The sequence below is a fragment of the Spermophilus citellus genome (assembly GCF_964194105.1).
Source record: "Spermophilus citellus genome assembly, chromosome: 14".
Lineage (NCBI taxonomy): Eukaryota > Metazoa > Chordata > Mammalia > Rodentia > Sciuridae > Spermophilus > Spermophilus citellus.
The window spans coordinates 1,983,901-2,128,079 of NC_138194.1; the positions used below are offsets into that span (position 1 = coordinate 1,983,901).

The window sequence follows — 144,179 nt, forward strand, 5'->3', positions numbered from 1 at the left end:
ACCAAGCTTGGGGACCTGGCTTGGAAAGGGGACTCCAATACTATTTGATGATTAGAGGCAATTAATTCTTAATTGTTTTGTGCCCACCTTGGCATTTTCCTGTTTGGGACTTTTGAAAGTTCCTCTTGAGATGTCCTGACACATTCTAACATGGGCATTGCCATTTCCCACAGGCCAACTATGCTTTCTGAATCATTCCATTATGCCTTCATGATAACAGAGTATGCATTCACATGAGGATCCAGATTCAGAGATGTCCAGTAACTTACCTAAGGTCACACAGCCCCAATGTTACAGAACCAAGATTTGAGCCCAGGTTCAAGGTTTCCTCTTTACTCTGCTGCCTTCTGTAAAAGATGTTCCAAGTTCTCATTTGATTTCCCAGGACACTTGGGTCCCAGACTCCATTGTATCTGTACATTCTTGCTATATCACTGCATCCTCAACCCCAACCTGGTTGATGAGCATGGCAGACAACATGAGCCTGATTTCACAGACCAGAGAGGAGCCTGTAGCCACCCAACCTCTAAATGGCAGCATGGGAACTAAGCTCAGGTGAGCCTCATGTTGGAGCATTGCCCTTGACCTTCTACCAGGCTGGGACTAAGCTTTCAGGTCTCATTGGCTGGCCCAGGGCTCCTGACTTCCAGCCTGCATTAACACACCATGATAGAAGCTTCCCAGGGCCCTCACCCTGGACAGAGCCTGCTCCTTTTACCCCATCCATAGGGTCATTTCAGAGACCCCTGCTGGCCCTCCAGTGAAGAGGCAAAGTGTGTCCAGGCTGCCAGGGCACAGGCAGACAAGGTAAACGTTAGGGTACTATGGAGCACCCACAAAATACTCAGACTCAAGGCAGCTGCATCTTAACTTTTGTTGAAAGCCAAGCATGCATCCAAAGAATATTTACTGCATCTCTGCAATATGCTGACATTTCATGAAATCATTATTTTTATTTTGTGGAATTGGGGATCAAACCCACAGGTGCCTTTATCACTGAGCCTTATAACCCTGGCCCTTTTTACTTTTTTATTTATTTATTTTTTTTTTTTTATTTTGAGGATCTCACTAAGTTGCCCAAGCTGACCTGAAGCTTTTGATCCTCCTATCTCAGCCTCCTGATTCACTGGGGTTACCAGGAATATGCTTTTTTGAATCTGAAATACTTTTTTGAAAAGGCATGAATTAGTCCAGTGCTTGCTATGTGGGATATAGTCACCGCACACAATCCATGTGGATCTTTACAGAGTCTTGAAAGAGGGACTACAGATATCACCCCCATTTTGCAGATAGGTAGAGGGAGGGTCAGAAGAGCCAAGCCACATGTCCAGGATCTCCAAGGTAGCAAGTGGCAGGGAAGGGGATAGAACCCAGGGTTTCCGAACTAAAAAGTCTATGTCCCTCATGCCTAAGTCTATGTCCCTCAGCTTTGGAGGCTGAGGCAGGAGGATTGCAAGTTCAAAGCCAGCCTCAGCAACTTAGCAAGACGCTAGGCAACTCAGCAAGACCCTATCTCTAAATAAAATATAAGAAGAGCTGAGGATGTGGCTCAGTGGTTGAGTGCCCCTGAGTCCAATCCCCAGTACAAAAAAAAAGTCTATGTTCTTAAGCCATGTGCTGCTTGTCCCTTTCTATGAGTGGAGGGCTCTGAACTTCAGCCTCTCCTCCTCAGACATGCTTTGAGGAGCACATCCTACTGTCCCATGTCTCCACATCCTCACTGGACAAGTGGGAGGAGCCCTGGGGAGGCTCCTAAGCAGGCCCCTGGCTGTGTGGGTGGACCCAGGATGCTCCCCCTTGTCACACCAAGTTCAACCAACAGGTCCCATTCTGGGGGTGCCAGGATGATGGGAGCCCAGCTGTCCACCTTCCCCAGGACTCCACTCTTCCCCATCCCATGGTCATGTTCAGGGAGCAAGAAATGGACATCTTGGAGTGAGAGGGGACCAGGGAAGAGGTGCAGGCAGCCTCGAGGCCACGAGGGCAGGGAACCCAGAGGGCTTCCTGGAGGGGGCGACTAGGGGTCCTTGCTAAGGGGCGAGTTGGGGGCAGGGAACAGCCTGGACAAAGGCCGAGAGGTGGGGCCACGAGCGGATGTGAGAGGCTGGACTGGTGGAGAGGAAGGGGAGGGACGGGCGGATGCTTCTAGAACAGGCCTCCCGAGTGGCAGCCCCTGTCCTCTCCATGCGCGCCCACTGATAAGGCCTGGGCAAGGGCGACTGGGCGAGGAGGGATGCCCGAGGCTCACTCATTGCCCAGGGCCCTGGCGGGGAAGCCACTACGAGGGCAGGACAGCAGGGTCCCCTGAGTGTTGTCCTGGGTGACAAAGGCAGGCTGGGGGCAGGAGGGACTGGAGAGGGTGACATTCTCCATCGAGGTCGCCCGTGGCCTGCTCCCCCAGCACCCAGGGGGACACAGGACAGCTGTGCAAACACTGTTTAGGGAGTGGGGCACCACCAGGTGGGGTCCCGGGAGGTGGGGAGGTCACAGTGACTGGGTTCACGATGCCCCGTGGGTTTGGCACGTGCTACACGGGCACTTGCTGGGAGTGTGGGACGCAGGTCGGAACGAGGGTCTGTCCCCTGCACATAAATGTGCACGTGCCTAAGACAGAACGTGTGTGTGTGTGTGTGTGTGTGTGTGTGTGTGTGTGGTGGGGGGTGCGCATGCATCCCGGGGTGGGTGCCCACGGTCTGCGCATGTGCAGGTGGACCACCCCTGACAGCCCCTCCTGCACATGTGCTGATGCTGCTGCAGGGGTGTGACATCCACCTCGTGAGTGTGCCCTGGCCCACGTGTGTGTGTGTGTGTGTGTGTGTGTGTGTGTGTGTGTGCGTGCCTACTGCACTAGGAGGGCAGGGTAAGAGGCCGTCACGGTGGAGGCCCAAGAATCCCCAGGGCGCTGTACCTGTCGGTGCCCCGGGGAGTCCCCGGGACGAGCCCCTTCGCCCCTTGCCTTGGAGAGGGTGCATGGGTGGCCCCAGGTACTCCCTAGAATGGTCTCCGTGGACATCTGTCCCACACCGCTGCACCCCACCCCTAGCTGCGCCCAGCTCCAGGGGGGCAAGTGATGGTGGGGGCAGGTGGCAGTGGGGCGGGCACGAGGCGGGGTCCGTGTGCGTTCCTGAGCCCGCAGCCTGCTGGAAAGCTGAGGGGACATGGACCCCTGGTCGCCACTGGCCAGAGCCCCTGCCTGCCCTCCCAGGACAGTCCCACAGAGCCACCAGAGCCCAGCCAGAGGAGACCCTGACCTAGAAGTTGGGGCACCCCGGGCCCGTGGCCTGCCCCCTGCCCGCCCCTTCTCACCTCGAACTCCTTCTTGGTGGAGGGGACACCGAGCCACAGCTGTTGGGCAACGGAGGAGCTGAGCCCCCCAGGTTTAGAGGAGATGGAGGGGACAGATGTGGCTCCTCTCTCCTCCTGTCTCTGGGTCTCTCCAGCCAGTCACGCCCCCTCCTGCTCACACACTTTTTAAAATGTCAACAGACTGTCACTCACTTTTCTTGTTATACTTTTTAAAATGAGCGTTTCCTCTAGTCCATGGCGGGAGGTGACACTGGAGTGACGGGCTTGGCTTTATTCCTGTGGAGAGGAGATGGAGTGTGGAGAGCTCATCAGCTTTCATAGGAACTATCTTATTTATAAGGATTTTCCTAATGTCATGAAGGTGCCACGCCTGGCTTCTTTATGCCCACTCTGGAGAGAAAGGGGACTGAGAATGGCCGAGTTGGGGTTGCATTTCTTTTCCCCGAAGCCCAGAATCCTAGAGGAAGTGACCTTCAGCAGTGTAATTCAACAGTTTCTAACTGCACACTGCTGGAGGTGGGGAGCTCACTCCCGACCAAGATGGCCCATCTCAGGTCCAGTCTCTTTTCCTCCCCTCATGGGTCCTGGCTCTGTTCTCTGGAGGGAGGGAGGAAATCTCTCCAGAATCCCACTTAGGGTCCTCCTAGGGATCCCTTCCTGCTCTGAAATAGCCCCCTTAGTCTTTTGAATCTCTGTCCATCCCTTCACCTACTTACTGAGTCTCCAAAATATATCCAGAATTCTCTTCCCCAAGATCAGGAAGACCACTTGAAACTTCTGTGTTACCAAGACCAGTGTCTCCCAAGGTCACTTCTGAAATGTCTTCATTCTGGTCACACTTATAAGGATCTCATGTTCAAATTAATGTTGGAAGTGCTGGGTTAAAGAAATATTAGAAACTTCCTTTGCAGAAGGACTTATCAGGGCCTTATATGACTCATGTACCTGGGACTCTCCAAAACAGATACAGGAGGTTGAGTTTGGGTGGGTCTGGACTTGTCAGAAAGTCATGCTAGAAGGGACAGGTAAACTGCTCTAGAGGCAGACCTGGGTTAGAATTCGAGCTCTGCCATGTATTACCTTCGGGACCTGGAAATGCCTTTACCACTCTGACCTTCAGACTCTTCATCTGTAATGTGAAAGAGCTTCATCTCTGTGCCTTGCTTCTTCGACAGGTGGAACACAAGGGAAAGAAGTTAATCAGCTCCCAAACTGCCTCATCTGGTGCAGCTATCCCCAGGCACAGCCTGTCTCAAGTCCTTACCACGTGGCCTAGACTCTGGAGTCTCCCTGGAGTCTCTTCCTCATCTGTAGGTGCACAGGATCCCATGCCTCCGCCTCAGGGGATCACCAGGATGAGGCTGGATCCCAGCTGACAGGGTCTGAAGATCTCGGCACTGCCTGAGTCGGACTCCATGGTCCCCGTGTGCATCCACCCACCCATCTGTCTATCCATCTGTCCACCTATCCACCCATCTACCATCTGTCCATCTGTCCATCCATCCACCCATCCATCCATTCTAACTGCCTGGGACCCCTGGGTACCGGGAAGGACCCAGGAGGGTAGTGAGGAGAGGAGTGAAGTCTGACGGTCTGGTGGGGGAGAAGTGGACATGAGCTCCTCCACGTCATCGTGATAATTTCTCCCTTACCAGGGAGCTGAGGCCTAATGGAGCACGAGGGCAGACAAGACAGGGAGGGCTTCCCAAGGAAGTGGCACTCTCCCCGGAATCCAAAGGATGAACCATCTGTAAGGGAGTGAACAGGAGGAGGGAAGCGCGCAAGGCGGCCACTGGGAGTAGCATGTGCAAGGGTCCTGTGGTGACCAGAAGCCTGCTGAGTGGGTCCTCGGAGGAAGAAGTTCCACCATGGGTGGTGGATGGTGATGGAGAGAGAGTGGGTACCAGGGAATGGTAGGGGTTGGTCTTGTGATTACAGGAGAATTTTGGCCTTTATTCTGAGATTCTAGAAGCTGCGGAAGGATAAGAAAGGTCAGACCCCGGTTTTTGAGTTCTCCCCCCACTAGCCCAGACCTGGGGTGAACAGTGGCCTCAGGGTGGGGGACACACACAGTCTATCTTTCCAGGTCAAACTGCCTGCCAGGGCACCCCCAGGACACAGCTGCAGCCCTAAGAGCCCACTGGGAGACAGGGAGCCCAGACGCCCCCAGGCCCGTGGGCCTAATTCCCCAGGGGTATGTAAATGTATGCAAATCACCTCCAGGAGCAGGGATATCAGAGCATTAGCATCCCCCCAGGGGGAGGCCTCATGAAAATGCCTGGGACCTGCTAAACTGGGAACCAGAGGCCTCCAGGCTTCCATGGAGGCCAGCCTCCGCCTTTGTTCTGGGCCCCTGAGTCCTGTGGCAGGCCCCTGTGGGAAGTGGACTCTGTGTATCAACTAGGGTGGATGGAGGGTCCTGGCTGCAGGTGTCCAGGCTACATAGGGTCCCAGGATAGGAGGACCCTGTCCCCAAGATGACGGGGACCCTGCCCAGCCCTGGCCTCCACCTCTGGCTCTGGCACCCCTTCCTTCCCCCGCCTGCAGCCCCCCCCAGTCCCTTCCCCTCCCTCCAGGCTCCCCTGGTGGCCACTGGCCTTTCCCTCCTGACATTATTCCAGAGGCCATCTCCTGCCCTCCCTGCCTGTCCTGTGTCCTCTGGGTCCTTGGTCCTAGCTCTGTGCTCTCGGGCCTCTGTGTCTGGGCTCCGCCGTCCCCTCTCCTGAGCCCTGGGCCCCGACTTTCTTCTCTGTCCCTTGTTCTCTGCTGCCAGGGCCCTCGTGCTGCCTGTCCCTTCCCATTTCACCCTCCCTGGTGACAGTCCTGGGTCACCATGTCCCCTGCTCCCGTGAGCATAGGGGCTGCTGGGCTCAGAGAGCGGTGGACCCCCCTCTGCCCCCCGCCTCCCCATGGGCCCTGGGCACCCAGCCTGCCCAGCCATCCCTGCTGGCCTGGGGATCTGTCCAGGGGTGGGGCAGGAGGACCCGCCTGTCCCCTCTGGGCAGGAATGTGCCTTGCAGCAGGATGTCCTGGCCGGGTGGTGTCCTCACCCCTGTGAGGTGGGTCCTCACTGGTGTTCGAGTCTGGGGCTTGTGGGCGGCATGGGGCTAAGATGGGCCGCTGTGTTGTCCCGGTGACTGTCTTTGCCCTCAGGATCCTTCCTGTCACCTCTCCTGTGTCTCCAGGGAGACAGACGGGAAACCACACTGCTCCTACCCCAGGTAGGAGTGAGGATGGGTGACCCACACGGAGCAGGAGGTCCCCAGGAGCTCAGGTGGAAGGCTTGGTCCCTGGGGCACAGTGTTCAGAGGTGGATTTGGGGAAGGGACAGAACATGAGGGTGCTGACCTTGATGGAGCCTGGTGAGTTAATGGCTGCTGGGCACATGCCCTGAAGGGGTCTGTCCCCCTGGCCTCCCCGCCACCCACCAGGGGCCCTGGGCTGGCCGCTGCCCCTCGCCACAGCCCTCTGCATGGCCTCCCTGGCCTTTGGCTGAAGCAGAGTAGCCAGCCTTCAACTGGGAGAATGAATAGATCTCCCCCTGCGTGGAGTCGTCCTCCACTCCCTGGTTCCCATGGTGGGGGCGGTTCCCAGCAGCACGCAGTAGGTGCTCAGTAAACCGCTTCCTTCCTCCCAGACCAGCCGCATGGCTCAGACAGGGCTGGCCGGCCCTTCTCCATGCCTCACCCTCCTCATCTGGAATAAGGTCAGCACAGAGCACCCCCTGAGGCCTCTCGGTCAAGCTGGAATGGACTGGGGTCCCCGGGGTAGCTGCCAGTCAGTGGTGACTCCACAGTGCCACCAAGCAGCCACCGCAGATCACCATGAGGCAGGCTCGAGGTCTGGGGTTAGGGATAGGGGTGTGCCTGACCTCTCCAACCCTGTTGGAGCCCCCAGACCCTTTATGGCCATGTAGCAATGGCCACAAGGGAAGGAATCTTCAAGAGGACACATGGCCACCACGGGAGGACGAAGACCAGAGCTCCGAGTCCTGTGCAAGCCTGCCTCAGAGTGCTGTGTGGCCTTGGGGCAGCGTATCACTCTCTCTGAGCCTTGCTTTCCTCACCTCAGACCACCCTGGAGGCCTGGGCCGTCGTTGTCCCCTGTGTCCCTGTGGGTGTGTCAGGGCTGTGTGCACTTGGCAGTTCTCAGTTGTACGGAGCCTACTCTGCGCTCTACACAGGACAACTCAATAAGAAACTGTGAAAGTTCCTTCCGGGTCAGGCCTTGGGCTGGGCATGTGGTCAGAGCCAGCTCGTGTGACGAACACGAGACTGACCTTTCTACATACCTTATGGCCACTCACTCCTTTACCCACAGCACAGAGGCCCAAGCGCCGACTCCGCCCATCAGTGAGTTCAGCCAGCAGTCATTTTATTGAGCACCTACATGCTAGGTTTGTGGTCAGCACTGGAGCCCTGGCGAATATAGTGGGGGTACCATCTTGGACCCTGCTGGCTCCCTGTTGAGTGGGAGGACCTACAGTGAGCAAAGGAAACACCATGGAGGTCAAACTGGGAGATTCAGTAGGTGACCCTGAGGAAGTGAAGAGGAGCCGAAGGGTAGGGGAGGAGGGCAGCCCGGTCGGAAAGGCGGCTGGAGGGTGAAGACTGCAGACAGCATTAGAAGTCTCTGCGTGAAGGCCAGGGGAGCAGCCTGTGCTGAGGCCCTGTGGCAGGAATGAGCTGACATCACTGAGGGTCTGAGAGGAGGCCCACAGCACCCCCTCTGCACCTCCAGATTCCAGGGGGTGCTGATGACACTGGGGCTTGGGAAGGTCCCCCAGGAGACTAACAGAAGAGCTGCGCCTGGGCCTTCTCTAGGGCCACCTAACAGGCCCTGTGGACACAGAGCTGGCGTGGCTGTTTGATGTCAACTCCTGGGTGACAACAGTGGGTAGATTGGGATCCCTCAGACCCCAGATCTGGGCTTTGCTAAACTCTCTTGACCCGATGACTGAGTGTCATGTGGGTGGGGCAGTTTTATTCATCTATTTATTTGGGGATAATTATCAGTATTTTCTCCCTGTTGGCCCCACCATGGCCTTGGGTCCAGTCACACTAGGACACTTCTGTACATAACACATTGCAAGTGACAGTGTGGCTGGCGAGTTAGTCTTGGGGACCTCCTGGGCCAGTGTCTGCACAGGTAACCCCCGGGGAGGCTAAAGACCCCCCAAGCATGACTCAAACAGCCTTAGCCAGGCCCTTCTGAGCTGAGCCCAGGGAAACCTGTACCCTGTTGGTCAACCCAGAAGGTGCCCAGCTAGAGAACAAGGTGGGGCTGGTGGAGTGCTCTGGGGTGGACTGGCAATGTCTGCCCTGGAGGCAGCCTGGGGCTTTGGTTCTGGGGAACCACCTGAGGGTGACTCCCACTGCACTCAGGCCTCACAGTGGGGTCACCCCCAGGAGGTCGGAAGGACCCACCCCTGGCTGGGTGACAGACTGAGGGCCCACTGAGGCACCAACCTTTACACTGTGTCTTCCACCAGGAAACTGACTCCTGGGGCCGTATGAGTCTTCGAGCGCTGCTGTAACAGAGAATCCTGGGCCGGGTGGCTGGAGCAATGAGGATCTATGTCCTCCTGGTTCTGGGGGCTGCAAACCCAGGGCCAAGAGCTGGCAGGGTGGGCGTCTTGGGAGGCCTCTCTCCTTGGCTTGCAGAAAGCCACCTTCTCCCTCACTGTGTCTCCTTTTTAGATTTGCTCTATGTAGAAGAACCTGCTATGCTGTCTTCGATGACCTCACATTACCTCAGTCACCTCTTTGAAATATCCAAACACAGTCGCATTCAGAGGTACTGGGGTCAGGACTTCAACACAGGGTTTGGTGGCAGGTGGGGGGACCTGATTTAGCCCATAAAGGATGGAGCATTCACCTTGGGGGAGGGGGGAGGCCCTTTGAGAACTGCCCATCCACCCAGTTGTGTGTCATGAGGTTATGGACACATGTCCCCAAAGCTAGCTGCCTGCAGAACTTATTTAAGCTAGCTGCCTGCAGAATTTACCTGGACTGTGATTTACCTGGACTGTGAGTTAATCTATTGAGACACTGCTTTACCTGAACTGAGAGAACAAACTGTAATCTACAACAAATTGTAACTCGATATCTTTGCTAATGGTGTCATTGCTGGTATAATTTTTCCAAGGGCTTCTTGCATGGAGCCATCAATTGGCTTGGTATTGTGGCATTTTTGTATCCTCCCCTTCTGCTTGTAGCAGATTATTTATGGTGTTTGTGTAAAAACCACTATGGTCGTTATTTAAATTAAACAAAAGGGGGAATTGTTAGAGTTTGTACACAAGTCAGGATGGCGCCTGGCAAATGTTAGGGTCTGTACACAAGTCTGGATGGCGCCTGGCATTTTGCCAGAGGGAGTGGTTTGTGAAGTAACTCCAGTGAGCCATTAAGTGTGGAGATTCCTTATTGGTTGACTGCTGTATCTATTTTATGTTAATTAAGATAAGCTGTGTGGAATGTATAAATACCTCTGTTGTCCTATAATAAATGGCTCCCACTCCTGCTGTATCAATGTACACAAGTTTCTTGTCACCCCCTGATTATTTTGCTGCAGCTGGACTGCGGCACCCAACTCTGGTCACACCCACCCCTGGGGAATCCAAGGTCCCGTCCGTGGTACTGTGGCAGGGATGAAATGGGCCCAGAAAAGCCAACCCAGCTGAGGCTGGGGTACACACGTGGCCTCCCCGCATGTCTTGGAGGTCCTGCCTGGGCCAGTGGAGACCACCCGTCCCTGCCAGGAGCTCCCCATCCCCTGCCAGGCTCATTCTGTGAGGCAACCTGGGGCCTGGTAGAGCCCTGGGCACCAGATTCCCGCACAGAACCCAGAGCGGAGGTGGGAGGCAGGGAGGCTGGGAGGCCCTCGCTCACCCTTTTAAATAAACAGACCTGTGGCTGGCCGGCCAGTTCTCTCCCCGTTTTTCAGAGCAACATTTATGTACTGATGGCTGCGCATCGTCATGTGAATGGGAGCTGGAATCCTCCTGGGCACAGTGATGGGTGAGGAAGGTCAGAAGATGAAGGATCACACTTAAAAACTGAGAATCACCTTTGTTTTGTATTCACCCATGATGAAAACCAATCACCACCACAGAGAAGGGCAGAAAACTAAAGGTCAGGTCCCTCCCTGGAAACATGAATCCACACAACTGACAGTCGTTTACTGAGTGACTACTATATGCCAGGCAATACTAAGCACCTACTATGTGCTGGGCTCTCAAGTTACAGAGGCGAGCAGAACCACATCCCTGACCCAGCCCTGTCCCCAGAAGAGACCCCTGGTTGCTTTCCCTTGCTTTACCGTCCCAGAAATGAGCTGGGTGATCTCTGCCTCAGCCTCCCGAGGAGCTGGGATTACAGGTGGAGGCCACCACGCCTAGCCTGATTGTCACTTGTGTGTCTGTTTCCCCCACCCCAAGGTCATAAGCCCCTTCAGGTGTCACCTATACCTTATGCACCTCTTCCCATGTCCAGCACAGGGACTGGTGTGAGGTAGGTATGTGATAGACATTCTACCAATGAATCAGTGGACGGTGAATCAGTGGATGGTGAATCAGTGGACGGTGAATCAGTGGATGGTGAATCAGTGGATGGTGAATCAGTGGACGGTGAATCAGTGGATGGATGGGTGGCTGAGTCTTGACTTTCCACCCCTGTCCTATGCTGCACCAAACTCTCCTTAACGGTCCATCCAGGGTTTCACTGCTGAACAGTTAGGGCACATTTCAAGGCTCTAAATGCTTTCACTCAGATAATACCTGGCAGGACTGTAGGCAGAAGACTTCAGGATGCAAGTTGAGTCCTTTAAAGACATGGTCAATTTCTGCACAGCAATATGATAAGGAAGTCTAGAAGGCCCCCCAAAAAGCTAACCACAAAATTATCATATGAAAAAAATAATAAAAAATAGGAACTTTCTCCATCAAAAAATTATTTTTCACAGATTTTCACTGAAAATGTGGAAATAATACAAAAGTTCAAAAACAATCAAATGGATAAACAATTGTGGTATATCCATACAATGGAATATTACTCAACCATGAATATGAATGAAGTACTAACGCATCCTATGATTAGAATTTGGGCATGTAAGGATGCCAAAGGCCTCTTATGTGAGAACACTGCAGACCCCATTCAGAAATTGGAGCTGATGTGGCTTAGGGGGGAGCCCAGGTGAACAAGCCCAGCCCTGGCATAGGAACACACATTGCACAATGGTCTGGCTTTCCAGCTAGAAGATATCTATCTGGGCTGACAGTGGATACTCAAAAGAATCTATTTGGGGTGATTCTCTCCTTTAGAAACTCCTTAAGTGTCCCAGAGTACCTTCATCTCCAGAAGCATTATCTGAGAGTACTCTCATTATTTGAAGAGTTTTTCTCTATATTGAGCAGTTATTGAGTGGCTGGCAAGTACTTTCAGTTTTATAGGAGGGAATGTGCTCTCTCCTTTGCACTTTTATATTTTCTTACATTTTCAATAAGGTATGTGCCTGAAATCTGCATCTTCACCCCTCTACCTCTGTGTGCAGGGCCCACAAGATAATATCCTTAAACTGGTTGTGTCAGTGTTCAGATTATGTATGTAATGTTCTGTGTGTGTGTGTGTGTGTGTGTGTGTGTGTGTGTGAGAGAGAGAGAGAGAGAGAGAGAGAGAGAGAGAGAGAGAGAGAAGAAGAACTTGTCCCTCTAGCATCAGGACTTTGTGCTCTCATGTGTTTCATGTGTATAGGTATGGAAAGAATATGAAACAAGACACCATAAATTATCTTGTGTGGGACTGTTTGATTGCCGTGTGTAAATATTTTCTGAGTGATTTCTTTGGTCAGTGTTGGCCGAGTACCTTTCTGGCAGGACATGTGTTTAGGGTTTTAGTGGCGCATCTGTAGGTGTTGTTGGCATTGTGGACTATTGTGAATGTGACTATTGTGAATGCATTTGAGAGGATTTAGGATGTTGTCTTACCATTATGTGTTAGATCTGTGCATTATGTGTTAGAGCTGCAGCTCCTTCCTGTCAGCCCGCCTCCTGCGGCGCCCCTTGTCCCTGCCCCTGGCGCTGACAAGGGCGGCTGCCTGCGGGGGCGGTGCTCCCCTCCTCCTCCTCCTCCCAGAGGCTCAGCAGGTGGCCGCCTTTGACACTCAGCTTCACCTTCACACACCCCCAGCACTTCCTGAGTCCTGCTCCCCTTGCTGCCCTCAGGAGAGCTGGAGCCCAGGCTGTCACCAGTCTGGGCGGCAGGCACTCACTTCTCCAGTGGGGGCCGCGCCTGCACCCCGGGCCTCCCCGCCTGCCGAGGGCTCACCTCTGGCCTGCACCGCGGGCTGCAGCCTCCTTCCCCCTTCGCCTCGGCACTCCGGGACTCGTCTCCGGAAGTTCTCCCGAGGCGCTGGAGCGCCTCCTTTCTCTCCCGGGACTCCGCATCTCCCCCGCCGCTTCCCGCCCTCCCCACCCCCAAACCCCAACTCCCCAGCTCCATGGCGCCTCCGGGATGCAACTCCCCTTTTCCGCACACTCAGGCAGCACCCAGAAACAGCCCTCTTGGGGGCGCTTGGATCCTCGGGGCTCCGCGAGGGCACTCACAGCCGGGGGTGGGGACGCGGAGCCCCCGCCTGCCTCCCACCTGTCCTAGCAGCCCCTGGGGAAGGGGGTGACTGGCTCCTGTCTGTCCGTCAGGTGCCGGTTGCCCTGCTGACCTTCGCTTCCTAAGGTGTAGCTGAGGCTGCAGCCGCCAAGGTCCCCTGTTGTAACTGCTGCCTGGTTGTTTATTTCAGTGGAGCTCCTCCCTCCTCCTCCTCCTCCTGCTCCACTCCTCCCCCTCCTCTTCCTCCCCTCCTCCTCTTCCTGCTCCACTCCTCCCCCTCCTCCTCCTCCTCTGCATCTCAGCATTTGACAAGAGAGATGGACCCCACGAACTCTGGAGCAGAGGAGGGGGATCGGGAGCCAGGCCGTCCCTCCCTCCTCCTCCCCGGCAGTGACCTCTGCCAAGTTCTGTCACTGGGGAAAGGACACAGCGGAGGAGGCGACAAAGGAGGACTGAGAAAAAAAAGAAATAGGGTGGAGGGCATAGGAGGTGGAGAGGTGGGGCAATTCTCCCTGGGCCATCGAAGTTTTTCAGTATCTCTCCACCAAATTAAAAGCGATATAATTTTTTTTTAAAAAAACTCATAAGGAGAAAAAGAACTTCTGAAGCCATCAACATTTTTCTTTAGTTTCCACCTTAGAACCTAAAAGATTTTATGCTGCTATTTTCTACCAAATCCAATGATGGTTCTGCAGGCTTATGGGGGAAAGGCTTTTTCAAATTTTTAAAAATCTATCTGAATGATTTGCACTCATCCTTTTATTAATTATGATTTCTTTCTAGTCTATCCTAAACATGATTTTAATATTGTCAATTTTCCTTATGTGCCTCTCCATTAAAAGCATTAGTTTTCATTCAAAGAATTCTTTTTTGTTATTTTTTTTAAAAAATTATATTTCCCATGAACTGAAAGCATCTCCTGTCAAAACTCTAACCTGAGAACATAGTGAACTAAGAAAAGAAAAAAAAAGACTTTTGTAAAGAAACTCAAATAAAAACTATTTAATTCAATAATAGTTTGCATCTACCTATAGTTGGAAACTAATCTTTAACCCAGAAGTCAAAATGAGAAACTGTGTATTAAGGACTATCTAGGGGCTGGGGATGTGGCTCAAGCGGTAGCGCGCTCGCCTGGTATGCGTGCGACCCGGGTTGGATCCTCAGCACCACATACCAACAAAGATGTTGTGTCCGCCGAGAACTAAAAAAATAAATATTAAAAATTCTCTCTCTCTCTCTCTCTCTCTCTCTCTCTCTCTAAAAAAAAGGACTATCTAAGTTAAGATCTTGGATCTGCTGACAATGGTGTCAAAATGTGAAAAGAAGCACACCTAAAACTGCTGACTCCAGCAATTAAAAACATGAGAGGATAGCAGGCCCTCAATGTCAAAGAAAAAAGGGGTCAGAATCTTCTGGTAGAGTGCTTTTCTAGTATGTGTGAGGTACTGGGTTGAACACCCAGCACCACATTAAAAAAAAACAACAAAGAAACAAACTAATAATGATATTATATCCATCTACAGCAACAAATAAAGATTCAAGAAAAAAGGACTGTGTATTAGACTTGTGTACCCTCACTACTAGTGTACCCATAAACATACATATATATATATATATATATATATATATATATATATATATATATAACTTGTGCACCCTCACTACTTGTGTGTGTGTGTGTGTGTGTGTGTGTGTGTGTGTATATATATATATATATATATATATATATATAGAGAGAGAGAGAGAGAGAGAGAGAGAGTATAATTTTTTCCTGTGATGCTTTTTCAAGTAACTTATATTACAGGTGTGCATCACAATTCTAGAATCCCCATACCATTCTTCAAATTATTATTTTGAGTGGCTGTGAATTGCATTAAATGCATTGGGTTGAGTGACTTTGAGGGAGAATTTCCTTCCAATAGTAGGACCTAACTCAGACAGAAGTGCATTGACACTTATCACTGTATATAAGGTTAAAGCAATTTGTGAATAAATATGTATATATTTTTATTTATGGAAATGATATCACAGTTATTTTAAATCTTTATTTAACTTTTCTGTTCTCTGATCTTATGAAAAACAGCTTGAGGTTTTAAACTCATTAGCAATTTCCTTAGGCATCAATGCCCCCATATCTCTCACCCCTAAAAAGAGACTTACAAGTATAATTTTAAAGTTTTTTCTATTCAAATTAAAAATGAAAAACAAAAGTCAGGCACAGTGACATACACCTGTAATCCAATTGGCTCAGGAGGTGGTTGCAGGAGAACTGTGAGTTCAATGTTACCTTCAGCAAAAAGTAAGGCACTAAGAAACTCAGTAAGACCCTGTCCTTAAATGAAAAAGAAGGAGGAGAAGGAGGAAGAGGAAAAGGAGGAGAAGGAGAGGAAGAAAATAAGAGCTTAAACAAATTGTAACTAAAACACTATATTCAATATATTATCATGGCTTGACACTATGAAGTTATTAATACATACATGCACTTTTGGAAAATCATCTTAATATTCACTATTTACGTGAAGTCTCAGGTATATCTCAATTTACTGTATCCAAATTTCACATTGAGAGCTATGGATTCATTGACATCAGCAAGATGAAAGGCCTGAACCACTCATTTTTATTTCCTAGGTGATGGAATACACTTCCTGGACATATTCTCAACAGGGTCAAAGAACAGGAGAGACAGTGAACATTGAGACAGCTGACAGCTCCAACCCAGAACTGTAAAAATGTGGGCATTGTTTCTCACTAGATTCTAAGAACAGATTCATTCCCATTTCATATCCCACATAGTAAACATAAAGAATTGGTGTCACAGGAGGTGCATGGTGCCAGGTCTTCAGATTTTTTGGTAGCCCAGACTGTACAATATAAATACATTAAAGGGAAACTTATTTGCAATTTTACCTTGACACTAGAGGCAGGATAGAGGTGTTTGGCTTTTATAATTGTGTTAATATTCATACCAAATTTATAAGGTAGTGGGAGAATATTTTCAGAATTAAAGGCATCTATGTCTATAAATATTTTTCTATAGTTCAATGCAATTTATTAAGAGAGTCAACAAAATTTTAATGAAGAAAAATAAATCACTGTCCATAAGATGACTGCTGTTTTTCATACAACCTCTGCACATCATGTGATTGAATCCTGGCATCCAGCCTATAGTGAATAAATTAACTAATTATCTGTCACTATTTAACTCATTCTAAAACTTATTAGCTCATATTTGGGATGGTCGTCAATTTAGGCTCAGTTCACTTGGAATCTTTGCTGCATATGATTAGCTGATGGTTGGTAAATACACTGAACTTTAGAGTGTCATCTGGCTGCCAATAAAACACCCTGATGTTTTTTCCCAAAATAACTCATGATTAAAAAAGTATTGTGGGCTTGTTCTCATGGAGGTAACAGTGTTCTGAAAGCAAAAACAAAAACATTCAAATGTTTCTTTACCAGATACCTGACTGATAATCTTTCATAGCTACAGCACTACATAATCCATTAAAAAAATAAGAGACCATATTCAAAGTTTTGGAAACACACTCCACATTTTTCTAGAGTAGGAGTAATGCCGCAGTCTGGCTGGGCACAAAATAACCGAGCCTCCAAACAGCCTTGAAGGTTCAAACAGCAATCTTTATTCCTGAACTCTCACCAGCACTCTACACACACTTGCCGGAACACACTGCCTCCACTGGGCTCCGCATGTCAATTCTCTCAGAACCCCGCGAGAACTCAATGGGAATTCCAAAGTAGCGGGCGCCCAAGGCAGCAGGATCTGCCCTAATCCCAGAGCTGTCCTAATTCCGGAGCAGGGTCACCTTTCAATCATTCCCTCTGCCAAAAATGTCAGGCGTCATTCTGACTAAAATGTGGCTCTTAACAGAGTAAAAACATATCATCTACTTTCTGTATATAGATGAAGCTGAAGAATTGTTACATGTTGGCATTTATGATTATTGTACCTTTTAAAATAGATGAGGTTCACATAGGTGTTCAGTGTGAAAGAATATTTGGTAAGTCTCACAAGAATATTTGCTATGTAACTTTACTGGAATTCAAGTTCAACTCTACCTTATCTCAAAGCCAAAACTCAACCTCCTCTAGGCTACAAGAGTTATCAATATTTTCATATTCTCTTGGATGTTAGATAGTGACACTTATTCAAAAGAGCAGAATTTTTGTTTCTTTTGTACCAGAGATTTTACTCAGGGGCATTTAAGCACAAAGTCACACCTCCAGCCCCATTTTATTTTATTTTATTTTTTGTACCAGGGATTGAAGCCAGGGGCACTTAACCCTGGGCCACATCCCCAGCCCTATTTTGTATTATACTTAGAGACAGAGTCTCACTGAGTTGTCTAGGGTCTCACTTTGGCTGAGGGTGACTTTGAATTTACAATCATCTTGCCTCATTTTCCCATCCTTCTGGGATTATAGTTGTGTGCACCTTGCCCAACACAGTTGTGGTTTTGTTTGTTTGTTTGTCTGTTTGCTTTAGTATTTACTCAGTTGCTGAAGCTGTCCTTGAATGTGAAATCTCCCTGCCTAAATCTTCTGAGTAACTGATATTACAGAAACACATCACCATACTGGTTCTTTTTAGTTCATACAAAGGCAGAATTGGGATGTCAAACAGAAATAGACCTGTTAAAATCACTCCATCTTAAATGGTGTCTTATTTCCTAATATTTAAACATTGGACTTGTTTTGACACATAATGAGGAAATATTATTTTAATCAGGAGTCTGTTGACTCTCATTTTATTTATACAATTTGTTACAGTTCAAAACTTGATTTAATTTGAAAATATAATTTATCCTGTAATATTTCTGTGGTTTCTCTGCTTTCTGTTACAACACTGGTTTCAATGCCTGTGCAAAATTATGATGAATTTACAGCTAGAGAGAAGTCTATATAATAAAAATATTAATAGTATTAATTTTAATCATATTTTTGTTTCATATTTCTAACTTAATTAGCAACATGAAGAATTGAACTCATAACTCCTCTATCACTGAGTTATACTCCCAGTTCTTTTTCTTCCTTGTTTTATGACAGGGTTTTTCCCAGTTGTCAAGGCTAATCTCAAACTTTTGATCCTCAAGCATCAGAAACCTGTATCACTGGTATTGAAGTGCATGACTGTGTACATGGCTATTTTGTAATGTTCTTAAAGTTGAGTATACAAACTCACCTAATGGTGCATTCCTGTAAGTCTAGTTACTCCCAAGGAGGAGGTACTTTCTTTCTTTTCTTTTTTTTAAAATTCATCCATGGTGACTAAGAAGCAAATAATTGCTTTGAGAGAGCATACAACACAAGCCTTACGTCATAGACTGAAGGATCTATTTCTAGTGAATGAAAAAAAATATATCAGATATATAATATTGTGTTGCATAATCACATGACATTTTGTTTGTTAACAGCAGCACAATGAAGAGTATGTAACATATTTAGTTGCATATATTCTAGATGATTAAAATAATATTAGTATGGCTTCAGTACATATGCTTTCTGAAGTTGCAGACACAAAGCAACTGACCAATGATAATTTGCATGAATGATAAGCTTGTCTGGGTAACATCTGGAAGTGGCTTTTAGTAATCCTAGGCAGGGGTCTTGTGTTCTGGTCAAATGAATTTGCAGCATACATTATTTTGGTCTGGGGATGCAGAACTCTGGCTTCTTACTAAGGGATTATTACAGAAAACTTCAGATGTTTGGTTTTCATGATGAGGGATCCTAAAAATGTGGATTGTTGGACAGGCCCAAGATGGCTATAGATATGCTGTCTTGCTGATGCTGCCAGCAGGTTGGTTTTAATTATGTATTCAAGATAATAAACACCCTGATTCAGTATATGTATTCAAGGTCATAAATATTTGTTTTCCAGCATGTATTCACTATGTAAAGGTTTTGAATGTGGCCTTCTTTTTTGAGATATATATGTGTCCTCTATAAGGATGCAGGAGGCTATGGCCACCTCTTCATAAGCATGACTACTATGCCTACTGTGCCTGATATATTTAAACTGCTAGAGACCCAACCCTTGCTTCCTGGATCTGATCTGCCACAAAGCAACTGGCATAGTCTTTAGGATCTTTTGCAGGTGAGAGATACCTGAGCCCTGATATATTAGTGGTGATGATTTGGGGAGCGGGGAGCACCTATGGAAATCAAGAAACATAGCACTCAGTGTCCACAATCCTATTAGAATTTACCCCTATGAAGAGTTAAGATATGAAGGGATGCATTTCTTTGTAAGCTTAAGGAAGGCCTCTGATTGCACTGTGTGTTTAAAAGAACCTAGCAAGTTTAACTGTCAAGAACTAGATTAAGAAAAGGCCAATCACTGGCTATGAAAAAACTGGTAGGAATAGCATTGATGACTTGTAGAAATAGCATAAGGACCATGTGCAGGTGCTAGGGCCACAGTATGAGTGAGTTCTACTTATGTGACAGAAAAAACTGACACAAAGCTAGATGTGGTGGTTCACACCTGTAATCCCACATGCTCAGAAGGCTGAGGCAGGAGGAACCCGAGTTCAAAGCCACCCTCAGTAAAAGTGAAGTGCTAAGAAACTCAATGAGACCACACTTCTATATAAAATAAAAACCAGGGCTGGGGATATGCCATAGGGGTTAACTGCCCGAGTCCAATCCCCATTACCAACAATACAAAACAAAAGAAAACAAATGAACAACAACAAAAAAAAAACTGACAAAAATGTATGAAAGATTGACACAATTAGAAAATCATAAGACAAACAAGAAGCTTATAAAGCCAGAGCACAATCAGTAGAGGACGATCTCTGTACTTTGAAAATACCCAAAAATACCCCAAAGTGTTGATTGAGTCAGGGAAGGAGATGGAAAATAAAGGCCAGGAAATCCAGTCAATGGTGATGCATAAAATGAAACAAGAGCAGCCAATTGCTCCAGTGAACTACTGGCAGGGCCGTCCCAACTATCCAATTTCAACACATTTTACCAATCAAGTGGAATTTTTGGACATATGAAAATAAATTAAGCATTGGGCAAGAGATCCCCTGACTCTTTTGTTTTTATGTCTGTATGGTTTAGAGATTAATAGCATTCTGTGTAGTGCCTTGAAAATGGAGAAGTTAGCACTGCTCTTTACAGCAGAAGTTGTAAAATATTCAATGCCATGAGGTTTTTATAGGGCCAAATGTGACTGAGTGTTTTACAAGGTGGCAGGGCTTTCAGAGCACTATGATTTTAGTAGATAGCATAGGTCATAAACACATTTATTCAGTGTATAAACTCAAGGTCATAAACATTTGCTTGAGTTTATGTACTTACTTCGGTAAAGTATTGGCAATGTGTCTTCTTTGACCTGCAGTTAAAAAAAAAATTTCTGGTTGCAGTATCCATAGCATGATGCATTATTAATATGTGTGTAATAAAACATATCCATTTTAAAATTTCTTCTCTGATGAAAAATTAAAAAATATATTTTGTTTCTTAATTTCTTTTTTTTTTTTAAAGAGAGAGTGAGAAAGAGGGGGACAGAGAGAGAATTTTAACATTTATTTATTCTTAGTTCTCGGCGGACACAACATCTTCGTTTGTATGTGGTGCTGAGGATTGAACCCGGGCCGCACGCATGCCAGGCGAGCGCGCTACCGCTTGAGCCACATCGCCAGCCCCTCTTAATTTCTTTAATTCAGTTCTTAGCCTTTTTTCTAGTTTACTTCAAGTTCATGCTAGAAGTTTTGTAAGTCTTTGCTCAAACATATTATTCCAATTGGGGAGGGGGGTAAAACAGTAAGAAATGAATGGAAATTCTGCTTTTAACATTTTTTTAAAATAATACTGAGTATTTAATTCAGGGGTGCTTAACTACTGAGCTATATTTCCAGCTTGTGTGTGTGTGTGTGTGTGTGTGTGTGTGTGTGTGTGTGTGTGTTTGACTGAGTGCTTCTTCTGGGTATTGAGCCCAGTGCCCTGTGAACATGAGGCAAGCACTATACTAATGTAGCTTTATTCTCACCTCTTTATCTCTTTTCATAAATTTTAAAATTTCTTTCTTTTTTAGATTTGCAATTTCTTTATTCCGTGTTGAATAATATATGCATGACTCCTGTGCCTCTTTTTTAAATTAATTTTAAGACAAGATTTTGCTGAGGTTCTTAGAGTCTTTGTAAGCTGATAATACCAGAGAAAATGCCACTAAACTGTAGCTTTGTGTTTTCTTTTTCTTTTTGAACCCTGCCCTAATATTAGTAGGGGCTACTCTTTGTTCTTAAATGAGCCCTAGCCAGTAATAAAGGCTTCCTACTGGAATATTGTTGACCATGTGTAGACTATTTTATTATTGAGGGATTTACTCAACTGGCGGGATATAACAGAACAAAATTGATGTCATCATAGTCTGATGGTAAAATATCTTTAAGTACATTCAAATATATCTTATTTCTATGCAAGTTGAGGCCCCCAAAGGTGTCAGAGACTGAGAATAAGGTAGAGGTTCAGGGTGCTGCAAAGAAGAAAAGTAGGGACTCCACACCTCATCTCCATTCATCCAAGGAAAAGGGATCGCAGGAAGCAAGAAGTCTGAAGGCCTGCCATGTTTAATTAGGGCAAAGAGGAGCAGGGTGAATTTTAGTGAATTAGTAAGAGTCCTGATAGATTTATTTATTGTCAAGTCTATAGAGTTTTTTACAAAATGAGAGAATCTGGGATCAGCTTTCTTGGACTCACAATGAATGCCATTTTTTTTCTTGAAGAGAGAGACCTTTGAGTCCCTCTCTCTCTCTCTCTCTCTCTCTCTCTCTCTCTCTCTCTCTCTCTCTCAATTCACAAATCTTTCTCTATATAATTTCTTTTGGTCTTATGTAATAATAGCCAACATTTATTGACTTTTTACTATATGGAAATGACCTGGCCAGTTGTTTTATGTGCACCATTTTATTTAATAATCGAAACAACTCTGTGGGAATTTACTATTATTACCCATGGTTTACAGATGAAGAAAGAGTTTCAGAGAGTTGAAGTAACTTTCCCAAAGTTACATAATAACGGAGAATAACAGAACTGGATTTGGATCCCATAAAACTAATCTCAAAGGTCTCTTTTTTAACATTTTACTTTCTTGCCTCTCTTCTGTGTTTAAAATGTAATATAGGGGCTGGGGATGTGGCTCAAGCGGTAGCACGCTCGTCTGGCATGCGTGCAGCCCGGGTTCGATCCTCAGCACCACATACAAACAACAATGTTGTGTCCGCCGATAACTAAAAAATAAATATTGAAAAATTCTCTCTCTCTCTCTCTCTCCCTCTATCACTCTCTCTTTAAAAAAAAAATAAAAAAATAAAATGTAATATACCGTTATAACTCACTGAGCAACTTATTAAAGTGGATCTCTAATGAGAATGTTTAAAACAAACAAAAAAAACAATCTATCATTACATATGCTAAATTCTGCTATTGTAAGCAGTATCTCATCCAAGCAGGATATATTTGCTACAAACTTATAAAACATCTATAATTTTATACTATTTTCACCTTTTAATGAGCCTAAACTAAAAGGCTGACCTTTTTCTTGACATGAAATGTTCTTTATTCTTGAGGTAAACATGAAATAAAATATCTGTACAAATACTCTTCCTTTGCAAGCACTTTGTATTCTTTTATTAGATCTCTCAGTGAAATCATAATCCTATGTTTTATACAAAAAGCTTTCTGGGGACCACCACACACTTTAACATCAGAATTTCACTGCTATTTTTGGTAAAGACTGAATATTTTCATGGGTATTTAATAAAAGATAACTTAATTTGGAGGGAGTGGTGTAGAGTAAGCACAGAAATTTGAAGAGGGGAGAAGCATAAACACAGGAAGAATGCAAAAAATGAATCTTCTTTGCAGCTTTTTTTTTCTTTTTCTTTAAAAGAATGGACTATTCTGAAAAAATTGGAAGTTAGTTTGTTAATCATAATCTTAAGACTTCCAACCTAAAATGTTAACTTTATGAGCTATCAAGATGTTACCTGGGCTGGGGATGTGGCTCAAGCGGTAGCGCGCTCGCCTGGCATGCGTGCGGCCCGGGTTCGATCCTCAGCACCACATACAAACGAAGATGTTGTGTCTGCCAATAACTAAAAAATAAATATTTAAAAAAAAAGATGTTACCCAACAATATTATCCCCAAACTCCACAAATGTTCATCAGCTGAATGGATAAATAAATTAGGTATATTCAACCACACAAATAAAAAAAGAACTGTTGCTATTTTTATTAATTCGGACATATTACATGGTAGTATATTGAGGTAAAGAAGACACCATAATGACATCTTATGTTTGATTGAATTTACATTCAGTCCAACAACAGATTAACCTATGACATTAGCAGTCAGAATGGTAATTAACCTTGGGACAAGGACCATGACAATACAGTGAGGTCTTTTGTTCCTTGAGTTGGATGCTAATTACGCAAATATAATCACTTTGTGCTGAATGCTTCTGATTTGTGGATTTTCCTGGCTATATGTAATAATTCAAGAACAAATTTGAAGAAATAACATAAGGAGTCCCCACCCTCACAAAGAAGGAGGAGGAGGATGAAGAGGAGGAGGAGGAGAAGGAGGAGGAGGAGGAGGAGAAGGAGGAGGAAGAGGATGACGACAACATCTACTGAAATGATATACCACAAGTGCTACTACTACCTGTGGGGAGAAAATTCATTATGTATCATTTAATGTGACCAGAAAGAAAACCACGTAGAAAGCTAACCATGCAACTTCAATTCATTTCTTAAAATCTTCCAGAATTCATTCTTACAATGAATTCTTCTCTCACATAAAACTATGGCTATCAATTAATATAAGGTGTTGTTTTATATAAAATTAAAAAAAAGCAGGAAGACATCTTAAAATATCTGGAATATTAAGGGTCTAAAAATCATCCCAACTATCACCACATTAATGCAAGGACCTCAGTAATGACCCAATCTCTACCAAGTTTCCTGCTGTAGTGATTGAACTCTACTGGTAAGGCCACAGGTGGGGAAAGACATTCAAGAAAATGCTATAAAACTCAAAGAAATGTCCAGAAAAGCACTGCCTTCTCCTTAGGTCTATAGTGGGTTCATCTAGGAATTTGTTTAGAAGATTTATATCTTGGTAAGGTAATATGACCAATTGTCAGATCAATTAATTCATTGTCATTCTCAGTATTCTGTAGTCCCTTTTTGATCAATATGGTGTACTGCATGATTGCTCAATATGATTCATATAAAAATTGATAGTTGGGGCTGGGGATGTGGCTCAAGCTGTAGCTCGCTCGCCTGGCATGCGTGCGGCCCAGGTTCGATCCTCAGCACCACATACCAACAAAGATGTTGTGTCCGCCGAAAACTAAAAAATAAATATTAAAGAAAAAAAAGTTTAAAAAAAATTGATAGTATACAAAATTTCATCAGAAATAATTATACCCTAAATTACATAAGATAATGAAAAATACAGATTGCTCATTTTTACTCAAAACTTTATAATAACTTAATCTGTTACAGGTGTAGAGTCCTTTTAGTCTCACAGTCTAGGAGGGAGGCATTGGCAGCTTCGCCAAATGCTGGGGGACTAATTAAATATTTGTATTTATTTCATCATTAGCTCTTAGACAAAATATGTTCCCAATCTTTTAAACATAAACTGACTTTTGATAGAGGTAGGGGACAGAAATAAACACCCAGTCTCTGTACATTATATAACATCAAAGTAGTGATTCAACACAACACTGAGGCAGAAAATGTTTCCAAGGCAATTATCAACCGGAACACATATTCCATGCTTACAGGCAGCTCAATTCCAATCATTTAGTCCTTTTTCCTCAACTAAAGTAGATCTCAATCTTTAATTCCCACATCTAAATTAAAAGTTCTCCCTACCTCAGCCTTGTTTTAAATACTTATCCTTCTAAGTTTAAATTTTCCTTGCAACCCAATGCCCAGTATTCTACTTCCTCCTTCATCTCAAATTATCTCTTTAAATTGTTTTTACTTATTATTATAGCCCCCTCCCAAGTCTCTACCCCAGGATAAGGTAAAATTTAAAGAGACTACCCCCTACATTGAAGTTTAACCACAGAGGCCCACAATACCATTTTCCTTGCTTAGTTTAGGAAGGATATATTTTAACTAAAATTTCATTATCATAAATTTCTTCCCTATGTTTCTCCTATTCCTCCTTCTGTTTTACACACAATCACAATGTAGCAAACTCTCAAAATGTGTGTGTGTGTGTGTGTGTGTGGTGTGTGTGTTTGTGTGTGTGTGTATGTGTATATATATAATTTTTTTTCATACAAAGACTTCCTAAAAATATATAACTGTAAGTATGCCACAAATACCATTTGGAATTCCAATGTTAGGGACACAGATTTAAAAATATAGTGAAGTTTTCTTATAAGTTATGTTTTTTTTTTTAGGGGTAAGAAGGCCATAGAGGATTGAGGGCCTTCATACAAGAACTAATTGCTTCACCTGAAACTACAAACTGTATTGCAGCACAACTCCTTTGAAGACTAAAACTTTTTTTTTTCCTGTAAAAGAAAAAAGTTGAAATTGTATGAATAAAAAAGAAAGTCTCTATACCTTGGCCATAAGGATACAAAATGTTAAATAACTCATTTTTCCACTTGAGAAACAGGCTTCCTGTACCGAACTAGAGCAATATGAAGTATGTATTAATAAATATTAGAAAAACACATCTCCACTCTCTACATTTTAAAGACTTAAAATCATGGTAAAATGGTTTTAGAGAATGCCCATAAATTTGGTTATCAATTCAGAATACAACCTAAGTGATAATTTGTGAGTGTCATCTGGGATCCAGGCAGCCTCATTAACAAAAACAAAAATTGTTGAGATTATACAAATTTAAAATTCACATATATTTTTACATATGGATTGAATTAATCTTTTCTTGGTACTGGTTCCCATGTAATAAAGAGTTGTTTGCAGGTTTTATTAAAAAAAAACCCATATCTTGGGCTGGGGATGTGGCTCAAGCGGTAGCGCGCTCGCCTCGCATGCATGCGGCCGGGTTCGATCCTCAGCACCACATACCAACAAAGATGTTGTGTCCGCCGAGAACTAAAAAAAATATTAAAAATTCTCTCTCTCTCTCTCTCTCTCTCTCTCTCTCTCTCTCTCTCTCTCTCCTCTCTCACTCTCTATTTAAAAAAAATAAAAAACCCCATATCTTTAGAAATTAAAATGTGCAATATTCCTGTTGAAAACCACAAAAAGAATTCCTTTATCAAAAAAGTTAGTTGTGAGACAGGATTCATTTGCATTAAACTTAAAAACTGACAGCTCAGTCAAAAACAATTCTGTTTGAAACTCTCATTCCAAGTATCTGCCACAAAAGTGTACACAGTCTATTATGTCATAAGTTCTGAAACCCAAAATCTTTATAAACATAGTTAAAAGTGGAATCAGGATCCAGAATCTAGAAAAAGCTCTAATTCACCTCTAATTCAGCTAGCCCAGTCTAATGATAGTTTTTAAGAAACTTGTAGCTAAAAACTGTTACCTGGCACACTGGATTTTTTTTTCAAAAGCAGTGTCTGTATCATAGCCCATGTTGTTTTCAGGCATTTTCCTGTAGAACCAGTGGCATCTTAAATTTGCAAGTTCAAATTGTGTACTTATCTCTGATACCTACCAAAAGGAGGGACTGGATATAGAGAAACATTTCCTGTCCCCTAAAATGTTTTGAGCACTGTAAGAACTGCTGCTTACTGTGTCCTATCAATATCAAATCTCAGGGATTCTTACAAAGAATTCAAAGGGGGATATGGCAGGGTGGGTTAGTTCATATTATAGCCAGTCTGCTTTCTGAAGAAGATATCCTGCAGATAACCTGATATGAGATATCCCCTCAGAGACCCTTTACATCTAATAATCCTACCAAAAGTCCATTTTAACATGTAATATGAATCCAATATGTTTACAAACATACTCAAAAGGCATTCAAATGTCAATTGTCTCATATTGTGAAGTATTCTCTTTTAAACATAAACCTTTTATTTCCCAAAGCTAAACCCAAAGAAAATGACAAGTGCTACAAGTTTTATAGTACAAAGGACAAGAGCAAAAGCATCTGATTTCCTGCCCTGTTCTGGTCTTCTCTCCCCCCCGCACTCTACATCCTGCAGACCATTTGTAGGTCTTGGTTGTTACAATTTATTTCTACAGTAGTCTTATAATACTCTAGATGCTGAAAAACTTCTTATCCTTTAACATTGCTTGGCTTAAATTTATGCACTGCTCTTAGGAAGGAAACCCAAAAGCCTTTTTAATGACCTACTATGGAAAATTGTCCCCACAAAGTTCAGATGCTGTGTAATATCAACTCCCTGGAATCCAACAAAGGAAATGACTTACATTCTTGGAAAATGAAGCCACTAGCAGTTTTCTCTGACAAACTACATCCTGTGGCAACTGAGAGTATTTCATACAAAAACTGCATTTAAATAGATGCTTATGAAACCAATAAACAAATAGCACTGGGTCCTTGAGGATAAGAGAAGGAATCACACATGGAAAATACAGCAAGAAATTATTTTCCTCTACATTTAGAAGTGCTAGAGCCCATACTTGAAGTCAAAAGAAACCTGAGAATTGTAAGTTTGTCTTCCCTTCTGTGGGTAATGCTCAGCTCCTGAGGAAAATGCTGGCAAAACCGAATCTTTGCTAAAATAAAATAAAAACAGAAACTAAAAATGTAGAAGGGACTCAATGACCTAATATTTCTTTAGGCACAAGTTACACAAAATTTTGTAAGCTTTCATTTCAACTTTAAAATATACTAGTTTTGACCATTTTTCATCTCTTCATCTTTTAGAAAATGCCCCTCTGTTAGGCTCTGCCATCCCGGGAATAGAGGTGTTGTTTTCATCCTTTTGATCTCCCACGGGTGGCCCCAGGTGGCCCTACCTGACAGTGCCTGGCCAGCCAGCCCAGAGAGTAAACTGTGGGGCTTCTTTTTTGTCGCCTGACCTAAGGTCTGCCAACTCCTCACAAGACCCACATTCTGCAGGCCACGCCCCAACTCACATGTCCCCTGAGATCCCTTCAGGACCAGGAGCTCCATACTGGAGTCAGTTTCCCCAATGAGGCACTTTCAGGGTCGTGGAGCAGAGGCTGCACTCTGGTCCTTTCCAGAAGCCAGGCAGCCTGGGCTCCAGGGCACACAGCAGGCAGCACCCACAGCCTCAGGAAAGCGGGCTCCAACGCTGGTCCCTTCACAGTGATGGAGAGCGACAAGTAAGAGCCCTAGAACAGAGTGCCGGAGACACCATCAAGCCCTGGAACCTGCGGAGCCCAGCGATCTGGGGACGAGTCCCGGTGCATGGAGCCCGGAGCACAGCCCGCACTCAATACAGGCCTCCTGCCCTCTCCACAGAGGGGACTGGGAGCTCCAGCCTCCCCTGCTGCCAGGCTCTGCTGCCCTCGGGCCTGTCCTCCCGCCCTGGCATGGGCGAACTCTGACTCCTGAGGCAACTTTCTCACCTGGTGCCCACCCTAGACCCGAGCGAACTAAAAGAAGAAGAAAGACCGAGAGAGGGACACTGCCTTCCCAGGACTGGGGACCTCAAGAAACCCTCTGGAAAACTGTCCAGTTTGGCTGACAGGGAACCCAGACGCCGCCGCTGGGGCGCGGTTCCCAGGGAGGCGCTGGGTTCCTTTTCTTCCCTCTAGAAAGACCTGAGCGCCAGGACTCAGACCCTCCTCAGCTGTGGACTTCTTCCTGCCAGTGCCCCCTGCCCGGACCTTTCTTGAGTCTCTCTTAATGATTATGTGACTTTTTGCACCACTTGGGGAGCAAAACAGAACACTTAGCCTTTTTTTAAAAAATAATTTTTAGTTGTGGATGAACACAATACATTTTCTTATTTATCTAATGTGATGCTGAGGATCGAAACCAGGACCTCACACATGCTAGGAAAGTGCTCTACCACTGAGCCTCAATCCCAGCCCCACTTAGCTCCGTTTTAAAACAGATCAACTCTGTTTGCATAAAAACAAGCAGGCTGGGGTGAGCAGTCATGATGCTGTTGTTTATTTATTTATTCGCCTTGAAAAGCACAGAGTGTTCAGCAACTATTAAGAATGAACACCTGGGTAGTGGCTTTGCAGGTTTTTTAGGAAGGCAGGTGAGTGCCCAATGCCTGGTATCCATGTGACTTACCTGGAAACCGGGCAAGCACCAAGGTTGATCTTTCTTTGTAAAAGGCTGCCATCATGAGGCTACAGCAAATATTTCTGACCAGTCAACTATTGAGCCCCAGTGCCCAGCTGGGTTTTACACATTACTGGGGTGAATCAACTCTTCTGAAATGCTTGCTGTTTTCTGCCTCCAGCCAGAAAGTCATCTCAAAATATTGATTAATTTCAGAAGGAGGAAAATAAGGTTCTAATGCTGCCATCCAGGTCCAAGTCTTCTCCAGGGCACCTGCTAGGCCTGCTGTGAGCCTCCATCAAAATGGTCAGGAATTCACTGACAAATTTCAAAGGGGCTGAAATGTCATTATTGTTTGTATAATTTTGGATTGATTAACAATAGCATAAATGACACAAACATGAGAAAGGTGGAAGGTATGAAGAAAACCTCTCATTGGCAATCATTTCTTTATTCAGTATTCAACAGTATAGTCAAGCAGTGGTTTACCTAGCATGGTTTATTTGGGGGGGGCATAAAATGGCTTAAGTAAGGATCTGGGTTACATAAGCTTCTTTCACTATATCAATGTTCTTTCAGAAGCTTACAATGTTCTTATTATGGACACTCATGCCATCCACAACTCCAAATACAATATGTCAAATCTTTCTTTTCTGAAATCTAGATTCTATTTTTTGATGTTTCATAGTCCTGCCAGTAATTATATTTTCCACCTTGGTTTCCTTTTTCCTCTATTTGCTTTCTATTTAAAAAATGAAATAAAATAAACAAAGAAAAAAGAAAATATTCTTCTGCATGCCTATATATCTCACATTTCTTCTTGTTTTGAAAACAGGACTTGGTGGTACTTTACATTCTCTCTAGATCAGCCTGTTCTCTATTTAATAAACCTTGCTTAAACTTCCAACATATTCAATGTCAACCTATATTTTGTATGTAAAGGTGTGTTGAGATAAATTCTAGCTGTTGTTTCTTTGTTGAGAGCCATGGCCAGTCAGAATGACACCTGGCATTTGCAAGAGGGAATGCTTGAAATGTGACACCAGCGAACCATTGAGATGATGATTTGAGTTAAGCTATATATAATTGCTGTGATGCTGGATTGATTGTATTGTATATTTGACCTTTACTGTCCGGCAATGGGGCGGCTCTTGCTGCCCGCTACTTTGGAGTTCTTGTGGGGATTCCCAGAAAGTTCCCATTGGTTGGGGAAGTGCCAGAGGAGGGATTTCTGGTGTGCCGGGTTGCTGGAAGGGCCACGTGGGTGGCGTTGGCTGAAAAAGTGCACGTGCAGTGCCAGTGAAAGTTGAAATAAAGTAGTTGCTGTTTGAACCTACAAGGCTTTGTGGTGGCTCGGTTATTTGCACCCATCCAGACTGCAGAATTTCTTCTTGATGTAAACTGTGAAGTGTATGAAAAATAAGTCCAAGCAAATTACTCTAAATCTTTTGTAATTTAAAATGATAGACCTCAGCCAGAGCAAACGAACATATACAAAAATACTTGCACCAGCCTGGTTTCAGACCCCCCCCCCATCCTAATGGAGCAGCTGACCCCAAAACAATAAGCCCAGAAAATACCCTGTTCACATTTTGGTTCCATGTTAATTACACAGCTGGTATCAGTGCAGAAAAGTAGGCAAATATCAAAGGTGCCAGTTTAGCTCAAGACATTATCAGCATATTTTCTCAACTACTATTGCTGGCAGTATTGTATTGTGGGTGTAATGGTGTAGAATAAAGTAAATCACCAATACCCTGAGTGAGATTGTAGACCTTCCAGAGCCCTGGCCCAACTCTGATGACCACAGTAATAACTCCACAACTACCAATTGCTACTAAAAGAAATTTGTTTGTGCACTGTTTCAACTTTAACAAATTTATTTGAGTTATTATGTTATGAAGTTTAAAGTTTTAGATGCAAAGGTGACTGGGCATGTGCAAATATCTGTAAACTGCAAACAAATAAATTTGCATTCTTTTTTCTAGGACTTTTATTACTATGGTTTCCAACAGTAATTCACAAAAGAGGTTAGAAAAAAATCCCTGTTTATTCCCAAGGAATCTTTACACAACACTCTTACACAGTCTACTTCACATAAAATTGCCTCAGGGATTTAATTCATAAATCAAATGAATTTCCTGCAGCCTGTACAGTGCTGTTGGAATGGGTATTATAATAATCTAAAATTGTCATGTGTGGTGACACATGCCTGAAATTCTAGAAGTTCAGGAAAATGAGGCAGGGGAATTGGTAGTTTGAACACAGCCTCATTCACTTAACAAGTCTCAAAATATAACATAAAAAGGACAGTGAATGTGGCTCAGTGGAAAGCACCCCTGGGTTCAATACTCAGCACCAAACCAAAATTAAAAAAAAATAATCATAAGGATTCAGGGTACAAAAACATGTAAAAAATGTTGGCAACAGCATAAATTTAATAAATATATTTTTGATAAAAGTGTTCAGGTTCTTTAAAAGCCCCAAATAAAAAATGGTACATAATCCACTAGTAATAATTTGGGATACTACCACAAGGTTGTACATGCCTGTGCTCTTGTGGCTTAGAAGGATGAGACAGGAGGATCTCAAGTTAGAGACCAGACTCAAAAACTTGGCAAGGTCCTAAGCATATCAGTAAGCCCTGTCTCAATAATAAATAAATAAACAAAAGTGGTGGAGACTGGGTATGTAGCACATTGGTAAAATGTCCATGGGTTAATCCCTGGGTTGAATCCTCAGTACCACAAATAAGTAAATAATTAAAATAAAAGAGAGAAAGAGATAGATTGAACTTGCATATAATTTAAATTCAAAATAAATTTTAAAAATTATGGGTATGTATGTAAAGCAATTGAAATCCTTTTGTTGAAGATATTGCTGCACTTCTATTTTTATTGTATCTTTATTCACAGTATCTAATAAAAGGAAACAAAATAAGTGCCTTTTAGATAAAAGGTATTATCAGAAAATGCTTTCCAGCTGCAGATTATTCAACTAGTGCCTTTAGAAACTACACACTTAAAATTAAAACTGGTCCCAGAAGGCAAGACTCAGATACTGGTGTTTTTTAAGTACTCCAAGATATTTGGTATCTGTGGGCACCTTTTTTCAGACTGTTCTAAAACTCAGAATGAGGTACATATGGGAGGTCAGGATGAATCCACAATATACAGTAAATTCTTCAATGGGTAATCTTAACTCAGACACTCTAATAGATGAAACAGTGTTGGAGATAAAACTAGATTCTCTGTTTCACTGATTTCTGGGTTATGGATTCAATCCAAATATGTATTAGAAAAGACTTAAGGCTACTGGTTAAAATCTATTAAAAATAGGTATTGAAAATATACCAAAGGCTGGCTGTGTTGGTGCAGGCCTGTAATCCCAGTTGCTGGAGAGGCTGAGGCAGAAGGAACAAAAGTTCAAAGCCAGCCTTAGCAAAAGTGAGGTGCTAAATGACTCAGTGAAACCCCATTTCTAAGTGAAGTAAAAAATAACCCTGAGACTGAGTCTCAGTAGTCAAGTGTTCCTAAATTCAATCTCTAGGATCCACCATAAAAAATATGTACCAGAGGGCTGGGGCTGGGGCTCAGTGGTAGCTGACTTGTATGGCACTTGGATTAATTCTCAGCACTACATATAAGTAAATAAAATAAAGGTCTATCAACAACTAAAAAATAGGGGTTTTTTTGTTTGTTTTTTTACATAGTGTACCTATTTGTTGACAGCCTGTCACCTAATTTGCTGTGTACTTTAGTTTCTGAGATTGAAGTTGGCCATGCATGGTGGTTCATGCCTGTTATCTCAGCTGCTTCAGAGGCTGAGATAGGAGGATCCTGAATTTGAAGTCAGTCTCAGCAATGGTGAGAAGCTAAGCAACTCAGTGAAAACCTTTCTCTAAGTAAAAATTAAAAAAAAATATGGGTAGGGATGTGGCTCAGTGGTAGAGTGTCCATGACTTCAATCCATGGTTTTGCCTCCCAAAATATGGGACTGGGGATATAGCTCAGGTGATAGAGTGCTTGCCTTCTAAGCACGAGGCCCTGGGTTTAATTTCCAGTACCAAAAAAAAAAAAAAAAAAACAAAAAAAGGAAAGAAAGAGAGAGATTGATCTTTCATGTAGTTTAAATTTAAGTTAGTCCCACTTTTATTTTCCTGCCCCACCAGAGAAAGGTGTTTACTGAAATGTTTGGAATGTTTCTATGGATCAGGGCCATTTTAATAAAATGGTCTTACATATGAAAACAAAATGAATTGAGGACCTTTACTGGGACACATAAATTACACTACCTCATTTAGAAGAAATTAATTCTTTTTAATGTCACCTAATTTTATTCTGCTTTATTCATATGTGAAAAGCTTGGATTTTTGGTAAAGATGGTGCCTGGAGGGGCTGGGTATGTGGATCAAGTGGTAGAGCACTCACCTGGCATTCGTGCGGCCCAGGTTTCATCCTCAGCACCACCTACAAACAAAGATGTTGTGTCCACTGAAAACTAAAAGAAAAAAATTTTAAAATTCTCTCTCTCTCTCTCTCTCTCTCTCTCTCTCTCTCTCTCTGTCTCTCTCTTTAAAAAAAAAAAAGATGGTACCTGGAGCATTTCTATTCCAGGAGCTCAGGTCCATTACTCACTGAATGGCGCTCAAACTTTTAATGGCACAATGGCACACCTCTAAATCCCCAAAGTGGTGTGAACTCTCAGACAATAAAGAAGTAAGAGCCCACTCCCCCCTGCTCCTCCTCATCCCCCATTGAGCTCATAACTATCAACACCGTATCCCTCTCCCTCTCCCCAATCCCCCTGCCCCTCTCTTCCCCCCTCCCCCTATCTTCCCCCCTCCCTCTCTCCTCTTTCCCCTTCCCCCTTCTCTTCTGTGACAGGCCTCCACAGTCCTGCTTGTTCAGTTTATGGAGCTTTTCCACCATTCCTACACAGATGATAAATCAAATCTTTTAAAAATGCTCTCTAGTTCTTGAAGAAAAATGAAATGAAATATGGGAAAATAGTCATTAATAATGTTGAAAGTGGAGTTTTGAGATGAAACAAAATTTCTCACTTTGCCAATTGCATCTGGGTGCTTGTCTCACAAATTTTGAAGAAAAAATCTATTTATTTATTTTTTTAAAGAAAGAGTGAGAGAGAGTGAGAAAGAGAACTTTAATATTTATTTTTCAGTATTTGGCGGACACAGCATCTTTGTCTGTATGTGGTGCTGAGGATCGAACCCAGGCCGCATGCATGCCAGGCGAGCACACTACCACTTGAGCCATATCCCCAGCCCAAAATCTACTTAATTAAGCAAGTCAAAATAGAACTCCCACCATGTGGGATGGGGAATGATACCAGATAAAGTCATTTTTTGTGCCATTTTAAAAGTTTACAGATATTTTTTCAGCAGACATGGAAAAAATTTATTTAAAATAGGTTTTAGAAAAGGCATCCTGACTACCATATGGGTTCATTTTCATCTTTTCCGTGACCCATCTTTTCTCTTGCAACTTCACCACAGGACAAAGGACTTTGTTGAAGGTGTTCCCAAAAGTGGGCGTTAAGGTTTTTTACATTTGAAATAGGCCTTAATGGTGCTCATTAACATAGCTTCCAGTTAGCCTCCAGCTGTGGTAGAATGTGGTTCATTATCCTGATTACACTGTCATTTTACTATCCCTTCTATCTTATACTTATTCACTATGAAAAAATAACCCTAGATTTGAATAAGTGAACAGAGAGCTAGAAAACTAGAAGATTATTCTCAGACCAAGGAAGAGCTAAGCTGAAGTTCTGGAATTTATATTGTTGTTCTGAATTTGTGATACTGCTTCCCCTACATTTAAAAAGCTCAGGAGTAATGAGGAGCATTGAGTTTAAATCCAGCATCAGCAACTTAATAAGGCCCTAAGAAAATCAAAGGGACCCTGTCTCCATATAAAAATATTTAAAAGGGGCTGGGGATGTGATTCAGTGGCTGAACACCCCTGGGTTGAATTCCTGGTACCAAAAAGAAAACAAAACAAAAACCCAAAACCCTCCATAACAAGCTCTAAATGTACAATCTCTCTTGTGCATGGAATCAACAAATGAAGTTGGGATTCTCTTCAGATAATTATTCCAGTCTTCACCACACAATGTGGGAACATGCTGGACTCATGGCACATGGATGCCCACAAAGGGATTTAGAGACAAGCTGAAAACACCATACAATTATGGAACAAAATGCCCAGGTTTTTAACTGCTGATCTAAACTTCACTAGACTAGTAAGGTGGAGGATCGAGGTTGATCTGCCACAGAGACACTTTGAGGAGTCCTGTGAAGATGGCTTAGGCCTGAGCCTACACAATTCTATTTTAAAAATTCTAGTTTCAAACCTGCAGTCTCACGAGGCACACACACAGAGCACTCCAGTATGGCCTCAAACAAGTTATTTCCCCTCCACCTGATAAATAGAATGAAGCCCCTGGTAGGCTGTCCTAGCCTGATAAGAGAGAAAGGCAAAAATATCAGGGTGGAGACCACCAGACAACATGTTTCTGACCACAGGGTAAATGAAGAGCAGAAACCTGGTGGTAGCTGAAGAAGATTGCAAGGGGGGTCAAAAAGCCCAAAATTTTATGTAAATAATAGAGCTAATGAACAGGGATTCAGCCAGCCAAAACAAGGATGCACTTGAGTTGGAGAGCCTGATGAGGACCTGACATCCCATCACTTATCTTTATTTCCTGATCCTCTGCATAGTACTCACCACTCTCCAACTCTATGCCCTTGTCTGGACCCTGGTGAGAGCTGCAACTTCTCCCTATCATCCTCTCCTCCACCAGTCATCTGCTCCACACCAGGAAAGCCCTCCCTTGGTTTTTGTCCTGATCACCCTGGTCTGAGTAAGTGTGCATATGCTGGACATAAAGCCTAAGGCTTGAGACTTTTGAAATTAGCATGCAGAGGGAGTGTCTGTAATTAGCCTGTCATTATTACATGTGCTTTGCACTGCTTAGAGTTAATTTATAATTGTTAGCTGTGAATGGATTATGTCTATCGCAGTACCTAGCAATAAGAATTGTTGTTGGGCTTGGGATGTGGCTCAAGCAGTAGCGCGCTCACCTGGCATGCCTGCGCACAGGTTCGATCCTCAGCACCACATACAAACAAAGATGTTGTGCCCGCTGATAACTAAAAAAAAATAAATATTAAAATTCTCTCTACCTCTATCTACCTCTCTTTCTCTCTAAAAAAAAGATTTTTTTTTCTTGATTAAGAACCTATAGAGTGAAATTATGTTGAGTAATTGAATGAATAAAGCATTGAAAGGGGCAGAAGTGCATGGAAATTCTTTATTTCTCTCCTGTACTGCATACATCACAATTGTTGTCCCCTCACAACAAGGCCCTAGCCACAATTTTCATTCTCCGCCATTTCCACTCTTGCCAGCTTCAAACAACCTACTTATCCAGTCTCAAGATAACAAGGCACACTTATCATTTTCTTGCTTTCAGGGTTTTCATATTTCTCCCTGTGATTTGTTTTCAGCTTCTTTTTAGCACAGAAACTTGGGCTCCTGATCCATGACAGAAAGTCTACAAAATGATTAAAAGAATGGCACCTAAGAGACAGATTGGACAAGTCTTCAGGCACTGACTCCAACCTAAGGTGAGTGGGCCCAGAATCAAGTCCAAAAGGCAGACTGTTCCTTTTTCATTGTTAAAATACTTCTTATAAGATATCTGCTGTTTTCCAGATATTCACTGTACCACATATAATTAAAACCTGACATTTTCCCATCCAGTGTGTATAGTGTTGTCTATAACTGTATAAGAAGTCACTCTAAAACTTACTAGTTCACAATTGTATTGAACTGCACTCATCTGCAATATTTTTGCTGCATATGTTTAGCTGTTAAGATTACTGAACTTCAGAGGTTGATCTGGCTGCCAAAAAAAAGGACCCTGAATCTTCTTCACATGATACCTCAGAATCTAATAAATTAAGGTGAGCTTGTTCTCATGGAGGAGACAGTTTTCTAAAAGCAAAAGAAAAAAACATTAAAAAATATTTCCTGACTAGGTACCTGACTAGTACTCTTTCATAGCCACAACTTTATATAAGCCATAAAAAAAGAAGAGGAGCCCTGACCCAAAGTTTGTAGAATGCATTCTGCATTTGGCTAGAGTAGGAGTAAAATCACATTACCAAATTTCTGTACACATATTGAAAGTGTAAAGCTGCTTCTAAGCTGCAAAGCCTGAGTTAAAATGTAAGGGACTAGGTATTGTAAAGTTTCTGAACTGCACACAGAACCTGAAATTCCTGAGGCAGTTAAGACAATGCCCTACTGACATTTAGTTGATTAATAGCCTAGGACCCTGTGCAGCTTGGCACGTAAGCATTCAGTGCCCGAACAAATTAGTTTAAATATAACCCGCTCCTTAGGAATGACCTATCACTACAGCCCGTGAATATAGTAATCAAGTCTAAGGATTGTTATTTGATTTTCCCGTGGTGTAAGGTGATTTGTTAAAGAAGACTGTAATGTGTTTAAAGTCCCAGCCCTCCCCAAAAAGTGCACTTAAGCACTGCTCAACCCCTGCCCGGGGCTCTGGGCTGCTCTCCCTTCTTGAGTGAGCACGGAGCCCCACCGCGCTGGATCAATAAACCCCCTTCTGCGGATTGCATGAGTCAGTCTCTTCGTGGTCTCTTCCTCCGATGTTCGCCAGACCATTACAATATAAGGCTAAAGGACTACTAATATTATGTCACTAATTCTGCCTTTTTTTTTTTTAAGAGAGAGTGAGAGAGGAGAGAGAGAGAGAGAGAGAGAGAGAGAGAGAGAATTTTTAATATTTATTTTTTAGTTCTCGGCGGACACAACATCTTTGTTGGTATGTGGTGCTGAGGATCGAACCCGGGCCGCACGCATGCCAGGCGAGCGCGCTACCGCTTGAGCCACATCCCCAGCCCTAATTCTGCCTTTTGTAATACATGAGGTTTATACAGCTGTTCAGTGTCAAAAAATATTTTCAAAATCCCGCAAGTACTGTGTGTGTGTGTGTGTGTGTCTGTGTGAGTGTGTGTTTATATGAGTGTAGTGCTGGTGGTTAAACTGAGAGAATTATTATTCCTGAGCTATATCCTCAATTTTTTCTTTTTTTTTTTTATTTTGAGACAGGATCTTACAAAGATGCTTTGTTGTGTGCCCACAATTTTTTAGTACATATCAAGATCAAATATGCCTGACCCAAAGGCAAAACTTACTTCCTTTAGAAGCCATGATTCATAATTATTTTTAAGTAGTGACATTTTTAAGTAGTGAAATTTATTCAAAAAGGGGAGAGGGTTACACACATATGTGGCTCATGTCAGCAATCTTAATAATTTGGGAGACTTAAGCAGAAGAATCACAATTTAAAATTCAGCCTAAATAATATGAGAGGGCCCTAAGAAACTAAGCAAGGCTTTGTGTGAAAACTAAAAATAAAATAAAATACAATTTAAAAAGCCCAGTGATATAGGGATTTAGGAGAACTACCCTGGGTTAAGTATTATTTCCTCTCCCCTTTAAAAAAAAGAAACAATTAAAAAAAAACAAAATTTTTACATCTGATGAATTTTTTATTCAATGGGGATAATATGTTTGAGAAAAAATTCTAAAGCTTATAGTAAGGATTTAAAATAAACTTGGGAAATTGCTGAAAATTGAATTGAAAAATCCAGAACAAGCAATATTTTTTAAATTTCTTATCAGGATAAATTTGAAAACAGGCATATTTTATTTCAGTTATGATGATAATTCAGGATGCTATGGAAACTGCAACAATAGGACTGTATCTATATCACAAAAGTTTTGTAAATGGAGAATATGAAACACTACATAAAAAAAGTGAAGGCGAGACAACATTAAGGCCATATGTGTAATCTAAAATAAATAATATACTAAATCTCCACTATATGAATTTTATCTTGAAGTATGTCTACAAAACCATACTCCTTGCATAAAGCAGAGGATTTGTGATAGTCTCAAATTAAAAATGATTTCACATCTGTGGCTGTTGTGCAGGGGCTCATATCAAAAAAGCAAGGTTTGGGGCTCAAGCAGTTGAAAGAAGATGTGAGGAACTTTTGGGATGGTAGGCATGCTACTTTTTAAGGCAGCAATAGCCCATAACCAACCTCTAGCTTCTATCCCTCAGCCCCCCAATTTATTAAATAGAACTTTTTTTAATGCAGGTCAGACAAAGAAGGCACATCAACATTTTACTGATGTAGGAGCATGCTCACAAACAAATGTTTTTGACCTTGAGTACATAGATTGAATATGAGTGTTTATGACCTTGGCTACTCTCTAAAAATACAGCCCTCTGGAAGCATGGCCAGGTACTAACATACTTGGTCTTTTTTTTGTCCTTAAATGCCTCATGGCATTCAGTATTTTACAACTTCTACTGTAAGGATCAATGCTAACCTCTCCATTATTAAGGTGCAACACAGAATGCTGTTTATCTCTAATTCTTACAGACAAAAATAATAATCTCTGCCACCTGGGTAAATTATTTTTTAAGTCCACCAGTTCTGCTTAACAGGTAAAATGGGGTAAACTTGGATATCTGGGCTGGCCATGCCAGTTGTTCACTGGAGCCATTGGCTGCTGTTGTTTCATTTTATGCATCATCCATTGACTGGACTTGAAGGCCTTTATCCTTCTTCTTCTCCTCCCCAGACTCAATCATCACAATGGGGAAGGTTGATGGGTATTTTCAAAATACAGAGATCTTACTCTACTGGATATACTTTGGATTCCTATACTTCTTGATTATCTTGCAATTTCTCATTCTGGTAGTCTTTTGTACACTTGCATCAGTTTTTGCTGTCATATCTATAGAAACTCTTTATCCAATGGCCAGAGCAGCTGCACATGACTCATTTGAATACTTCTCCAAATCGTCTATGCCACTGCTGCCACTTTTTTCTTTGGCCAGGGGCTGGGGCCTGGGCTTCAGCAATTCATTGATAGTTCAATTTCCAAGGTTCATGTTTGCACACAGTGCAGTCAGAATCCTTATTTCTGTTTACAAGATGCCCTAAATATAAACATGCAAAGAAGCTAAACATAAACATTATTAAAAATTGTATAATGGGTAAATTAACCAACATAGACCTGCAGTGGCTATTTTGGTATTATCCCAATTAAAAATAAAGAAATTTTATTTCAGAATGTAAAATTATCTATTTACTTATCAATTAAATGAGTAAGTAGAAAAAATATACGTATAAGATGTTTAGGGAAAACATGAATAAACAAATAAATTTGAATGACACCAGGAGCACAAATCTGAAAAGTAGTTGCTTAATGAACCAGTTTAACTTGTGTGATTGAATAAACACAGGAACAAATAGGGAATACCTTTATGTAGTTCAACTTGACTTTTATGATTTTCCTCTGTTCTGTCAGCAGGAGTGGCCCCTGTCATCTGTTCTTTTTCTGGTCTTATTCCCTCCACACTGCCCAGAACTGATGCTCTGAAGCTCAACATGGAAGATAGCTCCTACACTGCAATATAAATGGATGACTATGTGTTATAAAGAATACTTAAATCCCTTTTCTTCTAAACAAGGCTGAATCACTCTTTTATATATACCATAAGCATTTGTCACTTTTAAAGAAAAACACATGTGTTGAGAAATAATAGTGAAGGAAAAAGTTCAAACATTCAAGGAAATGCTCTAGGTAAGCTATTTTAATCTTCAGTCAAAAATAACAAAATCAATCTGAGTAAGATAATCTTAAGAGTGTAGGACAATCTTAAGACTGGTTCTCAAACTCATGTTTTCTTTCTGGCAGAAGAGGAACTTCTATAAAATCCTATAATATAATTCTCTGAACTAACCCTCCTGATTACTGGCATTAAAGTTTTTATCTTATGTCTTCCAGAATAAAGATCTTAAAAGCCACAAACACTATCTTTCTCTATTCCTTTTGCTAGATTAAGTGTGAAAAGTCTATTTGTATATGGATTAATTTTATACCTACTTATTCTAAAAGGGTGACATATTATGTAAAACTAACTCCCAAACTTATTTTCCTAACCTCAATAGGACATTTTTACTAGGACATTTTCAGAAAGTATATGACATGTATACAGTAACTTCCATCTGTTAAATTGTTATCACCCTACTTCGAGTACTCAAGCATGGTGTCCTCACTGGGCTCCTGCCTACTCTATTCTCCAGCCTCCTCAACTCCACACATTTTCTCTAGCTCTTGGTTGCAGGTATGCTGACTTTAATCCCTGACACCTATCTTTATTCATCCTCTCCAGAGGCCTTTAAGGATGTTTCTCTCTCTCAATGAAATGTCTTTCCTGCCCTTTTTTTCCAAAAGTTCTTCCTCATCTATGAAGTCTTAATTTCTTTGTATTTTTTTTCCAGTAAGGTTTTTGATCTTTCCGACTTCATTGTCACTGACACTGAGCATTCTTCATTAATACTCTTATTATAATTTGACAGTTGTTTGTATCATTAGCAATTAACATTAACTTCCCACATTAGAATAAAATTTCACTAAGAGACTGTTTGTTTAGCCTTTAACTGTGGGTGTTAGACATTTACATCAACTTTAGTATGTGGCATTATATCCAAAGCATCTAGCAGTGTTGGCCATTCTCAACAGTCATCTTATCAGATAAATGAATTATTGTATGATTTAGGATAATGAAATATGATATAGTAATTTGGGATTATTAAAATACTGTATTTATAAAGGAAGTTATAACATTTAATATCATAACTATAATACTATATGTTGTTTGAAGTACATTCAGTCCTAACAATGTTGTGTTATATAGGTGTAGGTTCAATCAATGATGAATTTGAAGATACCTGGAAATAAATGTAATCCATTGCTATACATGTACACACTTTTATTCTTGACACTAGTTCCTAAAATATTGAACAATATATTTTATTGGAATGTTATAAGTAATGTAAAAATTACTGAAAGTATACAGGAGGATATGCAGTAAGTCATATGAACATATAATACTACTGTGTATAAGGGACATGAAATTCATCAGATTTTGGGTGTATGGTGGGGGGGTATTGGAACCAACCTCCCATGTATACAGAGGGACAATTGTGCACTACAACACAAGGAAAGGTGGCTATTTTCCCATAAAGAAAACCATTGTTTGCTTTAATTGATAACAGAATAAATAAAATTGTACATAATTTACTTCTTTAGGATGTGTAAGCTAAAAGAAGGCATTTTCAACCATGATTTTCAAATACTAATTGAGGTCATGATAAGACTTGACAAAAACTTAATTGAAAAAAATGTATCATAAAAGTATTTGTATCTGTAATTTGTTAAACTCCCTAACTGATTTTCATTAATTGCATGTATTTCTATTCCTCTTTACATTTTCACTTAAAAGCTAATATTCATATAGTCCCTGTTAGCTGTTAACTCTATTTTCATTGGTATCCAAAATTTCAACAATAATTTCTTCTTTTTCAATGTTCTCTTTCAATCTAGTTCCAAAATTTTAGAAATCCACACTCCTGCTGTGCTCTCTTGGTGAAGATAAATACTTAGTAAAAGATGAGGCTTAAAAACGTGAATAGATATTTTGAAAATTGTTTCAAAAACACTGAATAGCGGTATTATCTCTGAATAGTTATTTTATGCATTTACAAATATTTTGGTCTTTCACAAATATTCATGAGTTAGGATCACAACCAGAAATCAGGTATTGAAGATTACTGTCTTTGAAAGAAATTGAGCACAAATATGAATGAAGAAGAAATTTGCTTTTGCTGGATAACAAATTGGCTGTAACAATACTCTACCTTTTTCCCATCTCTTGTTACTTAATATAAAATGATTGTTTTAAAGCTTTTATGTAATATGCTTAAATAATTAGATTTATATTTAATTGTAGTTCATTAGATTTAATTATTTATTAAAAATAAAGAACTGTCATAATTCTAGTGATTGATTTAAGTGAAAGGAGAATCAGGAATTAATTTGAATTTTTTTTTTTTTGAAAAAAAACTTGGTCATTCAATAAGGGGATTCAAAAGGGTAGATTTCAAACACTATTACAGCTCTGCAACAATAGTCAATGCATTCCCTATCCAATTGTCAACTTAAAGTTCAACAACAACAACAAAGCCATCATAAACCACAAGGAATGTTTAAATATATTATGGTTTGGACATGAAGTGTCCCCCAACGTCTTCCGTGTAAATGCATGAATATTCAGAGGTGAACAGATTATGAGAGCCATAATAGATTATGGCTAATCAGTCCATTCTAGTTTGAAAGAATTGAGTGGGTGGTAACTGTGGGCAGGTGGGGCGTGGCTGGAGGAGGTGGGTCACTGGAGGTGTACCCAGGAAGGGTTTATCTTCCCCATGACTCCTTCCTTCCTTTTCTCTCCCTCTGCCCTTCTCTCTGCTTCCTGGCAGCAGTGTTCTGGGCAGCTCCCCTCGGCCCTGTCCTTCTGCCATTGTTCTGCCTCACCTTGGGCCCAGAGCAATAGATTGGCCCACGATGGACTAAATTTCTGAAACCAAGAGCCAAAAAAACCCTTCCCTTCTCTAAGCTGTTCTTGTTGGGTATTTTAGTCACAGAAATGTAAAACAATCTCCCAATCTCTGTCAATGTGACAGTGATAAAAATGGCTGCTCCTAACCACTTGAAGCATGACTTAAATCCGACCCAAGTGCTGGCCATCTTGTTCTAATCAAAAGCTACCCAGTGGCTGCAAGGCTATCGCCAAGCTCACATAGTGATGTGCCAGGGTCCACAGCTGTATGGTTAAAGATGTCATGCCAGGGGCTGGTCACCTTCCTAGCTCTGCACACTGCACCCAGCAGGCTGGGTAGAGGTTGGCAGGGCTGACCCAACAGCTGTGTCTAATGTCCTTGTTGTCAACAGGCCTCACTCTCCTTTTTCCTTGACCTATTGAGTTTAGACTTCAAAAGACATTAAAGCTTCAAATTGAAACGATGCAGAAACCAGGGAATGTAGCTTTTTTTTTTGCCTAAGCCAGACAGCATTCTTTCCTTTAGGAGAGTCCTGAAAGTCTGGATTTGAAAAATCCTGTAGGAGCACCAGCAAAATTTCACATTCATTTCTATGAAAACATGTAACTGAAATTTACTTTCTTGAACTGCAGCAGCTTTACTCAGCTAAACTTGAAGTTATCTGGGTTGAAATGAGAAAGTTATTGTTATGACTAACTACTTACAACTGTGTATACAGAGGCAATCTATGCTACTTTTCACAGTCTAATTAATTGCTACCCTTCTCTCCCCAGTCCATCAGAGTCTCCTGGTCCCTCTTCTTCTCTAATGAGGCTCATCTCCAAGGCCAGTCCTCTAAGCTGGATTCTCTTATATCTATTCCCTCTTTCTCACTTTCTTACCAGACCTCATCCTTTCATGGGTACCATGTTCTGCCTATGCTGATTTGAACACAGAAGTGGCTCACAATAATGAAAAGCGCAGAGCACATCTACAAAGTCAGAAGCTGCACAGAAAAGCATCATCACCTTGCCCATCAGTCTGTTTTTAATATTTTTATTTAGTTGTAGATGAACACAATATCTTTATTTATTTATTTATTTTTATGTGGTGCTGAGGATTGAACCCAGGGCCTCACGCATGACAGGCAAGCGCTTTACCATGGAGCTACAAGCCAAGCCTGCCCATCAGTCTTTCACTGGTTGCTGACCAGCCTCTCCCTCAATGATAAGTCAGAACTATAGGTCTTCCACTTACCAAGTAGCCACTCTCAGCTTCCTCCTGATGCTCTGCATTTCCATCACACAGCCTCTCCTGGTTCTGCCTCCTGACCCTCCTCACTCTTGTTCATAGATTCTTCTATCTACAGCACCTCCAGACATTGGTGTTTTTTCCTCAGCCTGTTACCTTACCTCTGTTTTTGAATAAGCTCATGACTCTCCTTCTCTCACAATATCTTGTAACTAAATCCAGGTCTTTGTCTTCTCTTAACTGAGTCCTGCCCTCTTCTGCCCCCTCACTCACATTCTTTCAATGTCACCAAGAGTGTGACCTCTCAAAAGCAAGTCTGACTTCCTTCAAATGCTTAGCATGCTATGACCTCTGAGGTTTCCAGGACAAGAGCCATGCTCTGTGCTTATCATGGCCTGCAGACCTCCCCATAATCCTCTCTGCCTACCTCTGTGGACCCACCAGGCACTGAGTCCTCTCTCTCCTGCTCTAAGAACCCTGTGATGCCCCTGGGTCCCATTTGTTGATATGCCCCTGTGCCTTTGGTCCTCTGGTTCATCCTCCCTGCCTGTTACGCCATTTCCCCTTCCTACCCTCTCTTCCATGACACCCTTTCTTCCACAACTTGATTTCTTCTGTCAAACTTGTCTTGGTGTCACCTCTTCCACCCCCAGGATGCCTGACCTGACACGGCTCACACCCCTTTCTTACCCTGCATCCCACCCCTGGTTCCTGCCCCTTCTCTGTAATGCACTGAGAACAGCTCAAGCTTTGAACTTATCATATTGTATTATAAATTTTTATTTACTTATAATTCTCCCCAGACTATTGTCTCCAAATATGTAGGGACAGTGTCTTTGACATCTTTGTGTCTCTGGCATGTAGCACACAGTAGTGTCAGGGCTGGAGTAGGTTCCTGATCAGCGTTTGCTTAATGGATGAGGGTCCACCTTATTTACCAATCACAACCATATTTCCTTTGTGATGAGACAATGATGTAAATCTTTGCAGTAACATTTCTTTCTTTCTACCATTTCTGCTTTCTAAGTGCCAAAGACTATGGTAAGTAAGCACAAAGTTCAACCAACACCAAGTCTCTGGGTTTAATTCCTTCCAGTTTTGTTCCTTTTCTAACATCTGGCTCTCACTCAAAAATTCTCAGCTACATTGTGTGAAATGGTGGACACAAACAGGGTGTGCCCATATCCCAGAACTATGAATGAGAATATGATTTTATTTGGACAAAGAGTCCTTGCAGACATAATAAAGTTAAGGATCTCACAGAGAGATCAAAGGTGAGGTGAGATGGGATGGGATGAGATGAAATCTGGATTAACCAGTGGGCATGAAATCCAATGACAAATGTCCTTATAAAAGACAGAAAAAACAGATACAGAGAGGGAGAAGGCCATGTGAAGACAGAGGCAGGGAATGGATGATAAGGGAACAAGTCAAGGATCACTGGAAGCCATAACACACTGGAAAAGGCAAGGAAGTATTCTCCTCTAGAATCTTCAGAGGGAGCATGGTCCAGTTGACATCTTGTCTTTGGACTTCTGGCCTCCAAAATAGTTTTAAAACATAGATTGTTTAAACACACCAGCTTGGGGTATTGTGTTATGACACCCCTAAGAGATCTAAATGCACCAGCCATGTTAGACCCACATGCTACTGACACTGCATGACACCAGGAGAACCAGATGATTCCTGGGTATCCCCACTCCTCCAAAAACAATTCTGAGTAAACATACAAGCAATGATAAAAGAAAACAACATATTTTTATAAAAGCAAAAAATAATAAAAGCAAACTCCTTGGGCTGAGGTTGTGGCTCAGCAGTAGAGTGCTTGCCTAGCACATGCGAGGCCCTGGGTTCGATCCTCAACACCACATAAGAAATAAAATTAAATAAATTTTAGTTGTCCATCTACAACTAAAAAATAAACATTTTTTTAAAAGCAAACTTCTTGTTCTTTCTTCAACAAGAAGAGCATAGATTGAGCTCTCAGCAAATGCCAGGCACAGTTTTACAATTTCACTTCCAGTAACTCACTTAATTCTCCTGATGATCTTATGAGGTAGTTACAATTATTATCTCCATTTCATGGACAAGCAAACAGAGCTGCTCAGAGTATTTCACTCATTTGTCCAGGTTCTCACATAAATGAACAACAGAGTGCCACTCAACCACATCTTTGCATAAAGTATGATGAAATATGAAAGAGAGAGAATTCAGACTGAGTCCAGGGGCCCAGCGCTTGCCCCAGATGTCCTTGGGCAGCCTGCCTGAATTCTCTGAGTTGAACCAAAAGCTCTGGCCCATCTCCCCGACTCTGATATTCTGGGGTTGCCCAAATCTGTTCTGAAATATTATGATTTGCCAACCAGGTTTTTCCTATTAACAGTGATTTCTTTTGTATTTGCACAGTACCCTCCTGCCAAAATCTGGACACCTGGTCTGCTTTGCCACTCAGTAGGGAAAATAACCAGAAATACAGCAGGATGACATTCCCTTGGCCATACTGAGGGGTGGTTAGAAATGCACCTCATATTTTAAAATGTCTTCTTCCTCCTGCAGCTATGCCTCACTGACAAAGCAGGACCAAGGGCTTCCAAGAAACCAAGCTGCCTCTCATTCTTATATTTAAATTTAATTTAACCATAGCATTACCCTGCATGTCAACAGTTCAGGACAAATTGATGGTTTCTAGTTTAACTATTTAGCTGTGCCAGTGGAAATGTGTTCAATCATGGATTAAATTAAAAATGACACTTGGAAATATGTATATCCTGGACCTCAGTTCTGAGCACCAAATAAGAAAAAGATTTAAAATGCTGTGTAGTGGAGGATTACCACTGAAGAAGAATGAATTTCATTACTGCAGGCTGCACAGAACACATTTGCGAAGCTCCATTTAAAAGCTCTCTGACAGTCGCAGCCTGGTTATCTGGCTGGATAAACATGCCATTTCCTTTACTTAAGAGAAAACCCAGCTGCTGCCAAAGCAAAAATGTTGTAGTTCTTCCTGACCTCCTCACACCCACCTTGATTTTTGGGCACCCACCTTGTGGCTCACATAACCTGTTCCAGCTCTCCTTTCTTCCAAGACCACAGTTGCCCTTCACAGGCATTAACAAACTCATCTGCAAATACAGATGACTAGAAAGTAATAAGGGTTACCTTTTATTAATTACCTACTATGTCCTCGTCCCTCTGCTAGGCATGTCTTATAATATCTCATTTCACAGACCCACAGAAATTATTGTCTCATACTAGCACACCAAAAGTGATGCCAGATAGAGTTGGTGAATCTTCAAGGGTTCAAGTCATGACAAATTCTGAAGCTCAGCTCTTAAACTTGGGTAGCATGGCTATTTAAACCATAACTCTTGAAAATGCCCATTTAGCTGAGTTTCTGTTCATCTTTCATATCCATTCATGCACCCAAATGAACCCAGTGTAAGTCCTAGATTAGAATTGTACAGCCAAGAGATTTGGTTTGGATTCTTCTGCTACCTTTTCTGTGCCCCTTCTTTCTGGGGACAGGCAAGTTCCTGATAATAGACCATAAGTGCCTTATGGATGAGGGTCAGACTTATTTATCTCATATAACACACATTTAACCATGCCCAGATGAGAGCAGGCACACAGCCATTTGTTGAGCCACACTGAAGTGGATGCTGGGGAGGAGACGGGACAGAAGAAGGAAGGGTACCACCAGGACTTGGGAGAGGGTGGGCTGAGGACCCAGCAACAGGAGGAGCTCAATCATCAGAAATCTAATGTGGGAGAAGAAAACACACACTGCACATTCTCATGCTAATAGAAAGCTGTCTTCCCCAAGGATCCCTGTCCCAACTGCCACAAAGATCTCAGCCTTCCAGGTCTTTCCTCTTCCCAAAATGTGAGTTCAGGTCATCTGGACTCTGAGTCACAAAAGAAAGACTAAGTGTTAATTTTCTCAAGGATAAGTAGAAACTTGAGTAAATAAATTAGCCAAGCAGAATCCAGAGAAAAGAGATAAAGACAAATGATCTACGACTCAGTGGCAGTTGTCTGGCAGGCTGCTGCACCACTCACATGCACAGGCTCTACTGTCACAATGGCAAAAGGCAAATGAACCTCACTGTGTCATTAAAAAGTCCAGCCACATAACCCAAGTAAGTCCACCTGTAATACCAGCAGCTTGGGAGGCTGAGGCAGGAGGATTACAAATTCAAAGCCCGCCTCAACAATTGAGCAAGACTCTGTCTCTAAATAAAAAAAAAGGACTTGAGATGTGGCTCAGTGGTTAAGCACCCCTGGGTCAAGTTAACAGCTGCACCTTCTAGAAAACAAACATAGATCAAGTCTAAAATATTTTCCTAGCCACCCAGCTTTGCTTCTGTGCATTTGTCCCCTGTTTCCCAGGCTCTCTCCTGCCTCCATCTCCTAATGACAGACTGGCAGTTTCTTCTCTAAACAGAACTCTCCAGTCACCCGTTTTCCATTTGTTCAGCACATGCCCACTGAGACAAGTCCATTAGTTGGTGTCTTACCAGGACCCGACCTTGCAGGTTTCTGGGCTGAGCTGGCATGGGCTGTGTGAGGCCATCAGCAGGACCAGGCTGAAATTAACCTGAATTCAGCCATTGGCCTGAGTGTGTCTGCGTCTGTCATCTTAATGGACCGTTAGAGCTGCCAGGTTGTCTGCCAGAACCTGCTGTCAAGGTAGAGGGACACAGGCAGGCAGCCCGAGGGAGCCTGCAGCCTAGAGGCTCAGTGGCCACGCTGGGCTGGTTACCCCACACTGTCAGGCCAGTCTATCTGTAGCCAATGATTTCTCCAGTTTCTTTTTTTTTTCTTTCAAAAATAAGAGTATTCATCAGGAGCTGGGTTTGTTCAATGAAACAACTAAACATTTTCATCAGCCTCATTTCCTGGGATTTCTGTTAGCATCTAATCCACCGTGAGAAACTGAACTCTTCCAACTCCCGATTCTCCACACAATTTGCAGCTTGCTCATACTTTTGTAAATAATACTTTTATTAGGTGTTAACTGTATTTGAAGCTTTATGGTAAACACTGTAAGTAGCCCCATCACTGTCTCCATATTACAGATGAGAAACCTGAGGTTAATAGGAGCCGTGGAATTTGGCCAGGTTCTATGGCTGCAATTGACATCCAGCATGAGTCCACAGTCCATCCTTGTAGGTTCCTAGAGGCAGAATGGGTTCTATTTCTGGAACCAAATGAATTGATGGGGGGGTGGTCTGAGGAGTTGAGCAGTAGTTAACTTCTACTCTTTTCTAGTATCATGATTCCTTTATATTTTTTCAAAAATCAAAATTCAAAAGCATAATAATAACTATATTTGATTACACATTGTATGTGTGTGTGTGTGTGAAGTATCTTTCCCTATTAAATTTCACTTCTTCATTCCAGGAACTTAAAGTTCCAGTCTTAAAACTCCCAATGACTCACTGCATAGCCAAAGACAACTCATGTAAATATTCCCCAGGCTAATTTTTGGCAAAATGAGTATACTAAATGGAGACTATTAGAAAGAGTGCTCTTGAAATTTTTCTTACAAATAGCTGCAAATACAACGTAATCATGACATGTATAAATATTCATTATTATTTCAAGATGGACTTTAAAATTCACATCAGGAAATCTGATGATGCAGAAAACTTCTATGCAGACAGAGTGTTTTTAAACATTAAGTCAGTACAGGCCCGCATATAGTGGTGTCATCTCAAGGAGGGAAAAACATAAACAAAAAACAACAACTATCATTTAGGAGGGAGTTGGCATTTGAGAAAGTCAATATTATGGAGGTGATATGGTTATATATATATTTTTCATCAATCTTCCAGCTTTTTCCTAAGTCTGTCCTTAAAGTTAGACCCTCAGAACACAGATTACAGTGTATCTTTTGCCCTCAACATTTACTGAGGGTTAATATGACAGTGAACTGAATAATGAGAAATACTTATTTTTTTTGGTACTGTAGATTGAACCTAGGGGTGCTTTGTCACTGAGCCACATCCCTTTTTATGTTTGATTTCAACACAGGGTCTTGCTGAGTTGCTCAGGGTTTCACTAAATTGTTGAGGATGGATTTGAACTTATGATCTTCCTGTCTCAGCCTCCTGAGCTTCTGGGAATATAGGCATACACCACGTTACCTGGCAAGGAATGGCTTTCTGTAAAACAGTGGGTGAGTATCTTATTTTGCTTAATGCACTGTCATCAAAGGCAGTGCCAGTCAGTAATTGTGGTCATTAAAAGAAGGGAATTCATGGACTTTCTCATTTTCATTTGCTTCCAACATTTACTAAACTATTACTTTTTGCCAAACCTTGTCCCATGATAACAAAAACTACATTTTATTCATTTTTCACTTTCCCTGAGCCCACTGCAGTATATACCATCCCCATGAAAGACATTTTCTTTTCTGTTTTGGAAATTTACATTATATTATATTTTTTTCCCTTTTCTTTTCCTCCCTTCCTCTTGGCTTCTGTGATTCCCTGACTCTTTTATCAGATTCGTTTCTGTTTTAGATGGATTTATATAATGCTTCCCATTAAAAAGTAAAGAGGGGTCTAGGAGATATATAGAATTACTCAAGGTATTTGTTTACATATTTATTTTTAAATTAGCAACTAGAAAAATACAGAGCACATTTTATTTTTTTACCCAAAGCGGTATCTGCTTTAAGTCTGACTATGAATGTGCTCATTCCTTCTGCTCTTTTCTGATTAAACTTATCATGTATTTATGTCATATTTTACCAGTGCATTCATCATGCCCCTTTGGAGCCAGATGGAGCATAAATCTTAAACAAATAAATAAGTATAAAATATGATAAAGGATCAGTAACCGGGTTTGCTTATATCATAATAAAAAATCCTATAAGTATATAAATATATATGAATTTTTGAAATCAAATACCATCTGCTTTTATAGCAAGAAGATCATATTAATTTTATATCACAACATGCTATCCTGTTGAAATTCAATTCAGCAAGATAAACAATGAAAGTGTCTAAATATGTGTAACTCAAAATTATCTTCTTGCTTCTGTCAAATTAAAAAAAAGAGCTTGTTTTTTTTCAAATACTGTGCACTTAACTGAGTTCCATTTTTAAAGTCTGGAACTGGCAGATTTCCCCAGAGTTGCATCAGATATCAGAATCAAGGGTTATTAACATTACAAAGAGCACCACTGTCCTACAGTGTCCCCTTTATCATTTTGAGCAGCTGCCTCAAGGCAACGAATTTAACCTTGGGAAATGTGATAGAAATTCTAGGTAGTCAAAACCTGCCAATGGATTCCCTCAACTGGGATCTACTGTAAAGCTTTATTTAGCTGCAACATGAGAGAAAGATGAAATCCTTATCATTTGATGTTTATCGTTTCTATTCTAAATCCCCTGAATACTGGTTACTTTTACTTATAAACAGCAATATTCCATTTGCTGTTAGGACATTGTTTTCTCCGCTGAGAATATCATTACAAAGAAAAACCTCTGAGAAAGGTGTGCTAAATATTTAAACATAGATGTACAGATTATTTCCTTCCAGGTGTCTTATAGCAAGATGCTAAATTTAACTTTTTTTTTTAAGAACTTTAGTTTATTTGCTGTTTTGGTTGGAAGGGCTGTAGTTTGCATGATTACTTGGTGAAGATTAGAAATCAATTAGAAACAGAGCTGCTGACAGCATAGAGAATGGGCATGCTTAAAAAAATGACTGGTGGTATTTACTGTTGACAGAAACCTTTGATAAATCAAACTGGGCAGACTTTCTCAGGAGACCTAAGAATTTGTATAGCTTTGATCTAGTAATTTCAGTTCTGGGAATCTATCTTAGGAAGTCCTATGATGATGTTGAGACAAGACTGCTATTTGTGCCAGCTGCAATCTTCTAAATTCTTTTTCTTTTTTTTTTGAGGGGAAGTACCTGGGATTGACCTCAGGGGCACTCAAGCACTGAGTCACATCCCTAACCCTTTTTTTGTATTTTATTTAGAGACAGGGTCTCACTGAGTTGCTTAGCGCCTCACTGTTGCTGAAGCTGGCTTTGAACTCATGATCCTTCTGCCTCAGCCTCCTGGAGCTGCTAGGATTACAGGCTTGTGCCACCGCATCTAATGATCTTTTTAAATTCTTAACCCTGTGTATTCAGTATTGGCAATGTGGAAACTGAGATGCTGAGTGTTAGCAGTTTTTTAAGAGCTCACAGACAGAAAATGGATCTGCAAGCCAAGGAATCTAATGTCAGTATTTGAGCACATTTCAACACTTTGTATAAAATTTATCCTTGAAATTATTCATTGCTATTATATCATGAAGATCCAAAAGATTAAAAAATAAAGGGAATGATTAAAATTGCTACATAAAATAATATCAACAAAAATTTTATATTGAAAACTTTGAAAATATAATCCTAAATTGTAAATGTAGGATAAAAATGCATTTATTTAAATTGGATGCAGTGGCACATGCCTGTAATCCCAGTGGCTGAGGAGGCTGAGGCAGGAGGATCACAAGTTCAAAGACAACCTAGCAAAAAGTGAGGTGCTAAGCAACTCAGCAAGACCCTACCTCTAAATAAAATACAAAATAGGGATAGGGACGTGGCTCAGTGGTCTGGTGTCCCTGAGTTCAATCCCTGTTACTCCCCTCCCCCCAAAAATCACATTTACAAAAGCTATATAACCAAAAATTTAAAAAGAAACACTTCAAAATGCCAATAAGCATTGTATTTAAATTGTGCAAGTATGTTAGAATATCTATGTCTTCTTCTACTGTTTTCCTGTATTTTCTCATTGTCTCCAATGAGCACACATTATTGTAGAAATAATGAATACATTTGTTTTAAAGTCTGACATTTAGAAATTATCTGTCAAGGACATTGAAAACATGTTTTTAACTTTTAAAGTTAAAAAAAAAATCCTCTACTTTCTTTTATAGGTCACCTTATAGTGACAAAAATAGAGAAAATATTGACTTTCATCCTGAGTTTTAGTTTGTATATCAAGAATCATAGGACTTTCTGATACCAGGGTCAATGTACTTATCTATCTGGAAGGTTAGAGAAAGAAGAAATTTTGCCTCAGATCACAAAGAAGTTCAGATTTACAACAATTCCAAATTATGTACATGTAGTGACATCTGCTGTCACACTTGATGCTAAATCTAGGGTTCAACATATTTTAAGATTTCCATTTGAAAGTCATGGCTATTTGTATCTGTGAACACTCTGCCTACTCAAATAGTTCCATTTGGGTATGATTGCTCATCTAAGAAAATTAAGAGAAAATGCGTTACTTGGCATTTAATTCATAGTAAAATTTGCATGCTTTGTCGTTTGGCCTAGGAAATGAGGCAACCTGATCAGTAAACCACATTAGAGTAAATTTTATTCAATTGAAAGGAACAACTGCTAAGAAACAACAGCAAACTACTCACAACAATGACTACATTTTCCAGGCAGGTAGAAATCCCTCACCTTGAGCAATATATCTCTGAGTCTCCAGCTTGAGATTGAATTCGGACTCTGTCACCGGGCTCTACAATAGTGATCCCATTTTCTTGCTTTCCAGCTGTAATCTTATTACTTACTTCTTTCTAGGGTAGAGAGATTATCCATTAAAGGCTCATCTATTTCCTCCCTGTTAACTTTCTAATTTTTTAAATTCTTTTTGGTTCATAAGAAGACACTCTTGATATAACACCTCCCCAATCAGAAAGTTCATCTTCTCCTTTTGTTTTTCAATTCAAAATTCTGTTTCTTCCAGGATAGATAATAATACAGAACATTTCCACCAATGCAGTGAGTTCTAATGGACGACAACTCGAGCTTTCTAAAGCTCTTATTTGGTGGAAATGTTTCGTATTCATGCTGCCCAATTCTGGGCGCTAGCTACACAGGACTATTGAGTACCAGAAATGTGGCTAGAACAGCTGAAGAATTCAATTTTTAACTTTATTAAACTTTACTTAATTTAAGCCGAGGAACCACATGTGTCTGGCGACTACTACAATAGTACAGAATTAGTGTGTCCATATAGATTAATAAAATCCTAACCTGTGGTTATGATGAAAATAAATTAAAGCACATTAAAGCATCCATTTCTGTTTAGATTCCATTGATTGGCTCCTTTTTGGTCTATAAACTATCATTTCTCCCTCTTTGTTTTTCCCCTTATCTCACAACAGAAATCTTTGATATGTGGTCAGTGGCATGGAGACAAAAGACCTTGAAGATGCAGGGGCAAGTGGTGACTGTTTGTTCACAAAAGTCAACTGGAGAGAATTGACCTCAGAGAATGCTGAAGGTTTTCTTCCTCTTTTAATAATTTCTACCATCTAAGAGGAGAAATTCTGTCCAAGGAAAAAATAAAGTGTGTTTGAGTTTGACATTCATCAGACTAGCCAACATATTCTCTTTGTGAAAGCAAGTTTTGCATTGGTTTCTACCAACTCAAGCATTCTCCTTCATTGAGAAGGTTAATGTGAAGATCATTTGAATAACACATGTGAAATAGCATGGCATTGTGACTACATAGAGTTATTTTCTTTTTCTCCCGAATTTCATCTGATACTGAGAAGAATGACGTCTTACAACGGATGTGTTCACTTAGCACATTCATGAAAAATCTGTGATTCTCATGCTTTGGAGCAAAGCATTGCACTGTGGGGTTCGTGGTTCTTCCAAGGGTTCCACCCTCCGATTCCCTTAAATACTCCAATAGGTGCAAGTTGTTTTTGGATCTTATTAAGTGCATCACTGATATCTCCCTTTGGCTCGATGCCACAGGAAGGGCTACAAGGTCTGTTGCAGTTTGGCGGTTTCCATGCTGGGCACAGCTGTCAGCATCTCTTTGCTTTCATTTCAGAGAATCTGATGCTATTGGCAAGAGATCAGAAGGCAAGCCAGACAATAATTGGGGTTTCTCTTTAGCAAAGGAAAAAGGAAAAGATATCTTCCAGACCTTTCCTCTACCCCAGCTGTTTTTGGGCAGCTTCTCCATTTCACTGATGAAAAAATCAGATATTTTTTCTTTATTTTTTATTTTTTTCCTATTCACATGTCCCAGCTCACAGTGGGGAAACAGAATTGTCCCATTTTTATTACGTTACTTGCTGTTTTAGCACAATGCTGTGCCTGAAGCTATCACACAAAGAGACAGCTGTTACACAGAAGGCATATGCCCTGCCTGCTGGGAACAGACTCTCCAGATTCATCCCCCAGCCATGGATTGTGAATCAACTTATTAGTCTTTTCTAAAAGGCAAATGGAAGTGGAAGGACGATCCTCTTCAGTTTTTCAGTTGACTTATGTTTGGCTCATTAATGTGATTTGGAGTTGCTGTGAGGCAATCAGGAGAAGATCAAAGCAGTTTACATAAAGGCCAAGTAGGATATTGAAAGGTTGTGAAAGGGGTCAAGAAAGGATACTATATGAAGTGTAGAGGGAATCAATGTAAAAGCCCTTCAAGTGAGTAAAGCAAAAAAATTAAAATAAGGGCAATAAGATTTATGGATCGGCAAAATGTTTATTAGGATGCTTATTGAATGCTCAGTTGGATAAATATAGAATATAAAAACCAAACGATCTAATATATCTTCAGGATATTTTCATAGACAAATAAAGTCCAGAATAATGATAATAGGAAGGCTATGTTCACCCAGTCATGCTGAAGTTTGATATGAACTTGACAACATGCTAAGTAATTTGCAAACAAAACCTCATTTATTCATCACAATATTTTCATGAAATACTGTTTTAGTCAACTTTTTCATTGCTTCCACCAAAAGACCTGACAAGAACAATGTAGAGGAGGAAAAATTTATTTGGCTCATTGCTTCAGAGGTCTCAGTGCATAGATGACTGACTCCATTGCCTTGGGCCCAAGCTGAGGCAGACCATCATGGCGGAAGGGTGTGGCAGAGGAAAGAAGCTCATTAGGGCAACAGGAAGCAAAAAGAACTCCGCTCACAGGGTCCCCCAGTGAACTGCCTACTCCAGCCACGATATGCCTGCCTACAGTTCCCATCCAGTTAATCTGTATCTGTAGATTAATGCACTGATTAGTTTAAGGCTTTCATAACCCAATCATTTCTCCTTTGAAAATTCTTGCATTGTCCTCCCACATAAGATTTTTGGAGAGACCTCATATCCAGACCATAACAGCTATTAATCTCATTTTACATAAGAATAAATAGATGAAAGTAGATAGAAACTTGGCCTTATTGGTAGGATATTGGATTCAAATCCACAGATATAACCTCAAATTTATCATTTCAGCCCCCGATCCACTGTGCATGGCAGCCGAGGCTCCTGAGCTAGGAACAGTTGTTGACTAGCAATCCTTTAACATGGGCCCCTCTTCGGCCAACAAGCTCTCATTGCCTATCCTTCATCTCCTCTCTTGTCTGTGAACTTCACCTTGTCTTTTGTTTTTTGTTGGTTGATGCCAATATTTCTATTGTCTTACATGGAGATGTGGAATCAGGAGTATCTTGCCAAGTACTTTAAGGAACTGAAACATGCGACTCAGAGCAACGTAGGTGGGGTTAGAAAAACCCACATGAAGGCTGGCGTGCATCTCAGTGGTAAAGTGCTTGCCTCGTAAAGCCCGGGGTTCCATCCCCAGTTCCAAAAAGGAAAGGACAAAAGAAAATCTGGCATACACTTGATTTATTTGGTAGCAGTGAAAAACCAAAAAATTTTAAGTAAGCAACATTTTTTAAAAAATGCTAATTAAAAAAAATATTTTAAGGAACAAATTTCTTCCTTTGGTTTGTTCACTGTGAATGCATATTGGTTATTTTTTTGGCTTTCTTAATTTCTCAGAAATTTAAGGTAACCTTATTGTGCCATCTAAAATTGTTTTTCCTAAAATGTTTTAATTTCTCTATTATGAAAAATCAAGACATACATGTTGTTCTTAAGTCTCAGTGTGGTGCTACTAGAGGTCATTTGGAAAAAATGGTCTAGGATGATTTCTTTTCCTGATTGCAATTACTGTTTTAGAGGCTTCCTTCTGTAGGGGCAATACTTGGTCTTCTCTCCTTCCATTTCTCTCTCTCTATTGGAGTAAATGTTGGCAACTACCAGAGTGTGTTTGATTTCAGATGAATATCCTGAGGCTTTGGAACTGAATTTAAAAAGGATTTCCATAGGCAGAAAATTTCATTAATATTTCTCTGTGTGTTTTCTATTGAGGCAAAATTTACGAAACAAAAAATGCATTCTTTTAAACATTTTAGAGTAATTCATTGACTTTTATTACATTCACAGTGTTGAGCCGCTACCACCACTACCAGATTCCAGAATACTTCATCATCCCCAAAGAAATCCCATATCCACTATGTATCCACTCCCCATTCCCCTTTTTCCCAAGCTTCAGAAACCACCGATTTGCTTTATGTCTCTTAGAGAAGACTATTACGGACATTTCACATAAATGAAATCATGCCTTTTGTAGCTGGATATTTACACTTAGAGTTTTTAAGGTTCAGCTATGTTGTACTTTTATATTTTAGTGGAACTAAATGAGTAAAGCTTTTCAATATAGACAGAGGAGTAACAACATTAAATTTAAAGGAATTAATTTAAATTCATCTTGGAATACTCAGAAATTTTTTATATTTCTTTCATGACTCTTGTGCACATTCAAGAACAAACTAGAGGCTGATGTTAATCTTAAGCAATCTACAAATACATTTGTTTTCCATGGGGTGGTTGGGAATCAGAAGATAAATATCAAAATATGCACAATGGAGAAAGAAAGATAATGAGAGCAGAAATTCAACTTCAACTAATTTATTGCAGCCAAGGATAAGACTAGTTGTAGCTTGAGATTCTTGGAAGACAAGGTGCAAAGGGAGTTTATGGATGCATAGCTCAACTTTCTGATAAATTCAAAGAGTTTATTATGTTGCCTTGCCCTAAATTCTAAGGGGAATGTATTGTGAGGATGCTTATACAATGTCCTCAGGAGACCTAAACCTTTTCTCACCTCTGCTGCCATAGCATAACTTGCCCTGATCCATCCAGCTGATTTTACCATTGCCATGTAAGTGTCTCCATAGGTTGAGGGATTTCATGACTGGCTTTCCATCACCAGAACACTATCCCAACCCTATGCCATATCTCAGGCCTTCTTGGGTCAATAGTGATTGCTTTCTAAAGTTGTAATAAGCAAGTTGGTTTCACTCAATTGTGTTTCATGTGTTTCTTAGGGTGAAAGGGCCTCTGCAGAGTACAGTTGAGGTATCTGAGAATGGGATAGCTGAATCCGTGAAATCCTGGGCCTTTCCAACCAGGAGGTGGTATTTAGTGAGAAAGACAATGTTTTAGTGAACTACAACAATGTATCACAGGACAGGCTACAACCTATGCAGGGTTAGGAGCCAAGAGGAGACAGAGTGCTCTTTACAGAGTGCCATCCAGCATCATTGTGGCTGAGTGGCTTCCCTTCACTATACCTCATGGAGAAAAAGGAAAGGGAATGGTAAGCTTTGGGGTTTGCTGAGGTCCAACTTTATGCTAACTCACTTGACCTGTGTTTAAGTGCTTCCTTTCTTCCTCCTCCTCCTCCTCCTCCTCCTCCTCCTCCTCCTCCTCCTCCTCCTCCTCTTCTTCTTCTTCTTCTTCTTCTTCTTCTTCTTCTTCTTCTTCTTCTTCATTTCTCCTTCTCTTTCCGGGAGCTTATACATGAAAATAACAACAACAACAAAAACTTATTTTGGTCCTTGAATCTGGGATTAAATGTGATTCAGATGCACCTGTAGCAGAGTGCTCCTCAACGCAGTGTTCCCCAAACAAGATCAGCTGTCCTCCACAGACATATTAAATAAGGAGTCCTATTTTTTCTCCAATTTATCTCTACAAAGACTGCTGCAGACTTATATTTAAATATTTTTCTAACTGTTCACTCCAGCATATCTTCGTAACTTACTGAATACCGTTGAATGCCTCTAGACACCCTAAATAGACTCGAAATTTTTATGCATTAAGTTCTTTTTTTTTTTTTTTAAAGAGAGAGTGAGAGAGGTGAGAGAGAGAGAGAGAGAGAGAGAGAGAGAGAGAGAGAGAGAATTTTTAATATTTATTTTTAGTTCTCGGCAGACACAACATCTTTGTTGGTATGTGGTGCTGAGGATCGAACCCGGGCCTCACGCATGCCAGGCGAGCGCGCTACCGCTTGAGCCACATCCCCAGCCCCGCATTAAGTTCTTAAATTTCTTCTATAGTGTTGCAAAAAAATTAAAGATGATTTTACAAAATGAAAATGATGCAAGAAACCTTCCGCATTTATAAATTAAATGATGAAATTGGGGCAAAGAAAAAGAAATTTTAAAAAAATCATGTGATTAATAACAGAAAGGACATTGTGAGCTTAGAAAATGTTTGTGTAAATTTATTGCACTATGAGAATTAGGATGGATTCTTAGGAGAATTACTGAAAGAACAGGTAATTGAAAAATGTTTACCCAATCCAGGATTTGAGGAGGTGCCAGGAAGTGCAGATAAATGAGAAGTTCCCGGTTGGGACTAGTTCAGATGATGTCTTCAGTACTCCTTTGTGGTCAAAGTTGGGAAGCCAGTGCCTTAGGCTCAAAATATCATGACACAGGGGGCTACCACAGATAGGGACGGCGGCGGGTTCATCCTACCTTGGTGGAAATTCTACCATACTGATTGTGAACTCTGTGGCCCTACACAAGTCCTCTAGCTTTTTTTTTTAGGCTCAAGATGATGTGCCTTTATTTATAGTCATGGCATTCTGAGGAGGTGGTGGCAAAAGCTGGTTAAGAAAATCAGCTTTGCCCCTCTCTAGAATCAAAAGGAGGAACCAGAATGTGAAGTACGGCCCCCATGTAGCTCACATTTGACTGCTGTTTGTGTCTCTGCTGTTTGTATACCACAGACCCTCATTCTAGAAGGAATTATCTCAAGATGGTTACACTCTTTGACCCCCAAGAAGAGTCCTTTGGGGGGCTTGGTTTCCCGTGTGATATGGGGAAGACTTTAGCTAGAAGATCTTCACTCTCTAATCTGGTATCCAAGTCTTGTGGCCTGCACAGGCAGATCATGGGTGGGTGGAAGAAGGCACCCATCGTTGGCATTCATGACTCCAGATGGAGTAACTGACTTGGAGAATCAGCCATCGTTATTTATTTATTTTAGCTTTTCTTAATTCAAATCAAAGTTAGAGTTCCCAACATTTGAAATTGTCTATGGCCTTATAGTTTATGCTTCAAAGTATGGTTTTCCTGGGGTCTTGTTTTACTAGCCCTTCTCTGTTCTCTCTCTCTCTCTCTCTCTCTCCCCCCACCCCGTTCTTTTGGAAATTTCTGGGGCTTTTGTTTTCTGTTGCTGCTTAACAAACCAACCAGATTTATCCATGGAAAGCCAGCCTCATTTTATCACATTTGTGACAGGATGCAGGGGGACGGATGGGTGCTCTCTGATCCATGATCTCTGGTGCTGGGAGACTTGAGTGGCTGGGATCATCTAGTCAATTACATGTCTGGGCTTAGACTGGGACGTCTCAAAAGCTGGAGCCAATTGGAATGGTGGACTGGAACACCCAGCATATCACTACATAACACTGTCTTTGGGAGATAAATGTAGAGGATGTGAGCCATGTTGAAACTTGATCAATCTTCTCAAACTTCTCAACAATCTTTTTTTACTAGTTTATTTCCAATATGCATTGTACTAGAGTTTCCATTTCTCCAAATCCTCTTCAAAACCATACTTCTTACTGTTCACCAATATGTTGGGTATGAAATGGAATTTCACTGTAGTTTTTATTTGTACATCTCTAATTGCTCAAGGAATTGATAATAATACTATTTATTGGCTGCTCACATCTCCTCTTTGGCCAATTGCCCATCATTTACTTATGGATTTGTAGTTGCTAACTTATTTTAGTTACTAATTCATTACCAGATTGTACATTATACATATTTTCTCCAAACCTGTGACATGTCTTTTCACTTTGTAATATCTTGTTATGCAGAAGGTTTTATTGGAATGGATGGCTTTGGCTTTCTGTATCATTCATATCCTGAGGTCATAAACTTCTTCTATTGCATATTCCTTTAAATATTTTAAAGCTTTGTCTTTCATATCTAAGTCTTTACCTAAAATGATATGGTACAAAGTAGGGAATTACTTTTATTTTATATAGATAGATTGTCCCAGCACTGATTTTTAAATAAACCATGTGTTCACCATTGATTTATAATACCACCTGTGTGATGTATCAACTTTCTAAGTATGTGAGATTCTCTTTGTCGGAGCTCAGTCTCATTCTCTGTCTATCTTTGAAATATTCTCAATGAGTATGAGTCTTGACATTTGGTAGTAAAACCTTCCCCCCAACATACATGTATTATTCTTCTAGTAGAAAATTGTCTTCGATAATTTTCTTCTGTTTCCTTGTGAATTTTAGGATCCTGAAAAATCCTACTGAGATCTTGATGGAAAGTGAATTCAGTTTACAGATTTATTTGGGAAGACTGAAAAATCTTTATAATTTAAGGCCCTTCACCTGGTCTATTTTCCATTATTTCTTTTCATAATATTTTGAAATTTTCTTCATTGAGGTCTTTCATATTTTATTTATTTATTGGTGCATAACTTTCATTGCTATTGCATATGGACTTTTTTGAACCTCTGCTGTTTCAAAGCTATAGAAAGTTTTTTGTTTGTTTTTCACTTTGGAGGTTTATTAGCTTCCTGTAGCTGCCATAATAAATGACCACAAACTTTGAATCTTAAAACAAAAGAAATCTATCCAAGAGGTAGGCAGGCTGAAATCCCTACAGAGAGAATCTTCTCTGGCCTCTTCCAGTCTCTGGTGGCTACCAGCATTCCTTGGCATGTGGCCATATCACTCCAAACTCTGCCTCCCTTATTTTCCTTCCATTTTTCTCATCCATCAATCATCAAATCTCCCTCTGCAGGGAGAGGACACTTGTAATTAGCTGATTCTCTTAAATCTCAATTTTTTAGATCTAAAAATACCTTTAATCCCACCTTTAATGATGTTTTATGGACCCCAAATCCTGTTTAATATAATTTTTCCCTTAATACTTTAAAATATAGCTCCATTATCACCTACTATAGTTGCTGAGGAACACTCTTCATCCAGCTCTTTGTGGGCAATTTGCCTTTTGTTTCCAGTAGTTTTAAGATTTTCTTTGTAATTCTCTGCCTCTTATCCTGCCAATCCTAAGCACTTTCAGTTGGAGGATCCACATCTTTATTTGAGGAAATTCTTATCAATTATTTCTTCAAACACCGTCTCTCCACCATTTCCTTCAGTCTGCCCTTTCTATCAGATATGTTCTATCAGATATGTCTTAGGCCCTATCTATCCTTTGTCTTCTAGGTGGTATTAATTTGCTTCTTTCTTTTGTCTTTCTTGTGCTATATTGAGTTTAGACTTACTACCATCTTCTTCTTTTTTAAAAATTTTTTTATTTGTTTAAATCAGTTATACATGACAGCAGAATGCATTTATGCACTTTGATATATCACACATAGATGGGATATAATTTCTCATTTTTCTGAGTGTACCTGTTGCAAAATCATATTGGTCATGTAGTAACATATATACATACAGTAAAATGTCTGTTTCTACTATGTTTCCTATCCCCACATCCCCTCCCCTGCCCTCCCATCCCTTCCCTCTACCTAATCTAAGGTAACACTATTTTTTCCTAGTACCCCACTCCTTATTATGAATTAGCATCCACATATTAGAGAAAACATTCAGCCTTTTGGTTTTGTGGGATTGGCTTATTTCACTTAGCATGATATTCTCCCACGTCATCCATTTATTGTCAAGTGCCATAATTTCACTCCTCTTTAAAGCTCAGTAACATTCCATTGAGTGTATGTGTGTGTGTGTGTATATATATATATATATATCACATTTTCTTTATCCATTCATCTACTGAGGGACACTTAGGTTGGTTCCATAGTCTAGCTATTGCAAATGGAGCTGCTATAAACATTGATGTGGCTGTGTCACTATAGTATGCTGATTTGAGTTTATACCAAGGAGTGGAATAGCTGGGTCAAATGGTGGTTCCATTCCCAGTATTCTGGGGAATCTCCATACTGCTTTCCAGAGTGGTTGCACCAATTTTCAGTCCCACTAGCAATCTAAGAGTGTACCTTTTCACTACATCCTTGCCAACATTTCTTGTTTCCTGTATTCTTGATGATTGCCGTTCTGACAGGAGTGAGATGAAATCTTAGTTTTGATTTGCATTTCTCTAATTGCTAGAGATGTTGAACACTTTTTCATGTATTTGTTGATCGACTGTATTTCTTCTTCTGTGAAGTGTCTGTTCAGTTTCTTAGCCCATTTATTGGTTGGGTTATTTGTTCTTTGGGTATTAAGTTTTTTGAATTCTTTGTATGTCCTAGAAATTAATGCTTTATCATAGGTGAATGTGGTAAAGGTTTTCTCCCAATTTGTAGCCTCTCTCCTCATGTTATTAATTGTTTCCTTTGCTGAGAAGAGGCTTTTTAATTTGAATCCATCCCAGTTATTGATTCTTGATTTTACTCCTTGCACTTTAAGAGGGCCTATTTTTTTCTTCTGTTAGGTGTAGGGTCTCTGTTCTAGTGCCTAAGTCTTTGATCCACTTTAAGTTGATTTTTGTGCAGGGTGAGAGATAGAGGTTTCATTTCATTTTTCCACATATGGATTTCCAGTTTTGCCTGCACCATTTGTTGAATAGGCTATCTTTTCTCCAGTGAATGTTTTTGGCACCCTTGTCTAGTATGAGATAACCATATTTATGTGGATTTGTCTCTGTGTCCTCTACTCTGTGCCATTGGTCTACAAATCTATTTTTGTGCCAATACCATGCCATTTTTGTTACTATAGCTCTGTAGTATAGTTTAAGGTCTGGTATTGTGATGCCTCCTGCTTCACTTTTCTTGCTAAGGATTGCTTTAGCTATTCTGTGTCTCTTATTCTTCCAAATAAATTTCATGATTGCTTTTTCTATTTCTATGAAGAATGTCATTGGGATTTTAACAGGAATTGCATTAAATCTATATAATGCTTTTGGTAGTAGTATGGCCATTTTGACAATATTAATTCTGCCTATCCAGGAGCATGGGAGATCTTTCCATCTTCTGAGATTTTCTTCAATTTATTTCTTTAGAATTCTGTAGTTTTCATTGTAGAGGTCTTTCACCTCTTTTGTTAGATTGATTCCTACTTTTTTTTTTGAGGCTATTGTGAGTGTAGTAGCTTTCCTAATTTCTCTTTCAGTGGATTCATCACTGATGTATAGGAATGCATTTGGTTGATGGTGTTGATTTTACATCCTGCTATTTTGCTGAATTCATTTATTAGTCCTAGAAGTTTTCTGGTGAATTTTTTTTGATCTTCTAGATATAGTATCATGTCATCAGCAAATAGTGATGGTTTGAGTTCTTCTTTACCTATTTGTATCCCTTTAATTTCTTTCTTTTGTCTAATTTCTCTGGTTAGAGTTTCAAGGATGATGTTGAATAGAAGTGGTGAAAGAGAACAAACTTGGCTTGTTCCAGTTTTTAACGGGAATGCTTTCAATTTTTCTCCATTTAGAATGATGCTGGGCTTTTGTGTTATATTTTGTCAAATACTTTTTCTACATCTATTGAGATGATCATATGATCTTGTTCTTAAGTCTATTAATATGATGAAATACATTTATTGATTTTCATATGTTGAACCAACTCTGCATCTCTGGGATAAATCCCACTTGATCTTGGTGCAGTATCTTTTTAATATATTTTTGTACGCAATTTGCCAGAATTTTATTGATGGTCATCATTATACAAAATACATATATGAAGATGTGAATTTGGTGTCAACATACCTTATATACAAACAGAGATATGATAAATTGTGGTATAAATGTGTATTAAGAATTATAATGCAAAAGAAGAGAGTACATGTATAATGGCATAATTTCGTGTGAACATACTTATATACAGAGTTACAAAAAATTGTGCTATAAATGGATAATAATGAATGTAATGCATTCCACTATTGTCATGTATGTAAGAAATAAATTTTAAAAAAGAAAAAAAAGAATTTTTACATCTATGTTCATCAGGGATATTGGTCTGAAGTTTTCTTGATGTGTCTTTGTCTGATTTTGGTATCAGGGTGATATTAGCCTCATAGAATGAGTTTGGAAGGGGTCCCTCATTTTCTATTTCATGGAATACTTTGAAGAGTATTGGTGTTAATTCTTCTTTGAAATTCTTGTAGAACTTGGCTGAGAATCCCATCTGTTCCTAGGCTTTTCTTGGACTGTAGGCTTTTGATGGTGTTTTCTATCTCATTACTTGAAATTTATCTGTTTAAATCATGTAGGACCTCCTCATTCAGTCATATGTCTCTATAAATTTGTCGATGTCTTCAATATTTTCTATTTTATTAGAGTATAAAATTTCAAAATAGTTTCTAATTATCTTCTGTATTTCAGACATGTCCGTTGTGATATTTCCTTCTTCATCTTGTGTTTTAGTAATTTGAGTTTTCTCTCTTTTTCTCTTCATTAGTATGGCTAGGGGTTTATCTATTTTATTTACTTTTTCAAAGAATGAACTTTTTGTTTTGTCACTTTTTTCAACTATTTCTTTTGTTTCAATTTCATTAATTTCAGCTTTGATTTTAATTAGCTGCAGTTACCACTACTGCTGACAACAACCACCACCACTACCACTGCTACCACAGTTTTGAGGACTGCTTCAGGGGAGATTCCAGGTTTGATTGCAAGTGGCTGCATCCATTTTGGAACACCAGCCAGGGCCTGGAGGCTGGGTGCCAGCAAGTTTACCACCACAATAGCCTCTCTCTGGGGACTCCAGCTGAGACCTGTGGGTCTTTCTATTGAGAGTGCTGGTGACCTTTGTCGTGCTGCATCTTGGGGTTGCTCCTTTGTATCCCTGGTGGTCTCTCTGCAAGTAGGAGCAACACTGAGATCCTGGGATTGTAGTGTGACTGATCCTGAAGTATCTGAAGCCCAGATTGGTGGGATAAAGACTGTATTTGCGAGGGCTGATCTGGGTTTGAGATCCTGAGAGATCTCAAAGACAAGATCTCAAACTGTTGAACACTGACAGAGACGATTCGACTTTCCAGCAAGATTTATGTTATTTTACTTTTTGATTTACTACTCTCTCTACCCTATTTGGGACAGAATGCTTTTTGTGCATCAGTGTGTGGAGGATATATAAATGGTATATGAATGTTGTTTTGCATTTTTGTTGTATTCTTATGTCTTTTTTTCTCTTTGTATTCTTCCTCTCTCTTGTCTATTTTCTTGAATTTTCTTTCCATTTCTCCAACCAACAGCTAATCTCTGTCAGCTCCTCTTCCACTCTTCCTGTGAATTTTTACTTCTAGCTTCTCTCTTCCTCCCTTGTAAATAATGAATGTTATACTACCTCTCATCCACCATTTGAAATTGTAAATTATTTTTAACAAATATTCAGTTTGTGTTACTATTATGGCATTATGTAAAAATGTGGATGTGTAACTGATGTGATTCTGCAATCTTTGTAATGTTTTGAATAACCAATAAAAAAAGAAAAAAAAACAAATATTCTGTTTGTTCTATAGGTAGTTATTGAACTCATCATTTTGGTTTAATGTGAGTAGACACCTTAGTGGGAGCTATTAGGTTTAAGGCTATATATTGTGTACACTGGGTGCTGTTGATATTGGTCTCACCAGTAAAGGCAAAGCGCTAGAAACCTTCAGGACATTATAGGTCTACAGGGTAGAATTTATGCTGCCTTAGATCTATACTTTTAGATGGGAAAACACACTAACAACATGAAAAAACAAGGGAGTAAAGTGCTCCAAACAAAAAGATGCCTCAACAACAGAAGCCACTGATAACATAGTAGAAGAAATGTCCAAGAAGGAGTTCAGATTGTATATAGTTAAACTGATATGTGAAGATTAGTACAAGGAGTGAAATCAAAGAAAAAATACAGGAAGTGAAAGACCATTTCAATCAAAAAATCAAGCAGAAATCCTCAAAATGAAGAAATAGGTAAACCAAATTATAAATTCAATAGAAAGTATCACCAACAGACTAGATCACTTGGAAGACAGAACCTCAGGCAATAAAGACAAAATATATAATCTTGAAAGTAGAGTTGAACATGCAGAGAAGATGGTAAGAAACTACAAAAGAGAACATCCAAGAATTATGGGATAACATGAAAAGATCAAATTTAAGAGTTATCGGAATAGATGAAGGAGAAGAGATATAAACCAAAGAAATGAACAATATTTTCAATGATATAATAGGCAGAAAATTTCACAAACCTAAAGAATGGAATGGAAAATCAAATACAAGAGGCTGACAGGACCCCTAATGTACAAAGTTACAGCAGACCCACACCAAGATACATTATAATGAGAATGACTAACACAGAGAATAGAGATAAAATCTTAAAGGCTGTGAGAGAAAAAAATCAAATTATGTTTAGGGGGAAACCAATTTGGACCTCAACTGATTTTTCAACCTAGACCCTCAAAGCTAGAAGGTCCTGAAATAATACATTTCAAGCTCTGAGAGAAAGTGGATGCCAACCAAGAATTTTGTGTGCAGCAAACTTAAGTTACAGATTTGAAGATTAAATTAAAACATCCCATGATAAACAAAAATTAAAAGAATTCACAACTAGAAAGCCTATATTACAGAGCATTCTCAACATAATATTCCATGAGGATGAAGTGGGAAAAAAAAGTGAAAACCAGCAAAGCAAGGCTCTACACTAAAGGGATATTCAACCAAATGAGAAACTAAGACAAATCAAAATCACAGGGAATACAAATCATATTTCTATAATAACCCTGAGTGTTAACGGCCTAAACTCATCAATCAAAAGACACAGACTGGCAGATTGGATTAAAAAGCAAGACCCAACAATATGCTATCTCTAAGAGACTCACCTCATGGGCAAAGACATCCACAGGCTGAAGGTGAAAGGATGGGACAAAACTAATCACTCACATGGATTACGTAAACAAGCAGGAGTTTCCATTCTCATCTGAGATAAAGTAGACTTCAAACCAAAGTTAATCAGAAGAGACAAAGAAGAACGTTTCATACTCCTTAAGGGAAGTATATATAAGCAGGACATAACAATTATAAATATTTATGTCCCAAACAATGGAGCATCAATGTACATCAAACAAACCCTTCTCAATTTCAAGAGTCAAATAGACCATAATACAATAATACTGCCACCGTCTAACTTTCTAATTCACAAATCCTCTCATTCAAAATCTAGGCCTAGGCAGACTTAGGGGATATTTAAGAGATAGGGCTCTGTTACCAGCTTGATGAGTTTCAAATTCCACTCTGCTATTCATTAGCTACTAGGCTTAGACAAATAGCTAGCTTCTCAGGGTCTCATCTTTTCATCTCTAAAATAAGAATAATAGTACTTACTTGATAGTGTTTGTGATTGTTAGAAGAGCCAATTTGGATATAGCTCTTGGTGTAATAAATATTAGCTATTATTAATATTTAAATTGTTTTCCAAAATTATTTGCTTAATTTTAAGAATTTTTACATTTTTATCTGCCATTTTAAAAACATTCTTTGTCTTCATTTACATCTTCATTTATCTCTTTTGGACATAATAAACTTCCTATTTTAAAGTCAATTTCATATTGCTTCATTAACTAAATGTCATCTGCAAAGAAATCCTGTTCTGATTTGTTTGGGTCTGTTGACTACTAATGTCCTGGGCTTTGGAATATTGAGTAACAGGCTTATTTTGAGATTTTTGCCTGTTTGTTTCCACACTTACTCCACACTGACCCTGACCCTGGACTCTTTTTTTTTTGTCTAATAGTTGTGTGATTGCCTCCCTCTGGCCTTGCAAACCTCCAACAAAGAAGTAGGTCTTTAAATGCTAATTTGGGGTTCATTCCTGCCTTGCATTGATATTAGAGCTATCAAAGGTAGTATCAGAACCAATCCCTCCCTAGTAGGCAACTATGAGTTAAAGAAAAATCAGCTTATCACATTTTTTTGAAATCCAGGATGTCACTGGTTACAGGAGGCTCGCCATTTTATTTAGCATTTAAGGAAAAGAAAACTATCAATTAAACCTTGCCATATTACTTTATCAAAAAATATCATTTTAATTTTATATTTTCTAAAAAAAGAGTTCTACTGACTTAATTTTTGTCATATATCCCTCTGTGCATAAGTACAAGTTAATAGCAAAGGTGTTCCTAGAATGTCTTAGCATTCATAGCACAACTCTTTTGAATTTTTTTTTTTTTTTTGGTTCAGAGAGTGATGTTCCCGTTTTCCACCCACCTTGGTCTCCGTCCAGTAGGAGCGTGGGGAGTGCAGCATTCCTTAAAATATCGTCTTCAGGGTTTCTTCACGTCTGTGACCTCCATTCTTCTCACTCTGATGTTTGTGTTCTCCTAGAAACAGCAAGCTCACAAACGCCTTCTGGTCAACAGAAATCCTGGGAAACTTTGAGATTTTGGAGATATATGTTAATGTGTGGGGAAAAAATGTACCTCATGGGATTAACAAAACCAAACCAAAACACTAAGGTAGTCCTCCTAACCCACTGTTTGGCTTTCTGGGGTCAACTGCAGCCTGAAAATAATGGAAAATGCAAGAAATAGACAATTCAAAGGTTTTAAATTGTGCACTTTTATAAGTAGCTTGATGAAATCCATCCTGCCTGGGATGCAAATCATCCCTTTGTATCCACACTGTGTGCTGCCTGCCCTTAGCCACTTGGAAGCTTGATTATCAGATTGTCTGTGGCAGTATTGCAGTACTTGGGTTCAGGTAAACCTTATGCAGCAGTTCAATGTCACAATACCTTCACTGCAGCATACAAGCACCTCGTCATCATCAGAAGATTGAGCACAGTACAGTGAGATACTTTGAGAGAGAAACTACATTCACATTTTATTATAATATATTGCTATAATGATCTATTTTATAAGTAGTAATTATTTTGAATAGTATTAATTTATCAATTAAATTTTATCATAGATACGTCTGGAAAAAAAAAAGACCCACATCATGTACTATCCATGGTTCAGGCACCCGCGTGGGGTCTTGAACACAAGCCTTGAGGAGAAGAAGGGATCCCCTACTGCAGTTACCAAGGATTTATATTCCTACCTGAGCACCTGCCTAGGAGAAGATACTTAATAGAACCTAGAGCATCTTAACTCAGAGTGAAAGGGGAGATGGGCTGGAATTCTCAGCCTATTTAAGGAGGACCTGTGGTCCTTCAGAACAGTGGTTAAAAAGCCCAATCTGCCTCTTACTCACCTTGTCTCCATGGGGAAGTGACTTATCTCCCATACTTAAGTGCTCCCCCCTCAGAGCGCTCTGAGGGCGTCAATCAGTTGATTTGTGCAGAGCATCTACAGCATGTGCACGGGCACATTCATGATGACCCTTCTCCTGGTCGCCCAGTTCAAACTTCTCTGTTGTTAGTAACTTCCTTCACTGGTGGGGGGGCTCCTAGCCCCCACCCCGTGTTCTAGCAGTGAACTTGAGCCCTTGTCCTCCCACCCCAGCCCTCCTGCTTGAGGGGGGCTTCTCTTTAGTCCTCTTTTCCAGGCAGCATCTCAGCTCTGTTCCTGTCCCTGTTTCAGGCCCAGAGCCTGACCTTCCTCCCTGTTCTCAGCTTCTGGTTCATAGAAATGTTTGGTTTCTGAGCTCAGCTACATCTCCTTGGCTGTTCCTTCTTTATTTTACCAGGAATCACTATATCTGTGGATCAAAGGGATGATTTTAACATGGATCTCTTGGGTCACCTTGGCTAGGACTGCTAACCACACAGTGGTTAGCACCTCCATTTCCTTCATTCCACTACGACCTCCCCAAAAGGAGGTTTATGTTTTATTCATCATGAAAAAGATCTAGTCAGGATGGGACTAAAAATATAGATGGATAAAATAATAGTTTTTTAGTTCAAAATGTATCTCAGCACCTTTTTAAAATGTTTGTTTATTTTGCCTAATTTGAAACTCCAAGTTTCCATACTTGATTTTTTTTTAATGAGACTTGGGTATTACCTGGGTCATAAGTTCTTGTTTGTTGCATTTTTCTTAGTCAAGTTTATTAATTTTTAATTTGGAAATAATTTCAAATCTACAGAAAAGTTGCATGAGTAGTACAAAGAACTCTAGCATCTATGTCACCAATTCTTTCTTCTTCCTCCTTTTCTTCCTATAAGTGTGTGTGTGTGTGTGTGTGTGTGTGTATACATACATACACACACACACACACACACAGACTGACACGATGTCTCATCACCTCTAAGTATTAGAGTATGTGACTAAAAACAAAAACACTTTAATACACTAGTGTTCATTGCTACTCTGAGGCCCTCCCAATCAGAATATTCACATTCCTATAGTAAGAGTATCCAATCCACAGACTCCCTTCAAATGTTTCTAGTTGTCCTATCTAGTTTTCTAGTCACCTCAAGGACTAGCATCCTTTCAGGTTCAGGATCCTGAGTAGGAACTAGTGCTGCACTTGTTGTCATGTTCCATCAGTTTCCTACCATGTAGAACAGACTCTTGTTCTCTTGGTCCATGATGATATTAAAGACTGAAAGCCTTCCTTCTATAAGATGATCTCAACGGACCCATGCAATGGCTTACTGTATGAAGATTTGAATTTGGGGCCAACATACCTTATATACAAACAGAGATATGAAAAATTGTGATATATATGTGTACTAAGAATTGTGGTCTGGGGATGTGGCTCAAGTGGTAGCGCGCTCGCCTGACATGCGTGCGGCCCGGGTTCAATCCTCAGCACCACATACAAACAAAGATGTTGTGTCCGCCGAAAACTAGAAAATAAATATTAAAAAATTCTCTCTCTCTCTCTCTCTCTCTCTCTCTCTCTCTCTCTCTCTTAAAAAAAAGAATTGTAATGCAAAAAAAATACATGTATAAAAAAACAAAATTAAATATAAGAGGTTGTGAGGGGAATGGGAAAATAAACAAGGAGAGAAATGAATTACAGTAGATGGGGTAGAGAGAGAAGATATGAGGGAAGGGGAGGGGGGATAGTAGGGAATAGGAAAGGTAGCAGAATATAACAATTACTAATAGGGCATTATGTAAAATTGTGGATGTGTAACCAACATGATTCTGCAATCTGCATTTGGGGTAAAATTGGGAGTTCATAACCCACTTCAATCTAATGTATGAAATATGATATGTCAAGAGCTTTGTAATGTTGTGAACAACCAATAAAAAAGAAAAAAACAAATATAAAGTGAAAAAAAATACATGTATAATGGCATAAGTTGGCGTGAACATACTTTATATACAGAGATATGAAAAATTGTGCTCTATATGGGTAATAAGGATTGTAATGCATTCCACTGTTGTGTATTTAAAAAAGACAATCAATGGAATTAAAATAATGTTTATATAAGATAACAGATGAGGGATTAATATTCAGAATATATAGAAAAATAAAACTCGACAACAAAATGAACAACACCATCAAAAAATTCACAGAGAACTTAAATAGACAATTGTCCATTGGGGCTGAGGCTGTGGCTCAGCGGTAGCATACTTGCCTGGCATGTGTGAGGTACTGGTTTCAATTCTCAGCACCGTGTATAAATAAATAAAATAAAGATCTATTAAAAACTAAAAAAAATTAAAGTAAATTTATTAAAAAATATGTCTAAAGAAGATGCTCAGATGACCATTGATAATATGAAGATGCTCAATTTCATTGATCTTAGGAAAAAAGAAATCAATACTACAATGACATATCTCATACCCATTAGGTTGGCTAATATAAAAAAATGGAGAATAATTGCTTCCATAAAGACATGGAGAAATTGGAATCCTCATGCATTGTTGGTAAAAATGTAAAATAGTACAGCTGCTGTGGAAGACAATGTGATGATTTTTTTTTAAAAAAAGATAGAATTACCAAATTATCCAGCAATTGTATTTCTGTGCCTATACTCAAAAGAATCAAAACTAGAGTCTTAAAGAGATATCCTTATAACCTGTTTCAAAGCATCTTTATTCAAAGGGGCTAAAACATGAAAGCAACCCAGGCATCCATGAATAGATGGTACATTATTTTTCAGCCCTTAAAAAGAAAGAAATTCTGACATCTGCTACAACATGAATGAAACTTAAAATCATTAGACTGAGCAAAATAAGCCAGTCAGAGACACCAATGTTGTATGATTATGAATCCATTCGTATGAGGTACTTAGAGTAGTCAGTATCATAGAGATAGAGAGTAGAATACTGATCTCTAGGCACTGTGGTAGGGGAAGATAAAGAGTTGTTTAATGGGTAGAGGATCTTAGTTTTACATGATAAAAATTATTCTGGAGATGGTTGGTGGTGGTGACTATGCAACAATGTGAATTACTCAATACCCCTGAACTAAATGTTTCAAAGTAATTAGGACAGTAAGTCTTATGTGATGTGGTGTATTTTGCCACAATCAAAAAAAATTTTTGAAAAAAAGGGTAAAAGGCATAATACTGAACATTGTATATAGCACTTTATAATTCAATTATTTTCTTTTATAATATTCAGAGTTTATGAATGTCAGAGAATGGTAAAATTTCTATACAATTTGATATGAGAAAAATTCAATAAATTTTGGGTCTAAATACACCCAATACCCAAACTTATTGCCTCAACTTCTCTCTCTATATATATTCACCCCCCATCAAACCCAAGGCCTTGTGCATGTGAGGCAAGCACTCTAACTGAGCTATATTCCCAGCCCCTAATCTTATATTTTGAATTTTTCTTTTGTGTGCTTGTGCGTGTGTGTACTTTTCTCCAAGTCATTGCTTATTGATTCCATTCTTTTTGCTTTCATCTCTCTTCTTGATGGAATGAATTATTTAGTATTTCTTTCAGAAACATCTTGTGACAGTAAAGTTGTTTTACTACATGTACCAAAAATACCTTATTTTTATGCTTCTACTTAACTGAGAGTTTAATTGAGTAGAGAATCCTTTAATTGTTGTGCTTTTTCTCTTAATTTTGAGTTTTTCTCTATTGACTTCTCTAATTATAAAGTTGTCAGTGTGACCTTTTTGTTAATAGTAATTTGCAAGAAGTTATTTTTATTCTTCAAATTCTGTAATTGCACTATGATGATTCTTACTTATTAATGTATTTTTTAATTGCTCTTGGCTTTCAGCAAATTAGCAAGCCCTGAGCAACTTAGAGAGACTCTGTCTCTAAATTTAAAAAAATATATAAAAAGGGCTGGGGATGTGGCTTAGTGGCTAAGCACCCCTGAGTTTAATCCCCAGTACCAAAAAAAAAAATTCATGTCTTTAATTCTGGAAAAATTCTGCAAATATCACTATCCTTCCATCCAATCTATCCAATACCTTCTATCCATTATCTCTCTTTAACAACTACCTATTCTTGATCCATAATGTCTTTTTGTTGTTGTTGCTTCATGGTCTAGTTTTTTTTTAATCTTCATGAGAATTTTACTTTTTAATTTAGGTTTACTGAGGTGTAATTTTTAAGAATATAGTTAAAATAATTTCAACAAGTATATGGTTTGGAATGTAACCAAAATATGAAATATTTCCACCATCTGAAAAATTTTCTTATGCCTCCTTTAAGTCAATACCCTTCCCCAATGATCAATACCAATACCCCGCCTTTCATAAGCAATAGTAGCACTTCCATTTTGATAGAGTTTCCTTTTCTCAAATGTCATACAAATGGAACTGTATATACACTTTGTGCATGGCTCCATTCATTTGTTACAATGCTGGTAAGAATCACCCATGTCACTGCCCGTATGCATACTTTTTTTTTTTGAATGTTGAGTGGGATGCTAATGTATGACTATACCATAATTTATCTCTTTACCACATGGGCATTTGGATTCTGATTTTGGCAGTTTTGGTTAAAGTTGTTTTAAACATTCACACATATTTCTGATCTTAAGTAAATGCAAAAAGTGAGATTTTCAGGTGATTTGGTAAGTTTACATTGAACATAAAAGGAACTTCCAGATTTTTTTCTGGGATAACTGTACTTTTGCACTCATGCCAGCTGTATGTGAGAGTTCTGGCTTTTCCACATCCTTGTCAGCACTCAGTGCTGGCTGTTTTTATCTATCATTCTGGCAGTATAGAGTGGCACTTCAATGGGATTTTTATTTTCATTTTTATAATGCCTGGTGACTTCCTGTGCATCTTGCAATCTCTATCTCTTCTTTTGCACATTTATGTTTGTGTGCATTTATGTATTTTGGAATTAAGATCATTATCCAATATGTGGTTTTCAAATATTTTATTCTGGGCTATGGATTATGATTTCTTTTTTACTGGTGCATAATAATTTAAATATAAAAGTGAGATTCTTTGTGACACATTCATACGTGCACAAAACATCATTTACTCAATTTGCCCAGTACCTCTCCCTTCTTCCCCCTCCTCTTTCCCCCTAATCTCTTTACTTTGCTCTACTGGTTTCCCTTCTTGCTTTCTGTTTCTAATAACATCTTTTGAAGAGCAGCAATTTTAACATTCATTGATGGTGACTAGTTTATATTGTTTTCTATTTTGTTTCACAATTTCATATCCTATATGTGAAATATTTATAACCTATAGAGACATAAAATTTTCCTTCTATTATTTTCCAGGAGATTGGTGATTTTTATTTTTATGCTTTTATATTTCAACTTGAGTTTTGTATGCAGTACAAGACACAGATGATGAGTCATTTGCCCAGGATGCCCAACCCTTCACCACATGTTAGAAGGACGTCCTTTCTCCATTGACTTTCCTTAAAGGATTGTGAAAGACCAACCTCATACCTTAGTACTGATTGGTTTGTAGACACTCTCTTCTGTTATACTTACCTTTATGTCTGTGTCAGGTTTAAAAAGGGTCTGGGGTTGAAACTAGTAGAAAAGCGCTTGCCTAGCATGCATGAAGCCCTGGGTTGGATCTCCAGTGCTGGCGGGGGGGAGTGGGAGAAGGAGAATTGTTATGAAATATATCAGGTAGCTTGTTGATAAAAATCATATCACTTCTCTAGACTTTCTAATATTTATAGTTCAAATTTATTATGACTTTTTGTTCTACAAATAAATGTTGATTTTTAACACTAACTTTATATTTACAGTTTATTGTTTTTCTTATACAACTTCCCTCAGTAGTATAATCTCCAGCCCCCAAAACTGGATTTGTGTTGGAAAGTGTAGTTTCCCAAACATTTTTTTTCTGAGTGTCTGCCTATGAGACCACTTTAATCTTCAAGAAATGTCCAAAATAAATACTTTAGCTCTTAATTAATGTGATTAGCACTAGAGTTAATGATTTTGAGATAGGCACAGAAATCTGGGTTTCAAAAGTGTGGGGAAGAGCAAGACAAAATCAGAAGATCATGCTCTGTTCGTCTAGATTTGTTTGTGAACTTCAAAAACTATGTGTGGCTACTTTGAACAAATTTGATCATTGATTTATTGTTATAATAATTTTTAAATCCTATTCTTTGAGCCTAGTTGAAATTAAAGTTTGTTTTCATTATTCTAAGTATAATGAGTTTTAATAATTGCCTTTAACAGCAGTTTTTGATTATCAATCAGCGCATATTGAAATGATGAAATATCTCAAATAATCAGCGCTATTATGACTTAAGTATATTTTTGCAAACATTTTAAGCTTGCTTTTGAAAGTATAATGGACTTGATTTCTTTCAAGTTACTTGGAATCCTGAGCCTAAACAGCACAACCTATGCTAAATAGAAAATTTCCTAAATCTAAATAAATTATTCTGAAAAATACAAGGAATTCTAAGTTTCCTTAAACATTTTAATTTTGTTCACAAATTTGTCCTTTTTGTCTTTTTTCAGCTAAAAATCTGAAGCCCTAAAAAAAATTAAGGCCACATTTTTACATTGGAATCACAAAGCTGATCTGTCAGATACAAAAATAGAATTATCTTGAATGTAACACTTTAAACACCAAATACATGGCTTATACCTTAATTTAGCTCCAAATTATCACCAGATGCTTGATTTATTTTATTGCCCCTACATACATAATTCTAAGATTTTATAGGGTTAAAGTTTGTTGAGGCAAACTGGGGTCACCATCCTTAGGGACTTGAGGTGCCTACCATCCAGAGCTTTTTAGGCAACATGAGACACCTGGAGTGGTATGATGGCTCTGAAGACGGCCCCTCAATGTATCATGCCTCTTAGAATCTACACCCTTGTGTTGTGCTTTAAACTCTGGGCTGGTTCTGTAGCTTCTAACTGGTTTCAGTTGAAACCAATAGAATATGATAGAAAAGAAATGTGGCTTCCCCCTGGTGTCCGGAAAGGTCAGTCAGCTGCTCTGTGAGAAGGTTGACCACGTTGGGTCCACTGTGCCATGGAGAAGCCCAGGCTAGCCGTGCAGAGATGCTGTGTGAAGAGAGAGTCCTGGCTAGCCCCAGCTGTCCCAAACCCCTGGCCATTCCCACTTTCATTCATCCCTGTTGAACTCCTTCTGAGTGCTGCTCTACAAAATTGTGAGATTAAAAAATAACAATTTGTCTTAATTTACCAAGTTCTAGGGGAGTTCATCATACAACAACAGTTAAATAGGCAAGTTGTTCATCCCTCAGGCTCCTGTAACTTGCTGAGCTATAAGTTTCTCTCTAGAATATGCTAGGTACATCTCTTTCCACTAGGATTCTGTTTTCCTGGTTTATACCATTCCCTGAATCTTCCCTCTGATTTGAGTCCACTGGCTTCCAGTCCAAAGGTTGGAGCTGCTTCCTCCACAGCTTGATGGGAGCTGGCTGTTTGTTTACTTTCTTTCTTTTAGTCTGGGCTGAAACTCACAAAGATATCAAGGACACCTGACTGGAAGCTGCATCCCCTTCCTTGCCAGGCTCACAGCCCCAGCACTGGAGTCAGGCTGATGAAGAGGACACCAGGCAGGGAAGGCTCAGGGTTCCCAAGTGAGCAGTGAGGGAGGACATCTGCAAGATCGCCTCTCTGGGGTCCACAGTCTCCCCTGCTGACCCCCGTGACTCCCTGAAATGGAGAGCCCTTCCCAGTCCCTGGCCCTTCCTTCGGTGACACCAGACAGCCGGAGGGCTCACAGTGCTGAGAGGTTTTAGCCTGTTAATTTTGAGACTTGAAAATAGAATTATTGGCCTCAAAATAAGCTAAGGAATCTACAATCAGAATTAAAAATACATAATTAAATGCCCACAAATATGTCAACTTCATTAAATGCTGAATTTAATACTTATTAAAAACTTTATTACTTTCAAACAACCATTTCAGGTTAGATTTGTATTTTTTCATTTTAAAAGAATTCATGAGCGGGCTGGGATCGTGGCTCAGTGGTAGAGCACTTGTGATACCTTGGGTTCGATCCTTAGCGCCACATAAAAATAAATAAATTAAATAAGGTATTGTGCCCAACTACTTCTAAAAAATAAATGTTTTTTTAAAAAAAGAATTCATGAGCTACATAAACAAGTACCAGACTATCAGAGTCTCTTGCAAATTATTCAGAAAAAAATGTCAGAAGTACAAATATAACAACAATTTTACTTTTATATAAAAATGGTGCTTAATGTGGATTAAAAGTCCATTACGATATTTTTATGACGTGGTTTGGGTAGGATGTCCACAAGTGTGAGTACTAAGGCTCTCCCAGGTCCTGTGTGGTTCTGCGGAACTGGCCAGGGTGCAGCTCCATTTTGTACTTAGGGTCACTGCTCCTCTAGGCCCACCTGATTGAGCTCTAATGATCCTTGATTGAGCTCTAATCCTTGATTGAGATTCAGCCCTGCCTCCCAGCAGTTAGTCTGTTTTTCCCAATTTTAGAATATAAGTCACAGGCAAATGGAATGATTCTCCGGAGGTACACAGCTACTGGGTAGGAGGGGCCAGATGGGAGCTCAGGTCTCCGGAATCCAACACCCCCATCCCCACCTTCACAGCTCCTGGTAGCACTCACTTCACTCCTGTGTTGACAATCATCCTTGGCAGGAGACGCACAGAAAGAAACCTGTTCTTCCTCCCTTCAAGTCCAGTCCATTTCCCAGAAAGGGACCTGCTCTTGGTCACTTACACAATCCAAGTCAGTGAGTGACCTCCCTCAGGGACGTTTGCATTTCAGCTGCCTTATTTTGGCTGCCAGAAGATGGCCTGAATTTTGGCTTCCTGTCACTTATCATGCAGGACCTCATGCCATGTCTTTCTGTTTACTCACACGTCCCTATTTTCATGGTAAAATTTGACCGAAATTTTCCTTTTTTTGCAAAAAACTTTTATTTTCAGGTGCCTCAAAACTTTTGGCTAATAGGTCAAGTGTGTTTTATTAACTTGAGAAATAACTACATCCTCAGCCACTGAGAAATGTTTACTCTCCCTAAGGTGATTCCACCCCTTAACTCGAATCCTCTATTTAGCCATTTAGTCCCGGCCAGCACTCCAAACAGAAGGGAGCCTTCTTGCTCAAACCACCCCAAAGAAGCTGCAGAAGCTCCTCACTCACAGGAAATTTTTTTTTCTGGAGCTATTAAAAAAGGATACAACTTGCAGGTAGTCTATGCACAAGGAAACTCAGAGAAAATCACGTGTAGAAGCAGGGACCCAAGACACAAGCTCTTCAGAGAACTGAAAGGTAAATAAAAGCCTTCACCTTTTCAGTATTTTGATGGAGAAACCTAATCACAAATATCTAGAAGTCAGTCTACCTTGCCTTCCTGCTACTTCTTTGCCAACTCTCCTTCACTCCTTTCCCTCCTGAGAGCGATCCCTTCATTTATGCCATTCATCCAGGGTGGCCCAGGAGCCACCTCTCAACATCTCTGCAGGATGGCCTCTCTGTGGTCCACAGTCTCCCCAGATGACCCCCGTGTGACCCCCCGCTGTCAGCCGCCTTCCTCCCTGCAGCTATTGTTGCTGATCCTCCGTGCCCAGTCCCACGCCGCCAGGAGAGCAGCTCTGCCAACTCCTGTCATCTCACAGTGGCCATAAACCTCCCCATCCTTCAGTGCCCAGCCAGACCTCAGGTGGAAATCAGCCCCGTGGGTGAAACCACCCATGGTTGTGTGTTTGGTGAAGAAGACACACAGACAAAATAAAGAAGAGTCTGGAAGTGCCTGCCTCCGAGAACACGGTCCAGTGACCTAGTTGTGAGCTCCCACCAAGACCGTGGAGCGCTTTAACAATTCTGTTTTCTGTGACTCCAGTCCCATCTGCCCTGATTCCCCCTGCTGCAGGCCCAGCAGGGATGACTCACAGCTGGTCCTCATTATTCTCCAGCAGCTCTCTGCCCATGATCCAGGACGACTGCTCCAGACTTCCCTTCCCCGGGAGCAACGCCACCGCCCTAGATATTTCCCTGTTGTTTATCATCCCTACTCGTTTCCAGGGCTAGCACCTCATTTGGGAACCTCCAGTCAATGCCTTTCTTCGGGAACAAATATTCAAATCAGATAAAATTTAAATTATGATTTTCATTTATTTTAAGCAAATAATTCAGGTGTGGATGCCAAACTTGAAAGGTACATAAGGAGACCGGGTGAAAAAGGGTCTCCCTTGTACCTTTGTCTCTCGGTGATCCTGTTCCCTGACCCAGAAATAGTTAGTGCTGCCAGGAGCTGAGAGATCTGGCAGAAATGAGAGTTCAACAAGGACAACTTTTTTAGATTCCACAAATGAATGAGGTTAGATGACATTTTTCTTTCTTATTTCATTTCAAATAATGTCCTTCAGTTTCATATGTATTATCACCAGTGATGATTTCCTCCTTTTATGGTTGAATAGTTTGGTTGTATGTGTATATGTGATATTTGTGTATACGATATATATACATACATCTCATTTGTTATCCATTCCTCTGTTGATGGGCACTAAGGTGGATTCCATTTCTAGGCTATGGTAAAGAGTGGTACCACGTGAGAGTGCAGTTACCTCTCAAAGTGATTTCATTTTTTTTTTTTTGGACATATCCCAAGTAGTGGGATTGCTGGATCATATGGTCATATTGTTAAATTTTTGAGCAACTGCTGTAAAGGTTTTCATAATGACTGTCCTAGTTGACATTTCCATCAAGAGTGTTCAAGGGGTCCCTTTTCTCCATACCCTCACCAATACTTTTGTCTTTTTAATAGCCATTCTAACTGGGATGAGGCAATATCTCATTGATTATATTGGCATTTGTTGATATGCCTGTTGGGTCACAGAAATAGTTAAGAGGGGCTGGTGTGTTTGGTGGGAGTAGGGAGACGTTGATCAAAGGTTAAAAAATTTCAGGAAGGCGGGAGGAATAAGTTCAAGAAATCTGTTGTGCAACATGGTGACTATAGTTAATATATTGCATTCTCTTTTTTAAAAAAAATTTTAGTTGTAGATGGACACAATACCTTTATTTTATTTATTTATTTTTATGTGGTGCTGAGGATCAAACCCAGTGGCTCACACATGCCAGGCAAGTGCTCTACCACTAGCTACCACCCCAGCCCCATATATTGGGTTCTTAAAGATGCTAAGAGAGTAGATATAATGTGTTTTTCCACAAAAATGGTAACTATGTAAGATAATGCATGTTAATTAGGGATTTAGTCATTCCATATGATGTATATATACTTCAAAACATAATGTTATGTATAGTAAATACATATATAATTTTATGTCAGTGTTTTACACACAAAAAAAATTTTGTAAGCAAAATCATCCAAAAATATATAGTTCTATGTATTTTCCACACACAAATGGTAATAAACACATACTATTCTATAACTATGTCATTTAATATATTTTAGACCTTCCCATATTAATACTTATAAAGCTGTTTCTTTTAAATGACAGCATATAGCAACAGTGATTTACTTAACCCTTTACTATAAAATGTTTCCAATGTTTTATTATTACAAATAATGCTGTAATTAATGTGTATGTGCTTTTATAAATGTTCATATATAAGGATTTGTAAGATAAATATCTGGAAGTATTGCTCAGAAAAAATTAAATTTCAGTTTTACAAAATGTACTATATTGGGGCTGGGGCTGTAGCTTAGTGGCAAAGCACTTGCCTAGCATGTGTGAGGCACTGGGTTCGATCCTCAGCACCACATAAAAATAAACAAATAAAATAAAGGCATTATGTCCATCTATAAATAAATAAATGAATGAATAAATAAATAAATAAATAAATAAATAAATAAATAAAATGTAATATATTGGTCAATATCCCTCCGGGGAAGTTTTACAATATATTCTCTTGCCTGAAATGTAAGAAAAAGTTTCTCCACACTGTAATCAACACCACTTCTATTAAAATTTCTTTTTTTGAAAATATCACCTCTTTATAGTTTTAGCTTATATTTTTTTACTACAATTGACTATGAGTTGAACATCTTTTCCATAAATTTTAAAGTCATTCATATTTATGTACTTGTGAATATCATCATATATTTTCCACTTTTCTAATAATTTGCTAGACTTTTCTATATATTTGTGGGTGCTCGTTATTTACAAAGAAAATTAACTCTTTGATTTTCTCTCTCTCTCTCTCTCTCTCTCTCTCTCTCTCTCTCTCTCTCTCTCCCCACCCCTCTCTTTCTCTTTCCTCTTTTGTCACACAGGAATGTTTTAAACAAATGTAGCTGTGTATCTTCATTTTTTTATGGCTTCTGGATTCTGTTTTATACTCTGGAATGTCTTACCAACTCCAAGAATATTTTTTTTACTTTCATATTTTCTCTTACCATGTTTATGGTTTCACTTTTTTATTTTTAAATTTTTAAACCATGTGTAATTAATTTTGGTCTAAGATATGAAATAATGATCATTTATTTTTCCAGATGGCTACTTGTTCATTTATTAAATGATCTGATTCTTTTCCAGGGATTTGAATGTTAATATATCTTATAGATACATATGCATATTAAATATATACACACACATATGCAGTAATTATATGTGTAGTATATCTATTTTTGTTCCATTAATCTGTCTTTCATGCACTAGACAACTCTCTTAATCATGATTGTCTTATGTTGTATCTTGATATTTAACACAGTTCACCTCATACACTCCTCTTATTTTTTCAAAATTTTTTTAGTTGTCAATGAACACAATACCTTTATTTTATTTATTTATTTTTTATGTGATGCTGAGGATCAAACCCAGGGCTTCACACATGTGAGGCAAGTGCTCTACTCTGAGCCACATCCCCAGTCCTCCTATTTTTTCAGAAACTTTCTCCTTATTTTCTATGTGATTTTAAAAACATGCAAATTTTTTTCTTCTTAAATATTTTTTATTGATTTCATGTAAAATACATGGATTAACACAGGGATAAAAATTATATTGTATCATAAACCAACAATCTTAATCAAGATCATGGAAATTATTCCATTTGTTCATCTTCTTTTGCATCCAAAATAACAATTTGGAAATTTACTCATATTTCTTATTAAACTAATTTCTAGGTATTTGATTCTTTTTGTTGCTGCTAGTAGAGTGGTTTCTTTCATTCGGTATCCCAACTTGTTTGCTTATATGAAGCTACAGACTTATTGTACATTAAATCACCTCCTCTACCATAGTGAATTGTATATCAAGTGTGTTAGTTTGCTTTCCATTTCTGTGACAAAATACGTGAGAAAAGCAACTGAAAGGAAGAAAGATTTATTTTGGCTCAGGGTTTCAGAGGTTTCCATCCACAGCCGGCTGGCTCCATTACTATGGATCTGAGATGAGGCTGAGCCTTATGGGCAGAGAGGGTTGCTAGAGCAGAGCTGCTTACCTCCTGGAAACAGGCAAGGAAAGAGAGCGAGGAAGAGGCTGGACATGCTCTTAATGACCTACTCCTCCAACTAGACCCCACCTCCCACAGTTTCCACCTCTTCCCAATAGCTCATTCAGTTCTCAGTCCCTCGATGGGCTGATCTGTTGGTGAAATCAGAGCCATTAGGATCCAGGCACTTCCCCACTTCTTAAGCCCCATCTCTTAACGTTGATGTACTGGGCCCAAGATGTCACCAAATGAGCCCTTTGGGGAATATTGCAGATCCAAACTATAAGATAGGTGTAGTATTGTTGCAGATAATAATTCGAGTTATATAAGGTAACCTATATAAGGTAACTCATTTTCATGTATTCATAATTGTTCTTGCCTTCTAATGCTTATGTAGACTTAAAAAAAAAACTTCCAATTTTATTCTCTGAAACTACCAAACAGTATACAATAATAATGATGATAAAGAAAATCTTATTTTTCCCCCGGCATTAATAGAAATATTACTAGGATTTTCTCACTAAGCACAATACTGATGTTGGCTCTGAGGTTGATATACACATTGTTTTTTAATCTTACAAAGGTATGCATCTATTTCTATTTTATTAAGGGATATTTCAAAGTTAAAAAAAGGATGTTGGATTTTCATTGAATTTTTTGTGTCTATGGAGTTAATTGTATATATGGTTTTTCATTTTCAACATAGTGTGATGAATTTTGTTAAGATTTCCTGATAAACCAGTGAAGTGTTTTTAGGGATGTACCTCTCTGAAAATTATTTCTAATATAGAAGCTGTATTAGACTTATGGGGGTTTTATGATTTATATTTTTCTAAAAAATTATTCATTTTACTGAGGTTCTCTAACTTATATAGAGTTCAGCCTATTAGTCTCTGGTGGTTATTTATGATAATCTAAATTTCTCCAAATTTATACTTATTTCTCTAATATTCTTTCTTATTCTGTGAATTTATGCACTTTAATTTTTATTTAATTAATTGAACAAATAGTATACTCATTCAATCTTAATAAAAAGTCATAATTTGTAAATTCATTTATTCCATTTTTTAAAATTTGCTGATTAACTTTCTGCACTTATCTCTGTGGTTTTCTTGTTTTTATATACCTTAGATTTATTTTGTTCTTTATCTAATCTCCTAAATAGGCTTCATTTATTTTATTTTTATTAATTATGTATTAAGATAAGTACTTGAACTATATTGTCTACATTTATCAAGTATTTTGCAGATGATTATCTTCTGTCCTAATGAGGTCATAGGTTCCTAGAGACATGATGAGCTATGGGAATTTAATGGGAGAATTTATTTACTCCTGCTACACCTATTAGAAATTGTCTTCTTCTTCTTCTTCTTCTTATTATTATTATTATTATTATTATTATTATTATTATTCTTCCAGGGATTGAACCCAAGTCAAAGTGTGCTTAATCACTGATCCACATCCCCAGACTTTTTTATTTTAAATTTTGAGACAGAATCTCATTAGGTTGCTTACAGCCACACTAAGTTGCTGAGACTGGCTTCGCACCTGTGATCCTCCTGCCTCAGCCTCCCTAGCCACTGGGATTATAGGAGAGCACCCCCATGCCTGGCTAGCATTATTTTTAAGAAGGGTAAAATAGTAGTGATTGTCTTTTAATATGGACTTCTTTTCAGGGATGTTTTTATAGTGAATAACTGTGGGAGATGGGTAGTGTCTCCCACTGGAGCAAAGGTATGCATTATAAAAGATTTGTGTTCCATAAACTCAGAGTTCTTCTCCTGTAATATGACCTATAGGCATCAATCTGGGACCAATCCCCTTGCTCCTGTGAGACTCGAAGGGAAAAAGTTACTGGTGGAAATTCATGTTCATGTTGCTTGCTATACATGAGTAATAAAATCCTTTGTTTCTGACTTATAAGCTTTTTTCTGAGCATTCTTTTAACTGAAATCTGTAAGTACTGATATGCAGTGTTTGTGTTATTTCCTAGGATTCCATCATTTGACTTGTTTTTCTCTAAGCCCAAGAGTTCTGACTTTATCCTGTAGGTAACAGGTTTGGTCTTAATCTTTTCACACTATGTAACAACACACCTAAATTATAAATACTGGGAATTTCTTGCTCACAGTTCTGAGGGCTCAGAAGTCCCAGGTCAAGGTGCCCCATGGGTTAGGTTTCTGGAGAGGGCTGCTTTCTCTTCCATAGATGGGACGTTGCTACTGCTTCCTCACCAGGCGGAAGGGCAAAGAGGAAAAAAGCTTCAGGGATTAAGTCCTAATATATGAATTTTGGAGAGACACATGCATTTAAGAAGAATTTTAATCAGGAGACTAAGATGGACATAATTATGTGCTAGATATGCCACACTAGTTCTGATGCAAAAACTGGATTGAGGCATTTACACTCAGGGAACCAGTTACAATTCTATTCCTATGTATCAAGTGAAAGATAATGATTACCTGAACTGAAATCACAGAAAGGGGGGGGGGGCTAAAGAAATACGGATGTTGAGATGGAAGTTGCACTATGGAACTTAATTAGATGTGAAGTGTTGAGGGCCACAGCCGAGTCGGGATGATGCATGGAATTTTTGCCAGAAGTAGTGGTTGAGAGGTGACACCGGCGAGCCATTAAGATGATAACTTTTGAGTTCTCGCGGAGTTCCCGTTGAGTTCCGGTTGAGCTCTCGCAGGGATTCCTGAAGAGTTCTCGTTGGTTGGTGAAGTTCCGGTGTGGGAGTTCTGGTTGGTGTGTGGTGTGTTCCTGGAGGAGCCGTGTGGGTGGCGTTCGGGAGAGTTCCCAGGGAGCGTGTGTGGAGTGTGCTGGTGGAGCTCAGAAATAAAGTTTGTTCCTGCTTGAGTGTCTCATGATTTGTGCCCAGCCAGACTGCGGCAGTGAAGTGAGGAGATAGGGTAAGGGGATAGCCAGAATAACAACTCCCAGCCAGGTGAATGGCCAGACTTTGATGCCAGGCACTGATGTTTTGAATACAGGATAAGGAGCATCACAATTTGGGGGAAGAGAAAATAATATGAATTTTGGTATCCTATTTAATTTCATGTATCTGGGGGACATCCAATAGATAGCCAAAGGACTGTTGAATGCACTTAAGAACACACATGTGCACTTGCACACACATACCCATAGCCACATACACACACCACGAGAGCACAGAACATGTCATTGGACTGTGCAAAACAGATTACAGGTGAACTTAGCATATCCATGTGTCTTAGTTCCTTTGAGATGTTGTAACAAAATGCCATCAACTGGGTAGTATATCAACAACAGAAATTTACTTCTCACAGATCTGGATTCTAGAAAGTCCGTGGTCAGGTGTTTGCAGATTCCTCCTGGTCTGTGGGTAGAACCTTCTCGCTGTGCCCTTGCACAACAAAAGGGGTGAGGTAAGTTCTCTCCTTGGATAAATCATTCTGAGACACCACAACCTTGATGAAGTCTCTGCCTTACTAGCACCTCTATTTCAATAGGCAAGAATCCTACTTTCAAGGAATGCTTTGGGACATCCATTAGTGAACAAATAAGAATACTTTTAATTAGTGTATCAGTTTATTTTTAGATAACTGATCCAAAGAAGTTATAAGTATGGTATTTAGAAAGTGTTTCAGCTTCTTTAAGATTTACTTAAAATACCAACAAATCTTTTGTTGTAAACTAGATTAAAAAAAAAAAAACTTCTGTTTATTATCACCCCCTCCCTGTCAGAAGTAAGAAAATCAATATGTAGTCTACATCATCCATTGCATTTTTAAAGAAACAAAATCTAATTGCTCAGTACTAGATGTACTGTTGACTTTTAGTAAATGTCAAAGAAAATAAGAACATTTCTCACCCAAAGTATAATTTGGATTCAACCTTTTTGTAGCATTGCTGTCTTCCCAAGACATGCTCATGAAAGTTCAAGATCCTTTGGGAGTGTTTATCCTTAAAACTCTTAAAAGAACAGGAAATTTAAGTTTTAGTTTGTATAGATCTATACCTTAAAAGACTGGATCAGTAAAAAATCAGCTTAATAAAAGCATGTTGCAAACAAAATTAACTTATCTTGAGCATTGACTAGCTACAAAGTACTGTCATAGTCAGGCAGAGAGAAGCTGAGACAGGTACAAAACAGGTCCTATCTTCAAGAAGCTTGCAGTCCAGTCTAAATGCAGGTAAGAAAGAAAGAAATATCCTTAATATAAAATAATGTGCAATATGCCCAACAGTAGGCAAAAGCTCAAGGATATGACACTTCAGAGAGGATCAATGGGAATGTAGTAGTGGACAAAACCAAACCTCATCCTAGGGGTGGTGGCCACACAATTGGGAAAGACACTGTGTACAAATAAGAAACCTTCTGTCTGAATCTCTACCTAGGTTTATATTTATGCTGATCATATGTGACGTGAAGTCCAGTGTAATGGCATGAAGAGAGAAGAGTGGCACTGTTTTGACAGGGTGGGCCAAACGGTTCTCATCCAACACTGAGCAGAGACTTGACAGATGGGAGGGATGAAGCAGATCATTCAAGGCAGGTGGCAAACCATCTCCAGCAAAATTTCAGTGCAGCTGGAGCTCAGGGTTTTGGAGGAGAGGGCAGCGGGGTTGGCCGAGGGATGAGAGTGGAAGGATAACTGAGGCCAGATCATCACTCCTGAATGACGAGGGCTTTGAAGATGCTTGAAAGGACCCTGGCTTTCACTCTGAAGGACAGGGAGCCACTGAAGGACTGAGCAGAGCAAGGGCGCCTGACATGGATTCCAGAAGGCCTACTCTGACAGTGGCCGTGGACAGTGTCTCGACGGGTGAAGGTGCGACTTACGCAGTTGAGCAGGGAAATAGAGAATGTCCACACGTTTCTGCCCTTATCAAGTTTTATCCACCCGAAATCACTCCATACAATTCACTCAGTAGGTTCTGAATCAAGAAAATGACAATCCTTAATGCTGGGCACTGCAATAGACATAATCAACTCAAGCAAACACTTCTGTGCCGCAGTCTGGCTGGGCACAATTCAGGAGTCACTTGTCAAAAGAAACTAACTTTATTTTTAGAACTACAAAAGCCAAACAAAAGAGCTCCTCAGGAGAAAACCCCTCAGAGCCTAACTGCCACCACCGGCTTCCCACAAGCCTCTCACACCACACAAAACTCTCCACCTCCCACAATCCTCCTGTTCTTGAGGCCGATTGGCTGGGTTGCGTGGGCGGAGCCAAAGAAGTCCCCCAATGAGCAGCTCCGCGGAGGAGCCAATCAGCTAGATGTTGCTGGGGCCTCTGTGAGCCAATCATCAGCTGGCAGTCTGAAGGGCAGGGAAACAGCCCAATGAACATCACTGCAGAGGAGCCAATCAGCTAGATGTTGCTGGGGCCGCTGTGAACCAATCATCAGCTGGCAGTCTGAAGGGCGGGGCCACTCAGCTAGATGTTGCTGGGGCTGCTGTGAGCCAATCATCAGCCGGCAGCTGGAAGTTTGCTGGCAGCTGGAAGTTTGCTGGGGCCCCTTTGGCTGTGGCTCTCAACAGTTCTGCATTAACTCTGAGCACTGGAAACACACTTAATCATGACAGACTGGATACAGACATTCCCTCTGCACGCTAGGCTCAAGTGCCAGATCTAGAGTCTCAAGTCTTAGGCCTTAAGTCCAGCAGATGCTCACTCGATCAGACTACAGAGATCAGGTCAGGAACCATGGAGGCTTCTCCTGGTGTGGAGTTGACGGCTGGTTGAGGAGATGGTCGTAAGGAGAAGTCGCCATTCTCACCAGGGTCAGGAGTTTGAGATTGGTGAGGACCATGCAGAGGATCAGGCAGATGATGAGAAGAGTTGGGATGTCAGTCCAGGTCCTCATCAGGCTCTCCTGAATGTCTGTTCATTTGCTCCATTATTTATACTAAATTTGGGGGCTTCTGCTCATCCTTTAGGTCCCTATCAGCTGTTACCAGGGTTCTTGGTGACATCTTACATTTTAGAGCCAGGACATATGGTTCTAAGGATCTTACACCTCTGACTGTTATCAGGGTGAAGGCAAATGACCTGTGACTTCACCCTGACTCTTATCAGGGTTGTGGAAAGTGACTCGTTTTTATCAGGCTATGCCCGATGACATATTGGAGGGCTCTGTAAACTTGTGCCTTGTGGGACTGCAGGTTTATTTTTAAATGGAGTTGCTTAGGCCAAGGCCATCCTTACCCAAAGGCGCAGGAAAGAATCCCAGCATCGGGGGATATATTAATTTCCTAGGGCGGTGCAATAAACTCTCACCAACTGGATGGCTTAAAACAAGAAAGGTTTATTTTCTTTCAGTTCTGGAAGCCAGAAGTCCCAAACCTGGGATGACGGGGTTAGTTCCTCCCAGAGGCTCTGTGGGAGGTTCTGTTCCACACCTCTCTCAGAGCTGGCTGCGGCCGGCGACACTTGGTGTTCCTTGGATTGTAGACATTCGGTTCCAATTTCTAACTCCCTCTTCCTGTGGCTTTCCCAGCGGGGTTTCTCTGTGTCTCTCCTTTTCTGTCTCATAAAAGAATACTCTTCCTTGGACTTCTAAACCAGGAAAATCTCATCGCAAATCTCTAACTTAATTACGTTGGAATAATCACATTACTCCAAACAAAGGTGTGTTCTAAAATTCTAGGTGACCAATATTGGAGGCCATTTTTCAATCTAGTACAGCAGGTATTCGGGTAATTCAGACTCAGGGCATTAGATTGGGGTGGGGAGAAGTCCAATTCTGAGGTTCTTGGAGATGGGAGGTTTTATGTGTTTTGCTGACTTTGTGTCCTGGAGTCCCAGAACAATGCCCCCTACTGCTCCATGAATGTTTGCATTATTCTGAAATAGTATGCCTTATGTCCTACATTGTACAGAAGGCAGTGGCTGGGCAATGGTTCAGAGCCAGGAATGCCAGGTCTTCACTGAGGCATGTCCCTGTAGCTCGGGCCCTTTTCCATGAAACCTCAGTGCCATCCTTTGTCCCTGCTCTAACTTTACATAACCCTGTGAGGACACCCAGGTCACCTCTACGCGTGAACTTGTGGTATGGTTATGTTCTCTGCCGAAGCCTTTTCTGCCAGGCCCTATAATCCACTGATCAACTCACCGAAGTGGACAAGGAGCATTTCCTGTCTTTGAATTCAGCAAAACCCAGACCGTTGCATCCTGTGGCTGTAATACCGCCTTGGTTGGATCAAGTAACTGTTGACTGATTATTTGAAAGACCTGGGAAAGGCCAGGGAACAAAAGTCTTTAGCCTCCTTATTTACTCTATAGTCTCTTCTATAGGACAGAGTGTGTCTACGGAGCTCCCAGACCTACCTGTGTCTGATCACATGGTGGTGGCTATAATGTGTCCTGAGGGTTTTGCTTTGCCCAAGTTCTGTGATTTCTTTCTGAAGGATGGAGAAGCTCTTTCATCCCTTATTCCACAAGAAACTCACATGGTAATTCGGTATCCTCATTCCCAGGGGTCCTTCTTAGGGCACCGGATATAGCTGCACATGGGAATCACCTGGGGAAATGTTTACATACACAGAGGCCTGGAACCCAGCCTACAGATAAAGATTTAGCTCTTGTAAGGTGGGGCCGGGCACTGGAATTTGTGAAATCTCCCAGATAATTCTAATATGTAATAAAGCTTGAAAATCACAGCATACAACAGGCCTCAGCTGATATCAATTATTGATTTTGGTGGGGCCATTTGTCTATTTGAACTTTTTGTGTGAGAAAAAATCCCAGTAAGCTCGATAATTCTGCAGGAAACTCCCCATTACCAATAACACATGCTGCTGTAGGGCTAGCTGGAGTCACATGCAAATCAGTCAGGAGTTAGTTATGAGAAGGAATTTGGCCGGGAGTAACCTTTCTCTCCCAGTGGAATTTTACTATTTTAACACTACTCTTCACATTCAGTCTGGGAGAAGCAAATTTTGTCAGAATTTTCTGGAGAGGCCACCAAAGCAAGAGTTAAAGTAGCATGGCAATATTTTTCCTTCCACAAACATCTTGGGCGGCTAAGGCAGTCCTTTTGAATTAATGTCTAGTTCTTAAGCCAAAGAAAAGCTAGCTCCTTGGACCGTGATCATTTCCATTTTTCCTCGAACACGTAAACAGAGCAGCTTCCAGTTGTGTGCTAGGAAATCTTGTGCCTTGAGACAGTCTCAGACTTTGTTATGAAGTATGAAGGAGAGAAGTGAGTGCTGGCCTGGGCCCACCTGAGGAATCCCAAGGTCCAGAAGCAGGACATGGATGTTCATGCTGGGATTTCATGGTTTGAAGGTTCCCATGGGATACAAATTGTCCCCATAGACGAAACAACCAAACGGGCTGCTGCTTTCTAACAGTAATTCCACCTTGACACATTGCACACAAACTGACCAAAATAGACTTCAGCGATTTTCAAATTTTTCTGGAACTTTTTAATTATTCTGCTGGACACCAGAAGGCCCTACAGGCCTCTGGGGGGAGGCTCCTGACTTTGGAAGTTTTTCTTAAAGGAATCACTTGAGAAGATGCCCTTGTTCTTCACCAACGTGGGAGGATTTATATCTAAGAGGACCTCAGTGCCCACAAAGAATTTTCATATGCTTGGGAAAGAGTAGAAACTTCTCTCTTTCCCATGACTGCTTGCTTCTGAAGCCAGATTAAATACGCAGAGGCCAGTCAGTATTAATAATAAGAGAGCCAGTCAGTATAGATAGATAAATTGGGTCAGATCTGATCAAAGAGGCCAATTTGGGTCAGAGAAGTTGGAGAGGGATTGAAATGTTAATGCCTTCAGGGCCCTTCTTCCACCCTTATCCAGATAACCTGCCCCTGCTCCAACCTGTTGCTAAGGTAACCTGTCCCAGGGATTGTCCCTCCCTACAGGTAATAACAGTTGTTATATAATGCCCCCCTAGACCCCCTTCCTGCCCAGATCACTTCGCCTTGGCACTCCAGCCCATCTGCTTCTCACCTTTTGACCATCTCACCAGGAACATCTCCTGGGCCTAGTCATATACACAGGAAGAAGAGAGATAAGGGGAAGAGAGCAGGAGAACAAAGAAAATTTAGGATGCATAAAAAGGTAGACCAGGCTCACTTCTTGGGATACCAGTATACCAGCTATGGCCCCCTTCTCCCTTCCGAAGAAGTTACCCCTTTTAAATAAACCCTGCTTTATATGCTTGCCTCAGCATGCTTCTCTAATGTTCAAACTTCAACATGTGAGGAAGCAGAACTTGTCACCAGTAACTGACGGTATCACTTCTCCTGAAGCTCCTGTCTTTACCAACGCCACGAGAAACACAAATGTTGATTTTTCCAGTTAATGGTAATCCAGATGGTCTAAAGTCACAATTTCCTCTCATGGCAATTCCCATGCCTGCCCAGGGTAGCCAAGGAAAAATAATTTTCTCTCTGCCCTTTCTAATTCTTGGTAGGACCTTTGTAACCAAAGCTACATCAACAAGAGAAATGCAAGCAGAAGCGTGTTCACCTGTATCCCTCATGTACCCAGGGGCCAAACCCAAGGATAATGAGTAAATACCCAAGAGGGGGCTTAGACTTCTGGCTTAAATATCATCTTCAAATGAAACATATACACTCATTATACGTGAGTGGTCTGAAAGTCAGTTTATGAAACCCTGGGACGAAGCTTTAACTATAACAGTTGTATTCAGTAAGCTCTTGGACCTTGTTTTTCCAGTATGAGTTTGATATCCCCATGCATCCCAAACTTCTGATTAATTTGATGCATTCACAGGTGGTCACTGCTATTAGCACAATTTATTTCTCAGTTTATGCCTATGGTTGTGCCAGACAGATGGTGGTTGTTTACTTGCATGAAGTATGGAGTCATTCCACCTCAGCACTTAAATTCAAAGTGGAGTAGCTCATGGCAAACTACTGCTGTCTAAAATGGAGTGACAAAGGTTCAGACACAGCCTGAGAACTGCAGTTCTCTTATAATCATGGAGTGACTCAGAGAGAGCACACATCTTAGGATGTGTGCCCTCCACATCTTAGGAAAGAAAAGCGAATGCTCCCAAACCAGGTGAGATCTAAGAGCTTTATCTGTGTTCTCTTTTTCTGTGAAACCTCAAAGTTTCTGTCAGTCCCTTGAAGACAGACCTTGGGCCACTGTACCCCTCTATATATTCTTCCAAGAGGGGCCACGCTGATTAGAAGCTCCTTTCCTGTCCTTCACCCCTCATTTCTTTGATGGGCAAATTGTGACACATAGCCAAGCTCTGACTGTTGGGACCACCAGCACCTGAGATTTTACTAAACCAAGGACTACAGTGGCATGATGTTAGCTTGAGATAATTTGGGCATATTCTGGCTTGGAAGAAGCCACTTTTGTCTTGATCACTATATAAGTCTCCTTCCTCTGACTCCAATCATGGGGATCCACTGCTCTTGCCACAGTCTTTGACCATGCTTCCATCAGTAAGTCCCCCAAAATTTGTACTCTATACAATCCTGGATCTTTATTTCACAGCTTGTTGCAGTCAATTCTTTCACATGGAATTTTCTTGGAGGGCCATACAACAAAAAAATCGAAGAAAAAAATCAATAAGGCACTTATATATTAGAAGAGAATTAAGAGGTACACCAACCCATCCCAATGTATGGACCTTATTTGGGTTCCAATTCAAATAAACAGATTGTAAAAATGTAATCATTTCTAAAACAGTTGGACAAATGAAGTACTAATATCATAATATTAGCAAGTACTTTCTTTTTCAGAACAAAAACATAGGAAGTAAGTCATTCTCACATTTTCTAGAGATTTTCACCATGTGGTACAACAGAATTAAAAAAAAGAAGAAGACATTCAAATTAGAAAGAAAGAAGCAATATTGTCTACATTTGAATTTAATGTGATCTCTGTGGAATCTATAAAAAAGCTATTAAAACTAATAAATAAATTTAGTAAGATTGCCAAAATCAAGAACCATATACAAAAATCAATTGTATTTTCATATGCTTGCAGTGAACAAAGAGAAGTTGGATTTAAAAAGGAGATCACTTACAATAGCATCAAAAATATGGGCTGGGGATGTGGCTCAAGCGGTAGCGCGCTCGCCTGGCATGCGTGCGGCCCGGGTTCGATCCTCAGCACCACATACAAACAAAGATGTTGAGTCTGCCAAAAACCAAAATAAATAAATATTTAAAAAAAATATGAGCTACTTGGAATAAATCTGATAAGTGTGTAAAACCTGTGCACTAAGAATCATGAAATGGTGTAGGAAATTAAAGAAGATCCAAATAAATAAATATGTATACCATGTTCATAGATCAAAAGGCAATATCGTATTGATCTGTAGATTCAGGCAATTTCAATCAAAATCCCAGCAGCATATTTTTTTTAGAACTTGACAGAAATTCAATTTGAAATTCATATGGAAATGCAAAGGATGAAGAAGAGTTCCAACAACTTTGAAAAGCAAGAATAAAGTTGGGAGACTTACACCACCTGACTTTAAGTCTTATTGTAAGACTACAGGAATCAAGCCAGTAGACAAACAAATAGGTAAATGAAACAAAAAGAGTTTTAAGAAAAAGATCTCACCCACATAATCAATTTAAAAAAAAAAGCAAAAGTGAAGAAATTTGAGTATAGAATGAATAGATGTTCAACAAATGATGAAGAAACAATTTGGTATCTGTATAAAAAAGAATTATTTTAACCCATTTCTGTGGCATATATAAAAATTTAACTCAAATGAATCACAGACCTATAGAAATCCTTTATCTGTAAAAAAAAAATTTGATGAGCAAATGATAAGAACAATCCCCACCCAAAAAATAAATACAGATGATAAGTAAGCTCATAAAAAGATGATTAATGTTATTGAATTGAGGGTAATGGATATATTCACATATTGATTATACAGATGATTTCTGGGAGATATAAGCAATAATTACAAGGAAATTTAGAGAACTAAATACTATTTTTGAAGAGGAAATGTTGAAATCAATTACCTTACTTTACTTTCTGCCTTAAGGAGATAGAATAAAGAAGAGTAAATTTAACCAAAAGTGTGCATGCGGGGGTGGGGGGTCTATATCTACATATTTTAAAGTCATACAGTTTAATTTTATCTTATTCTTTACAATTATAGTTAAATGATATGGATAACCCTTTGGTTTTCATTGGTGTATTTTTACTTAAAATAAAGTACTTTTTTGTTGTTTTAACCTGCAGGGAATCATCTGTTTGCAGTACAATTTTATTCCATGAGCTGAATGAACCAGGACAACTTTATTTACATTTTTATCAATTAAGTAGCTGGTGTTTCTTGAACACCTGTAATCCATCAGAGGGGCCCAAGTGTTTTTGAAACAATGCAAAGTGTTTAAGGTCCAGCCAAACAAGGAGTGGAACCACAGTGCCCACTGGAGTTTAGGAAAAGCAAAAATTTGGCATGGTTGGAGCATGGGGGAGATGTGTCCGAAACAAGGCCTGACATGCTTAGAACTGGAGAGGCCAGGAGGCAGGGCACTTAAGGCAAACGGGGGAGACTTAGGATCTGGAATGAACTTGCTGGCCAGAAAGAGATCTCATGTTTGGGAATAATGTTTGAACTCTCCAAGTTCCTGAATGAGTTATGTTTTCCAATATTGCCAATGCATACGTACACACTCACACACACACACACACACACACACACACACAACATACCCAAACACACATAACACGCAAACACAAACATGTAGAGTGAGCAAACACATTTTGAGTGATAATATATTTATTTTCAGAGACTTTGAGATGAAAGTCTCAAAGTTCAGAAGATTGAACTGTACGTGGGTAGAGATTTCTGAGAAAACACCACCCAGAGCTGATTTGTGGTGCTCTCCCCACTTCCCTCCTCTGTTCCTGGTGAGTGTTCCAGACTGAGGCTTGGGGAAAGACTGACAGACGTGAGTAAGACTGCTTAGTGGCCTCCACTGATCTTTGGATAAAGTCCAAATGGAATGCAAATCCCTGTAGGACGGTTCCCAGGCCTGAGCTCCAGGATCCTCTAATGCCCTGGTGCCTTCCTGCATTTGGCTCCAGAAACACTGACTTTCTCAGTTTTCCCTTCTTCCAACTCCTTTCCACCTTGTGTCTTTGCACATGCTGTTCCCAGACCTATGCACTCTCTCCTTTTCTTGTCCCACTTCTTTTTTTTTAAAACCTGGATAACTCCTATTTATCTTTCAACTCTTCATTTCAATCAGCCTTCCTCAAGGATGTCTTCCCTGATCCCCAAACAAGGTTGACATACCTATTAAACAGCCCAAGGACACCTTGTATTTTCCATTCTTGGCACATTATTTAAAGCCATAATTAACTCCAGCCTGTCTTCCATTAGACCCTCAAGTTCTTGAGAGACAGGGATCATGCTCCATTTACCAAGAAATCCCCAGCATCTCACTAGAGCTTGGCTCATAGTAGGTACTTACTGTTTCATTGGTGACTGAATGAAAAATTGAATGAACTTGAAATACATGGCAAACAAAAACACAAGTAGCCTTCTCATGTTAACCAAACTCTCAGAAGACATTAGCAAGACGTTTGTTTTAACCAAGATTTTATCTCCTTACCACTCAAGAATTTCTTTCAAACTTAAAAAGAAATGTTTTCATAGTCAGTGGTAAGAGACAGTATATAGGATGCTAAGTCAAATAAGCAAAGTAAACCATGGATTCTGGATTTTAGACCTTTAAAAATGGTTTTAAATTTAAACCAATCTAGTTTCTTAATGTATAAGCACACATTATAAACTGTGAGCATTGTTTGTGATTCCCCCTTATTCCAGCTTCAAGACTGGGGCGCCATCTTGCCTTTGGGGAACCTTCAACTACCCCATACTTCTCCTTGCTGGATCCATGCTTCTCTCACCCTACAAACTCTGGAGCTTCCAAGATTAAGGCAGTTTACCTGATAAACCTATAAAGTTGAAAGAAGAAATTGTGGTGAGCGCTTGTCCAGGGCTTTGAGCTCTTTCATCTCCAGGGGACAAATGGCTGCATCAAGTCAGAGAGGTCTCAGGAACAAAGTCAGCTGTAGGAGTGAATATACCTCACAATCTTGCCTTGTTCTTTTGCATTTTAGAACATTTCTTCCCTTCAAGACTCTCTTCCAGGGTCATTTTAACCGGGCTCCTGGATGAACAATTTAAGAAGCAAATCGCTGTTATTTGCTGCAGGAATCCAACTTCCTAAAAACAACCCTAGTCTTCAAAGGAAGATTGATAGAGTCACACAACGTTATTGCAAGTATTTGTTTTAAGATCCAACATTTCCCACGAGCCTCTGGCATATCATGGCCTTTCTCTTTCTTCTTCATGACAGTCGGGGACAACCCTTCCTCTAGTTCTCAAGAACAACAGTAATCTGGGCAGTATCTCTCATCTCCATGAGATTCTTTCTGGGTCTCTGAAGAGGTATGCATTTGAGTGTGCTCAGCAAGACACCGATCCCAGAGACACAGCACTGAATCATCTTAAATGAATGCTCCACACAGAACTTTATTTTAGACAGTCATTTTAAAGGACTAGGTTTTCATCATCCTAATAATAACTAACAAATTATTCTTCTTATCATTATTCAGGGCTTGGGTGTATGCTATTATGGAAGATGGTACTTTGTACTTAATAGGTAAGAACATTTGATAGGTTCATTAATCAAAATCCTGCTTACCCTTCTGTATGAAGGACAATCATTTGTTTTATCCTTAATACTGTGCTTTCACGGAAGAATAGTGAGATGCTAAAAATACTATTGATATTCTTTTTGGTTTTATCTTATATTTTTAATCTACCTTATAAATAATATAGTAAATTACTTAACAATGAAGGACATTGGAAAGATACGTTAAAGAAGCACCCAATTTCTGTAGAATCCAGGTTTTTAACCCTTCCAGATGTGGGTAACCACATTAATTAGTTTATTTTCTAGCCTTTCAGATGCTCTTTGTACTTAAGATTTTTGTTCATATTGCACCTGTTTGAATTTCACAGGACAGATGGTCTTAGCCCAGGCTTTATGAACTAACCTCTGTAGTCAAAGCATGGGGGCTTAAGTTACAACAAGGGAACAATTATCTTTTGTAAGGGAAGTGCTGTAATGACTGTACTTTGGTAGGATTTATTCATTTCCTCTCTGATTTTGAATCGGTTGGTATTCAGCTCCTAGCTCCAAAGCAGATATCCACATCAATACAGAAAGAGAAACATGTAGCCTGTTTTTATTGGTATATAGTTTGTCACTTGAGAGCATAATGAAAAGCAGTCAAACACAGTGGCAGTGTTACATGCTCTGCAGACATTCAATAAAGATGAAATGACTGTACTAGGAATCAGATATGCTTGAATAAACATGGGTAAGTATGTATATTTTTGGCTTTAGGTGAAATTTGATGCGGTGTTGTCATGTATATTTATAGAAGTGGCAGGAACATAAATGACAATAACGTCTTTTCAAAATGATGCAGTGGGAATCAAATAAATAAATAAATATACACTTCCAGGTGTCTCTCCAGAAACATGTGACACAATTGTCAAGATCAAGTCTGTGTATTTTCCCCACACTTGGGTGTCATGCAATTTCACGACTCTTCAATTCTCTGTCAATTATTTCCATATTTTCTCTGAAATCAATCTCTTTCCCTCCAGTAATGTCTAGGCCTAAAAGTGTGCACAAATCCATCTTTCTTAAAATAGAACAAGACTCTGACCTCTCTTAACCTACCCATCGGGTTGCTCTCTTCCCTCCCTTCCTCCTTGAGTTCTTGGCAAAGTTCTCCAGAGGCCATTGACCTTGTTTGTGAAAACCCCATTCATTCCTTGCCCCTCGCCATCTGGTTTTGGTTTTTTTCTCTCTGTAGAATTGACTCTCTAAGGAGTGTTCATAGAAGTATTGCCACTCCAGGAGTTTCCTTTGACATTGTCAGCTGACTTCCTTGTTTTGCAGAACACTCCTTGCATCTGACACCCATCACTCTACTGTGCATACCATTTCTTTGAGTCTCTTTCAGTGGATTTCTCTGCACCTTCTCCCTTCATGACTTAGTTATCTGCAGAGCTTCTTTTTGCTCTGTGTTTCTCTCTCATTGCTATCTCTTCCTTGGGCTGGCCAGTGACCTCTCTCCTACACTCCTGATGGTCATCTGCATGTGGATGTCCCTCTACCCCATCATGGTCACCTTGTTGAAACTAAGCCCAACATCCTTGATAAAGCTGAATTTCTTCCAGCATTTTCTAGTTTTATTTATGCAGAATTATCTTGTCATTCAGGCTTGAATGTGCCCCTCTCCTCTGTCCCTTCTTCCTCTTACTAACCTTGCTTAATCACTCTTTGCTTCTTGTCTGAATTTTCTCTCCCCAAATTATTTTCCCTTCTTCCTGAAATGTGGTAGCATTGACTATTCTCTCCGTCTTAACCTTGTTTTAATTCCAAACCATTTCTCTATAATCCTTCCAGAGAAATCTTCCTGAACAAAACTTTTTGAATTTTTTTAAAAGGTTTCCCCAATGTCCAAGCTTCTGCAGGGCTTTGACTTTCATTCACTGAGCACACATTTCCTGAGCCCCTGTTATTCGGCAGACATCCTATGAGGCATTGGACACGGATACAGCATGTAGCTTCACAGTCTAGCAGGAAAGACAATGGAAAGAAGGTGTGAGCAACGTGAGGGAGAAATAGGAGTGCGGCATGCACACATAAGAGGGGTCAGAGAGATTGCCTGTGGGAAACGACCTCTGCAGGATGGGCAAACAACATGGTCCATTCAGATACAGAAGAAAGGGGTAAGTGAGTTTCTTGATAGAGGCAATGGCATGGCTTTGGAAGGCCTGATGGGATTTGGCCTCATCCTACTTCTTGAGCTGAATCTTTCCCTGGGCTCTTTAAGTCCCTCCAACCAAACCAGACTTGCCCGTTGTTGATTGTTTCCCTTTTCCTGTATCTGTGGGCATTTGCCCCCCACCATAACAGAATACATTCTGCTGTCTGTCTGTCCACATCTGCCCGTCCTCTGAGACTCAGTTCAACCACCTCCAACCATGAAACGTTCCCAGTTCCTGTGCTTGGATAGTACTTGGTCCGTTTCTTACAGCACACATGCCTCGTATTATATCAATATCCCGTGGCTTTCGTATTCTTTTTTTAGTCTTTATATGTCCCCCAAGGACAGTGACAATCTCTTTCATCTTGTTCATCTCTAGATCTTAGAAAGCACTGCAAAAGACACCCCACCCCAGGGTGAGAAGTGCCAGGTTTTTCACGCACGGAAGCCACAGAGAGTTCCAGGGGGAGGTCGGCATCTTTCAAGAAGAGGGAAGGGCAGCCGGAAACCCAAGACTGGATCCGACTGGGGAGCAGAGAAAGGACAGAGAGGGGAGAAAGCAGAGCCTCACCGCACCCACGCCTCCCTTAACCTGCACAGCGTCTTAAGTGCAGGAGGATGCTCACCCTTATTTTACAGATAAAGAAGCTGGTCTACTGTCATGCAAGCACTCGGTGGAGGAGCCTGCCTTTCAGTCTATCGGCCTCTCTGAAGATTCCACATTCTGAGCTCTCTCTCTATGTAAAGGGCTAAAGACACTTTAAAGATCCTCCCTGTCCAGGATCCTGCCATGACCTTTGCATATCCTGAATGGAACATGTAAAGAATGCAGACTCCCCTGTGGGACTGGCTCACTCACAGGAACTCCAAGTTGTCCACACTCCCTCCCTTTGGGGGTCTGGCCAGTCCTTGGGGGGGATGAAGTGTCCTTGAGGGGATCACTAGGTTGCACAGGTTGTTAGAAGGAGCTTTCTTTGTTCTGACTTGTATTTAAAGAGCCCCATGGGAATAAGACTTTGGAGTCTCACCTGTGGAGGGGACGCTCTGCTCGGGGTTTCCCAGCTACGTGGCTTCAAGGGTTGGTGTCTCCCCAATATAGTAACGTATTTTCTTTTCTTTGTCACCTTTCACTTTTGCTTTCATATTATAACTAAAATAAATAATATCTTACATAAAGAGAGTGTCTTTATTGTCTATCGGATCAGACCAGCCAAATTTAGCAGCTGCACACATCGGTAAGGCTTTAATGTTCCCAGCTGCCTGCCTCGCCTTGGGGGGCCAGAATACCACGGGGCATCTGAAAGGTGCCGCAGTCTGGCTGGGCACAATTCAGGAGCCACTTGTCAAAAGAAACGAACTTTATTTTTAGAACTACAAACACCAAACAAAACAGCTCCTCAGGAAAAAACCCTCAGAGCCCAACTGCCACCACCGGCTTCCCACAAGCCTCTCACCCCCACACAAACCTCACCACCTCCCACAATCCTCCTGCTCTTGAGTCTGATTGGCTGGGTTGCATGGGCAGAGCCAAGGAAGTCCCCCAATGAGCAGCTCCGTGGTCTGAAAGGGCAGGGAAACAGCCCAATGAACATCACCGAAGAGCAGCCAATCAGCTAGATGTTGCTGGGCCGCTGTGAGCCAATCATCAGCCAGCAGCTGGAAGTTTGCTGGGGCCTCTTTGGCTGTGGCTCTCAACAGAAAGGAACCAGGAAAGACACAGAAGAAATTTCAGAGCACACTGAGGCCAGAAGATGCTCTCTGGAGCCTCATGTCTCAGAATGCCAGAGGGGAGAGGGGGGACAGGGATGCTGTCAGTGCTTCCTATAACCACTAGGGTGAGGCAAGAGAGGGCTTGAAGGTGAAGACTCACCCTCAAGACCAGTCGTGCTTAACCTATGGAGGAACTAGATGCCTTTTAGAAGTTGGATAGATACTTTTAGCATCAAATTGATTTGGCCACTAAACCAAATGCTTCATGCTGTTTCTTCCTGGAATCTGGACACCACTTGCACTAGCAGATTAGCCAAGGAGGAAGCATGTTTTAAAAACTGATTGAGTCTAGCTTTTGTTAACTATAACTAAGGTATTGCTATGCTATTATATACCCATAACATTAGTGAATGATAATAGTACAAAATAAAATACTGTACCTAATATGTTTAATAAGATAAAGCTGAAAAAAGACTTTGATAGAGGACTAGGCAGAAGAAATCAACATTTCTCAAAATGGGCTGGTGGTGTGGGTATATTAGAATCTCTTGGGAGACACGTTCAAGTTCAGTAGTGCTTGTCTTCTCTGTCCATCCCTGCCAAGGTTATAAAATGTCCAAGCATGCATGGCTATGTTTGGTGAGAATTGGAGATGAAGTGTCCCCTAGGGGGTGATGACATCTTGGCAATGACTTCAGACATGCAGAGCTGGCTGGGTTGGTGGAAGGGGTGCCCCAAGGGGCCACCATGGAGGAGAGCAGAGGAGGATGAGGGAGGGTTTTCAGAAGGCTGTGGAGTTGAATCTTAGAGGACATGTAGGATTTCCTCAGCCAAGTGTGGGCCTGTGGAAGTACCCTTCATAGATGACTTTATCCTCCTTTTGCCCAGTTGGTTGCCACTTATTAAATCCAGAACACTGTTACTCAAAAAAGAATTTTCCTGGCTGTGCTAGAGGCCAAGTTGTTTTCCAGCATTCTATTATTATACCAGGTGGCTCACTGCTATTAATTCATGACTAATTCCGACAGTAATAATCACTAGGGCTTCTTCATCAAATAAGCAGGGCTTTTTGCTCAGGGATTTAACTGCATTATCTCAAATCCTGGAAACAATTATACAAGGCAATGAGGAATATAGCTCTTTAAATGCCTTAATGCCCCCAGATAACTGGCAGCCTTAGGACTCTGTTCCCTCTGTATTTTTGGCCTTGGCTTGTTGACGTTCTGTCCACCTGCTCTTGTTCACTGTAGCAATAAACAGCATCAAAGCTAGGTTGATGTCATCCATCCTTGACATATGTCCTGTATACAGAAGTCAGAGAGAAACAACATGGGCCATTTTCCACACTCACAAGCATTATTTGAGCTTCTAGATTGGTGCTAGATTGGATGCTAACGGGAATGCACAGTGAATCTGGCACAGTGCTGACCTCTGACCTCCAGGGCTCTCAAGGCGTGAGGTCGAGATACACAAGTCAGCACAATGTAGGTCAGATCATGATAAATGTGAACAGAAATAATTTAAGGGCAGAGATTCTAATTGCTGTTTATTTTGTGTCTTTGAATATGTTTAAATGCCATTGAAATTGAGATCAAGTCACCGTTAACCTTCAAGAATTATAAAAGCATATTTTGTCTGATATTTCACAGGAAAAAGAATTTTTAGCAAACTATTTCTTAAAATGGAGACCAGAGAGAGAACCAAATTCTGCTTTCTGTTAAGATGCTGAGAGAAGATTTAGAAGTCCAAGTTCCTCAGAAGACGGGGAAAAGTGAATGGCAGGAAAATGGCAGGCCCCAACCAACTCAACATTCAAAGTGCTGCCTGTGGTCTACCTTGCTCTAGGACTCTTTTCATTCCTGGCCTGGGTTCTAAATCTATCTGAGCTGTGGGCATTGGCATCCATTAGGTCTTGACAGCCAGCTGGGACCCCTCTACCCCTGTCTCTCCTGAGTGCTGAGAAAGTTCATCTGGGCTGACTCCACTTATTCAAGAAGTTCAGAAGTAATCTTCTGTTGCTCTGTGTCTACAAATCCCTAGAAGATCAGGGAGCACTAGTGTTTTGGTCTCAGTGTTCTCAAGTATCCTCCACAGAGGGCCAGCCAGCCTCTCCGGCCTCCTTCAGCTGAGGCTCTTTGGAATGCAAGTAATGTCTTCCCAAGAAGTCTAGACCTAATCCTAACCTAACCCTAACCCTAGCCCTAACCCTCACCCTAGCCCTAACCCTCACTTCAACAGAAGCACCCTCACTGGTGGAGACCTTATAGTCCTTCCCAAGGCTAAACTCATATCACACATAAAACTAGAGTTATCCTAAGACAGGGGGAATACTTAACATTAATCTGGGTCTTCACAAATTTCTGAAGCCCTCTACCTTTAAGAAGTCCAAGATTGGGCAGCTGCATGTGCTGCTTCCCAGAGTGGGCAAAAATACCCATGAAAGGTGTGGTCTTGCTTTATGATAATCCGTTTTCAAAAAAAGAAAAAAAAACACAAAACTCACTCCCAGAAGAAAGGGATTAATTCCTATTAATGTAATCATCTCTTAAAGGCCTAATCAGCTCTCAGCCTATTCACTACAGAAAACTTCAACCTGAGTTTCAGAAGGGACAAACCATATTCAAATCAGCACCTGCTCACAGCTGTCCAATCCATTCCTTCTCTCAACCTACCATGTGGCCCACACCACCTATTGTATCCTAACCTGATCCTAGGAGCCAACTAGAATTGCCTTTGTGGATTAAAGAAATTCTCATAGCCTGGACCTACACCAGGATTTCATCACCATTTGCAGCAGTAGCTCCTGGAGGTTGGGCAACGCAGGTTAATGTCTGTGATGTGTTAGACCAGGGATTTAGATCAGGATTGCTTAGGCTTGCATATGAAAAGCGTGCTCATAGGTATATTGTTTCCCATCCTTAGGAATTAGCTAAGGCTGCCATTTGTGGAGTCTGTGAGGCCCCAAGATGTGAAATCATTATAAAATATAAAAACCAAAAACATGATTAATACAGGTTAAAACTCTGACTCCAAGAGTAAAACATAAAACTCTGTCTGGAAGCTGGTCAGCACAGCTCACCTACCCAACAGTAGCAACGAGTGAAGTTGGGGGCCTGTATCAGTCCCCACATCTTGGGGCCTCCGGAAATGCAGGCATGACTTGAATGGGCCATTACTCTGTGTCTTCTAGAGTCCAAGAGATCATGGAGATAGGTAGGCTAATCAGGAGGAAAGAGAGACCTAATCGTAGTCTTAAACGATTGTTCAAGGCTACACAGTCAGTGAAGTAGTTGGGCAGGGAACCTAGGCTTCTGAATTTGCTACCTGTGTATTCTTCCCTATTTCTCATAAGAGGTAGGTCATACTTGTGAAAAATGGGTCCCAGAGGAGCCAAATAACTAGCCCAAACTTAGGAATAATAATGGATACAGTTGGATTTTAGAATACATATCTCTTTAAAAAGTGTCCAATTGAATACATTATCTCTTACACTCAGTGATTTCTTTAAAAAAATTTCTTTTTGCTTATATTTTTTGAGAATCTGCTGAATGCCATGGGCCATCTCTCAGAAAAGAAAGCTAGCTGCTAATAGTTACATATATTTTAACATTCTGAAAAAGATGATGGGGGGGCAGTTTGCAGACCCTAGATTAGGACCAATGTTGTGTAGCAAATATTTAACCATTTGCTCTCTGTGTTAGTTAACATTTTTGCTGCTGAAACTAGAAGACCTGATTTTAAAAAAAACTGCAATAGAGGAAAAGTTTATTTGGGGGCTCACAGTTTCAGAGATCTCAGTTCATGGACAATAGGCTCCATTCCTTGGGGATCAAGGTGAGGCAGAACATGGTGGAAGAGTGTGGTGAAGGGAAGCAGGTTACATTATAATCAGGAAGCAGAGAGAAACTCCACCTGCCAGATACAAAATATATACACCAAAGGCATGACTCCCAGGAACCCACTTCCTCCAGCTACACCCTATCCATCTTCCATTACCACTCAGTTAATCCCATTAGGAGATTAATTCACAGATTGGATTAAAACTCTTATAACACAATCATTTGTCCTCTAAACCTTGCATTGTCTCACATTTGAGATTTTAGGGGACACCTCACATCCAAACCATAACACTCTCCTAGTACAATTCTGCTATGAATAAATATTAGTTGATATTTTCACTAACTCAGACAAGCAAAATGAAGTGAAGTAATGAACTTGTAGTTCAGAACTTCACTTCTTTCTCAAGTGACATGAGTAACTTTCTGGCCAAATTTATCACAAGTTTGGAAGGCTACTACTCAATTTTTGTGCTATTTACAGTGAATGGCAATTGTCACAATTTACTTTAGTCTTCATTATCAACATTTCTCTATCATATTCTTACGTCTGGATAATCCACAAACAGTAAATCAATCACTGATTTGTGGTGTTTACTAATTTCTGTAGTATTAATATTTCCACCTGGGCAATTTCAAGCTACCAACATGCAGTAGCATACCATTATACTTAATTTGTATACAATGACATAACCCTAAATGCATGGATAATAATAAACTATGGTAATTAGTAATTGAGAAGGTCTATGTATTTTTTACCTTTGTTTTTATTATGATGCATTTAATTTTAAGTTATTTAATTTATTTTGAAATAATGGTTGCATTTAACAACTGGCTTACAAAATTCCTGAAGATTTTAACAGTGGGTGCCTTTGAGCCAGGTATCAGCTATCTCCAAGACAGCCTCTTTCCCTAGTCTCTTAAAGCCTCTTAATTTAAGACACTATCCTCCACTCTACTGACCTCTGTTCGATTTTCATGAGATCCCCAAGTCCACCTTTCTTACCTGTTTTCTTCTCTAGCTGCAATATATGAGATAAAACATATGACTTCCTGAGTCCAGCTTATTTCACTTAACATTGTCAAGTTCCACCCATCTTATTGCAAATGACATAATTTCTTTCCTCTTTATGGAAGAATAAAACTCCATTGTGTGTATATACCAAATTTTCTTTATCTATTCATACATTAAAAGACCCTAGGCTGGTTCCACAGTTTGGCTATTGTGATTTGTGCTGCTGTAAACATGGGTAGGTGTGTGTTGTATGATGACTTTAATTCTTTAGGATAGATACCAAGGAGTGGTATAGATGGGTCATATGGTGGTTGATTTCTATAGTGGTTGTACTAATTTACAACCACCAACAGTGTAAAAATGTTCTTTTTCTCCATGTTCTCTCCAGAATTTATTATTATACTTATTCTTGATGTTTGTTATTCTGACTGGAGTAAGATGAAATCTCAGTGTAATTTTGATTTGTATTTCCTTGATTGATAAAGATATGTTGAATCTTTTTTTCATATATTTGTTGACCATTGGATTTTTTCTTTTGAGAAGTGTACCTATAATTCATGTGTTCATTGTTAATTGGGTTATTTGTCTACTTTTGGTGTTAAGATTTTTGAGTTTTTTTATATAGTCTGGATATTAATACTCTGTCAGAGAGTAGCTAATAAAGATTTTTCTCCCATTCTGTAGGTTCTCTCTTCACATTCTTAATCATTTCCTTTGCTGTGCAGAATATCTTTAATTGGATGCCATCCCATTTCTTAATTCTTGGTATTATTTCCTAAGCTTTATGGGTCCTATTGAGAAAGCATTGCACCTCTATGTTGAAGTGTTGACCCTACATTTTCTTTTAGTAGTTTCACAGTTTCTGGTCTAATTCCTACATCTTTGATCCATTTTGAGTTGACTTTTGGACAGGGTGAAAGATAAGGATGTAGTCTCATTCTTCTACATGAGGATGGGTTTTTCCAGCACTGATTTAAAAGGCTGTCTTTTCTCCAAGATATGTTTTTGGCACCTTTGTCAAGGATCAGGTAACTGGGTATATTGGGTATCTGGGTGCATTTGTCTCTATGTTTTTTATTCTGTTCAACTGGTATATGTGCCTGTTTTTATTCCAGTATCATGCAGTTTTTGTTACTATAGTTCTGTGGTATAATTTAAAGTCAGGTATTATGATGTCTCCAGCATTGCTTTTCTGGCTTAAAATTGCTTTGGATATTCTGGGGTTTTATTCATCCAAATAAATTTTAGGACTGGTCTTTTCTAGTTCTGTGAAGAATGTCTTTGTTATTTTAATGGGCATTGCACTGAGTCTGTATATTGCTTTAGGCAATATGGTCATTTTCCCAGTATAAATCCTGCCTATACTGAACATGGAAGGTCTTCCCATCATCTTATGTTTTCCTCATTTTTTCACTGTTCTATAGTTTTCATTGTAAGGTCTTTTGCCTCCTTGGTTACATTTAACCCTAAGGTTTTGTTTGGTTTGGTTTGGTTTGCCTTGGTTAGGCTATTGTGAATGGGATTATTTTCCTGATTTCTTTCTCAGCAGACTCACTATTGCTGTATAGGAAAGCAGTTGATTTTTAAATGTTGATTTTGTAACCTGATAAATTGGCTGAATTTGTTCATTATCCCTAGCAGTATTCTGGTAGAGCTTTTTGGATTTTCTAAGTTTAGGATCATATCATCTGCAAACAGTGATAATTTGACTTATTCCTTTCCTATTTTTATCCCTTACATTTCTTTCTCTTGCCTAATTATCTGGTTAAAATTCTTAGTAGTGTGTTTAATAGGAGTCATAGAGTGGACATCCTTGTCTTGTTACAAATTTTAAAGAAAATGCTTTTAGCTTTCCCCCATTCACTGTGACATCGGCTCTGGCTTTGTCATATATGACCTTTACGTTGTTGAGGTAAGTTCCTTTTATCCCTGGTTTCTTGAGCTTTGTTATCATGAATGGATGCTGAATTTTGTTGAAGGCTTTTTCTGAATCTATTAAGATGTCTATGTGATTTTTGTCCTTATTTCTATTTAATTTACATATGCTAAACTATCCTTGCAACCATAATAAAAACAACTTGGTCATGATGTTGTTGAATACAGTTTGCTAATATCCATTAAGGATTTTTTGCATCTAAATTCATCAGGATACTCTTCTGCAGTTTTGTTTCTTTTATGTGTTACCAGATTTTGTTATCAGGGTGATACTGACTTCATAGAATGAATTTAGAAGGCTTCTATCTCTTTTTATTTCATGAAATAATTTGAGGAGCATTGGCATTAGTTCTTCTTTAAATGTCTGCTAAAATTCAGCTAAGAATTCATCTATTCCTAGGCTTTTCTTTGTTGGAAGGCTTTTTATTACTGTTTCTAGCTCATTGCAAGTTTTTGGTCTGTTTAGGTTTTCCAAGTCCTCTTGATTCAATTTTGGCAAGCCATATGTCTGGAAATGTGTCTATTGCTTGTAGATATTTCAATTTATTGGAGTATAAGCTTTCAAAATTGTCCTAATGAGTCTCTGGATTTCTGAATGACTGTGGTGATTTCTTCTTTTTCAACTCTATTTTTATTAATTTGGGCCTTCTCTCTTTGTATTTTGGTTTATTTATTTATTCAATTTTTTTTTAAAGAGAGAGAGAATTTTTTTAATATTTATTTTTTAGTTTTTGGTGGACACAACATCTTTTTTTTTTTTTAATGTGGTGCTGAGGATCGAACCCGGGCCACACACATGCCAGGCAAACGCGCTACCGCTTTAGCCACATCCCCAGCCTTATTTTGGTTAATTTAGCTAAAGGATTTTCAATTTTGCTTATCTTTAAAAAAAACCAACTTTTTATTTCATTGTTCCTTTTTTTTTGCTATTATTCTCTATTTCATTGATCTTGGTTCTGATCTTAATTATTTCCTTCCTTCTATTGGTTTTTGAAGTGATTTATTCTTGTTTTTCAAGGGCCTTGAGAGGCATCATTAGGTTGTTATTTAGGACCTTACTGATTTTATTATGTAGGCACTCATAGCTATGAATTTTCCTCTTAAAACCATTTTTATAGTGTCCCAGAGGTTCTGGTATGTTGTATCACTGTTCTTGTTTGGATCTAAGAATTTTTAAATTTCTCCCCTGATTTCTTCTATCATCCGAATTGCATTCTTTGATCTCCACATGTTTATATAGTTTCTGTAGTTTTTTAAACGTTGATTTCTAATTTAATTCCACAATGATCAGATAAGATGTAAGGAATTATATAGATATTTTTGTATTTGCGTAGGGTGGCTTTGTGGCCTAGACTATGGCCTATTGTGGAGAGGGTACCACAAGCACTTGAAAATAAAGTGAATTTTTGCTGATATTGGATGAAATATTCTACAGATACTTATTAAGTCCATTTGATTTATAATTTTTAAGTTTGAAAAGTCTTCACTGAGGTTATGTCTGGATGACCTATCTATTGGTGAGAAACCTGTGTTGAAATCACCTAGATGTAGGTCAGAACTTCACTTGTTTTTGAATGTTATGTGTACTGGGTTCTATCTGAATCTTTAAGTTGAGTAGTGTATGTTTTATGGAATTAGTTACACCAACCATTGAGAAAAGCCTCTTGCTTTTCCTGTTCAGGGAGATACTGCTTTGGGAGTAATGCCCCGTGTTCTCCTTAGTTGCTTTAAGTAATTTACCTTTTTAAAAATTCTTTTATCTCCTGATTGTGTTTTATTAGCTTTGCACTCACCAAGGACTGAACCCATTGCATTTAGTTATGAAAATATTATTGTTTTCTCCATTGAATGATTGGAAACTTTGCTAAAATTAATTGATCATAACACATGGGTTTATTTGTGGATTCTAAATTCTTGCATTGATCTATATTTCTATCCATGGTGTCAACACCACACTATCTGAATTATCATTGCCTTGTAATGAGTTTCAAAGTCAGGGAATTTGAGTCCTTCTATTTTGTTATTTTTTTCAAGATAGTTTAGGCTATTCTGGGACCCTTATGATTCTATATGAATTTTAGAACCAGGTTGTCAACTTCTACAGAGAAGACATTTGGGATTCTGATGGGAATTTTATTAAATCTATATATCAATTTGAGGAATTTTGCCATTTTAATACTGTTTAATTTTCCAACTTATAAACATTATTTTTTCATTTATCTAATAATTAGATACCATTTAATTTATTTCAACAAATGTTCTTTAGTTTTCAGTGTATAAGTTTGTATGTGTGGGGGGGGAGGGTGTTGTTTGTAGTGGGGATTGGACCATGGGGCATTCTACTGCAGATCTATATTCCCAGTCCTTTTTATTTTATTTTGTGACAGGGTCTCACTAAGTTTCCAGGAATGTCTCAGACTTTTGAATAGCGGGGATTATAGGCATGCACCATCATATCCAACTAGCTTTGCATTTTTTTCCAAATTTATTCCTAAATTGTTTTGTTTTATTTATGATCATAAATGGTATGTCTGCCATTTCATATTCATATTGCTTATGACAAGTATATAGAGATCTGATTTTGTATCTTGTAACCTTGCTGTGAACATTAGAAGAATTCTTTACCAAATCCGAAGTCATGTAGATGTGTACTAGTTGTTTTATAGTTTCAGTATTTCAAGTTAATTTTTGTATAAGATGCAAGGTAAGGGTCCAAATTAATTCTTTGGCATGTAGTCCTCCAATTGTTCCAGCTTCGTGAGTTGAAAGGACAATTATTTTAGATAGTAGCTTTTTAATGGATCCCTTAACATTTCCTATATATGTCATTTAAGAATAGAGATATATTGGCTTCTTTCTCCATTCTGGGTGACTTTTACATCTTCTTCCAGTTCAGTTGCCTTGGATAGAACCTCTAATATAGTGTGACCCCAACTTTTTTTAATTATTAATTTATTTTATAGTAGAATGCATTTTGACATATTCTACTCAACTTCTCACTCCACTGGCTGTACAAGGTGCAGAGTCACTCCAGTAGTGTAATCATACGTGTATATAGGGTAATAATGTCTGTCTCATCCTACCCTCCTTCCCATCCCCACTCCCTCCCCCCTCCCCTCACTTGCTTCTACACAAACCGAAGTTCCTTCATTCTTCCCTACCCCACTCCTGCCCCACTATGGATTAGCATCCACTTATCATAATCCCAATTTTAAGGGGAAAGCACCCAGTCTTTCACAATTAAGCATCATTTTAGCTGTGGAGTTTGCAGAGGTGCCTCTTATGAGGTTGAAGATACATCCTTCTATTCCTATTTTTCTGAAAGTTTTTTGTTGTTGTTGTTGTTTTCAGTTTTTTGAGGGGGATGAAGAGGATCTTGGCATGTTGTTCAGGCTGGTCTTGAAGGAAGCTTAAGCTTCCTCCCGTTTCAGCTTCCCCAGCAGCATGGACTACAAACATCCACTACCACACACAGCAGAAATTTTTTTTTAAATCGTGTATGGATATGGGATTTTGAAAAAGGCTTTTTCATACTCAATTTGTTTCTGTTTATAAAGCAATCCTAAATGAAAAACATATGCTGCTCACAAAGTTACTATTATAAACAAAATTGTCAAGAGGGATAATGTAATAATATCCTTTTACAGATAAGTATCTTCAAGTTAAATCCAAGGGGCAAAAATTATTGGCATCCAACTTACCACCCAGAGGTTATATGAACTCAAACACTCCTAAAATAATATCCCTTTTACACATTAAGGAAGCAGACTAAAATAATAATAATAATAATAATAAATTTTTAAAAATGTAAATCATAAAACACCACAGTAAAAATATTTAATTATTTTTCTGTCTTACATTCTTTCATAGCATCTTTATTAAGATCCTGAAAAAAAAGTTTGGAGAAGTTAAATAGATTTTAAATGTATACATTTAATCTGATGTTTATTTCCTTTAGATTTCTGTTTTTCTGGAACTAGACAAAATAGTTCAAAAGTACTCATGGGAAAATAAGCAAGCAAGAATTCCCAGGAATATGAAAAGCAACAAGGGGAAACTAGTTTTAAAAGATATTAACACTTTTATAAACCCAATAATGTGATACTGGTATATGAAGAAAAAGACTAATAGAATACACACCCCAGAGACACCCCAATACCTCCAAAAGTTAACAATACCATAACAGATTCAAAGAGGGCTCTAAAATCAACAGGTGAAAATAACAGACACACAGAAAAAGATAAAGTTGAACCTATGCATCATTCTGAACACCAGAATAAATCCTAATTTGAACATTTAAATTTAAAAGTGATACCATAAAAGTACAAAAAGAAACCATGGACAAATTCTAAAACTCTTGGAGGGCTTTCAGTGCCTTAAACTCCAGATACCTGGGCTGGGGCTGTAGCTCAGTGATAGAGTGCTTGCCTAGCACTTGTGAGACATTGGGTTTGAAGATTTAAAAAAAAATCAAGATACCATATTGATTAATATACACTGTAATGTTTAAAGGAAAAAGTATAAGACTTTTGTATATCAAAATATGTGAAGGTAAATAAAAATAAGTGAAGGGGCTGGGGATGTGGCTCAAGCGGTAGCACGCTAGCATGCCAGGCGAGTGGCCCGGGTTCGATCCTCAGCACCACATACCAATGAAGATGTTGTGTCCGCCGAGAACTAAAAAATAAATATTAAAAATTCTCTCTCTCTCTCTCTCTCTCTCCTCTCTCACTCTCTCTTTAAAGAAAATAAGTGAAAATCAGAGGAAAACTATAATTGATTGTGTGTTAACAGATGCTGCAGTGTCAGGGAACAAAGGAAGGATTCAGCGTGGAAACCCAGAGACCAAGCGGGAAGGAAATGTGGCCAAGGCTGCACCTCCGGAGCAGTCTAATGCAAGTGGAAAACTCCGGAAGAAGAAAAAGAAGCAGAAAAATAAGAAAAACAGTACAGGAGAAGCCTCGGAAAGTGGGATGGAGGATATCGACCGCATCTTGGAGAGGATTGAGGATGGCAGTGGGCTCAGCCGCCCGGGTCCCCCACCACTGAGCTCCAGGAAGCATGTCCTGTATGTGGAGCACAGACACTTGAATCCAGACACAGAACTGAAAAGGTATTTTGGTGCTCGAGCGGTCCTGGGGGAGCAAAGGCCACGACAGAGGCAGCGTGTATACCCCAAGTGCACGTGGCTGACGACCCCCAAGAGCACCTGGCCGCGGTACAGCAAGCCAGGTCTGTCTATGCGGCTGTTGGAATCGAAAAAAGGCCTTTCCTTCTTTGTGTTTGAACACAGTGAGGAGTACCAGCAGGCACAGCACAAGTTCCTGGTGGCCGTGGAGTCCATGGAGCCAAACAACATTGTGGTTCTGCTCCAGACAAGCCCCTACCATGTGGACTCACTCCTGCAGCTCAGTGATGCCTGCCGCTTTCAAGAGGATCAGGAGATGGCACGAGACCTCATAGAGCGAGCGCTGTACAGCATGGAGTGTGCCTTCCACCCCCTGTTCAGTCTCACCAGTGGGACGTGCCGGCTGGACTACCGTAGACCCGAGAACAGGAGCTTCTACCTGGCCCTCTACAAGCAGATGAGCTTCCTGGAGAAGCGTGGCTGCCCACGCACCGCACTGGAGTTCTGCAAGCTCATCCTGAGCCTTGAGCCAGACGAGGACCCGCTCTGCATGCTGCTGCTTGTCGACCACCTGGCCTTGCGGGCCCGCAACTATGAGTACTTGATCCGCCTCTTCCAGGAGTGGGAGGCTCATCGGAACCTGTCGCAGCTCCCAAATTTTGCCTTCTCGGTTCCATTGGCATACTTCCTGTTGAGTCAGCAGACAGACCTCCCCCAGCATGAGCTCAGCTCTGCCAGAGAGAAGGCCTCCCTCTTGATCCAGCAGGCACTCACCATGTTCCCTGGAGTCCTCATGCCCTTGCTCGAGTACTGCAGTGTGCGGCCCGATGCCACCGTCTCCAATCATCGCTTCTTTGGACCAGATGCTGAGATAAGCCAGCCCCCTGCCCTGACCCAGCTGGTGAGTCTGTACCTCGGGAGGTCGCACTTCCTCTGGAAAGAGCCTGCCACCATGAGCTGGCTGGAGGAAAATGTCCGTGAGGTTCTTCAGGCAGTGGACGCTGGGGACCCCGCTGTGGAGGCTTGTGAGAACAGGCGGAAGATGCTCTACCAGCGTGCACCCAGAAACATCCATCGCCATGTGATCCTCTCGGAGATCAGGGAGGCTGTTGCTGCGCTTCCCCCAGATGTGACCACACAGTCTGTGATGGGGTTTGACCCTCTGCCTCCCCTGGACACCATCTACTCCTACGTCAGACCAGAGAGGTTAAGTCCTGTCAGCCATGGAAACACGGTTGCCCTCTTCTTCCGGTCACTGTTGCCAAATTACACTGTGGAGGGGGAGAGGCCAGAGGAAGGAGTGCCTGGGGGTCTGAACCACAACCAAGGCTTGAACCGGTTGATGCTGGCCGTGCGAGACATGATGGCCAACTTCCACTTCAACGACCTGGAGGCGCCGCGGGAGGACAACCCCGAGGGGGAGGGGGACTGGGACTGAGCCACTTAGGCTGCTGCGCCCAGCGCTGTGCAATTATGTTCCTGATTCTGTTCTGGTCTGGATTGACCAGTCCCCTGAAGTAGAAGTGCTGAATGTACCAAAAAAAAAAAAAAAAAAAGGGCTAATGTCTCCAATTTACAAATTTCTAGAAATTGATAATGGGAAAAAAGCAACCCAAAACAAAAATATGAAAAAACCCATTAACAGAGCGTTCACAAGAAAAAAATACAATTAGTTTTTATGCATAATATGCTCAGCCTTATTAATAATGATAGCAATCCACATTAAACTACTCTATATTGATAATTCTCATCTATCAAACTGTTAACAAATTCAAGGGTTGTACACAGCACATTGGAAAGGCCCCAGAAAAATAGGAACTCTCTCATGCACTGCGATCTGCCCTCTTGTATCTGTGGTATTCAGACTGGATTTACCAATCATAGGTGAAAATATTTTTTTAAAAAATTGTCATGCAGGGGCTGGGGATGTGGCTCAAGTGGTAGCGCGCTCGCCTGGCATGTGTGCGGCCGGGGTTCGATCCTCAGCACCACATATCAACAAAGATGTTGTGTCTGCCGATAACTGAAAAATAAAAATATTAAAATTCTCTCTCTCATTCTCTCTCTCTCTCTCTCTAAAAAAAAACTAGTTTCCTACATAAACTGTGTCCACAGAGAATAAATGTTTTCAAATACATTCTTATAAAAACAATAACAACTATGAATCATTGAAATTCAACTTAAGGATGTCTCACTTGAAAAAAATTATAAGTGGACCTACAAACTTTTAGAAATAGGGCAAAGAAACAAAAATAATCCATATTCCATAAATTCTGCCTGTGTTATCTCAACAACTTAATCTCAAATGTGCTTTCACGGAAAAGCACCAAGATATTTGTTTTCCTCAAACCCTTTTCAAAAAAAAAAATTGTCCTCATGTTGATGAACACTGGTCTTCCGGTTGTATCACACAAGGAGAAAGATCTGTATAGGAATCTTCTGAATAAAAAATTCTAGTTTAGCAGAGCGCAGCGCACACGCCCAGAAGGCAGGCAGCTTTGGAGCAGTGGCACAGGCAGCAGCGGCAGGATTCCGACGGAGCTGGAGCCCTCCCTGAGCCCCAGAGCTGCCCAGAACTCCCACCCCGGCTCCCCGATGGCGCTCGCCCACCTGTCCTCAGGCCTGCCGCCCAGCCCCAGGACCCGCAGCCCGAGCCCCACCCCACCCCCCTCACCTTCCTCTTCCCGGCGCCGCCTGCCACCAACCCGCTGGCCACCAAGTCGATGGAGCTGGAGGAGGCCCTGCAGCTCCTGGGCACCGAGGGTGCCATGGGGGGGCGGCAACGCATGGGGGACAGCGACAAGAACCGTGGTGTCCTCAAGTGTAAGAGCAGCTGCAAGAAGAACCAGCTGAGCAAGTACAGCCAGCTGGTGGTGGAGACTGCAGGCTGGGCGAGCAGTGGCTTGTCGCTGGCGTGCATCTATGCAGAGGCCAAGAAGGTGGCGGGGGTTGGACAAGCAGAACAGCCGCACCTACCTCAAGTACTTGGTGCATGCTGGTGCAGAATGACTTGCTAATGCAAGTCAAGGGCACAGGCGCCACTGGCTCCTTCAAGCTTCATCGCCAAAAGCAGGCGGCCAGCTAGTGGTGAGCCCCTTTTCCGCGCCTGTGGTGCACAAACCCAAGAAGCCAGTAGCAGGCGGCGAGCGGACCCCTGGCCCACCAAGAGCGCCGCAGCAGACAAGCACGTGCCCACTGTGCATGCACACTCAACACAGAGGGAGACAGTGAGAGGGGCTGGTTTTCCCTCAACTTGCCACATACTACCATGTGACTTAGTCACCAGGAGGACCTCAGTGAATTAGGCTCCATGCCCAGAGAAAGAAGTGATATCAATAGAAGACAATAAGGCCCAGCAAAAATGGTAGGACATCCAATATGGCCAGGGAGCCCCTGCATACCCACAGCAGGGACAGTAATCCAAGGAGCTGACATACTCAAGGGCACAAGGGCACGTAAAGCCTCCCCCAGGGAGACCCTTAGATTCATAGGGAGAACTCTGCACTGAAATGGAGGTCACCGAGTGCCACAGTCTTGGCTGGGCACAGAATCACGAGCCACCACACAGCTTTGTAGATTCAAACAGCAATTCTTTATTCCCGAACTCACACCGGCCTCCACACACGGTCTGGGGCAATCCCAGTTCTGCTGCCACCCAAATCACCTCCTCCACGAGGCTTTTTTTCCCATATACTTTTAGAATCTCACGAGAGCTCAACGGGAGCTCAGGCAGCAGGAACGCCCTATTTCCAGCAGCAATAATCCTCAACATCCAACTTCCCTAAGACCCATATAGTCTTAAACTGGGAACACCCTAAACCCAAGGACCGGGATACTTCCTCAAACCTGATCAGCTCTAAACCCGGATCCGCCTTGGTCTTTGAGCAAGGTCACCTTACATGCAATGTCAACAGCGAAATCATTAACATGGGGTACGCTAGCAAGGAAATTTTGATTCGTCATTCCTACTTGGTAATGGCCCTCAGCAACCGAGGGGAGCAGAGGGGCCAGGGAGCATTGGAAAGAGACAACAAAATTGAGTCATGACTCATAATGTGACCCCATTAGACACACAAGCTGGTGAAGCTCAGGAAAATGCAGGCCACAAGAATGTATCTGAGGCTGTAATTATCTTCCCATTTATTTTCCAATGGTGACAGGGACAGAAGCACAGTAATTGGCGGAGAGTTGTACAAAGACTCAGACAAATTGTGTTCCACTCTATTTCATATTTCATAGAGAACACTTACCATCAGATGAACTCTGGAACGGATGATGGCTCATTACTTTCGACAGGTTGTGCCAGAAAATGTGTACTGCCATTTATACCATTTATACCCAGATCGTAAATCTTTATTTCCCCAAAGCCAGACTTTGGATTCAGGGCCCACTGCTGGGTTTATTCTTTTGGGTTGGCAGTCAGAAGAATGACCCTGCGACATCTTTCCTTGTGGAATTTATTTTTTCTCCAGGAACCGTTTCACTCACCTGCTTGTGACTTGTTTTCATGCAACTAAAATAAAGCAGCTGCTGTAACCAGGGAAAGGACTTTCACAAGTGGATTTTCAGGTACCTCTGGGGTGAACATTGTTGCTTTAACGTCCTTTAAACTGTAGTTCATTGGTTCTTCTATTATATAGAGCTGTAAACTGTGCCTAAACCTAAAATAAACTCTCTGAAATAGCTAGGGCAGTGAAAAGACAATTTTGAAAAATCTCCTACTTTTTAAAGGAATGATTTAAAAACCACAAACAAAAAGCATAAAGGGAGAGGAAAGAACTTTGGTTTATTACTTATGAGGTACCAGGTCTTTTTATAAACATAGCAAGTGCCGCAGTCTTGGCTGGGCACAGAATCACGAGCCACCACACAGCTTTATAGATTCAAACAGCAAATCTTTATTCCCGAACTCACACCGGCCTCCACACACGTTCTCGGGCAATCCCAGTTCTCCTGCCACCCAATTCACCTACTCCACGAGGCTCTCTTTCCCAAAATCCTCTCTGAATCTCACGAGAACTCAATGAGAGCTCAGGCAGCAGGAACGCCCTAATTCCAGCAGCAATAATCCTCAACATCGAACTTCCCTAAAATCCAAGGTCTTAAACCGGGAACGCCTTAAACCCAAGGACTGGGATACTTCCTCAAACTGCAGGATACACCCTAATCCTGGATCCACCCTCGTCCTTGGGCAGGGTCACCTAACATGCAATGTCAACAGCGAAATCATTAACATGGGGTACGCTGGCAAGGAAATTTCCTACTTGGTAATGGCCCTCAGCATCTCCCCCCTTCTGATTAATTAAACAACAAGCAATGTGGCTTAAGGACCGTGCCTGGTAGGTTGTCCAATTCAACATATGGTTCTTACCCGTCATGGGAAAACTGACCTTTAGGCGTCAGCCTCCTGTCTTAGGTTGAATCCACTGCAATCAGATCAACCCATCACTGACTACCGGTCCAGCATTCAGCCATGCTTGTGGATAGGCCTATGCACCAGTGAGGTTCTTGCCTCACCTCTGTTGGCCCCCAAATATCCTTGGTGCCAGTGGGGGGGTGAGGTTCTTGCCTCACCTCTGTTGGCCCCCAAATTTTAGACCATCACTAGTAGAAGGGAGGAGGATACAGAAATGCCACGACACCAAGCCAATTGATGGCTCTTTTGGAAAAATTGCGTCACTGGTGACACCATCAGCAAAGATATGCCAGCATTACCACAATTAACATGGGGTGCGCTGGCAAGGAAATTGCATCACTGGTGACACCATCAGCAAAGATATGCCAGCAGTACCATAATTCGCTGCACCAGACGATATTTCACAATGCATGCAACTGATATATAGTCCAGGCAAGTTCTGCAGGCAGTTCAAATCGGAGGAGTCTATCAATATGTCCATTTCCTCCCAAAGTAAATCGAGTCCTTGATTGAGTATTACTTGTTGAGTTATATTCATTGATGCATCAGTTTATACAGTTTACTGTGATGGCTGTCATAGAAGCTGTAGTTTGGTTTTATCTTAGTCTTCACCGGCACTGGGATGGAGATGGGAATTCTGGCAATGATGCTAAAGAGACATTATCCTGGACAGAATTATTAAATATAATGAAAAGGAAAGGTGAAAGTAAACAAACAGATCTGTTAACCTCCTTAAAAAACAATCCTTAACAGCTGTTTACCTAATTTAAATTAGTAAGCAAACAGATCTGTTAACCACCTTTAAAAACAATCATTAACAGCTGTTTACCTAAATTAAATTAAACCATTTAAATCACGTGAATAAAAAAAAATTCGGATCCATTTTTTTATGAGCGCTCCTCATATATGAAATATGGACATACACACATACAGACATACAACACAAAACAGAAATGTGCACACATAACACAACACATAAGACAATAAAGGCCTTGTAGTTTTACCTAGGTGAAATCTCCATTGCAATGTTTAAAAACTCCAGTCAAAAAATAAAACACAGTCAAAAAATAAAACCGATCAGAAAAACATTAACCTAGGTTTGTATGAGCTCAAAAAATAAAATAGAACTTTACGATGTGGGAAAAATGCAATAATAAAATAGATATTGAAAAAAACACCTTGGTTAATCACTGTCGCAGATGTAAGAATAGCCAAGCTGGAACTCTGGATATCAGCTGTTATGGATTTGAGTCAAATCATCTTCTTTTTCTGTAGAAATTGCTTTAGTTAATCTCTCTGGAATCCAAATCGGCTGCTGTTCTCCCTGCGGAAAAACACAGACGGAACCCCGATTCCAGACAATAACTGGATCAGGACCTTTCCATTGTCCTGTTAGAACATCTTTCCAAAGTACCTTAGGCTTATGTACATTTTTCGGATACATATGTCTTTCCGCAGCACTAAGTCCTGATGAATCCAAATTTAGAAAGTTTAGAGTAAAAAGGGTTATTTTAAGTTTATCTTTGGGGATATATACCCCTTAAAGATCCTTTTAAATTTAAGTCTTTCAAAAGCATTCTGCCTTAGTTTTTTAGAATTACTTTAGTCCTTAAATTTTTTGATGTGGTTTTAAACCATAGTTGTCTTAGCCTCTTGCATTTTCTATCTGAAATACCTTTACTTGACATTTTCAACCATTTTCTATCTTATTTCTATCTTCTAGTTTTCTTCTAAGGTTTTTATATTTACCCTTAGTTGCTTTTTTCTCTCCTAGTTTTCTTTTGTTTCCTATTTTGTGGGTTTAAAATTCTTGTCTTTCTACATCTTTTTTATCTTCCTATACCTTTTTTATCTTTCTACATCTTCTCTCTTTTTTTACCTTTCTGTACTTCTGTTTTTAAAGTTTTTCACTTCAAATTTTTAATCTTCTTTATCTAAATATCTTTTATCTTATTATCTTCCCATTTTCATGGGGTTTTTTTTCCTCCATCATGAAGGCATCTTAACCACCTTCAATTTAACCTTTTAAAGCCTTTTGCAACTTATTTAGACATTTTACAACTTTGTACTTTACCACACAAAGATTATCCCATCTCCCTCTTTATAGTTTAATAAGTATATTTAAATAGTTTGATGAGTAAAGCAATCTTTTTCCCGCCATGAAGGTATCTCGACCACCTTCAATTTAACCTTTTAAAGCCTCCCAATTATCATCTATACTGTACTTTTAAATGTACTTTTTCACCATCTACAGCTTTACTCTTTTAAACGAGGCTTCAATTCTGTTTAAATCACTTTAATGTTAGTTTACATGGCTGCCCTTCAACCAAAGGCTTTTTTTTTTCCATTAAGAAGCTTTGTCTCAATCTGCCATGTACAAATATCTTTCTCTTCTTTCATCCTTTTTCAAGCTTTTAAATTAAGTCTAGTTTCCTCAAAATCTTTTTAAATGGCATTTTACAACTTTTTACTTTACCACACAGAGATTATCTCATCTAGAAACATTTCTTTTTCCTTTAACCTTTTATATTAAAATATATTTCCACATCTTGAATATCTTTATCTCTTTTCTTGCCATTAACCCTTTTTATAAATTCACATTCTGAAATAACTCTTATAAAATTTTTGAATTTAGACAAATTACTCCACTTTAAATAGATGAAATACTTTCATGTTTTTTAAGGTACTATACTATTGTAATTGAAACCCAACTGAAACTTCTTATACTCTTTGTATATAAATTACACATGATAGAATCTTAAGACTTAGTAACCTTGTTTCAGCAAAGACACAGACCAAAGCAATATTAAACTTTTTCTATTTACCAATTTATGAAAACACACATAATGTTTAAATATATTACCTTATGGAACTTAATAAGTAAAGAGTACTTGATTTCATATTTGTGGTTGATATTTTGACACTTTAGCTTTGGAAATTAATCAGATGTCTGTAAAACCCAAGACCTTAGACAAATGTAGTAAACAGAACTAGCCATCTCTTTCTTGTTGAAGAAAAATCCTTCTACAGGATACCATGATGGTCCCATTGATAACTTAATAACTCGTCTCTAAAAAGCCATGGGCTACATTTTTGTATTGTATCAACATATGCCCTAGCTGTTCTTGATCTTACTGGGGTGCCTCCATCCTCTAACAATTTCTCTTCCTCAGAGGCGAACAACTTCAAACCTCGAGTCAACCATTTTCCCCAGTTTGCCTGAGAAAGTTCTATGAACAGGCAACTTGAAATAAAAACAAAATAAATCAAAACAAGAACACATTGTTTTTTGAAATGGCCACCCATTTTTTTTGCTCTCCTTCAGGAGCGAGCAAATTCACTTACCCCCAAGCTTCAGACATCCTGCGTACGGACCACCAAATGCCGCAGTCTTGGCTGGGCACAGAATCACGAGCCACCACACAGCTTTATAGATTCAAACAGCAAATCTTTATTCCCGAACTCACACCGGCCTCCACACACGTTCTCGGGCAATCCCAGTTCTCCTGCCGCCCAATTCACCTACTCCACGAGGCTCTCTTTCCCAAAATCCTCTCTGAATCTCACGAGAACTCAATGAGAGCTCAGGCAGCAGGAACGCCCTAATTCCAGCAGCAATAATCCTCAACATCGAACTTCCCTAAAATCCAAGGTCTTAAACCGGGAACGCCTTAAACCCAAGGACTGGGATACTTCCTCAAACTGCAGGATACACCCTAATCCTGGATCCACCCTCGTCCTTGGGCAGGGTCACCTAACATGCAATGTCAACAGCGAAATCATTAACATGGGGTACGCTGGCAAGGAAATTTCCTACTTGGTAATGGCCCTCAGCAGCAAGGCTCATTTAAAACCTCCTGAAAACCCTGCCAAGTGGGGTTTCCATGCCAGGATGCCCCCAGATCTGGAGACCTCTGGAGTCCTGAGGTGATTTATAGATTGAAACTGATCTGGTTCCAGTCTTCCAAGGAGACTTTGTGGATGGGTGTCAGCTGGACATGGTGAAAACTGTGCCATGGATGTCCACATCCTTATGGACTTCTGATCAAGACGTCCCCAAGAACATGCATTTCTCCTCGTGCATTCATCTCCAGTCCACCACTGCAGCCCCTATCCTGGGTATAGCAGGACTTTGAGAAAATGATCAGGGAAGATTCAGGGTACATTAATTTTCCTCCAGAACCTGCACTCTATTCAGAAATATTGGTCCTGGGGGATACTTTCAATTTCCTCTTGAGAGATCCTGTCATCTTGTCACAGTCCAATAGACACTTGGTTCTTGGGATTCTCCTTTACATCCAAAGTCATCTGAAGATACTAAAACCATGGAGATTCTTTATGTCACTTAGCGGGGATATGAAGGCAAAATATTCAGATAGACTGTATTATATAGATTATATGAGGGGCATCTGTTTTAAAGATAAGAAAAGGCAAATATCAGGACAGCAATAGGAAGGAATATTAAGGAAATCTCTGCCCTAGAGTTCCTTCCCATACTGAAGGGATGGAGAATGAAAAACGTTCTCCCAATTCAGATAGTGATTCCTCCAGTTCAGACGTGACACTTCAATTCACATGCACTCAAAGGTTATACCAGTCCTATTTTAGAGAGAAGAAAATGGACCAAAAAGGTTTTTTAAATTGTTCTAAATTACAGAGTGGCTCATGGAGAAGCCAAGATTGGAAGCCAGTCTGACTGAAAGCCTCACACTCTGTGTTGTCATGTGACCATGGGGAACACAGCCATGCATATCTGAATTTCCTTATGATGTTGAGTTCAACTGATGCTATAATTGTCCTCGATTCTCTTGGTACCTAAGACTTTCACAGGTGACTGCTTAAGTGACAACTGTCATCAAGCTCAGTGAGGGAGTCCTAGTTTTTAAAACTCTCAAGGTCATGAGAAATCAGAAGAATAGGAACCAGTCACAGAAAAGAGGAAACTAAAAACCAAAATGATGGAGCACACTGTGGGACCCTGGATTAGTTCCTGGACCAGAAAAGGACAGAAAAAGCAAAAAAAAAAAAAAAAAAGCCTGGAGTTTGGTTAACAGTGATGCACCAAGATTGATTCTGTGGTTTGGAAAATGTCCCACAGTAATATAAATAGCATTAGAGGAAATGGAAATGGGTCATGGATACCCAGGAACTAGCTTTGCAACTTTGCTGTAAATCTAATGTTATTACAAAATAAAATGGTGACTTTCAAAAGGATCAATGAACTCCCCCACCCACAACCTGACCCCAACCCAAACCAAAAAACTTGAATGAATTCTCCTCTCAAAAAAAAACTTATTTACATGTACAGACACACCTAATTATACATTAAAAATCTCCAGATGGCTACATTACTGGGACCTTGGGTGAAGAGTGTATGTTATGAGAGATTTTCATTAGCCTCGCTTTGCTGTTGCATTAGGACATGTGTCCCGCAGTGGGGAGGTGCTGTCGGAGGGGCAGAAAGGGCAGAATAAGGCAGAGTGAAGCAACCTGGACCAAAGGGACCCTGACAGGAAAAGGATGGGGCTTGAGAAGACAGCAGCATGGTGGGACAAACCAACAGAGGACCACTGGGCTGTACATGGGTAAAATGGCTCCCAATCAGAACTGGCCCCACATCCATAACACACATACCAACTACACTTCCCCTGCAACCAGCAGACAAGCCCTGTATGTAGTTCAACTCTGAACTACTCCAAGCTGACTGAAACAGTTACAGTAGCTGGAGAGCAGCATGTGTCTGAGCCACTCACAGCAAGTGAGACTTAAGGTGCATAGCAGAAAGAGCCCAGATAAGATGGAAAAGGCCAGAAGCCAGTGGAGAAGGCAGGGGTGGAGGCTGGAGCAGAAACGAATCAGTTTCTGAGCAAGAGAATACCAGAGAGGCAGCTGGGGCAGTGAGAAAGAAAAAGAAGAGGAAGCACAGAATCAGTGACTTTTTTGCATGTCTTTTTTTTGAGTATAGTAAACTATATGTAACATAAAATTTATCTTCTTACCTGTTTTGAATGCATAGTCAATGACAATAAAGACAATCATATTGTTGTGCCTCAGGCCATTGAGCCCCATAAATTAGGGCTTCCCAAGCTGTCTGTTGTGATAGACCCACAGTTTCTATTTGCTATCCATTATAGACAGATGCTTCTGTGAAAGACAATAAAAATGAATTACTTAGCAAAACCAAATGACAAATGTAAACAAAAATAAACACACACGTTTAAATGTCACATTTGACAGCCTTAAATGGTTGTCCAATTGCAATGGACATTTCTTAACTCCTAGTCTCATCTTCTGTACTCCTCTCACCTTGGACTAGTAAGGAATGTTTTCGGAGTCCCACATGAGTGCCATGCTCTGAATTCTCTGTTCCCAGGTCCCAGTAACTTTGGTGTAGATCTCACTTTAAGCATATTGATTCATGTTCCTTCTTCTGCTGCCTTCCAGAACCAGGGAACTCTGATAGTAACAAGGTCATCTTTGGAGGTGGAGAGATGGCCTGAGGTTAAAAGTGAGGTGAGGAAGCCACAGCATTATCACAGAATGGCTTTTGAATCAACACCATGCACAGATGTGTCCCGTCGGCCCTGTGAGTCAGGCCCACCTTCTCCCCTGTGATAGTCAGCCTTCAAGATGGACCCCAGTTATTCAGACCTCCTGTGTTCACACCCTTGCTACAGCTGCACTCTGCTGACTGTGGCTGGCCCTGTGTGCCCATAGAGAAATGAGGGATTGGCAATGATGGCTTCTGAGGCTAGATCTCAAAGAGCCTGGCAGCTTCTACCTAAGTTTCTTGAGTCTCTGACCTGGTATGGTAGAAGTCCTGATACCTTGGAGCAGTCAATGCTGGAGACAGCACCAGGAAAGACCAGGAGCACTATGGAACCACAGCTAGACACACAGAGAGAGATACTGGAGACTCTGAACTCCTCTATCTTCCCTGCTCTACATCCCAGCCGAGCTCCCAAAAATTGTGGAGCACAAATGAGCCTTCCCTGCTGACCTCCATCCAAACTGTAGAGTCCTGATTATTATGGATTGTATCCTCCTGAAAATTCATATATCAAAGCCCTTAGCAGGGTGTCGTGGCATATGGCTGTAATCCTAGTGGCTCAGGAGGCTGAGGCAGGAGGATATCTTGTTCAAAGCCAGCTTTAGCAAAACCAAGGTGATAAGAAACTCAGTGAGACTCTGTCTCTAAATAAAACACAAAAAAGGACTGGGGATGTGGCTCAGTGGTTGAATGACCCTGAGTTCAATCCCGAGTACCAAAAAGAAAAAAGCTCTAACCCCCAATGGCCCATGTCCTCATCAGAAAAGGAGATTAAAGACACAGGAGAAGATGGCCATCTGCAAACTGAGAGGAAAGTCTGCAGGAGAAATCAACTCTGTTGACACCATGGTCTCAGACTTTCCACTTTTGGAACTGTGAGGGAAAATAAACTCTCTTATTTAAGCCACTCAGGCAATGGTAGCTCAGTACGGCAGCCCTTTCAAATTATACAATGACCATAAATGATTATTATTATTTTAAGATATCAAAGTTTGGGGCTAATTTGCTATAGAGCAATTTATAATCAGAACACCCTCACCTTCAAGAAATCTGTGTTTTTTTAATTACTGGCACGAGAGGGTTACACCTTCCCCATGGAAATGCATTTCCTATAGAAAAGTGATTGCAGCCTTGTGAAACCTACATTGTCCCTCGAGTCTGATTGCTGTTTTGCTGTATTCATTCCAACAGAGAACAAGGAGGGCTTTGCAGATACCTGCAGAGCAAACACACCCCAACTCAGAAGGAAGAGAAGCTGTGATGGAGAACTTCCTTCCACATTCCAGCCTTCCTGGCTGCTATAAAAATGAAGGTAATTGCCAACCTATAAAAATGCAATGACTGTTAGATCCCTCAGTGTGCTATCATCTATTAGTATAGTGACAATGGCAGAATTAGGTGGACAAATGTGCTTTCCAGTTTCCCAGCTGAAACATTGCTAAAGCTTAATTGGATTACACTTCAAACTCTGTGCCCCTCATAGGAGGTTGTGAGTTTGCATTACAAAACAAGGCAAATGACACTCAGGGTCTGAGGTGGCACATTGCCTATCCCTAAATTTACGAGAATGATCTTGTCAGGTTTTGAGCTTTTACACTCCAAAGTTTCAAGCCACTAGCAATTAAAAGGTGTTCCTGCTTACTGATCTGGAGATCATGCTGGCCTCTGAGATGTGTCCCTGTAGAGAAAATAAAGGCAACAGGAGTCAGCTAGGAATTTCACCAACTTCTTTCACTTCTGGGGGGGGCAGGGTTTCCAATAACATGATAAATGCATTTACCTCCTCCCAATTTGTGCCATGTAACAGTCAGCTAAAAATCTGCCAAAACTTTTAGCCGAATTCTAGAGGGCAAATGAACATCATCCATATTCTGATATATAGCTTCTGACACTAATTTGTCAGAAATTTCTAGAATGCTGTTCCCAACACAAGGAAATGTCCCAGTACCCCCTCCTCTCTGTTCCTGGGACTCTCCGCTCTCCCAGCAAAAGGACCAAGTTGTCATTTGGCTTTTTTTTTAAGAGAGAGTGAGACAGGAGAGAGAGAGAGAGAGAGAGAGAGAGAGAGAGAGAGAGAGAGAGAGAAAGAGAGAGAGAGAGAGAGAATTTTTAATATTTATTTTTTAGTTCTCTGCGGACACAACATCTCTGTTGGTATGTGGTGCTGAGGATCGAACCCGGGCCGCACGCATGCCAGGCGAGCGCGCTACCACTTGAGCCACATCCCCAGCCCTGTCATTTGGCTTTTGATTGTACAACCCCATGCAAAGGTTTCTGTCAGGGCCCCAAAATGTATGTGACCGCAGCTGTGGGGGTGAACCACTTGTCAAGGCCTAAGTGATAAATGTCAGATTGCACTGATAATTTGGGGATAATTTTCTGCCTCTTCCAAACTAGTCCAGATTCTCCATCAGAAGTTGACTCTGATTGACCAAGAATTCTCCAATTCAAATCTTTGCTAAATAGTTTGTGTCAAATCCAGTGCAATTGGATTTGGCAAAAATCCTTAAGAACACAGCCACTAGATGTGAGATAAAGCAACTTTAGTTAATGTGTCACAGGAGATTCTTGGCCTGGACTCCTTGGGAACGCTTATCACCTCACTTCCACCTGGGCCACCAGGCCCTGCCCTGGGCTCTCAGCTGGTCCTTCTCCAGTTGATTTCATCATGGAGACAGAAGCACCCAATGTCAAGGGGATAACCCCAACCCCTGCTTCTAGACCCCTGAATCCTTAAGATTAAATCATCCAGGTCTCCTTCCAAGGCCACCACCAGCCTCTTCCATTATGTACCCTGCTGAGTGGCCCGTGTTGCCTACAAGCACCATCTGGGTCACAAAGCGTGTCAAAGGATAGGTGTCTGCAGGGGAAAGGGAGGGAAGTCCCCGTGGCATAAATAGAGAGGGAGTCAGGTGCAGTTCTACTTCCAGGAGCTTACAGAGGATTAAGCCAATAGGAACAGGGAGGCCATTGAAGAACCTGTCGCCCTCTGCCTCCTTCTTCCCTACTCCATCACCACCAAGACAGAAGGAAATTTTGCCTTCCTGTTTCATATTTCTATTCTTTGTTTCCTTCCATTCGAGAAATTTTGTTTCTCATTTTAAAAACAAACTTTGTCCCTTTCAGGGGTCTCTCTACTAACTTCTTTGCCTTCAAGTCATTGAGCCTTGGTGGGAAAGGGATGGAGCCTACCTAGGTCCCTTTCTTTGGCACCTGATGGCCACATGTGAATAATGAGAAGTATTCTGTGGCTGCAGGGAGCCCTTAGCAGCCCTGAGGAAAGCTCAGGCTGAGCTGCAGAACCTTGTGATCCTTGAGTTATTTCCAAATCTCTCGTGTCCCTTTGAGGGGTAGTGGGGACTTCATTGCTTGTTCTTATCCCACAGAGATATTTCGGTACCAACCCAGATTACCACCCAGATGGGGATGAGATAAAAGGATTTGAATGCTGTCACATGGTTTATTCAAAAGCCAGATAGAAATAGAGCAAAATGAAACTGGGGCTAGGATTTGATAGAGAAAATAGTACTCCATTTGGGGCTGAGCCAGGGCCTCAGCGACACGGGCCTGATATATAAGATCTAATTTTCACTGCCACAAAGAATGTGCTGGTTCAAATTCCCTTTGCTCCTCACTTTTTGTTCCTAGTCAGAAGACACGGAAACTGGCAAGGATCCCTGGCAAGGCCACCTGATCACATGGAGAGAGGGACCTCTAGTGTTGAGCTACTTCTTCTGCCATCCACTACCACTCTTTTCTTACATGTTTATCATTTGCCTATGATCATTAGAACCATGTTTCTGTGAGAAAAACTCTATTTACATTGTAAAGTGAGCAGTATATTTTATTTCATTGAATTTTTTACTTCTGGGATAAGTTTGAATATTTTTGAGAATGGCAAAATATAGACCATAACATACGAAATTAAAGAAGACTTAAGGAAAATCTTATGCAGCAAAAAAATACTTATTAAACACCTATGAAATGTTTGGCCCTTGAATAGGTACTAAAATTAATTCCAGGAAGGCAAAGATAGGAAAAGGCAACTTAATACCAGTAGTAATTAGATCCCTGATGAGTAATGAGGAGATTTCATATCTATCTTTCATTTGTACATTCCCACAAACATTGATGGAGAAAAAAATCTCATATTACAGGCACTTGACTAGGCTCCAAACTACAGAGAAGAAGGATATAGACAGGTGAAAGGGAGGGGAAACCTCTGGGCAACAAGGGGCCCAGAAAGCACTGGTCCTGCTCAGCATTGCTGAAGTCATGTTTCCTATAGGGCATAGATGGGACAGAAGGTTAGTACATAAAGCTGCAGCAATTTCTGCTCTGTGGTGTTAATTATCATTTCTTGATTCATTCAGCTAATTTGCCAAGTACCTTCTGTTATTGGATCCTTGGTCCTGGCACAGAGGCCACAGCATTAATCATCTTTCCATGACTATAACAAATAACTGAGATAATCCACTTCTTTGGAGGTGGGTAGTGGGGTTGAACTCAGAGATGCTTTTCTACTGAGTTACACACCCAGCCTTATTCATTTTTCATTTTTCTTTTGAGACAAGGTCTCCCTAAGGAGACGAGGCTGGCCTTGAACAAATGACTCTCCGTTGTCAGCCTCTCAAGTCACTGGAATTACAGGAGTGTGCCTCCAGGCCTGGCTCTGAGATAATCAAATTATAAAGAGAAATGATTAATTTTAGCTCACAGTTTGGAGGTTTCAGTCCATGATTTGTTGGCCTCGTTTCTTTTGGGCCTGTATCAAGGCAGCACCTGATGGCAGGAGCATCTAGTAGAGCCAAAATATTCATCTCATGGCCAAGCAGGGAGAAAGGGAAAGGGGCTGGAGTACTACTGACCCCTTCAAGGGCACACCTTCAATAACCTGTAGACATTTCCCTAGACCCTATCTTTTAAGGTTTTACCACCTCCCAATGGCACCATGCTGGGGACCAAGCCCTTGCCACATGGTCCTTTAGGAGACACTTAAGGTTTAAATTACAGCAGCCACCGAGATGAGAAGGATGTGGTCTAAACCCCTCAGAAACCTCACTGTCTAGTCAGACACAGAGATATATAAACAGCCACCCAGGGGACCATAAAATATGTGCAACCAGAGAGCTATGCCCAGGATTTGACCACCGTGGAGGGGCTGAGCAGCTGTATCTGATCCAAGGACTCACAGAACAGGTTGCAGGGTTGAGCCTTCAAAAATGAATAGTAGTGCCTGAGTCGAGGCAGGAAGAGCAAGACTAGTGGTATATGGGGGTGGAAGGCCTCTATGAGCCCTACTGAAATCGACTCCATCTGACTGGAGTCTCTCCTGAAGCTGAGAACTATGAAATTAGGGAACCAAAACAGATGACTTCAGGAGCCCTAATGAGAAGATCTTATAATGGTTTGGAATGTCCCCCCAAAACTCACGTGTTGTGTCATGATCGCCAGTGCAGTAAGGTTCAGAAGTGGGGTGTTGGGGAAGTGATTGATCATGAGGGCTCTGATTAATCCATTGATAGCTGAATAGACCACCCTGGAGGTGTAGGCAGTGGGGCATGAATGGAGGAAGTAAGTCACTGGGAGTGTGACTTCACCTTGTTCTGAGCCTTTCCCCTTTCAACCTCAAAATCAATCTCTCTCTCTCTCTCTCTCTCTCTCTCTCTCTCTCTCTCTCTCTCTCGCTGCCATGAGATAAGCAGCTGTCCTCTACCACCTCTGGTGGAGGATTTCTGTCCTAAAGCAATGGAGCCAGCTGACCATGGACTGAAACCTCTGAAACTGGGAGCCAAAAGAAAGCCTTTCTTCTTTAAGTTGTTCATGGCAGGTATTTTGGTCACATCAATGAAGAGCTCAGTTACACAGATTTAGAGACCTTTTGTTAGGTAGAGGAGACAGGAAGTAATATGATGAGATGATCATTGTTCAAATGCTAACAAGTGACAGCATGCAAGATGCATTGAGGGGCAGGGCAGGCCACTGCACTGATTACAGTCACAGGCTCTAGAAGGAATTAACTAAATTTTGTGAGAATCCTAACAACCAGAGTAGATATGGAATCAATTTGATATTTGTCTGCACCTTTACTGTTGGCCAAGGAGCCAGGGGAGGATGCAAATGTTATCTTTGATGCCAACATATTAAATGAAGCTCATCCATACGCTTACCTTTATTCACACTGGAAAATAACATTACAGCAGAGAAGGATTGCTGTGATTAACAAAACATGTCAGCTGAGCACAGAGCCCATGAAACACAGCCATTGGGAACTGTTGCATTGCCTTATTACCTATGAATGATTGTCCAGTTGGTAGATCAGAGCTCTGTGCTCACAAACAAAGGGTTATACAAAGAGGGATACCCCAGGCATGGAGAAGACTGGTGGCAGGATTAGACTTCTAGTATGGGGATATCTCCAGGTTTTGTAATTCAATATCATAGAGGGCTGATTTGTTAACCAGAATTTCGATTTATCACCATGCAATGGATTCTTTAATAAAAAACTACTAAGATTTATAAGGAAGTTGCTTTGTGAACCTGGCACTACAAGAAGTGATGTGGAACGTAGCTAAGCTTACCCAGCTTGACTAGTCCCCATTCTGTGCTCTCACAGAGGAGAAGTGTAAGTGAACCAGGTCTGCACACCCACAGAGTGTCACCAGACACTGCTCTAGGGGCTGTGGTGAGAGAAATTAGTGATCCAAGGCCCTGCCCTTTTGGAGTTTATCCCTTTTGAGGGAAAAGACTAACAAATACAAAAGCTAACAAATACCTAGTACAATATCAGGGAGTGGTAATCACTGAGAAATGCAGACAAAACCAGGAAGGAGGGAGAGAGAAATGAGTGGGCAGACAGTGCTCAGGAATGATCCCTCTGAGAAAGGAACATCTTCGCAGAGATCTGAGGGAAGAGCAGGTGTGAGCTGTGTGATCATTGTGTTCTTCCAGCCCTGCAACAGTGGAGTAGAGATGCACCCAGGAGGGAAAATGAAAGAGGGGTTTGTGTGTTCTGGAGGATACCTGATGAGATATTATCATATACGATTATGATGGATGTCATCATCAGAGAAGGGGGTAGAAATACTACCATTCAAGTTTTAGTTCCAGTTTGGCCTCAGAATCATCTTCTATTATTGTTATTCAGCATAGTAGATCACACTCTGTACCAGAGTGTGACCAGAGTCATGCAAAGGTCCTGGGAAAGGAAGTTTGGTATGCTTAAAGGACGGGCATCATTTCTTAGCAAATGCATCATAACACACTTGATATACCAAAAGAAGTTTTTCCATACTCAAAGTGATCAGAATGAACTTATTATGATAAGGCTACTATTTTGGAATTTTCCTGCTAGAATCACCTTCAGATTGCCACATACATGCCCTTCCTCTCAATCTTCCACCCAAATTACTCAAGAATATAAGAGTAAGCAAAGAAAATGGTGCTAGGAAATAGCAAAATTCTGAAACTTTGAGAAATTTCTGGTTGGTCTGAAATAAATGGGATTAGTGATGGAAATTTTGATTAGGACTGATTGGCTGATGATTCATCATGAGCAAGAGAGCCTCCTTGAGAAGGAGAAGAGTTGGAAGCAAGAATGAGTCAAAGATGCAATTAGCAAGGGGCACTCAGAAAACTTCCATAAATGCCCCGGAGCTTGATCCACCTCTCAGCTCCATGCAGGGTGCATGCTGGCCAGCAAATGGGACATTTACCTTCACAGTCCCTCATGTGGTCCAGAGGGCCTAGAGGGTGTAGGTACTCCAGGTGCCCTGCATGTGCCACATCAAATAGAAAGGAGAACAGTAACTGATACTAGTCACATCCTATCTCTAGCCACATCCAGAAGGTCACAGAAGCAGAAAGGTGAGTGGAATGTGAACGAAGCAAATTTTGTCACTTCCTGAGCAGCTGGTTGCCCATGGGGCTGCCCTCGTGAGGAGGGCTCAGGTCACCGAAAGACCCTGTCTGTAGGCTCCCTCCTCACTCAAGGAGACCTGCCTGCCAGCCTGTCCCCAGACCACAGAGCCCAAAGGGGAGCTCCCTTCTTCCCTCTTCTGCTTCTTCTCCTTACCCAGAGCCAGCCTGTCCCTTCATAGGGAAATCCACGTTTGCCCTGGTACTTTCCATGTTTCCAGTACCTTTATATTTTCTATGTAGATTTTCTCAGTGTTTTCCATTCCCTTTCCAAACATATATGGGGTTCATTAAATTTTCTTTTTTTATACTCTTTTTGGAATTATATATCCTACTCCTATTCTACCAGAATTTTACTTAAAATTTTAATGAAGTTTAATTAAACACCAGATTTTTTGCAACATCAATAATTGAAGAGCACTTATAACCTCCCTCTTCCCAAAGTCAAGCAGGATGAGATACTTTTATACCCCCTCCTGTTAATGGTCCCTGTGCTCTGAAAGCTTTGTTAAATTAATGGTAATTTTAGTTTCAAGATTATAATTATTATTGTGGGGCTTTTTTCCAGTCTATAGTTTTTACTTTCTTAATAGGCTTTACATGTTATAGCAGTGTAGGTTCATAGCAAATGAAGCAGAAAGTACCTAGATTTCCTCTCCACCCCAGGTCCCCACATGCACAGCCTTCCCTGCCAACATCTCCCACCAAAGCAATACATTTATTATAATCCAGAGACCTGTACTACATATTACTATCACTCAAAGTTTACCCTAGGGTTCACTCTTAGTGTAGTATATTCTGTGTGTCTTGACTTATGCCATTAGAGTATTTTTTAGAATAGCTCCACCACCCTAAAATCCTCTATTTCCACATACTCATCCCTCCCCCTCTCTAAATCCTGACAGCCGCTGGTATTTTGCTGTCTCCATGACTTTGTCTTTCGCAAAATGTCATATGGTTAGAATCATGCAATATGTAGCCTTTCTAGACTGGATTCTTTTACTTAGCAACATGAATTTAAGTTTCCTCCATGTCTTTGTTGTTCTAATTAGTCATACATGATAGTAGAATGCACTTTAACACATCATACATAAATGGAGTATAATCTCTCATTCTTCTGGTTGCACATGATGTAGGATCACACCAGTTGTGTAGTCCTATACATACATAGGGTGAAAATGTCCACTTCATTCTATTATCCTACCTACCCCCATGCCCCCCTCTCTTTCCTCCCCTCTACCTAATCCAAAGTAACTCTATTCCTCCATGTCTTCTTATGACCTAATATGTCATTTCTTTTTTTTATTTGTTCTAATTAGTGATGCATGACAGTAGAATGCAATTTGACACATCATACATAAAGGGAGTATAACTTTTAATTCTTCTGGTTTTACACAATGCAGAATCACACTAGTCATATAACCATATATGTACACAGGGTAATCATGTCTGATTCGTTCTTCTATTCTTCCTGCTCCCACACCCCCCAATTCACTCCCCTGCTATTTCTTTTTATTCCATCATCAGGATGTGCCACAGTTTATTTATATAGTGTATGTCTTTCACTCACCTACTGAATGACATCTGAAGTTGCTTTCAAGTTGTAGCAATTATAAATAAAACTTCTATAAACATCCATGTGCAGGTTTTTGTGTGATCTTAAGTTTTAATTCATTTGAGTAAATGCCAAAGAGTACTGTATTGTGTTAATTGGCTTTCTGATGCTGTTACAAATAACTGAGAAAAATGACTTTAAAGGAGGGAAGGTTTATGGTCTCAATCCATGATCACTTGGCTCTGGTGTCTCTGGGCCTGTGGTAAGGCTAAACAACATGGTGTGGAGCACATGGTAAAGTAAAGCTGCTTACCTCTCAGCATCCAGGAAGCTGAGGGGGGCAGGCAAAAGGGATTGGTAAAAGGACCAGAGTCCCAATACCCTTCATGAGAATGCTCCCAGTGACCTGCTTCCTTCAAGTAGCCGCCTCCCCAAAGCTTCCACTGCCTGCCAATAGCACCACCAGTGGGGACTGTCTTTAGCACATGGCCTTTGGGAGATATTTTAGATCTAAACCATAATAAGCATGAATGCTGAGTCACATGGTAAGAGTTTGCTTAGTTTTGTGGAAAACCAGCAAGCTGTACTTCAAAGTGACTGAACCATTTTATATTCCCTCCAGCAGCAAACCGAAGTTCCCATTGCTTCTCACCCGTACCAACATTTTATGTCATCAATGTTTTGATTTGGATGATTCTAATAGGTGTGTAGTGGTATGTCATTGTTGCTTTAATTTGTAATTCCTTAATGTATTATGATGCTTATTTTTTAAAATCCTTCAAACATGTATTAAACATCACAAATTTCATTAAACTTAACTTTCAGTGTTGGTAGTTTCATGGCTTACTACAAAACACGGTATTTCTTTCCCTTTTTAAGTTTATTCATTTATTACTCCAATATTGACTGAGTGCTAAGATGTGCCCATGTGGAGATCTACAATAACAAGCGTTGTCACCTCTGTCTTCATGGAATTTACATCTACATGAAAGCTCTAAATTGTTTGGTTTGGTTGGAGTACACCCTTAAGTAATTTTTTAAAAGTCACTCTTCCTGGAACAATTCCCCTGGAAGGAAGTTTGACTTCTTCCAGGTATTTGCTCATATGTCACCTGCTGGACCACACCATTGAATATTGCACCCTGCTCCCTACAGCCCCCGCCCCCTGTTTTGTTTCCTCCACAATTCTTCCAACATTTAATATGCCATATTTCATGCCAGAAGTGTGTTTTAGGGCACACTGTTGCAAAGAGAAATGCTGCCAATCTGAGTCATGGCCTTAATGTTGGGTCACCCCTTAAATGTTTCTTTTACTAACAGGGGAGATTTCCAGAGACTTTTCCTGCTTTCTGTGGAAATCCTTGGTATGTGATAAGCAATAATTATGCAAACTTTGCTCAGTCATAAGACATGACACAGATTCATCCACTTGGGGGTGTCTTCCTTTATGATGGTGACTAAACATTGCTGGTTATTTACAGGAAAATATGAAATTGTGGTCAATAATGTCCCAGTAATGAATAACTACTTCATTTCCATGCCTTGCTGTGTCCACAATAACTTATTTTTTAATGCTGGATAACTAGGGAATCTTTTTGAAGAAATTTTAAATAGCATATCAAATCCTATAATGTATAACCAACAGTAAATATAACTGGATTGAAGTGAACAACTTTTATCACATCTGCTGAGTCAAAACAATAACTACCTAAAGACAGCAGGAATTGTAAGATGCCCCTGATTAGAGAAAGCACCACTCTCTGCAGCACTTCACTCAAACTTGGAAAGTAATCCCATGGTCATGCTCCCTCTTTTTTGCTTCCTGACACTTTCTCTGGCTGTAAGCCTGTTTTCTAGGAAAAGGGGAAGAGCTGATGGGCACATGTCATCTGAAAGATGACTGATGATTTTCTAGGCTGCTAGGGGTTTTTATCAAATGCTTGTAGACTCAAGCATGAATGTCCCAGAAGTTTTAGAAAAAACATACTTTATAAATCAAAACAAGAGCAGAATAGAGGAAGGAAGGAAGCAAGCTCACTTCTTATACAGAAGAACTTCACTCGCTAATGTACTTGGATCTTGCTCTGATGGGTATTGTGGGGCAACAAAGATGTCACTTCTAGGCACTAGGACATTTCAGAAGCCAAGGAAGTTCCCAGGCAACCCAGGAAGAGCTACGACTTCAGCAGGAAAGGACCCTGGCACTTAAACTCATGTACCTCTGAGCAGGTATCTGTGTCTGATGGCTCCCCATAGTAGGCTGGAACGTGGGCAGAAAGCTCCAGAATAATTTACCTTACAAACCATTTCTCACTAGCTGCATGGCATCTTAAGTTCCAATTTCTGTGGTTTAATTTTATGGATGTTAGTACTTGAGAAATGCTGTCTGTCTCTATGGAGAGATGCTGGTTCTCCTTTATGCTCCTGCCATAGGAATTTATTCTTACAACCCTCAGGCAGGTGTTTCTCTTACCCCTGCAGATCCAGTGCAGGCTTTTGGAGCCTAATGTTACAGGATCTCTATTTTAGTTACCTTGATGGCCCATCCAAACTCATCCATTTATGTACATTTCCTTTAAATAAAATCCTGTGGGGGAAAAATATCTGATGTGCTCTTTTACCTTAATTAGCACAACTCAACTTTTCATTTCAGGTATCAAAGGATCTTCACACTTTTGGATCTTAATATCACACATCCAACCAAAGTTCATTAATCACTTCAGTGCTTTGTACAATGGTTAGTCTTTTCCATTCAAAATTCACAGAACAGCAAGCTAAAGAAAATTATCTTTCAGGGATCCTGAATGTGTGCTTGGGGCATACCAGTAATCAAAGCCCAGACACCCAGCCTAACATTCATCTCATTTAACATTAAGTAGTGAGCCCCTGCCAGGAGCTGCTGCTGAACACTGTGCCAGGTCCTAGGGTTGTAAAATTCAGGAGACATGAGCTGTTTCTGGGGGAAATTAAATGATAGACTCTGTTATTGGAATGAATTTAATTTTTATTTAACATTTATTATCTGTCTCATCTGATACTCTTTTCCAAGAAACCCATTCTATCTGTTAAAAGAATGGTACAATGTCTAATGGAGAGCGTGATGGAACATCAACTTTTGATTGAAGGAGATCTAGGGTTTCCCTAGATGGGTTTTCCTCTTATGCAATGGTCAGTGAAGGCGTTGCTTCCACAGTTCTAGCAGGTGTATCCCAAAGTCCTTCCTCAAAGAGCAAAGAAGCTTTCAACTGCCAGACTGTACCTTCCAGTGCTTCATTTCACTCAAAATCAGAAAAAATATTTTAAACATGTTAATCAGACATTAGAGTTTAGGGCTGGGCATGGTGGTAAATGCCTGTGATCCCAGTGGTTCTGAAGGCTGAGGCAGGAGTAACACAAGTTCATAGTCAACCTCAGTAATTTAAGGAGGTCTTAAGCAAATTAGTGACACCCTGTCTCAAAATAAAAAAATAAAAAATAGGTGGGTATGTGGCTCAGTGGTAAAGCACCCCTGGTTTCAATCCCCAGTACGAGAGAGAGAGAGAGAGAGAGAGAGAGAGAGAGAGAGAGAGGATTGCTTAGAGCCAAAAGAAATTGTGATGGCCTAAAGCTCTCCTCTCTCTTTTCTCCACTTGTGTAGCTTTTACAAGAATCTGATTTCTAAGGCAACTGCAAATGAAGTTTTCCTTAAGGAGTTGGTTATATGCGCCTGCGCGGGGCCGCGCTAGAGGCGGCAGCGGCGCTAGGGACCGGAGCGCGCGCAGGAGCTAGAGAGCAGTGGTCTCCGCGCCGGCCCGGTCTGCAGCTTCGGGTGCTCTGGCGGCTGCAGCTCCGGAACGGGTGGTTGGGGAGGGGGGCGCAGGAGCTAGAGAGCAGTGGTCTCCGCGCCGGCCCGGTCCGCAGCTTCGGGTGCTCCGGCGGCTGCAGCTCCAGAACGGGTGGTTGGGGAGGGGGGTGGGGGGACGCCAGGCAGGTGGGGTGCGAAAGCGATGAATCCTCGGCTTTTCCTCCCTCTTCTCCGGGACCCGCTCTCTGCCTCCCGCTCCAACGCCCAATGATCTGAACCGCGAGGGCGCCGAGAGCCGGGGGCCCGGACGAAGCCTGGCTCCTCCCCTCCCCGGGCGGCGGCGGCCGCCGCCGCCGCCCGCCGCCGCCGCCCGCCGCCCGCCGCCGCCGCGACCCTCTCCTCGCCCTTTCCCCGGCCGCAGTTGCTGCCGTCGCCGCTGCCTCGGCCTACCAGAGACCTGCCCGCCCGCGGCTGCTCCGGACCTAGATGATCAAGACATAATGGGAGCATTTTTAGACAAGCCAAAGATGGGAAAGCATAATGCCCAGGGGCAGGGTAATGGGTTGTGATATGGGCTAAGCAGCATGCAAGGTTGGCGAGTTGAAATGGAGGATGCACATACGGCTGTGATCGGTTTGCCAAGTGGACTTGAAACATGGTCATTCTTTGCTGTGTATGATGGGCATACTGGTTCTCAGGTTGCCAAATACTGCTATGAGCACCACCAATTCAATTTGATGCTTATTCTTAGTTCTCAACTGTCAATGTGAGATTTATATAATCAGTGTACTGTCTAGTATCTCCAAGAGATATTACTTTTTTTTTCAAAAAACAAAACTTCCTACAAATTGAAATAAATATAATAACGGAATATGTACATTCTAAAAGGCTCTGGAGAAAATAATGGAAGGTGAGACAGAGCAAAGGGATCTCCACCGTGAGGAATCACCTACCCAGAAGGTGGGAAGAAGGGAAAACATGAAATACTTGCTATGTTAGCCTTTTGTCTCCTTAGGAGGGCATATGAAAAAGGCACATTTTTTCTACTTTTATGTACAAATATAACTGTTCAGGTGAGTAATGAGACAGCCTTCACCTGTCTTGAGTCACCCCAGCTATTCAGGTTACCCTAGCTGAGGTTCTGAGGAGAGATATCCCTGCTGCATTTTCTCTGAATCCCTTATCTACAAAATATATGAGCATCCGAAAATGGTGGTTACTCTAAATTTTCTGGTAGGTTCTTCCACAGCAGTAAATAACTGAAACAACCATTTCCTATCCATAGATGCTAAGATACATTTTCTGCATTATTTCCACACTAACTTTTTCTTTTTTATTGATTTTTTAAAAATAAATGACAGCCGAATGCATTACAATTTTTATTACATGTATTCAGCACTATTTCTCGTATCTCTGGTTTTATATAAAGTAGGTTGACACCAATTCGTGTCTTCATACATATACTTTGGATGATGATAGATACAGTGGAAACCTATGAATAAGGGAGATGTAGTAAACACACATGCCCAGAGAACTTGGTAGTAAACTGTATATATAAACACTTGAAATTAATGTGACTCGCTCAATTTTGTTCTTCTTTTCCAAAATTGTGTTAGCTGCTCTAGCCCTTTACCTTTCCTTACAAATTTTACAGTAATCATCTTTACATCTTGTTAGAAATTATTTAGCCTATAAATAAATTTGGGAAGAGTCAATAAATCAAACTTCATTGAGTTTAACAAAACATGAACTCAATGTGTCTGTCCATTTTATTTAGATGATAGATTTCTTTCTCTCCATTTTATTTAGATCTCTGAATTCTTGTTTGTTTTGTAATTTTCAGCTTACAAGTACTATGTATTTTTAGATGTAAATATATTTCATTTTAGATTCATACCTAAGTAATTTTTAATGGTATTATATCTTTGGATTTTGTGTAATTCACACTGTTTATATAATTAATTTTTGTATGTTGAATTTGTATTCTCTAGCTTTACACTTTATACTTATTGATTCTAGGAATGTTTTCATAAATTCCTTGGGATTCTTTACTAGCAGTCATGTCACCTAAATAAATAGTTATTTTCTTCCTTTCTAATAGGTATCACATTCTTTTTTTTTTCTTGACTCATTGCATTGGCTAGTACTTAAATACTATGTTGAATAAGAGTAGTGATAATAGACATTCTGCCTTTACCTTAGTTTTTTTGAGAAAATATTCAGTTTTAGTGTTTGCCAGTGGAAACAGTATACAAATTACCTTTGGCCCAGTGTTCTTTGAATTCCTCATCAGATTATAAGTGAACTGTAAATTCATCTACTCCATCCAGAATCATTTCTCATAACCTAGAGTATTTTCATCTATTGGTAACTAGTGGACTGAAATGATAGCTTCTCTTATTTTGCCTGTGGAACATGAAATAGATGTAAGCACATCAAAAACCAAACACCCCCAAATGCACTTCTGCTAAGTTTTTTCATGTCTCATTCTTCTCTTACTACATTATTTAGAGCACTGACTTTGTCATTATCCACTTTGATACACCTAATCTTCTACACTTACCACATCACCTTCCTCTCTAGCCAGTTATTTCCTAGGAGATACAGTGTCAGAATGGGCCAGGATTACTGACTTTAGCTGCTACAGAAACCAGCTCCACATGTCACACAGACACTTGCACAGATTCCTGTTTGGTCAGGCTTGCATTTCTGGTCCATGATTTGGACAGTGGGAGGGGTTCTTGCCTGTACTTTCAGCAGGCAGGCGTACCAACAGAGTGTGTCAGTGTGCATTGCACTCAGTAAAGTTATAGCCCATAAAACCTGGACCCTGGCATTAATCCTAGTTGTAAATTGTATTTTTTTAAATTGTCTTTAAAATTTTTTAAAATGTTTGTATGTTTTGATATTTCTTTTAATAATAAAATGGGAGTGTTGTACTGGAGGTAACTTCACTAGATGCCATTTTAGCTGTGTGAGTACCGTTTTAGTCATTTTTTTTCTGTTGTGACTAAAAGACCTGATGAGAACAATTTTAGAGGAGGAAAAGTTTATTTGGGGGCTCATGGTTTCAGAGGTCTCAGTCCACAGCCAGCCAGCTCCATTCTTTGGGGCTCAAGGTGAGGCAGAACATCATGGTGGAGGAGTGTAGCAGAGGGAAATGGCTCACATGATGATCAGAAGCAAAGAGAGAGACTCCACTCGCCAAATACAAAATACATACCCAAAGGCGCACACACACACACACACACACACACACACATGACCTATCTCCTCCATCCACACCCTGCCCATGGTTAGTTACCACTCAGTTAATCCTATCAGGGGATTAATTCACTGATTGGGTTAAGACTCTCATAACCCAATCATTTCAACTCTGAATGTTGTTGCATTATTTCACACATGAGCTTTTGGCAGACACCTAATATCTAAACCATAACAAGTACCATTAGTGGTTACCAATTTTGTCTTAGGTGGTGATATTCCCTCTAGCTTTAAATTGCCAAAATGGCAAACCAGCCATTAACTATACTTTCAGGGAAAAACAATAGCAAATGTTTCTCTGGGACATCAATTTAAATCCAAATAATTTTACTACTGTCAAGTGTTTACATTTCTTGACTCACTTCCTCTTTGACAATGACAAACCAAACAGCATTCCCAAAAGATATAAACCATTCTTTTCACAAACATTTATTCTCCCCTCATCTCCTTTCCTTTCTTCCACCCTTTGAAAAATTACTGCTTGAGCAGCATGGACTGCATTGCTTAAAACT

At 40.7% G+C, this 144,179-nt stretch overlaps 1 protein-coding gene across 1 annotated transcript; it reads left to right on the top strand.

The window, feature by feature from the left end:
* Positions 1–6,418: 6,418 nt before the first annotated feature.
* On the top strand, positions 6,419–116,729 carry LOC308633163 (ribosome quality control complex subunit TCF25-like; the record flags this gene model as incomplete). The annotated part of the gene is made up of 4 exons (XM_081265721.1): positions 6,419–6,527; positions 9,006–9,141; positions 12,325–13,000; positions 114,799–116,729. 4 exons carry the CDS (start codon positions 6,419–6,421, stop codon positions 116,617–116,619), a joined length of 2,742 nt encoding a protein of 913 aa, XP_081121847.1. The 3' UTR covers positions 116,620–116,729.
* Positions 116,730–144,179: the final 27,450 nt, after the last annotated feature.